This window comes from Falco rusticolus, chromosome 11 (assembly GCF_015220075.1).
Source record: "Falco rusticolus isolate bFalRus1 chromosome 11, bFalRus1.pri, whole genome shotgun sequence".
NCBI classification, from domain to species: Eukaryota; Metazoa; Chordata; class Aves; order Falconiformes; family Falconidae; genus Falco; species Falco rusticolus.
The window spans coordinates 33995511-34119869 of record NC_051197.1 but is presented as its reverse complement, the minus strand read 5'-3'; the positions used below and the strand labels follow the sequence as shown (position 1 = coordinate 34119869).

General features: G+C 39.9%; 3 protein-coding genes and 1 long non-coding RNA gene across 12 annotated transcripts; all 4 read left to right on the top strand.

Moving 5' to 3' along the window:
• Positions 1-10816: 10816 nt before the first annotated feature.
• ZBTB41 (zinc finger and BTB domain containing 41) lies at positions 10817-31145 on the top strand. Of its 2 annotated transcripts, none has more exons than XM_037404046.1 (11): positions 10817-11031; positions 11175-12407; positions 14401-14608; positions 15321-15390; positions 17800-17947; positions 18647-18776; positions 20562-20657; positions 21181-21287; positions 22736-22841; positions 23859-23947; positions 25226-31145. In XM_037404046.1, the coding sequence occupies exons 2-11, from the start codon at positions 11288-11290 to the stop codon at positions 25783-25785; spliced, it is 2634 nt and encodes an 877-aa protein (XP_037259943.1). In that variant the 5' UTR covers positions 10817-11031; positions 11175-11287; the 3' UTR covers positions 25786-31145. The 2 variants fall into 2 exon arrangements, with proteins under 2 accessions (XP_037259943.1, XP_037259942.1); XM_037404045.1 differs by having other exon boundaries at positions 10818-11031; positions 25142-31145.
• A 508-nt stretch (positions 31146-31653) lies between these two features.
• On the top strand, positions 31654-63034 carry ASPM (assembly factor for spindle microtubules). Of its 6 annotated transcripts, none has more exons than XM_037404857.1 (29): positions 31654-32023; positions 33453-33596; positions 33973-35281; positions 37196-37297; positions 38012-38158; positions 39017-39262; positions 39420-39487; positions 40028-40169; positions 40248-40378; positions 41059-41234; positions 41335-41480; positions 41561-41646; positions 42864-43079; positions 43960-44176; positions 44263-44408; positions 44519-44647; positions 46023-46217; positions 47011-51636; positions 53067-53216; positions 53541-53707; positions 54631-54790; positions 55312-55521; positions 56049-56198; positions 58059-58250; positions 58688-58880; positions 59343-59497; positions 60389-60565; positions 61539-61711; positions 61791-63034. In XM_037404857.1, exons 1-29 carry the CDS (start codon positions 31727-31729, stop codon positions 61894-61896), a joined length of 10356 nt encoding a protein of 3451 aa, XP_037260754.1. In that variant the 5' UTR covers positions 31654-31726; the 3' UTR covers positions 61897-63034. The 6 variants fall into 6 exon arrangements, with proteins under 6 accessions (XP_037260754.1, XP_037260757.1, XP_037260756.1 ...); XM_037404860.1 differs by having other exon boundaries at positions 33973-35284; positions 55312-55359; XM_037404859.1 differs by having other exon boundaries at positions 33973-35284; positions 55312-55395.
• Positions 63035-63174: 140 nt separating this feature from the next.
• F13B (coagulation factor XIII B chain) lies at positions 63175-75286 on the top strand. Of its 3 annotated transcripts, XM_037404865.1 has the most exons (13): positions 63175-63295; positions 63914-63976; positions 64612-64705; positions 65017-65217; positions 65732-65917; positions 66346-66522; positions 66656-66832; positions 68512-68691; positions 69024-69122; positions 70848-71030; positions 72868-73071; positions 73586-73768; positions 74479-75286. In XM_037404865.1, exons 4-13 carry the CDS (start codon positions 65097-65099, stop codon positions 74688-74690), a joined length of 1722 nt encoding a protein of 573 aa, XP_037260762.1. In that variant the 5' UTR covers positions 63175-63295; positions 63914-63976; positions 64612-64705; positions 65017-65096; the 3' UTR covers positions 74691-75286. The 3 variants fall into 3 exon arrangements, with proteins under 3 accessions (XP_037260762.1, XP_037260760.1, XP_037260759.1); XM_037404863.1 differs by lacking the exons at positions 63914-63976; positions 64612-64705 and having other exon boundaries at positions 74479-74720; positions 75200-75284; XM_037404862.1 differs by lacking the exons at positions 63914-63976; positions 64612-64705.
• Positions 75287-83695: 8409 nt separating this feature from the next.
• Positions 83696-97139, top strand: LOC119155551. The gene is made up of 3 exons (XR_005106751.1): positions 83696-83918; positions 93433-93525; positions 96986-97139. It is a non-coding gene; the product is annotated as an uncharacterized LOC119155551 (long non-coding RNA).
• Positions 97140-124359: the final 27220 nt, after the last annotated feature.

The window sequence follows — 124359 nt, the reverse complement described above, 5'->3', positions numbered from 1 at the left end:
TGCCTCACTGTGCTCACAGGTGAGGCGCGACAATTGTTTTCAGTGATAAATCATTCTGAGGTGCTGCAATTTGCAACGGAAATGCAAAACACAGCACTCATTAATAGTATTTGTAACGGCCAAACAGAAAAGCTTCTTAATTTTTCCTGCTCTCTAATATCCCTTATAATTTTTTTCCTTTCCTTTATTCAGTCATTGTATTGATTTTTTGTGACAAGGTTTTGAAAAGCATCTGACGATTTGGAGCATTTTGATTTGCAGGTTTCCAGTTGAAGGTCATGACTTTCACAAAGAGCAAAGCAAAATTTCCCTGCAGGCACCTCTGAAGTGTCTCAGCGTGGGTCCTGGCAAGTACTAAATTCCTCTTGGAAATCTTGGCCTCTGTGTTAAAGTATTAGACAGTATTGTGGGAACAATAGGTAACAGTAAGTGCCCCAAAGAGATATCAAGTTCCTGCTAAGTATTGGTTAAGACAGCATTCATCTTAATGCCAATGCATTCCTCAAAGGCTGCGGTTTTGTACCAAACTAAATCCTGAAAGTTTGTCAGTTTGAATTATATCCTCCACAAGGTACAATGAAATAGTCTGGCTTCCAAATTTGTGTTGATTCAGAATATTTCACACCTATTTCAATCACAGGCACCAATACTGACCTCAGTGAAGATGACATACATGATGTCACTGTGTTCCCATGCCAGTGAAAGGAAAATGTCCCCTGGATGGAGAACGGCACAGCTTGATCTCTAAGCATCATGTTGGATGTGTGAGGGGGAAAGAGTGAAAGTTACTACTGTAATTGGGGGCCCCTTAAATCACCAGGTGGTTTGCTGCTGAATTCAGTTGCTGAACTGCATCTTAAATCTTGTCTGTGGGCATGCTGAGATCTTTGCATACGCTGAATTTCACACAGTGCTTTGTTTTTCTGGGTATCAGAACTTTGTCATTTTTTATTAAAATACAGCATTTTCATAGTAACTTCCTCCAATACAGTGAAAGCCTGGGTGAATATGATTGTTGTGCATAGGCAGCTGATGAAAGGACTTGCCTTAGCACCCACATTTGTACTTTGGCACCAGCATTCACCAAACGTAGTCTTGTGGGACTCAGACTTCTAAATCTGAGACCCTGAGTTTCCGGGGTACAAGAATTTCTAAGCCAGCACTTCTAAGGTACTTGCCACTACCGGAGAAATACCATTTTGCTACCAGAAACTTCATCTTCAGTACCTTGGCTATAAACAAGCTGTTTTGTCCCATACAGAAGCACCTATGGGAAAAAAATGTGTTTGCAGTAGGAAACACAACATCCTTGCAGCAGCCACCATCTGAAGGCCCTGGTGTGTTGCAGGAGCCCCTCATGCTGGCAGGGTAAGATTTCCTCCCATCTTTCAGCTGCACTCAGAACTGAGGACGTTAACCACTGGTGTGAGAGAGTGAGGAGGAACTCCATTTCCTCACGAGACTTTCAAAAGACCTTTGCTTCAGGTCCTCAGCTGACCTACAGGAACAACTCCACGTGCCTGAAGAACAGCAAAGGCTGAGCCCTTTCAGAAGTGTAGCCCTGAATGTTGCTAAATGGCAGAAATGAACTGATGCCTAAAGACACAGCTCATACTGCTCACTCTTTTCTTAACTAAGATCAATCCAAGTGAATTGAATGGCAGTGTCCGACTGCTGGCGAACAGATAAAACACAAACCACGTTAACATTGACCCCACTCCTGCAGCAGCAAAGTCAGACTTCAGTATTAATTCAATGAAGTAGACAAATTTAACATGTACTTATATAACACTGTTTTTAAGTAAGGTGGGAAACTGGTAACCCAAATCTAAATAATTACACCAAATTTCATTATGATGTGGCAATTGCAATTGGCTAATTAGTCAAGAAATGGTACTAACTTTCTGAAGGCTGGCCACGCAGAACCTACTGTATTTGCTGTTCATTGCATTAGAAGCTATGGAAATAACTAGTCTAGTGGACCACACCATTTGTCGTCACTTAACGTGACTCTAATAATTTGGCATTTCTTCAGGACCATATCCTGCTACATGTCAGAAGTCCCACTGATTCTGAAAATAGGTGTTGCACTTGTAATACAAGACAGGAAGAAAATTTTTGTATCTGGCCAAACTTGATGCAAATCTAACATAGTCTGTAACAAAGATAAGAGACAAATTTATCTATTTATCTACTCACATTTATCATGGGCAAAAACTGTTTTGGACTGTATGCCATTGTAAATGTGAGAACTGTTTTCCAAAAACTGGGCAGGAATATGAAGTTAGATGGTGATTTGTTTTAATCCCCCAATCTCTGAACTGGATCTGGTAAGAAATTTTTGGAGCCTTTTAGATGGAAGAGGGTGGGGTTTTGTGGATGGATTTGAGGTTTTTTGGTGTTTTGTTGTGGTTTTTTTTCTTTTCCTTTTTTTTTTTTTTTTTTCCTTTTAACTATCTTGTATTTAAAAATTGCTTGGAAAAAATTGTTTTGACAATTTTAGAAGGTGACCTTCTTGCTATTATTTTTTTTCTTTTGGACAAGTGAAATAATTTTAAAGTGTTTTCAAAAGTTTGAAACATAAATTTATTCCTCCAACCAAACCTTTCAACTAATCCAAGGCACTTCTTATATAAAATACATTCAAGGTAAGAAACAAATATTAAAGATTCCAGACTGTGGTTTAGTTTGGCAAAAGGAATATATTTTCCATGAGGAGGAAATCTTTCTCACTCCCAGATTTACTTTGAAGTCTCCTCTCCCTATCTTGAGTCAAATAAAGTACACTAGTGCAAGCAGAATTTAAAAAACACTCCTAAGAGGAAAAGCAATAGTGAATCTGTGGCGTGTAAATGCACCCACGCATCTGTCAGCCCTTTCATCACCAAACCCAACAGCTCTTGGAGCACCCCTGGGCATTGTGGCCAAGACTGGCAAAGATGCTCCAATGTAAGCAAACGGCTGTGTGGCACAAAAATCAACTATAGGAAAGGATATGAGTAAGCGTAACTCCTCCAGAAGTAAAGCCGCTAGCCTTTTGTTTAGAAGTGTTACAGTGCCCTATCAACTTTGCCATATTAAAGGAAAATTAATTTAAGAACTGGTTCTCCTCTTCAGCTATTTTTACTGGAAAAGCATGCTTCTTTCTGAAATGAAATAACGTTAATCTTGGGATAACAAGTAACCTCACCAAGAGAGACATGTACAACTGATCATAATGTTGTACTGAAGTTTACTGAAATGGATTTGGCTTCAGTGATACCCCAGGTAGTAAGTTGGTTTTGTCAATTTGTTTTCATTGGGGAAGGTCATTGTTACAATGTGATTGTTGCAGGATTACTCTGTAGTGTTATATTTTGCAATCACTACAAGAAGACCTTATCCTGCTGTTGCATTTATAGAACATTTTACTAACTCAGTTGTCATTTAATTGTCACTAATTTTGTTTATTTTCTTTAGTATGATTTTTTTAAATAACTTTCCTGTAAAGATTTCTTGTACAAGACTCTTTGCTGGCTGTTTATGCATATTGAATCACTAACAAATCAGAATTAATTCTGTATTTCCAGGTTTTTTTAGTTAAACATTTTTCTTCTGTGCTGTGTGCCTGCATGGTTCATATTCTAACTACTGCTTTTTTGACTGGAAGCCAGTTTGTCTTGCTCCATGTTTTTAATAGTGGCATCAAAGCATAATTAATTTACTTGTAATCTGCTTCTTGACATCAAAATCTAATTATATTTTCTTGGGAAAATGTTGTAATTACTATTAAAATATAATTAAGAAATCAGATAATAAAATGTCACCTAAAATAAACAGGGTCCTGAAATTCTCACTTACACTGTAGAGATGGTTCAGAAACAGATATAATGCTTTCATTATGTACCTTTTTTTTTTCTTTCTTATAGTGAGCGAAGTAATACACACCATAAGTTTGTAACTGCAGCCTTTCATCCTAAGTAAACTGGCAACGCACCACAGAATATGTAAATTGGGCTCAGACAAACGAACAATGAAAGTTAAAGTGCTCATATAACCCGAAAATATCCTTCAGTTTTCACAGTTCAGTCTCTTTGAGGAAAAATGTATTGTAGATTATACATACCTTTAACTTTATAATTCAAAACTAATAACATGTACAAATTATATGGAGAGTGATTAAGGAGAGTAAAGAATAGCATTTTAATCTCCTCCTACACCTTGCAGCACCCTGCCTTTCTAGCAGAGAGATGAATCTTGATTGCCTGACAACTGTAACCATGTGGAGGTTCATCACAAAGGGAAGGAGGAGAGCTCTGGAAAGCCTCGGTAAACACCGCGCTGGCAGCCCTAGCTGACTGCTTCTAGCTGTCCTTACAACTACATAGCGGGTATTAGCCAAGGACACACAGGCTTAAAAGGTGCTGTTAATTTGTCAGCTTCATGCGCTAACTTTCCAACAAAATACCATCGTTGGCTTTCCACTTTTTTACCCCATTCAGAATCTTTTATGCATTATACTTTATTTCTGAAAATGTCTTCAATAGTAAGTGTTGCTTTCCCTTAAATAAAAATTACTAAGCATGTTGTACACACGTTTCTACATGCATATACAGTTGTATTGTAACCGGTGTGCCAAATTCTGCTTTCTACTGGGCAATGTAAGTGTTCTTGCAGGTGCATGACTATATGGCTCAGACGCGACAGCGTTTGTCTCCTCCAGCCCAAGCAGCTGTCAGTTGGCTCTGGCAGCATGAAGAGAGGTGCTGTAAGTATAGCAGGGGTCTCTTCTGCCTTGGCAAGGGAATTGAGCGTCAATGGGATGGACCAGTGTGCAACCAAGCTGCGTTGTGGAAAGACGCAGGAGATGGCTCTCCCTGGCAATGTAGTTCTGTTTCATGCGTGATTCAAGAAAATGTTTACGTCCAGGCATAAACAAACCGGTTGCATTGTGCCATAACCTAAACAAGCTAGGCTGGATAACAGATGCACAGCATTTAGCTCATATGGAACTTAATGTAGCTGGACTGCTATAACATCAAAGAAGCTTTTAAACTTGGTAATGTAAGTGAGCTAGCTAGTTCAGTACCTCTTCCTTGTGTCATTGCAAGCAACGCATTCCTTAAGACCTTGGAGGGCCATGACCAAGTGTTAACCTGAACAAGAACAGACCTTGGCATGCTCAGTGTCTCGTTTCTTCAGCTCCAACCAATCCACACAGTAAACCAGGCAGCCCCTCAGTACATCAGTCTAACACTATGTCAAACGTGCCTCAAGTTTCAAAGTAGTATGAGTTGAAAACTTTCTACATCCTTGCAAGGGTGCTAGATAAAAGACCTGGAATCTTAAGTATAAATCAGTGCAAACCCTTCACCTGAGGTATTTCACGGTAGAACTCCTAATTTCATGTTCTCCATAAATCTGAAGACACAGAACGACCTTTGGGTTCCTACTATGACAGAGAATATATATTAAAAGATCAGTATTTTCTATGTAAAACACAACGACTTTTCTCAGGGGTAAAACCCCATGGATGCCTACAGAGAGAGAGAGCAGAATGGCTGTTACTTGTATCCTGTGGCCCAACAAACAGCACCAAGTCTGACTGTAATAAAGCCCCAATTACCTAACTCTAGGGGAGGGTATCTGGCATTTTCCTATGTCCAATGATTTAATTGGGCCTGCCAGCCAGGGCTAATTGGTTTCTGGTTGACTGAAAAAAGTGACAGTGACATCAGCTCTCTGCTACCCTTCATTATTGAAATTCTTGTTGTCTTTTAACAGGGCCGCAGCACACGGCGCTCCAGCAGCTTTTACAGGTCTCTTGTCATGCAGTGCAATGGAAATGCAGCAACGTAAGACACAGAGAAACCCTTTCAAGCTGTTTATCCCATATGTTTTCGTGATACATTTTTGAGAACCAATATTATTTCTGTGCAGCAAAGTCTGGTTTTGCCTGTTCTATTGGAAATTTGGTAACACTGTTGCAGTCATGATGGTCTGAGTCTATAAACAAGGCAAGGTTTATTGGCAGAGGCAATACCTTTTAGTAATCCAGCTGATATGGCCGGAAAAATAAAGATGATTTTGGGCACATGAAGTATTCTTGCAGTCACATGCCCAAAGCTGGTCTGGTTTTAGTTCAGGTGGTCATGTGAACCACCTGACCTAACAAAAGATATGACATTTCTACTCAATTCTTGCCTTGCTTATAGGAAAATACCTCTTCGATGCTAGTGGTATTGCAACAGGTTTAATTTGTTCTGTTGAACGCATGGCCCAAAACAACAGAAAAATTATGTAAGTCCTTGTTTCTTCTTTACGCAGCTTCAGGCAGGGAGTACAGCTCTAAATTGCAGTGATTTTGTAACGCTGCTTGAGTCTGAGATCAGAAGAGGGGCAGACCGGGTACTTCCTCCAGTGTTACTTTCATTCAGGTTTCCTCTCGCTCTCCCTCCCTTCTCCTGGGCTGCCGAGCACTGGGGGATCCAGTGGAGTAGGCACGGATGACAGCGCCGCAAGCACTGGGGCAATTTCTCTCTACCCAAGGACTTATCCAGCTGCTCTGTTTTTCAAAGCACAAAGGCAATGCAGTGCACCTACGTATCTACCTGTAGAGCAAGCCTAGGACTGAGTTCCGACGTAACAGACTTAACAAAACTTCTGCATTATTGTGACAGCAGTGAATGTCTTGTTCCTAGCCCCTGCTAATTTCATCATGGGGCTGCGCTGGAATAGCATTCCAGGAGGAAATCTTCTCTGTGGAGTCCTTAGCCTTACAGCTCTCCGCAACTTCCACGCTGCATTAATCCCCCAGGAACAGACGGCAACGGCCATGGTCATTGTTATTCAGCCCATACCCAGAGACAGAAGAGTGGAGAGAACAGCCCCAGCGGAGGTACGGCGCCCACCCTCCCCTGTGTTAAGCTTCTCAGAAGGAGAGAGGCAGGCTGGCACCCGAGCTGACCTGACCTTTCGTACACATTTCGCTTGCTGCACTTTAGAGAGGAGACAAGAGGGAAAGCCTGATCAACAGGATTCACATGTCAAACGTTCATAATAGTATAAGCCTCCAGTTGTTTAGTGCCCCAGAGAGACATGAATTGAGAGACTGGGGTAGTCTTTTCATGGCCTATTTGAAAGAATTTCTTGGCAATGGTTCTAGCAATGGACTTTATTCAGCACTGTTGGCTAGAAAACTTGTTCAAGTCTCCAGACAATCTTATAACCCTTTCACTTCACAGCCTAATCTAAAACACTTGTGCCTATGTGGTGACTGGCAATAAAATACAGAAAAATCCCAGAAGAGAGGAAGCATAGGCTTTGTGGGTTCCTCCCTAGGTCCCACCCATCACTGACACATCTGGGATACAAAAAGGATGAATGGCAGCATGGGTCATTTCAGCAGCATCACGCGCTGTGAACCCATGGCAAATTACCTCTAAAATTCAGAGAGAGAGAGAGAGAGAGAGAGAGAGATTTACTTTAGATAAATGTCACAGCCAAAGTGAAGGCAGCTGTTTAGAAGGGGATGTGAATGTGTACGCTACTAGATTTATAACTGGGTACTCACAGTGAACAGCTGTTAAAGAATACATTGGGAATAAACTGAAATTACTCAGCCAGGTCCTAAAACTTGCATGCTATTTTCATGTAATTTTATTTCTCTTTGGTTGGCAGCTAAGTGTTTAACATCAGAGTCAATCCCCTGTCCACTTATTGTTTACATTGTATTTGATTCAAATATGTCATTTCTAGTTTCACCGTATCTCAGAAGTGAAGATCTTGAGCTGGAGAACAAGTATTTCAAGATGAAACCACCTCCTCCAACACCAAACCCTCTTGCACAAACCTACTTCTGAATTTCCAACAATTCAAGAATATTCATCTGATAAATATACTATTTTCTTGGGCAAACCAAAACTGTTGCATTTGCTAATTATATACAGTCTCACATTGGTGAGCAAGTGATTATTCTTTGATTGATGCTGTCTTTCTTTAATTAAACATAGAAGTCAGCTTTTTTAATCTACGTGAGATATTCTATTAACTGGCAAGAAAATTTAGCATGAATAAACACTGGAACAAAAAGGATTAATATAGCTAAATTTTGCCTGTACCACTTCAACTATAAAAGAATTAATGCTGAAAGAATCATAACAAGCTGAGAGTTCAAGGACATTCTGTTTCCAGAGCACAATTATTGTAGCGATGCCAGTCATGGTAATGGATCACTTAGCATTGCATAATTCTTTGAACTAAATCCTTCATGTAATATAAAACACCAAAAGAGAAAAAGTGTTCCCTAGGCTTGTGCTAAGTCAAAGTGCCTGCTGAGCTTGTAGACTTTGGCAATTAAGACAGATGTAGCTGCTTTGTAGATTGCCAAGAAACCATATAGTACCCAACACAGAGAAAAAAATATCAGGGGGGAAAAAAACTGGGTAGTTATCTAGAGAGAAAAAACCAAAGCAACAACCCCAGAACCCAACAACACAGAAGAAACGAACCACATGGTTGAAGGCATTGAATTTACCTTTTAATGAGCAGTGGGAAGAAAATTATGACCGGGCCAAAGTCCATGCTATAATGCAGAGATGCAACTTCTACTTTTTTTGTGGGAAGACTAGATGCTGATGGAAGTAGTTATGCCCAGAATATTTTTGTTTGGGTATAATTCATCACTTATTTGTATCTAAGGACAGGCACCAAGTTTGTTTTCAAATGGGAATAAATGCCTTCTACTAGCAATTCAACTTTCTGCATTTGAAGCGTCTCCGAAGTAGATGCAGAAATACAAAATCTCAAGAAAAAAATTGAATCTGCGTTAATTTTTCTACGCCAGGGAACAGGTATGGAAATGCTGGTCCATGGCAATCTAGCAGTTACAGACTGAGAAGCACCTGAATCCCACTACAGTGCAGTGACAAGTGACAACAAAGCAAGTCTCAAGCCTGTTCCACAGAACAGTTTCCTAGTTTGGATACACTTGCTGGCAAAATAGTTCTCATCAAGGTTGTGTTTTCCTTGCATATTTCATTCATGAAAACTCATGAAGCACGTAGATTTATACTTCTGAACTGATGATATTTGCTATGGAAACAGTAATACCCAAGAAGCCAGTTACCGGCTAGATGTTTTATGTATGTATTATTCAGATGAGAGTGAAATGTAAGGGTCAGCTTAAAACTTAAGAGTTCCTTGCTCTCAAAACCTCATTTTTTCATGCAAAATCAAAAGAGAAACTTATTTTTACAGTTTACATACAGCTTAACTATCACTGTATGGAAAAGTAAGTCAAGCAGGCACAAACAGCATCCTAAAAGAGCAGATGCCCTGAAGGTAAGCAGATCTTTGCCTTCAGTGCAAGAAAAACATAGCAATACGGATTGCTATTGCTGCTGATTGGTGCCATCATTTCGCCTCGGAAGTAAGAAAAGAATGGAGAAACTGACACTAATTAAGGTATTATTTGAAATAGTGGGATATTAAAATATAATTTGATTTTAATGTACTGTTACAGTGAAAAAAATTAAGCCAGTTGTAGGCTTCAATTAAAAAGTGTAAGAGCGCTGCAAGCACAGCCAGTGCAGTCACAACCCTGCAAAAAGGAGGTGACAAATGCTTTGAGACTTTTCAGTATTTTTGTGGGAAAACGCAATGCCTGGAGGTGGGTTGTGCCAAGTGGCTGCCCACGCACAGCTCCCGCTCAGGGACACCGAGCAGCTGCCGCCGCTGCCGCCGGGCGACGCGCAGCCCTGCGCCGGGTGACGGCTCCTCGAGGTGTCCGACACCGGCCCCGGCAGCCGGTACCTTGGGGCGGCCGGTACCTTGGGGCGGCCGGTACCTCGGGGCGGCCGGTACCTCGGGGCGGCCGGTACCTCGGGGCGGCCGGTACCTCGGGGCGGCCGGTACCTCGGGGCGGCCGGTACCTCGGGGCGGCCGGTACCTCGGGGCGGCCGGTACCTCGGGGCGGCCGGTACCTCGGGGCGGCCGGTACCTCGGGGCGGCCGGTACCTCGGGGCGGCCGGTACCTTGGGGCGGCCGCACCCGGCGGAGCGAGGGCGAGCGACTCCCGGCGCGGCCGGGCCACGCGTGGGCCTGCTGCCCTTTCCTCGCCGGGCAGGACGGCAGCTGGGCACTTCCCAAGCTCGTATGTGAAGTGCTTCCAAATACTCAAGCAGAACTCAAACGCGAGGCAGCGCTGCTGAGGAGCACGGCGGGCAGCTTGGCAATTCGGAGCCATGCCTGCCGGGCCGCTGCTCCCGCACAGCGCTCCCGCTGCCACACCGCGCCTCCCCGCGCTGGGAGCGCCCAGCCCGCCCCGGGCAGCCCGGCCCCGCCGCCCGCCTCTCCCGCGCGCAGGCGCCGCCCGCTCGGAAACGCCCCCGCCCCCGGCGGCTGCCGCTGACGGCCACTTGCCGGCGCCACCCCGCAGGCGGCCGCCGCGCCCCCTTCCCCGCCCGCCCGCAGCTGAGGGCCGGAGGGGCACGGGAGGGGCTCTGGGGGCTCTGGGGGCCGGTGGCGGGCGCCCCACCCGCCGCGCCTGCTCAGAAGTGACGCCATCTCCCCTCACGCCGGCGCACGGAGCGCGGCTGCGCGCGGCGCCGGGACCCGGAAGCGGCGGAAGCGGGCGCGGTGCGGGGTGCAGCGGCGATTAGCGGCCGAGCGGGCCCCGGGGAGCGCCCAGCGCCGTGCAGGTGCGTGAGGCCGCCCCGCCGGGGCGGGGAGCGGGGGGGGGGGGGGGCGCGGCCATTTTATGTCCCGGGCGGCAGGGGCGGGGGGGCCTCGCGGCCGCCCCCAGCAGGCGGAGGGTCCGCGTCCCGGGCGCCCTCTTTGCCCCCGAGCTCGGTGCCGCGGGGCGCTCTCAGGCCGGCCCTCGGGCCCATCGGCGCCGGGGACAGCGGCGCGGCCGGGCGGGCCGGGGACAAGGCGAGCGCTGTCCGGCGGGGTCGTAGCCGCCGCGTCCGGGCGTCCCGGGTGTTTGACGGGCTGTACGCGGCCGGGGGACGGCACCGCGGCCTGGGCCGCCTCGGGCCTGGGAACGGGCAGGTCGGTTCACACGCCCCCAGCAGCGCCGCGGCCTGCAGCGGGCAGGGGCGAGCTGTTAGTGACCTAATAAAAGCTATAGGTTAATAACAAAGGAAATCACAGTTAAGTGTTAAAGAGTAATTTTTATCATCATTCTTTTGCAGATTATGAAATTACCGTTGTGCGTTTTCTCATGGTCTGGAGCAGAACCAAGTCTTCGCAAGAATTTTTGGCCAATCACCTATGAAGCTCCTGGTTTTGAAGTTGCACTTCTGCAATGAAGAAAAGGAGACGGCTCGCTGCAAATCTAAACGAAAAGGTTCGTCTTGGCCATGAGAAAGATACTTCAGAACAGATTCTTGTAGTAGACTGTGCGCAAGAGATTGTCTCAAAGTCTGCGGAAATAGCTTCTGCAGATCAGCTTGAAGCTTCCCAAGAACTTTCACCGTCTTCGGAACAAAGAAAGCTTCTAAGCTCATTACAGTATAACAGAAATCTACTTAAATACTTAAATGACGATAGACAGAAACATCCTTCATTTTGTGATTTACTCATAATTGTAGAAGGAAAAGAATTTAGTGCTCACAAGGTTGTAGTGGCTGTTGGGAGTAGTTATTTTCATGCCTGTTTGAGCAAAAATCCAAGCACTGATGTTGTCACGTTAGATCATGTAACTCATTCTGTTTTTCAGCATTTGCTTGAGTTTCTATACACCTCTGAGTTTTTTGTATATAAAAATGAAATTCCGCTGGTGCTGGAAGCGGCAAAATTTTTAGATATCATAGATGCAGTGAAGTTACTAAATAACGAAAGTGTTTCTAACATACAGACCGATGTAACTGATGCACCTACACCGGTAGAAACACTAAATGAACTGACAGGTAAACTATTAAATAGTCATCAGTGCACTTTTTGTGGTCGAAGTTTCTGTTACAAGAAGTCCTTAGAAAATCATTTGGCTAAAGCCCACAGATCCCTTTCACTGGAAAGAAAACATGGGTTAAAAATGGTTGAGAAGGCCAGCTTTTCCACTAGACGTTCTACGAGAAACCGTAAATGTCCAGCTAAATTTGAAAACAGTGACAATGAAAGTGGTGATGCCTCTGACAGCAATTTGGAAAAAGTCAGTTCTGACAAGGAAACATCTGACAGAAGTGAATTTGAGGATAGTGAAAGTGAATGCAACGCTGATGAAGAGGGACAGGAAGAGGAAATGTCAGCTGAAGATTCAGAGTCTGAAGAACAAAGTGAAAAAGAACAGAATGATACTGAAGAGGGTTCTGAGGCAGTTGATTCAGTGGGAAATATTCCTGAAGGCTTAGCTCCAGTCATCATTCAAAGCAGTAGCAAAAAACTACTACAGTGTCCCAAGTGTGACAAAAAATTTGATCGAATAGGTAAGAGCAGTTAGGTTGATCTCTTCCCTTTTTACCATACGGTGGTGCTATTTGTATGGGAAATAAACAGCATTTTCTCTGTCCCAGAGAGTGAAGATCAGGATTTCTGGATTGTCTCATTGATCCAGTGTGCTGCTAATTTTTCTGAGTGTGTGAAGTTATGTCTGTGGTGCTAAACAGTTTCAATAAATGAACGGAGTATGTTATTTGAAAAATCTGCAAATGCTAAATTTATTTATTTCACTGCTTTGAATTCTGGTTGTTAGAATGGTATGCAAAAGCAGCCTTGAAAAAGGAGGGAAATATATCAAGATACTAAGCCTGTGGAAATATCTTGGATGAAGTCTAAGACCTCTACTGTATTTTCTGCCAAATTAATTTTAAATACAAAGCTGTCACTGCTGTAGTAAAACAGCACCATTGTCAAACAGCCTAAAATTACTCTACTTGATGTGTAGATGCCTAGGACCTAGTCCCTACTGACTGCTAGCTTGATTTTTCTGGTCTGTGAGCAGCACCAAGTAATGCTTTGTCAGCTTAATCTGTTCTGTCAGGATCATTTATGTTACAGCCAAATCTAGGTATCTGGTTACTTGAGGTATCAGAAGAGTAAACATTCCAGTACTGACCCATCCAGTGCCTTCCTGTCCGCCTTTCCCACATTAGAAGTAAATTTCTACTGTACTCCAGAATTTTTGCGTTCTTTCAGCTGGGATAAATATTGAATTATGGTCACTTAAGGTATTCACTGCCTTTCGATCATGGGAGTTAGGAAAGAAACGGTTCCTCATAGTGTTAGGCATTTTTTTTGATGTTCTTACAGGAGATGTGTTGGCTCTGTCTTATTTTGAAATTTTAGGAATTCATGAAAATGGACTGGGGCTGCTGTGCGTGTTAATTCCTACTCGCACACAGTGTATTTAGCTTGCTGACATGAAATGAGTTTTATGGGGTCACAAATTGTATCACAGAAGCTAGTTAACATTAAAAATGTGAACTTAACTGTACTTGTAATGCCATGTCTTAAAATTAACGAAGGAAATACTCTGAATTAGGGAGCTTGTTACTAATATTGAGAGGATACTGTGCAGAAATAAATGGCTTGTGAGTATTTAGGGTTGTAATGGTACATTTTAGTTTTATACACATTAGAAATTTTTCTCTGCACTTTCAGAAAATTCTAGGTTTGTGCTCAAAAAATAAATGAGAAATTGCATTAAAACAAGCGATACATAAGTTATTTCCTTAGAAGCTTCTATTACAGTAGATAATCGATGTGTATTTTAGATTCATCAACTATAGTACTTTTTTTTTTTTTCTTTATCTGACTCCCAGAAGTATGATGCATATTCTACAGAGAAAAAAAAATTACCTAGTACAAAGCAGAGAGCCTGCTATTGTTGACTTGAGGTAGGTAGGAATTCTGTCCTTGGAAAAAAACTGGCAAACAGGAGAGCGAATACAAGCGGTGTGAAAGAAATGAGACAGTAGTATTTTCGTTTATGGTAATATCTTGGGTCCCAAATGTAGAAAATTTTCAAGGGTCTGTATCATTCATTTAGTGTTTTGTTATTGCAAAGTACCTTGAAAATACCAGTTTGTTGCAAGGCTATTGCCTGTTTTGAAAACATGCTTCACAATCAGTGTAATGAAAAAGTAGTAATGTAAGTTTCAGTACTTAAGAACAGAGTATACTATGGGGTTGAACAAGAGGGATTCGTAACCCTCACACATATTTAATAGTACTACAAAGCCCTTTTACTTTTGCTCTTTATCTTAAAAATAGTTATAATGGAATTGCGTGGAGGACCCGTGGATCGAACGCATGTGATCACTGTACAGTTTTCAGTGGTGTAAACCAGTAGAAATCTTCAAATAAGTGTCGAAGGTACTTAGGTCCTGACCACGTTTGAAAGAGATTGTAGAACAAACCCCAGATATGTATATTGTAGGTGATACCTGTTACAGGGGTTTTTTTGCTGCTGTTTTACAGGCAAATATGAGAGCCATACACGTGTACACACGGGTGAGAAGCCTTTTGAGTGCGATATATGTCACCAGCGCTATTCAACAAAGTCCAACCTGACAGTGCACAGAAAGAAACACTCTAGTGACACTGACTTTCATAAAAAGGAACACAAATGTCCCTACTGCAGTAAGCTGCATGCAAGCAAAAAGACTTTAGCAAAGCATGTGAAGAGGCAAGTATGACAAATTTGTCTCACGTTTCTAAAGAATCATTTTTTATGTTCAAAGCAAAGATAAATGTTTGTATGCACACAGTGTATTCTGCATTTTTTATAGAACTGTTTTTTTCAAATAAGTATCTTTTCAAAGGGCATGGGGATTAGCGGTATCTACTAACCTGCCATACGGAGTGCATAGGGACTGACTAAATAGCAGTAGTGGTTCTGTAGGAATTCTGCCATACATTTTTACTGTAAATTTTAGAATGTTCAGATCAGCTATCACAGTCGGAACACAACAGTCTTAATAATTATCTGTGTTGCTTTTAATTTGGAGGAAGAATAAAATATCTTCTTTGGTTTTAGATGTTGTTGCTATACTGTTAATAATAGGTGGATAAACCATTTCCATGCAGATTCTTTTAGGTGAATAATTTGTTTATGACAGGTCCAATTATAAGGTATTTTTATTTACACACCACTTTTATTTCTTTGTAAATATCCATAAATCATTATAATTGAAACTGTCCCCTGTCTTACCAATATGTCGTATGAAATTCTACAGCAGTCTGTAGTCAACACTGGTTTCCAGTTACTTTTGCCTTTAGAGTATTCTGGTTTGGTGATCAACTTTCATGATGCATAAAGTTAGGAATGGCTGTTTAGCGTTTGGGTGATCTTCATCTTAGAAAGTTTTAACTGCTTTCAGCTTCTGTCTGTCTTCTAGGTTTCATCCAGAGAACGTACAAGAATTTCTTTCTATCAAGAAGACAAAGAGTGAAGGTTGGAAATGTGATGTAAGTAATACCTCAGTACTTTCCTTTTTTTCATATAGGTACTATGCTTTGTGACTTGAGCACTTAAGTGAAAATATAGTATGTGTTTCTGTGAAATCTCAGTAAGCTTCATAAGCGATGCTATAAATTTCCTCTTTATGTGCTGATTTAAAGACTGACTTTTTTCTGTATGTACAGCTTGTGACCAGGTGGATAATACCAAATTGAATTCTAAAATAGATGAAGGCAGTATTTTTTTAATGTGGTCAGTTATTACTGTTGTTAAAATACATTAATTTACCGATTATTAGACTGGAGTGGTGCAGATACTTTAAAAACAGAGTATTTGCTCTTCCATTGATTATGCACATCAAACACTTGACCATGAAGTATACTACTTTGGCTCTGTCAATAGTGAGGCAAATGTGTGTTAAATATGAAACACTTTCTCATTTAAGCTGCATACACTTACCAACAAAGTTGTAAATTTGTATTGAATTTATATCTAGCTGAAAAATCATAGAATTCTTTCCTTGATTTTCCCCAGAAGCGGTATAAAGAGCTGTAAAAAGGAGTTTGTAGAACTTCCATTCTCTATCTATCTGCTGCCAAATAATGCTTTAAAGTTTCAGATGTGGGGTTTTGTTGTTTTTTCTGAAGGGAATCTATTTACTTTTTTTTTCCAGGGCAGCTCTTTATGCAAACTGCTGTATGCTTCTGTATGTCCTAATATTAGGTGCGGTAACATAATTACTAACCTTGCTCTGTTTGTGAACTTTCAATTTTTAACATACAGTAGGAGGTTGGGAGATGCCAGCTGTAGGGATTTGTACTGTTCATTCTGCTGGCGATAGTACCATGGCTGGAGGCATTACATGGTTGACCAAAGGGTCTTATCTTCCAGATAAAGATATATTCTGTGAAGATGTTACAGATTCTGTTTGTTACGAGATAAACATTTCAATAGTGGGGAAACAATCATGCAACATTGTTCATGTTCATTTCTCAGAAAGTACTCTTAACAGATGAATGATTTGGTAAACACCACTTTGTGGTTTGGGTTTTGGTTTGGGTTTTTTTTCTTGAAAATTTTGAATTTATGTTAAGTAGAAATTTTTAAACAGTGAGCTGCTGCTTTTGTACTGCTCGTGATTTTTTTTTAATGACACGAATTGAAAGCAGGGGTAGAATCTTAGCTTTTAATAGCAGCTGGAAAATGAACAGACCCTTAGGAACTGTGACTTTGTTTTCAGGTTGTTTAGTATGTTCTGAGGGCTGAGGTGCCACAGATGTAAGCTGCAGGATTTCTTCAGGTTGTTGGTTTATGCTGTAGTCCGTGTGTGAACACCAGGATTTGGTGACCATACTTTAACCCTTGAGGAATGTGAGCAAATTCACAGAAACAGTAGAGTATAAATAGTAAAGAAAAGCAAGAAGGCTATTATACTTTTTACAGGTATGGGATTTTCTTACACTTATATTTAAAGTTAATGAGTTTTTAAACAAATAAAGCTGTTCAGTCTGATTTCCTGAGGCTAAGAGTGTTATTCATGTGTGCTCTGAGAGAGTGATTGCACGATTTAATGTCTGGGAGTTAGGTAGAACTAGGTTCAGCTAATGTACACAATGGCAACAGTCACGTGAAATCAGTGAGTACTGCATTGATTTAGGTTAAAGTATAGGACCCTGATGTTAAATTGTAATACTTAGTTTAAATGCCTAAATTTGAACTGTGACTTCAATTCTGTAATTGAACTGCATGCTTGCTTTAATGACTACTACTAATTCTTGTACATTTAGGTTTTGATTAATCTGAAAATAATACTAAAAAAACTGCCATAATTTTATTGCAAAAGTTCTGTATCTCTGAAATGTATTTTGAGTTACGTTTATTTGTTGGTATTGGCATTTTCTCTTTAATACATGCTGTCAAGAGAATTTCACAGAGGAAATAAAAGAACAGGTATGACTCTAGTTCTACAGTAGCTTATACAACAACAGCTTTTACCGCAGTCCAACTGAGCTGTTTCAGCATCCCAAACCAAGCCAAAGCTATTTGCTTTTTTTCCATTGGGTTGTTTTCTGCCTGGTTACTATGTTGAAACACCCTAGGAAAAGAGTCTGGTAAGTACTGGAGTCAGTGGAAAGAAGTGGGGTGGAGCACGTAACTGCAGGAGTTGCCAGTAGCTTGATTTAGGCTGCCATGGATCAGCATCCTAATTTACAGAGTGCGATCCACTAGGGGTTCTGTAGAACACAGGGGTTTTGATGTTGACTGCAAGGCTTTCCAAGTTGGGATAGAATATGCTTTGGAAGAATACATGTTTAATCTGCAGAGGGCAGATGAATTAAACTGTCAGAGTGTATGAATAGGAAAAAAAAATCTGGTCATAACTATTGTATCTTTGACTAAGTGTGTTATCTTTTTAGATTTGTAAGAAATCTTTCACTCGAAGACCTCACTTAGAAGAGCATATGATCCTCCACTCTCAGGATAAACCGTTTAAGTGTACATACTGTGAAGAGCATTTTAAATCCCGATTTGCAAGACTGAAACATCAAGAAAAATTCCATCTTGGTATAGAAACCTTCTTCTGGCATGTAAACAATAGATTTAAAGTAAAACCTTCCTCCACCATTGTATGTCCTGATCAGTCTGGTTTCTTTTTGCAGTTGTCTCTTTCCTGTTTAGGGCGGGCAAGTTGATTTTTGGGTTTTTTTGTTGGCTGTTTTTTTAATTTTTTGCTCAGCTGTCTTTTGGAGGCATTGTATTGTACCTAAATAAATGCAAAATTTGGTGAGGGGAGGAAGAGTTAATGTTAGTTTTGGTTTAAAGCTCTTTTGCATTAAATTGATTCTCAACTAAGTCAGATTCATCCTGAAGTTTTCCAAATGCCTTTTTTCTTTCCCTCTGAAGTATTCCAAGGAGTTTTTTATTACTACTGGTTATTTATGCCAGGTAGGAATTAGATTGGTGATAGTAATGGGAATTTTGTTTTTCAGTTTTAACTGGGCTTAATTACTTTTGATGATCAATTCTAAATTTTTGCTTTACAATCATGAAACTTGCCAAAATACAAGGTACTAGAAATAATTTACCTGAGCAGAAAGTGCACAAAGTCTAATTACAGTATGCTGACTGTAGTAAACGTGAATCATTTGTTATACAAAGCTTTTGCTTTGTAAATTGGTGAGGGGTTTCACAAATAACCAGTCTGTGCATCTTGTTTGGTTTAACTGACAGTTAATATTACTGTGTGTGTCTGTCTCCTTGTAGGGCCTTTTCCTTGTGATATTTGTGGCCGCCAGTTTAATGATACAGGAAATCTGAAACGCCATATAGAATGTACTCATGGAGGAAAGAGAAAATGGACATGTTTCATCTGTGGAAAATCTGTGAGGGAACGGTAAGGAGTTGCGTGACTACTTGAACTTCAGCAGAACAGAGGAGTATATACCGTGCTTTGTTCGATTCTGAGTATGTTTTGGCTTTGAGTTTTCAACATAAGTTGAGACCATTTTAGAGGGCTACTGTATTAAGAGGTAGCATCGGAGCCACAGGTAGCATGTGATTTTTTGATGACCTCTAAAATTAAGGTTGACAGCTGTAGGTAATTAGTTGTGAGGTGGAACTGTATTTAGAAAAGTCTTACCTCTAATTCACTTCATTTGGAGTTCCTGTGTTGTGCAAGAACATCTTGCATTTGTTTGGGAAAGCGTTTTCTGCCATAGATGTTTTCTTAGATGAGGACAGGAAGATCAGGAACACTTGCCAACACAGAATGACTAGGAAGAAATTGACTTCTAAAAAGACAGTTTCATGGAAGACTGCATAACACTGTACAACCTTTGCTGCTGCTTCTCTAAACGGAGGAAAAAATGTTATTTTGCTGTTTTGAAAAATGGAAACTATAAAAGTTGGCTCATAAATTCTAGTATATAGAAAAAGAGCATAACAAGGCCGAAGGAATAAGGTATCTGGCCCCCCCCCCCTCCCCCCATTTCTGTTCATTTCTGTTTACACAGGGGAAAAAATGTGAATTTAAAAAACCTGTCAACATAGCATCAGTGCAGGTGTCTTACTTACACTGCTCTGTAAAGGAGACCTTTTTAAGTTTTCCAAATAGTGATTTATGTTTAGGTTCTGAAAAAATAAGCCTTGTATTTTCTTTTTTTATTTTGACAGAATACAGCTTCATCGCAGTAACTGTAACTAAGATTCTAGTTATGTTCTAATTGGCGAATATGAAAAGATCCGATTTTGTGTACTGCAGTATTCTTGATTTTTAGGTTTTTTTCAATTACTATTAAAAAAACCCCAGAAATATTGTAAGGGGAAGATTTGTCCCTAGTGGGTTTTGGTGGTGGTGTGTATTTTCTAGTAGTTTGGTCAATAGGTATGCATGTGTTAAAAGAAATTGTATTAATGTGGTAGTGAAGTAGTAAACAAGCTATAAAGCACAGATAGTCTTCCAATTCTATAAAGCTCACTTTGAACTGCAAGAGTAATTTCTATTTTAAAAAATGCAATATGTTTACACACTTGAAAAATAATATTTATAATCTGTACTGGGAGGAGATCAAAGGACTTCCTCTTTTTAGTTCACACACTTAACCAGCTCTGTGTACAGTAAATTTTATTGTCTAATTCCTTTGCTTAAGAGGAATTTTCATCTGCATGTAATATTTTTTTTTTTACACTGGAAAGGCAGTAGTAAATGTAGACACATATGTGTATGTATATGTGTGTGTGTATAAATATATATATTTAAATAAGTTCTGTGTAGAGTTAAGTTAAATTACCTTTTCTAGATTGGTTTCCTTCAAGTCTGATCTAAATTTACTTCACGTCTAACTTTAAAGCTGTAACTTAGATATACATATAGTAACAAGGAAATTATTACATAGAAAATAGTGTTGAAATTGATACTTTCTTTAATGTACATTGTCCAAATATATGTTGGGACAGTATTTTGTTTGCTTTAGTTTTGTCGTAGATGCAGCTGGTTGGGTAGGTAGTAGATTGCTGTACTGCCTTTTGATGTATGTGTGTGTGTATCTGAATGAATTGATGCAGTTATCTGGATATATTATGATCCATCAGAGTTAAAGAAATTGAGAAAGTGGTCTGTTTCACTTTAAAGTGGCAGTGACATTGCTTAAAATTAAATTTTACTGACTTGGTTAAACAGAACGACTTTGAAAGAACATCTGAGAATTCACAGTGGAGAGAAGCCTCACCTTTGCAGTATTTGTGGGCAGAGTTTTCGTCATGGAAGCTCTTACAGGTACAGATTTTTATTAAATAAGCTGCTAAACTAGCTCACTTATTTGATAATATATGTGCCTTGGTGTTATCAACATAATTCTTCATAATGTATAAGTTTTTATTTATTCCAACTCAGAGCATTAGTAAATGCTTTATACGTGCTTAAATATTGCAAATATATTAATGATCTGTGAGAAGTCATTTATTTAATACATTGGTGGTTTAAACACAGACAGAATCCCATACAAATCTTGTCTCAAAGCTGACTTTCTTGCACATCTAAAACTTCTGCATCTTTGTTATTCAGAGACAAAAGAAGTGGAGGACTAAAATACCCTACTAAATTAGTGTCACATATGAGTTTAGCTCTGTTCTCTTGCTTTCTAAGAGCAGTTTAACCATACCTCAGCTGCAAGTTACTTCCTGGTATTTGTGTGAAGCATTAAAGACTGTGTTTTCTGGTATTTTGCATTGAATTAGCGGTACAGATTATGTTAACAAAATTGCATTTTATGGTTATATTTATGACTATAAATATGCAGACTTCATCTAAGAGTCCACCATGATGACAAGAGGTATGAATGTGAAGAATGCGGAAAAACATTTATTCGGCATGACCATCTGACAAAACATAAAAAAATACACTCAGGTAGGCATTTTCTTTGAAAACTGGCTTTGACGTTACTATTTTGAAATATGATCAAATAAAAAATTAATTATGGAATTTTTTTCCCCCCAGTATTTGCAATATTTTAGGCCTGATAAAAGTTCCTGTCACTGTTTTTAAGGTCCACTAAAGTAGGGTTAATCTTACATGTTGTCAAGGTTTAAAAGCCAAGTGTTTCCACCACGTTAACGTAGAAAGCCAAGGGACAGTCAAAAACATGTAACAATGAATTGCTTTAAAAAGAATTAAAAAAGCAAAAGTGAAAAAGGAGGATTTTTTTTTTGAGTTCAGATTTCTTTTTTTAATAGCAATTGTGTAAAACATTATTACGACAACACAGAAGAAGCTGTCACAGTCTCTCAGAGTTTTTACACTGATCACTTTAATGTAAGAACCTGAAGTCTCTGTTACGGGGCAGAGGGAAGGAAGGAAGTTGGTGGGAGTCGACCCTGAGAACAGCCAGATGGAGACAATCAGGAGGAAGGAAAAAAAGATCAATTGCACTGAGAGCAGAAAGGTTACCAAATGTATAGGAAGACTGAAGATTCACTAGGGACTTTTCCTTTTTCAGAGCAGGATCCAAAGAGAATGTGGACTTCTAGGAGGCAAAATACTTTCTAGGCAGCATGAAAATATGAAAGTGATCAGTCTCTAAACTTCCTGAGCCTTTATTCTGAAGGACAGCTTCTTTTTTTGGTGTTTGAAATCATGTCTGCTATAAAATAAAGAAATCTTTGAAAACTCAAGTACAAAAAGGAAAAAAAAATCCTCTTTTCTACTCTATTTGCTTTTCCTCCTCTAGAAAGTTACATTCTTTGACTGTCCACACTCCTACTTACATGAGAAGAAATATTCTGCCATTTTGTGGAAGATACCAAGATGACTAAAAAGAATCAAGATACTTTTAAACAGCAGCATAAAAGAAAAAGGTAACTATGTGAATCAGGGTAATGAAAAAGATAAATACTGTGATGTAATTTTAAGTTGTAAATATTGGTAGCTGAAAATAATTGGTATGTTTAAATAAGCTTCTCTTTTAAAGTCCCAGATTATTGAAGATACCACATTTTGGGTCATAATGAAGAGAGCAGATTCTTAGTTATTCCCTTGTACCTCTCATGCAGTGGATGTTTGGGAAGTATCTCAACTCATGAATGTGGATTTCTTTGTAGAAATGACAAATGATCAGTAATAGTCATATATAACAAGTGGTAAAAATCTTTACTCTGATAGAACCAAATGCCTATTATACAATCCTGAATTTTGTTCTTGGATACCAGAGAATCCTTCTCTGACTAAGGTATGGAAGAGCTTGATTGGCTGAACTTTGTGAACATGGGTCTGTACTGTATGTTTTACAATTATAGCTCTTAGACATTTCATAAGTTCCAGAAGATTTAACCAAGATTTATTAAATTTTGCCCTTGTAGGTGAAAAAGCACATCAGTGTGAGGAATGTGGAAAATGTTTTGGCCGCAGAGATCACCTTACTGTTCATTATAAAAGTGTTCATCTGGGAGAAAAAGTGTGGCAGAAGTAAGTGTGGTTTTTTTACAACTGCGTAAATAGTTGTGTACTGTAACTGATTTTGTTGGGACTTGCATGTTTGTGCAGAATTCTAGTAATCTGTGTGTTTGTCATGCCCATTGCCTTAGTTCTTGATAGAAACATTTTTATGAAGTGGATGTCAGAAAATTGCCTTCATAATTTAAGCAAGACGTTTGCTTTGTAGCATAATTGAGTAAATAAAAAAATATGTAAAAAAGGATCAAATTTTGATCTGTCAGCTGTCTTAATGTTGTTCTAAATTGATGGTTTGTTGTGACATTGTCATTGCAGACCAGTTAAAACTGCATTATTAGACATCATGTAAGCACTGTCAGAACTATCCCACACTTGGATATTTTAGAAGCTGGTAGCAGATTAGTGACTCTGAAAGTAGGTAAAAGCTTTGAGATCTGAGTTATGTCTATAAATTGAAAATGCAATAGAATTTTTAAATTCTTGAGTTCAAAAAATAAGCCTTTCAGAGATTTCGAATAAACTGAGACCTAGTTGTTTTTCAAATGATGTGTTCTAACTGCTTGTACTCACTAGCGTTGCGTAGAAGTAGTTATAGACATCTGTGTTGAAACTATAGTATATTGTCTGCTTATTCTGTCGGTTTTTCTCTTGGTAGCCAGTAGCCTAAACCATTCCTAGTACTTTATTTAACGTAACTCTGCCAGAGTGAAAGCCTTTTGTGGATGCCGGGCAAAAACTATTATTTGAGGCTATTTTTGTTGTCAGAAAAGAAGCTGTAGTGGCATTTGCTCTTTAAATACTAAGTGCCGATCCCAGCAGAGAATAAAATTGAATATCAAAAAGAATCGGATGGACCTTATTGGTATGCATATGCCAGGAGAGATGAACAGAAATGAGGAAATTTGGAAGCTTTGATATTCAGCTATTTTGCAGTTGAAGATTTTAGAAAGGACTGTGCACATACTTTTTTTTTCTTAAACCAACTAACAATAAAACTATCTAACATGAAATGTCTTTTCTTCTTTAAAGATATAAAGCAACATTTCACCAGTGTGAAGTCTGTAAGAAAGTTTTTAAAGGGAAATCAAGTTTGGAAATGCATTTTAGGACACATTCAGGTAAAAATAAAACAAACCCCAAAACGTGTAGGAATGCGTTTTTATGTATCAGCATTGATGGAATTATTTAATGCATTAAGGTTGTACAGCATTCAGGGCAAGAGTAGCAGGAAGCAGCAAGACTTTTTATTCTTATATATTGGTCATTCCCAAATGCTACCCTCTGAATGTATCAGTTGAAATATTCATAATCCTCAGCATAGGTTTGTGATAATCTTTTCACCTCTTCCTCTAGGTTACTGGTGTATGTTCTTGCCAAATTTTCCCAGACCTTCTAATCGTTTTTGTGGTGCAGAGAATACTGCATTTCAAGTGGGAATCTAAACAAGGATTTGAAATGTCTTTGGAAAGGGTTATGCCCTTCTCTCCTTGACTTCGTTTTTCCTGCTTTATGTTTAGGAAAATCATTATCCTTTCAAAATACATAGAAGTAAAATTTGAGCTCATTTATTATCAGTATCATAACAGTTTAAAGAATGTTCTTTTTCGAAGAGGGTCCCCTGTGGAGAGTCGGCCAAGTCACAACAGTCACACCAATATGGCTACATGCTGTGCTCACTTTATTAAACAAACAGGTCATATTTATAACTTAAACCAGCCGCTCCCCCGACTTTACACACAGGTGATTGGATAAAGGTCTCTGGTCACGCGGGCATCCATGTCGCTGATCAGTGAGCATGCTGCAGGCGCCGGATCAGAGTGTGCCAATGAGAGTGTGCTGATTTCGCGGTTCCCAGGACTTGCTCCGCACCTGGCTTCTTGTTCCTGCATAGCTTGTTTTCTTTCTCACCCTGCTTGTTCCCAGGACAATTTAAAGCTGCTCTGCAGTTGCAACTAACAGGCCTGGGTTGTCCAACCCTGACAATGGCAACATATGTCCTCGGTCCTTTAAAAATAACACTTTTTTACTTGGTTTATATTCTTATTATCTCTGTGTGTACCTGACAGAGAGCCCAAGTACTGAGAGAATTGTCTGTAAGAAGAGTATGCTAAGATAACTTCTGGAAACATTCAGTGGCTCTCTTGATTCTAAAACTGATGCTGAACATATGCTTTTTCTTTTTAGTAAAATTGTTTTATACATTATATGTTTATATATATATATATATGCCATAATCCATGTACATATTTGCATATTTATGTGTGACATGGTGTTACTCAGAATGTCTAATTCTCACTCCTCTGTCTTTACAGGTGAGAAACCCTACAAATGTCAAATCTGTAATCAGTCTTTTAGAATTAAGAAGACATTAACAAAACACATGGTTATTCATTCAGATGCTCGACCTTTTAATTGCCAACACTGCAATGCAACATTTAAACGAAAAGACAAGCTGAAATACCATATTGATCATGTCCATGGATCAAAGGCTGCAGAAGAGACATTGACATCTTCTTCAGAGGAAAAGCTAGTCTCCTTACCAGTGCAGTACACCTCTGATGACAAAGTTTACCAGACTGAGGCTAAACAATATGTGGAACAGTCCAAAGCGTATCAATCAGAAGCCAAAAGTTTGCTACCGAATGTGTCTACGGAGGTGTGTGTGCCTGTGACTCTGGTGCCCGTTCAGATGTCTGATCCGCAGGCTGAGCTGGTGCAGCATACTGCTCCGTCACATGGCATTCTCCCGCCGCAGCCCGAGCAGGCAGATTATCAGCGAGCCACGGATCTGTCGTTTCTAGAGAAATACACTCTCACTCCACAACCTGCAAATATTGTTCATCCTGTAAGGCCTGAGCAAATGTTGGATCCCAGAGACCAGTCCTATCTTGGAACTTTACTGGGGCTAGATACAGCTCCTACTGTACAGAATATTTCAAACAATGAACATTCATGATCAGACCATAACATTCCACCTAATTTACTAAGCCATTAGCCAACAGAAGGCTGATATGGCAATTGAGATTTATATTTTATATTTTATTTGGACTCATGAGTCTTCTGCATAGTTTTGGAAAACCAGGTTTGTTTACATAATATTTGAACATTTAGGCACATTTTGATGCATACTGAAAGTGTGTTTCTTGTGATTTTAAGAGTTTTTAAAAATCTTATAGATGGTCTTTTAAAAAATTATGCTCTGAAATATCTTTTAAGGATAGTGGCTGAAAAATGTAATTACATATCTGGTTATTAATTTAAAAAAATATTTTGCCTTTCTGCATCTCACTTTGAGTTAATGTTGTAAGTGTAATAGGAAGCATTCTGGAAGAATAAGGACTATATCAAATTCATTAAAAGTTGTAAGAGCAGGCAGGGATATAAAACTCAAACTTCTAATTGTGTTTCGCACAAATTAAAATATAATTTTACTTGAGCCCTCAGGCATTTTTGGAGGGTTTTAAAGTCTGGCAGGCTCTGGAGCCTAGCCAATGGACGCAGGAACTAAATTATTCTGAAAAGTGATTCATATAGTCTATGAAGACACTAAACAGGGTGTTTGGTGATCCCCCTGAGTATAATTAGGCTGCCTAAATTTGGCCTTTTAATTCTTCCTTGATCTCTAATAATGAATAATGTGGGACAATTTAGACAATGGTGTTGTCTAATTTTCTACAGTTAGTCCTATATAATTTTAATATGCTTTTTTCCTTGCTCTTTCAATCTTGTCTTCTAAAGTGTGCCCCACACTCTAACTTTGAAAGAAATGGGAGTATTTGTGACGTCATTTTAATCTATGAATAGTCATAAAGGATTGGCACGGTTTATCCGTGTTAGAGCATAAGTTATACCAGGGCCCCACATAGTATCCCCATTTTCAGGTTACCTGTGATAGAGGAGAAATTTTAAGGCTATTATTTCCAGAACAGTACCCAACTTCTATTTAAAAAAAAAATACAAAAAAATCAGTAATTATAAATCTTTTGTGAGTTGCTAATGGAATTGTTTTGTTTCTCACTTTCTTGTACTATGTTTATAAAACAAAGTCAACCTCTTGAGAGTATTTTATGTCTTTAATTATTTTAGCTTTTTTCTTTATTAGGCTTAAGAGTTTTTTTCCCAAAAGAACCGTTTTGAGCTACAAGTCTAGTGTAACTCACCATGAAATCTAGTGTAACTTAACCTCATCAAGCTTTCTATTTTAAGGCTATTTTAAAAATGACTATTTTGTGTTTGGTGGATATTATGCCAAAGAAAGTACCTGAAGTAATTTTACAATCCAAATGATTCCTCATAAGAGTTACGTATTAAGGCAAAATTGTCCCCAGTTCTCCCTATTCTTAAATTATTATCTTAAAGAAACTTTAAAATGGGAAACTGGATGTATGTGTATTATTGTAACTGTTAAATTTATCCAATGACCTGAGCACAAACGATCTGTGGTGAAAAGCTCTTTTATCATCACAGTTCTGTAAACTCCTATGTGGCACGGATCTTTTTAAATCCTATTCAAATACTTTGGTGTTAGATTCTGTTAATCCCCATGCTACTTCAGCATTGAGCAGTTTGCAGGAGAGGTGCCAGAGCTGCCTGAATGTTCATATTTTGAAGTTTGTACCCTAATGGATTCTTAACATAAACACACCAAAGATTTCTGTTAGCTGTTAAATAGTGGCAGAGTTATAGAATTTTAAGTGTTATCGATATTTAAATAGGACTTAGCCAAAGAAGCACAATAGAAGTCCTAAACTTTAAAAGTTCAGTTTCTAAAACAGGACTGCATATGTTTAACTGTTCTATGTTTGTACTCTAAAGTGAAATTTAGAGCTGTGCTCTGGGAATGTTCAGACTGACATGGTGTAAATAGATCTGGTAAGAAGCTGAATACTAGCAAATCCGCAGCAATAACGAGGCCGTTGAATGCCACCTTCTGAAAGGACACTATCAAGTACTACCCTTCCTGCTTTCTGACTCCACCTTCATCTCCTTTCAAAATAAAACTCTTTGTCATCTTTACACTCCGTGGCTTGAAAACAGCTGGTTTATGTGTAACTTTCAAATCGGCATGCATGTATCATATTCGTATTACCACGTGTGGACGTGAATCATGATTTCCAGCATTTGTAATTGTACTGTCAAAAATACCTGACATTGGTGGTGTCAGTGCAGTTCTCAGACTAAAAAGCCTATTTTTTTTATTTCTTGTCTTTTCTGTCCTACAGTAGAAGAAAGTGTTGTAGGATTTTTACAAAGAAGTGGCTTAAAAATAGTTGGTAACTAAATTTTTCTTTTAAAATCCAGTCTTTTCAGAAGGCACTCTAGGAAAAGAACTAAAATGGAATTTGGAGCATATTTACTTGATAATGTCCTTTTTAAGATTCTTTCATGATTGTGCCTTTTATATATATATTCTGAATAATGGCTTGTTCTATAGTTCAGTTGGTTATTCAAAAAACATTAAGGTCAATTATCATCCAAAGGGCTTCATGGTTTTGGGTGCCCAATAAGAAACAGACTGTAAAAGGACTTGTTTTTCTGAAAAACAAGCGCTATCTTGGCTGTTTGGGTGACCAGAATTGCTAGTCATTCCTGGAAAAAATGACCTACTAGTTCTTTGGCGTTCTTTTGTTTGCAGATAACCCTACTAGTTAGTATTTTTACCTGCTGGTCAGGCTGGATCATTGCCAGTTGACAGTGAAAGAAAATAGGAAAGCTTAAGTGCTAGATACATAGTTTTTATTTTTTTAATATCATAAGCTATAATTCTTACGGCTTTACATCTATTTAAGATTCATATATGAGCAAAGTGAATTTTTGTGGACTGGTACTTCATGTGGTGGTGTTACCGAAATCTCGGAATGAAAAACTCATCAACACCAATGCGATGTAGGTAAGCAGACACTTCTTTATTGACGGCCGGGTGCGAGAGTGAGGCTCCTCACGATCAGTGCACACCAGGCTTCAAAATCATACACCTCATATAGAACGTATTCATGCATATTCATTAAGTATTCATGCATAAACATAGTATTTCCCCAAAATCATTAACGTACTCTCGCTTCGTATGTTAATTAGCTTAGCAGTCCTTCGCGCTTCCACAAATTCTTACAAGAATTGTGGGCAGGGGTCCCCGGGACATGGGCAGTGGTCTTTGGGAGGAAGGCCGTAGGTCTTCCTCATGGTGTACTTCTCACCCTTTGCCTGGAATGTGATGGTCTTGCAAGTTTGCAGTGTTCTTATCGGTCTGAACTAATTTATGTCCTTGTCGACCATCTGGTCCTTCTGCTTGTTTCTTTTAGTCGCTCCCTCTAGATAACTTATAAACAGGCCCCTTGTTAGAGAAAGTTGGAGAAACAGACTCCTCCTTTCATTAGTTATTTCATTAATTATTTCTTTCAAACTATGGTTACATGCCCTAATTACTATACCTACATTTTTTGAGTAAATATATTTACACTTAACTTATTGTCCCTATTCCATACAATTTCTTTATATCAATTATTAAAGTTCACAATTTCTTGGCAGGTAACTACGAGTTGTTTCATTCGGTTGCTCTCAGTTCTTGGCCTTGGTACAGGGCTGTACAGAGGATTTCATAGCAGCTTTTGTTGTGCAAATACTAGTTTCATTAAAAATATATTTCTTATTCTTCTATATTTCTATTAAAATGATTTTATAAAATCAAATAAAGTTAATTAATTCTAACCATTAGCAAATCTGTAACAGTGGGGTGGAAGCAGGTGATCTCTGCGTGACGGAGGGCAGCTCCTCCTGAGAGGGCTGGAGTTGGAGGGCAGAGATCTGCACTCACAGCTGCGTGCGTCGAAACTCCTTGGGTGTCTCATGCCTCCATTTTAGTATGTGTACGTGCTCATCCCCAAGTGCACGTCCTGCTGGTCTGGAGGGCGCTTTTACAGTAAAGGCTATGTTTTATCTGGCAGTCGTAGACTTGGGTGACCGTTTCTTGCTAAAGAAGGCAGAAGCAGGTGTCTCGTGAAAATATCTCTAAGGAACAATCAGTGGCGCACTGCAAAAAATTGGTCTTTTCCACATGCTGACCTTTAGGGAGACGAGTGGAGTCCATGTTGGTACTCTAAACTGCTACGTGGGTCTGAGAACTTACTGCACTCGTTCTGTGTAAACATGGAATTCTGTGGGTTTTGCTAAACAAATTTCTGGTTGCTGACTGGGTTACTGCCCGTAATTCTTTTAAGTGGATTTTATGTTCAGTTTATTTATTTATATTGGTATTTCCTCTTTAAGCACTGACACTTTCCCTACAGAGTATGGCTCTCATGGGTTCTTTTGATGCTGAACATCAGTAATTGTAATGGTGATGATGTATTTCTGTAAGGCTGTGGTTTCCTTAAAAATCTACTGCTATTTTAGTTATTTGATGGGTCATGCCAGAACACAGTGACAAAAGATTTATTTGTTATCATCAAAGAGCCAAGTTTGTTTCCCTAGTAACAAATGTGAACGAGCATCCAGAACTCTGAAGAATACTTCAAAGGAATTGCCTTGTAAGGTGCTTGGTTGAACCTGAAATGTGTTACGTAGTGCTAAGGAATAAATGACCCTCAAGTTTTTAAATTTAAAATAGTTTCTGTGTAGAAGTTCATGAATGTAGAATTATGAATGGATTCTGCGAAGGCAGTTGTGGATGAATAGTTTTTATGCCCCCTGAAAACAGTAAATAGATGTGAGAGTGTTCTGTATTGAGCATCCACGCATAACTGACCCGGATTGCATGTTCTCTGTGTGATGGAAGCGTGAGGGAAATAGAGTGCGTCTACCTGCAAGGCCGTGGGACCGCTGGCACGTGTGGGCGTCTTCTACCGCGTCATCTCACGGTGGTTTCGGTTGTTTCATCGTATGCATTGAAGAGTGACACTGGCAGGATGTAATGCAGGGCAGTCACTTTGCTTAAGCCCAGAAGGATCTTTTTCAGGGTTTGTAAGAAATGTTTTGTTTTACAGGATTTGATGGATTAAGGGTGACAATGGCAAGATTCTTTGAATCCCCCCATATTCTTTTAATCCCATACCCATTTTGATAATGTTTAAATGTTGGTCTTTTATATAAAAGAATAAGGTGAGATAAACTCAGTATTTTGTCACTGGTATATGAGATAATGTGTTTTAAGTGTGATCTGTATAGGTTGGTATTTTAGATGGAGGTCTTTAAGTAAAGTTGTCTTTTTAGTGGAAATCCTTCACTGTAAGGAGAAGTTAGGAAGTATACTGTAAATGTAGAAGTACTCAGTCCTATGTGTAATTTTGTTTGTTATGGAAAAGTAAAGTTCTTTTGTCTTAACATCGCTTGCTTCACAGGATTTTTTGCAGGGATGCTTGCGCCATGATTTGATTTCTGCCCTCCGTTTTTTTGTTTAAACAGCATGGAAACACGGTATGCTGTATGTCTTTCAGTTTTAAAGCTCATGAAAGATAAGCAGAGGCGGCAAATTTTTTCATGAAATCTGTTCATGTCTCATTCTGCTTCTTACTTTAAAATATTTTGTAAATTAAAATTTATTTAGAAAAATATTGGGCTTTGCTCCATTTATTTATTTATAACATGGGAAGAGCTTTATAGCGTGGAGGTTTGCTAAATCCCCCCCCCCCCTTTTTTTTTCTTTAATTATTCGTGGTTTGTTTTTTTATAATTTCGAAGCGCGACTCGAGCTTTGCCGCACTGCGAGCGCCGCTCCCTCCGCCCGTGCCGGGCGCGGCCGGGCCGTTTAAATAAAGCGCCCGGCGCTCATTGGCGGGGCGGCGCGGGGCGGGGCGGGGCCGGGCGGGGCCGGGCGCGTTTGAGCGGCCGGGCGGAGGCGCGGCAGTTGGGCGCTGAGCGCAGCGGGGCCGGTCCCGGTCCCCGTCCCCGGTGCTGCCCCGACCATGGCCGATGCCTTCTCCGGCGCGGCGGTGCGGGAGCTGGGCTCCAGCCCCAGCGGGAGGCGGTGCTGGGCCGCGCCGGGGGGCGCCGAGGCCGCGGACGAGGCCCACGCCGTGCTGGTGCTGAGCCACTTCTGCCGGCCGCCCTTCCTCAGCTTCGGCCGCCTGCGAGTGGGCGCCGCCCGCGCGCGTCTCCTGGCCGTCGAGAACCCCAACGCGGAGGACGTCGAGGTGGTCGTCGACCGCTTCCCGCCGTCCGCCAGGGGCTTCGGCATCGAGCGTCGCCGCTTTTTCGTGCCGGTACGGCGGGGAGCGGGGCTGGGCGGGGGCTGCCTGCGAGCGACGGGACCCCGAGCCGTGCGCTGCCGGCGGGGGGGGGGCGGCGGGGGCCGGGCCGCTGCCCGCCTCGGCTGGGAAAGCCCCGCCGCCGGCCTGGGGGTGTCGCAGCGGGGCCGGGGGTGGCGGGGTGAGCCTCCCGGCGGCGGGGGCTGCCGAGGCGGGGGGTCCTGGCGCTGCGCGGCGTCCCGAAGGAGGGCGCACAGCACCCACCCAGCCAAGCCGCAGCGCCGTGGGGCTCCAGAGGCAGGGGGGTGGGGGTGGGGGTGGGGTTCGAACAGCGACCTCCGGGCGTGTGTCGGGAAGGGGCCGAGGGAGCTCGTCGTGAGAAGGATGCTAATTCCACTGTTCCGTACGTTAATTAATAACTCAATAGAGAGCAAAGCAGGCTAAATCAAGGGGTAAATGTTTACAGTTCCCAAGGAAATGTAAACTGTGGTTAATCCCAGCAATTCCAATTTTTAAAAGGCCCACTTAGACCAACATATATGTGGTCATGTAGAGTCTCCGGTCGTTGTGAGAGAGGAAGAAACTGGAGATCTCTTGAAACGGTGTGCTTATAAAAATAAGCTGGAGTCTTGCTGTGAAATATTTGAATAACAACTTCCTGCATTAAAGAATACTATTGCCAACGAGCTGTACTGTGTAAGCACCTACTGAATTAGTTAGTGCGTTTCCACTAAATGCACCTGCCCTGGGTGATGGAACTCCTTGCTCAAGTGCTCCAGAGACACTGGTTGTTTTCACACTCTCTGTTTTGATCTTGTCTGAGGTATAGCAGTTTTTTGTTCTGTTAGTATTGGTACCAGCAGAGCACCAAAATGATTTGGTTGAGCATCACTGTGCACAAAAAATCTTCATGTAGGTTGTGCAAAGCTCCTGACTTTCTTACTCATTTGCAGTGTCTTTACTTTCATTCAATGAACTTGCATGTCAAATTTCATCTTTGAAGGTCAATTGACTAAAAAAATGGACACATGTATTTAGATTCAGCTAAAGTCCTAAAAATTAACCTCTGACAACTGTAATTCTCTCAAAATTACTTTAGAGGGCATATCTGGTTAATATGCAAAAATGTGTGTAGTTTCTTCTACTTACCTTTACTCAACTCTTGTCCTTTCTGCTGTTCTGTGTGTTCTTGCTTGTTTTGTGTTATTGTTTCATTAAGAGGTATATGCCCTTTTAGTAAGACATTTTTGATAGAGGCTGTTTAAATTCACATCAGAGGGGAAAAAAATGACATTTAAATGTTTAACAGTTGTTTATCATTTAGTGTTGTGGGAATATGTGTTACTTCTGTATACTGCTTCTCATTTGATTTGATTGCTTTATCTGCAATGTTACATAAGCATACCTAAGTGCTAGGTATTAAACGTTTCCTTTTCTCCAATAGTCAGGACAAAGAATCTTTGTTTCTGTAACATGGACACCATTAGAAGAAGGAAAAGTCAGAGAACTGGTAACTTTTGTTATTAATGGCATTGTAAAGCATCAGGCTGTGCTTCTGGGTGTTGCTGAGCAGCCTCTGAAGAAAAAGGTGAGTGTGTGTTTGTTATGTGTCTTAATTCTATTACTTTGGTGTAGCTGACATGTTTTCCTTTATTAGTAGAAGATTCAGTGAAGGCGAACTGAACACTGAGAAATGATACTGTCTATGGGATCACCCAATGTCTTCAAATTTTTTCAGCTGGGTTGGAAAGTAGATACTGGTACATTACAGCTTAGAGAATAAAACTAAAACGTGACCAAAAAAGCTGTTTTCAAGCCTAGAAATAACTTAATGGTGGATTTTGGACTACGTGTTATTTTTACGGTGTTTTTAGACTTTGAATGAATACACTGGTAACGTTCACTTTTGCAGACAACTACTTGGAAAGTCAGCATACTAATTTCTATTTATGGCTCTTTTTCAGAAGAGTCTTTGGGATGCTATAAAAAAGAAAAGGTCTTCAGAAACATCTGCTTCAATAAAAGTTAAAAGAAGTACTTCAGAAGTTAAAAATGTTAATAAAACCTTTCAGGTTTTCCAGAAGGTGGATAGACATAGAAGCCCACTTCAGCCATGTGAAAATCAGAACACAGTGCAAAATAATATATCCCCAGGAAATGACTCTTTTCTTGGCTCAGAAAATAAATTGCCTATATCTCCTATTGCACCAGTGCTAGAAGAACATTGTAGTACTGTTCGCACGCCACTTGAAATGAGAAGATCTACTGCGTTCTCGGATATTGCTACTGCTGTAAATGAGAAGTTACTGCCTGAAATAGACAACTGTAACGAGCACAATGAATTAAAATCTGAAAGTGCCTACAATTCTGCTGGATTAGCACAACTTAACTGTATATCCTCACTGTTTTGCAGTCCAGAACACTCACCATCTGTGCCTGTTGTAAGTACAAGGAGAATTTTAAGTCCAGATTCTTTTTTAAATGGCAGTTTTCAAGCGGATATAGATACAATAGAGCAGCCTGTTCCAATTCTGTCACCTGATCAGTTTGTGAAAGACAGCTTGTCAGATAAGCAGTCAAAGACTCCTGAGATCGAGGGAGCTTTAATATCGTCTACTGCAGAGACTTACATTGTAAAGGAATTCCTGCCCTCAAGATGGAAAGAAGATGGAGATGTAGAGACAAAACCATATGTTCATATAGAACACAACTTAAATGAAGTCTTTGAAGTGCATAATGTAGAATCACAGGTACTTAATTATGAAAAACCCAAAGAAAATCACTTCAATTTTCCTTCTACAGAGGAACTTCAGACTCACAATTCTCGGAAAGAACAACCAAAAAAGCGTCCAGTTCTTTCTGCCACTGTGATAAAAAAGACTTCTGATGCCGCTGAAGAAAAAAGCATGAAAACTCTCCAGCCAAAATCTAAAAAATGCCTTAGTAAAGTGATAACAGAATGTGCTAATGTGGTGCCTGTACATACAAAAGCAGAAATATCTAAATGCCTTCCAGTTATAGGTCCCGTTTCAGCTGAAAAGAAGTGTCACAATGACAAAGTAAATTCATCTCCTACTGGATCAACTTCTTTGTGTCGTAAGAGGAAGAGTGATTTTTATGCAGAAAATAGTAGACTTACAGCTCCAGTGCACGTGGAAGAAGTGGAAAGAAAAAGAACTCATACATCTAGTGCAGACAATAAAATGCATGTTACTATGAGACCATCAGCGTTCAAACCCACAAACCGAGAGCGAGTAGGGCAGAGGAAGAAAGGTGGTGAGCACCGTTTCCTTCATTTACCACTTACTGAAAGATGCCTTCTGAGATTTGTGTAACAAACTGAACTATCTAGCAGTAGTCAGGTATACTCCATATCTGAAATGTGGGCCTTTGCAGTTTGTTAGACGTTATTTGCATTTTAAAAATTTGTAAACTAGGTCAGAGTTTTGGTTATGTAATTGACTTTAAATTTACTTTATTCTTTTGTGAACCTTGTTAATGACAGTAACATGAAAAGTATCTGACAGTTCTCGAGCAGAGCCCTTGTTATGTAATTTGAATTTATTAGAAACTGCATGAGATTTGTCATATGTATGCTTACCACTGTGAATATTTGACTCCATTGCTGTGGTCACATGTTTTCAAATAGGCAGTTCCCAAACCTGCCTGCTTTTTGCTATCTGTGGGTATCTTGTTGGCAGGTCATGTGTAGATCTTTCTGCCTTTGTAGTTTGCCAGTACTTTGTTGCTTGAAGATCAGAAGCTGACTTCTTCTATTTCAGCGTATTTTGGTTTTTTAAAATGTTCCATTCCCACATATGCTCTGGAATACAAAAAGGATGAGGGTCTGTGCATTTAATTTGCAGAATCTTCATGCAGTCCCTGCAATTTAACAGGAAAAAATCTTCATGGCTTTTAGATGAGAATAACATATGCTGCTTTCTTCAGTTCAGATTATCTCTTCTGTTACCTAGATTTGATCTGGGGCTTTCAGTAACATGCTTTGGTTTCAGGCTTTTTAAGATAGTCTATGTACAAGCATAACATGCTAACAGTGTTAGTGTGCAGCAGGAAAAGCTGAGTTATCCACCAGGTTATTTCTATTCATCCATTAGGGTAAGGGTATATGGGCCGGACAAGGGAGTGTTCTGTGAGCCCAAAATTACTTAGGTGACTTTTAATCCTAGTTGTGAAATGATGCCAGCTTTGAGTTATGTTCTTGACAATTTTTCTCAAGAAATACAACTTGTTATTGTTTTAATTGCACAGGCATTGTCTCTAGGCTTCACAGAGAAAAATCATATTTCACTACTAGAGGTTAACTTTGAAATGCCAATCATTAATTTAATCCATTTGAGGTCTTTACTGAAATCTTTATTATTAGGATGTATCTAAAATCTATTAGAAGTGCTTGAGAGATTGGAGTGACTTCTTCACTTCTCTAGAAGTGAAAATTCCATGAAAAGCACTGCTTTGGCTAAGCAGGAGGGTGCAGGCTGTAATTTACGATCTTACCTTTTTTCTTTCTGAAGTATCATCTTGTCAGGGGGTATCAGGCAGCCACCGTAGTCCATCTGCAACAGCACACTATTTTAGTCCTTCATTTGGTGTCAACATAAAAAGTTACTGTGCTAAAAGTGTAAACTTTTACATGTCGAGAGTTCAGACAGCCTGGATCTGCACTTTTTCCTTGTGTTTTAAGTCCTTCTACCAGCATGTAGTGGATAAAACTTAATTAGCTAGTGCCTCGATGCCTAAACTAACGCAAGTCAGGCTGCCCAGAAATGAATATTCATGCAATATGCTATCAAACTGTGGGAAGAGGTGGGTCAAGCCCTAAAATTCATACCTCTTACCCCAGATGTTTATAGAATACACTTTCACATGTTCTAATAAATGTTTTTACCAATTAGCTTAGTGTTTCTAGCCATAGGATAATGAGTTGCAAACAGTACATTTCCATAGTATGGAAGAACTGTGAAATACAGTAGCACTTATTTACTTAACTGTTTTTCACTTTTAATTGTAGTTAGACTGGTTTGCTTAACTTCTTCCATCAAGAGGAGATTGTTGGTATTTTGTGTGGGTTCATGGGGAATTGCTCTAGTTCCATGCTTTGTAGGCGAGAGAACCTGAATACACTTACTTTCACTGACACCGTTGATATGTGTGTGTTAATGCTTGTAGGTTCTTCACTTCAGAAAGCATCTAAAACTACCAAAAGAATTAGTAAACCCATCCCTGGATTGGCCCAATCTCACCTGACATTTGTGAAACCACTGAAAACAGGTAGGCAGGCTTCTGGGGGTCAGTAAAACAGCATACACTGAGCTGAAGGTTGCAGTTGTACTACTGGTAGCTGGTAAGACCCAACTGGTTAGAGTTGAGATTTGTACCTACAATGAATCAGTATCTAGTAGAAGAACATATGTAACCTTTTGTGTTCCGTTTTGACTGCTCGTAATAAAATTGGTTGCTACGCGTGACCAGCTGAAGGTAAATACCACTTTCCTCCATTTTTACCTGTTAAGCGTAAAAGCTACAGTACAGATGTGTTCCCAGCTGACTGATGGTTATCAGTGAAATGCCTCTTCCATATCTGATACACAGAATATCTAAGAAGAGAAAACTTCTTACCAAAAAGATACTAGTTTTGCAGAGCTAATAATACTAAGTTGATCTGATCAGAAAAATGCATCTATAAAAAGGTTTTTCCTGGATATAATCCAGCTCAACTTGGTTTTACCCTGAGATGTGCAATGCAAATGGCCTGGGTTCTAGAAATCTTGTCTTTGTTCTAGTGCTTTAAAAACTCAATCTGTGTTTTGTTGCTGAAATTTATTTAATGGTGGCTGATCTGCAAATCACTGAAGATGCTAATAATCTGCTTTTTTTCTGCTGTAGTGCTATATGGAGTGCCAAATGTTAATCCTTTCCACAATGAAATGTATATTGGTTATCAAACATTTCAAGAACTACAGAGACTTTTTTTTTTTTTTTCAGCTATTCCTAGGCACCCAATGCCTTTTGCTGCTAAAAACATGTTTTATGATGAACGTTGGAAGGAGAAGCAGCAACGAGGTTTCACCTGGTGGTTAAATTTTGTACTCACTCCTGATGACTTCAGTGTAAAAACAAACACCTCACAAGGTAAGAGTACAAGAATTTTCACTTTGTCTCTTAATGTTCTTAAACATTATATAATGTACTTTATAATATTAGTGAATAGTAGTACTAGCTTAAGACTAGTCCCAGCTTGTTACTTTAGTTTGTGTAACATCAAGCTCTTAGGGAAGACTAGATTTTTAGTGTTTAATTCTTACGTATCACCTGTGTTTCCCTTTTTAGTATTTGACTTAATACTATGGTAATCACAAAACAAATGTTTGGTAATGCTTCAGTAGCAGTTATGCTAGAAAATATGGAATATGGTAAACCAAAAGCTGTTCTTCCATTGGAGAAGGGCAGTCCATCCCAGTAGAGTTTTATAACCCTTTTCAGAGCCCTATATTCCCCTTGTGATAAGTGTGGATGGTGCACTGTTCACGCCAAGCACAGCATCCCACACACCTGAATGGGGAGTGTGCTCTGCAGCAAGAAAATACGCATTGGAGCATGTGGCTGTGGCAATTCTCAGTGGGTGTTGAGTGGGGAATCCCTACTTACTGAGAAACCCTATAGCTGTCACTTTACTAAAATAATGGTAATGTACTTTTTCCTCTGTCTTTTAGTTTCAGTCTAAAAATCTGAAGATGGTACAACTGATCTTAAAACCGAATTCCTTGCACTGCTCACTTATGAAATAAGCATTGTTATATTAAATATTTGACTAATATGTATGTACTTGACAATACATGTTTAGTGCAACAGGTGATAAGCTTCCTGAGGGATAAAATCATTAGTCAGAAGAAAAGAACAAAATGTGAACTTAGAGAGGAAAAAAAATGAGTTGGACAAAGTGACCTTTATTTGGGATGTAAATGTATACTTTTGTGTGTGTTTAAACAGTAAACGCAGCTTCTCTTGTCTTGGGACAAGAGAAACTCCATAAAACCAGTATTCCTAAAGCACCGACAAAGGATGAAGCATCTCTAAGAGCTTATACGGCTCAGCGTAAGCTGAATCAATTGCGACGTGCTGCTTGCCGTTTGTTTACATCTGAAACAATGGCTAAAGCAATCAAGAAACTGGAAATTGAGATTGAAAGTAGACGTTTGCTAGTTCGTAGAGACAGACACCTCTGGAAAGATGTAGGTAAGAATACTAGAACTTTGCATCCTCTCTTTTCTTGTAAGTAGAAAAAGGATTATTCACATGCTAAGTTGATATAATCTAAAGTTGGTTGATAGAAATCTTTGCTATAAATACAAAGTGTTTGCTGAATATAATATTATAAGCTGCTCTCTTGCAGGAGAGAGACAGAAAATCCTTAACTGGCTTTTATCTTACAACCCTTTGTGGCTGCGCATAGGTCTGGAGGTAAGTGCAGAATTTATGGTCTATAATCAAAGTTTAAAGGACATTAGCATATTTTTTTAGTAGGGGATGTTTTATATTTTCTGTGTTACTAATTCAGGTAGGTTCAATTTAGTTGTAGCATGTTTACGTCACTTTTAAATTATTACAAAAGACTTGCTTTACCTTATTAAATAGGAAAATACTTACTAAAGGAAAATGGAAGTTAACTCCCTGAGCAAAAACACAACAGCAGTTTCCTAGTAGTTTCACTTTTCTTTACTAAGCTGGAGAAAAATGCAATTGTTTGAAAGTTCTGCATCTGAAGATGCCATCAATCAGGATGATCATACAGGTTTTGAAATGAGACTTCAGAAATTTGCTTTGGTTTTATCCTTCAATGACTGGTTTGAAAAATGGATGGGTTCTTAGTGATCAGTTACCATTTACTACTTCAGAATTTCAGTAATGTATGGTATTCAAAAAAAACCTCTTAGTATTTAAGGTAATTTTTTAACTGTTCTGCTTTTTTTTTTTTTTTTTTTTTCCCTCCTTTCACATCAGACTGTTTATGGAGAACTGATAGCTTTGGAGAGTAATAGTGATGTTAGGGGTTTAGCAATTTTTATCCTTAATCGCTTGCTTTGGAATCCTGACATTGCAGCTGAATACAGACACCCCACTGTGCCTCACCTTTACCGAGAAGGTAACTACTACTTCCAAAAATAGGTTATTTTTGGCACTTTATTTTTGAACACACTCTTAATGGGTTCTGTTGTTTTAGGTCATGAAGAAGCTCTGTCAGAGTTCACACTGAAAAAATTACTGCTGTTAGTTTGCTTTCTGGATTATGCCAAACGGTCCAGAGTGATTGATCATGACCCTTGCCTGTTCTGTAAGGATGCAGAGTTCAAGGTAAGAGAGCTGTGATTTGATGTCTCCCTCCAATATTGTCCTAAGACTCAAAGTAGAATTTTTATTGTATTTTTTTTATCTGACCATGTACTTTTCTTAAACAAATCTTGGCTGTTCAGCCTTTTACATGAACATTCTCAACACATCTCGCAGTCATGCAAAGGAATTCCCAAGGAAATGCTGAGGTGTTGATCCTGTAGGAAGGACTCCGTTATCTTGTGTTATCTGGGTTCCTTCTCTAAAGCTAAGCTTCTGCGTTATTTTTAAATATTGCTCTAGCGTACTGCAGCTGATCTTAACTGTAAGTTTGGTGTTTTCTGTTATTTTGCTGTGATAAGAAAGATTATGGAATGTTCGTCATACAAAGGCTTTTACGGAGAAATATGCTATGTTCAAATAAAATCATTTTTCTTTGGTTTGTAGTGTGTAGACAGACTGAGAAAAAAGCATTCCTGAATTTGACGGTGATTTCAGTGACACGGTAGTCGGGTATGATGAAAATTAAAGCTGTGTGAACTGGCTAAAAATAAATAAAATTTATCATTTTAAATATTAGGCAAGGAAATGTGGAACGTAGTTTGGAGGACAAGATGAGAATTATATTCTGCTTGACAAATATTGTTAAGATTTATCTCTTTTTTTTTTTTTCTTTTTCTTTTTTTTTTTTTTCCCCCCTTTAGGCTAGCAAAGACCTTCTGCTTGCATTTTCTCGGGACTTCCTGAGTGGCGAAGGTGACCTTTCCCGCCATCTTGGTTTCTTAGGACTACCTGTCAGTCATGTTCAAACTCCACTGGATGAATTTGATTTTGCTGTAACAAATCTGGCTGTGGACTTACAGTGTGGCATTCGTCTTGTGTGCGTTGATACAGAATTACTTTGAACTATTTATTCTCTTTTATATAATACTTCATATGGGCTCAGCCAAGGCATTAACCTGTGAAATTCCCTTTGATAGGAGAACAATGGAACTTCTCACCAAAAACTGGAATCTTTCAAAACAACTGAGAGTTCCTGCAATAAGTCGTCTACAGAAGATGCATAATGTTGACATTGTTCTTAATGTCCTTAAAGAGCGAGGAATTCACTTGAAAGATGAAAGTGGTAAGGCCTAGAAGTCCAGGGTTATTCTAAGTGTGTTGGAGGTCTAGTGCACACTTTAAATTCCTTGTTTTATTTGATAGGTGCTTCAATTGACTCCAGGGATATTGTAGATAGACATAGAGAACGAACATTAGCACTCCTGTGGAAAATTGCCTTTGCCTTCCAGGTACTATTCAATTACTTTGTTTGTTACTAGTTACAAATGAGCGATAATGAAGACACCAGTCTTTCAGGAATGTTTGTTGTCTGTGAAAGCCTCTACTAATCAAATTTTAGACTGAGAGGTGCTCAGCTTTATATGTTCAAAGTGCCATGCAAACTTCACCTGTATGTGCTAACTGTTCTCTAACGATACTGTTTAGATAACGTGCTTTTTCTTATGTAATTTCATAGAAGATTCTGGAAAAAACGTAACTTCTGAGTTTATGCTGTATGCCAACAGAACTGATAATTCAAAGTGAAATAATGTTGGTCTCAGACTGCTGGTGTAAGCCCTTACTAACTGAAAAGACGTTTTGAGGTTGCGCTGACAGACAGTTACAGAGTAAGCTCTGAAGCTATAGCTCTTCTACTTTTTTCCATCTGTCTGAAACAGTCAGTTTGAAGAAACATTCTTGAAATAAGAATGAAGACTTCTTAAGCATTTATGCAATGGCATTTCAAAGCTACTGGAAAAAATTAGTAGAGGAGGCAAAAACAGTTTTCTTAAGACTGTTTTAAGAGTTAACTGAGTCAGGTAGTCTTTTGAAAATAAGTATCCACAGAACTATCAGAGAGCCATAAGAACATAGTAAAAATCAAATGAATTGTTTTCTTTCTTAACTACTGTCACAGTATTGAGTAGTTGCCTTCCTCTGGTTAGTTCTCCTGATGCATGTGTGGGTCACAGTTGCATTATTTTGATTAAAGAAATAATTTCAGTGAGCTTTATCCAAGCCCTGTGGATATGCTAATTGTTCTCCAGATCTTCTTAGACCATCACAGCTCGAGTCCCCTTGAGTCCCTTAAATGAGGAGTGGTGCATGGACTCAGTCAAAATGCAGGCGAGACTCTGAAATTGTTTCTTCTGAAAGTATGGTGAACTTACACAGGCTGTTACAGAGATTTTCTCTGTTTTCCCCAACTATTAACTAATGAACTGTTCTACACAGAACAGCAGGAGTGTTCTTTTATCTGAAGCAGTTGGTAGCAGACACTGCTATCTATGCTGGAAGATCCAGATTATCCACTACTGATTCAATGTGGCCGGTCCTGCTGAGTATTGATAGTAGTTTCTCTTTAAAATGCCATATCTAAAGCCTCAGTGTCCAGCTGCTGTAATGCATGACATGTCAGACTGTTGGTGACATAAATAAAATCTTTTTTTTTCTTTCTTCCTAATAGGTGGACGTTTTTCTTAATGTGGAACAGTTAAAAGAAGAAATTGAGTTTTTAAAGAATGTACACAAGAAGAAAACAAAACTGGGTGCTCTCAAGACTTTTCCAAATTGCTGTAGAGTACCAGATAATAGTAGTAACTTCTCACCTCAAAGATATAGTGAAAATGTGAAGCTGCTGATGGCATGGGTTAATGCTGTTTGTGGATTTTACAATATCAAGGTAACTAGTTTTGTGTACACTTCAGTAAATGCATCCTTTACTGTCTAAAGAATACTTACTCGTTATAGAGCAGAATTCTTCAAGCTATCAAATATCTAGTAGCAGCCAACGGTAATTTGTTTTAAATATCCTTCTGGACTTTGTTTAATCTGATTTGAAATAACCGTCTTTTTGTGGGTTTAGCTGCAGCTCTCTTTTTAAACAAATTTTAGCGAAAGGATCTCCCCTTGCAGTTAGTCTTACACATAAAAATGCCTTTTTAAAGTGGAACATTTTTTGTGGAATATGAGGTTGTTTGAGTGTTGGGGTTTTTTTAACAAACATTTCTCCTAAAAGTATTTGTACATAAAATTTTCACCATTTATATGATCTGTGAGAGTTAAACTACTATTTCGGATAAGGGGAATTCTTGTCCTCAAGAGAGGTGTTTGGGACATGTTTGTTCCTTCCAAAAAGAGAAGCCCTGTTCAGAGACTTGTCTCTGGTCAGAATACAGTCACACCTGCTAGTTTTTCTGAAGGGTAAAATAAAGCACTTAATTTCTGAACTTGCATCAGTCTTATTATGCACTATCTTCCTACTGTAAAGGTATCTAAAGAAGTTTCTTCTGTAGAAAGATTGCTTTCTTTTTGGTTTCTTAAATGTTTCCCTTGGAGATTCAGTCTTAGTGATTCACACTAATTTCTGGTGATTTCTGGTTTCTCACAGCTATATGTCACTATATAGTGAATGTTCACTAGCTGCATAAATTTTTAATTAAAAAATTTTGCACTTGGTCACTTTCAAAGGTACAAGATAACAAATTCTGTATCCGCTTTCTAGCAATTGACTGGTAACAAAAATTCAAGGAACTTGTATCTTACTGTATTTTATTGAACAGGTGGAAAATTTCACAGTGTCTTTCTCGGATGGTAGAGTATTATGTCATTTGATTCATCATTATCATCCATGTTACGTGCCTTTGGAAGCTGTGTGCCAACGTACAACTCAAACAGTAGAATGCTCCAGAACTGTTACGGTGGGATTAAACTCTTCCTCCTCATCCTCTTCAGAGTCAGATACTTCTGTAAATGTTATGGAAGAAATGTTTGACCAAGGTGAGTTATTTGATGCACAGAAGTTCATGATAAATCTATTTATTTTGGGCACAATCTGATTTGACAAACACTTTCTCTGTACAAAGCTACAACTGCTGCAGTCCTATACAAGGAACTCTTGGACAATGAAAGGAAAAACTTCCAGCTGATCAATGCTGCAGTTTCTGACCTAGGTGGAATACCAGCAATGATTCATCACTCAGACATGTCAAATACAATTCCTGATGAGAAGGTAAGATTTTTTTTCAAGTTGGATGTAAACATCCAACTGTTCTGCTCGCTTGTCAGTGTGGGCTGCTCTTCTGTATAGCCCTTAACTTGTTGTGTTCTGTGTTTATATAGGTTGTTATTACCTACCTATCATTTCTGTGTTCGCGGCTTCTAGATCTTCAGCAAGAAGCTAGAGCTGCACAATTAATTCAGTCTGCTTGGAGGAATTACAGGCTGAAAAGGGAACTGAGACTTTCTCAGGTACTCTTTGTCTGCGCAATGTTTATAGATTCTGGTTTGAGAAATACTAAATAAAGAATATAAATGTATTGTTTGGAGTATACAGGTTTATTAGAATAATATTGGCATTTAAATTAGTAAGTTCCATTTTTAGTACCAAGGACGTATATTTTGATAGTGTAATCTACTAAAACCCACTTTCATTTAAGACTTTTCTGAAGTAACTACATTTGTTTAAAGGCTGCTATTCTTTCTTCTGTGTTCTTAAGGCCTTTTACTAGTATATCAAACATAAAATAGTTGCACTGCTTCCTTAAAAAGGGAGCAGTTAATTTTTAATTCCTATTAATGTCTACAAGATGAAGAGTAATTAAGCTTCTGCATGAATTTACTCTTTTTGTTCAGGAACTAAACTGCACCAGTGTTTTGAGTTGAATCTCTTGAGTTCTGGTGTTTTGTTTCTTGCTTTTCTAGTTACACCAGATCTTGTGATGATTTTAAAACTATGGCACCATTAAGGTTTATAAATGCTACCACTGTGTCTGAGACACATATTATTCTATGTTGGAGCAGTGTTCAAGTGAAATATCTAAGAATCTGTGGTGTAGAAGGGGGCAGAGGTTATATTTATGTAGTTTTTTTCATCTCCAGTTTCTTTACCGTATAAAAACTATACAGCTGTCATAATGATGACAAAACATTCCCTTCATAAATGTTTTTAAATATTTGTAAAGATGCTGGTAGGTGGAGGGGGAATCAAAGCCTAAGCATTGCACCATTGTTTTTTATTTAATCTTTCAATGTGCGTATGTGTACTTTGCCCTATGGTAGGATAGACAGTAGGGTTCTGATAAGATGATCTAAATATTGACTGTTTACATTTGTTTGCTGCTCTTTCTTTTTACTTTGATGTACATAATTTTGTTATTATACTCTCTGGGTTACTACAAAAACGCTGGATGGTATGTGCGAACAAAACTCTAGGCTAGATGGACATGAGCTTGTATGGCTCTCTTTATACTCTTGTATTATTTAAATATAGCTGGAAAGCATTCTAGAATGCTCTATTAGTAAGGGTATTTAAAAATCTTATGAGAATTCTTAAAATTGAGGCTTAATAATGGGTTTCTTAGGAGTGCGGAAGAATCGAGTATCAAAGAGAAAGAACTGTGAAGGTGGGAGGATGCAGATTTAAGTGATACAACCCTTTTACAAAGAACTCGGTGCTGAAATAAGTGTTCTGTCTCTGAAAAGTTATTTTACTAGAATAAAGAAAAGCTGTGTTATCAACAAGCCTAATTTTTATGAGATTGTTTTAGGTTTTTATTTTAGTACAGCAAAAAACTTGAGTGACGATTCTAATCCTGATAGTTCAGTGGAAATTCACTCTTTGTAGGAAAGAGACAGAGCTGCTCAGATAATTCAAAAATCTGCATTAAATTTCCTGTCTCGTCAACGCACACTGAGGAAAGTGAATGCAGCAGTTTCCATTCAGAAGCACTGGAGAAGATACTTAGCCAGGATGATTTTTTTAAATCTGAAAAAGAAAAAACTGGAGGAAGCCAGAAATAAATCTGCCACAGTCATTCAGGTAACATGATCTAAATTGAGATTACACTGTAAGGAAACTCTGAAACCTACAAGAAAAAGGCTTATGTGGGGTCATGTGTTCTGCTTACAGCAATTGGTGTCTTCATGAAAATGTAATACAATTCCTCCCGTCTGCCCCCACCCCTACCCCCACCCCCCAGCCCGTTGAGATATTTTGGTAACTTTCTCTCTTCAGAGAGAATTGGTAATGCACTACTAAATTACCAGTTGTTCCTTCTTAGTGAATATTTTGGTATACCATAAACATTAAAACATTGGACCTTAAACCAGTCAATGTAAGGACTGATCAGATTGTGTTGGCTTGTCTTTTTGCAGCTACTGAACACTACTTAAGCTTTAAAAAAACCCATAAATTACCCTCCTAGTGTTAATGACACGTGCAGTAGCCATGTTCAGAATGGCAGACATTAGTTACTGGTTGGTAGTTGGGCATTTAATTGTTTCTCAAGATACTTTTCCCCCTATTAACCAAAGCTAAATGTTATATTCTTAAGAGTTTTTGGAATGGAGAGTAAAGAATCATTGGATTATCAAACAGGTTAAAAGGGAATCTTTTGTTGCCAGGGCAAATTTAACTTTGTCCCAGAATTTAAAAAAGCAATGATTCAAGCATTTGGCTTCTGGGTTTTTTTTAACATAGATACTGGGCTCTTCTTCCTGGGGATTAAGTAGGAATAAAGAAATCTTAAAAAGTCTGAAGCTGGTAGTCCTAAATTTAGGCTTAACTTGAGATACCATGAAGGAAATAGTAAATTTTCTGTTTTTTCCTGAAGGCTTACTGGAGGAGATACTCTGCTAGGAGAAGATACTTACAGCTAAGATACTACGTTATTTTTGTACAAGCAAGGATAAGGATGGTGAAGTCTGTTGCTGCATACAAACAAATTGTTTGGGCTACTGTAACAATTCAGTCTCGTCTCCGTGCATCCAAGTTGGCAAAAAAGGATCAGCAAAGATATGAAATCTTAAAGTCTTCAGCACTTACTATTCAGTATGCATTCAGAAGATGGAGAAAATACAAAATGCAACAGAAAATTAAAGCAGCTTTAGTCCTTCAGACTTGTTTCCGAAAATGGCAATCTACAAAACTGGCTAAAAGAAAGAGGGCTGCCCTTGTCATACAGTCTTGGTATAGGATGCACAGAGATCGGAAGCAGTATCTATGTATTAAGCAAAGTGTTATCAAGATTCAGGCTTGGTACAGATGTCATCTGGCTAGATGTATTTACCAGGAACACAGGGCAAAAATAATGACAATTCAGCGGTATTACAGAGCTTATAAACTAGGAAAAATTGAAAGAGAGTGCTATTTGCAAAAGCGCGCAGCAGTGATAGTTCTCCAAGCTGCCTTTAGAAGCATGAAGGCACATAAACTATACAGACAAACAAAAGCAGTTTGTGTTGTTCAATCACTGTGGAGAATGAAAAAAGAGAGACTAAGATTTCTACAACTTAAAAAATCTGTTATTACATTGCAGTCACATGTGAGAAAATGCCAACAAGTAAGAAGATACAAGGAGGTTAAAAAGGCTGCTTCTGTAATTCAAACTTGGTATAGGGCATGTGTCGCTTCTAAAACAGCAGCTGCTGCTTTGCAGAGGATGCATCTGGCTGCTGTTGTCCTACAGTCTGCCTACAGAGGAATGGAAGCTAGGAAAAAGGCTCGCATATTGAGATCCGTGATAAAAATTCAGTCAAGTTATCGTGCTTATATTATCCGGAAGATATTTAAAAACTTGAAAGAAGCAACAGTGAAGATTCAAGCTTTTGTAAAGATGAGGCAGGCACGTAAGCATTATTGTGCGTTAAGGGAGGCAACGCTTTATGTCCAGCGAAGGTATCGGTCTCACAGATACACTCTTCAACTTAAAGAAGATTATAGGAAATTGAAGGGAGCTTGCATAAGAATTCAAGCTGTAGTTCGAGGCCACCTTGTCAGGAAACAAGTGCAAAGATGGAAAGAGGCTGCAGTATTTCTCCAGGCATGCTACAGAATGAGAAGGGACAGGCAACGTTATTTAAGCATCTGTAGTGCTGCTGTTGTCATTCAAAAATATTATTGTGCATATGAAAAGCAACTGCGTCAGAGGCAGGAGTTCTTGCAAGTTAAAAAAGCAGCTGTGTGCTTGCAGGCAGCCTACAGGGGCTATAAAGCACGTAAAAAACTTAAACTTGAATATAGAGCTGCTATTAAAATTCAGACTACTTTTAGAGCTCATGCTGCCAGAGTGAAATACAAGGCAATGGTTCAGGCCTCCATTGTGATTCAGAGGTGGTACAGAACTTGTAAGATTGGTAACAGGCAAAGACTGAACTTCTTAATGACAAGAGTGGCAGTGCTTTCTTTGCAAGCAGCTTTTCGTGGCTGGAAGGCACGAAAGCATATTCGAAGACAATGTGTTGCTGCTACTAAGATACAGTCTGTCTTCAGAAGATTCATGGCTCTGCAAAAATTCAGACTTATGAACCGTGCTGCACTAACTCTCCAAAAGCATTACAGAGCCAGTGTTATAGGCCAGAAGCAACGGCAAGAATATGTTCAGCTGCGTAACTCTGTAGTGCGTCTTCAGGCAATATGGAGGGGGAAAACTGCGAGAAAAACAATTCAGAAGAAACATCATTTTGCAACAATTATTCAGTCCTATTACAGAATGCATGTAAATCAACAAAAATATAAGAAACTAAAACAAGCCACTCTAGTGATTCAGAAATACTTCAGAGCTTACTGTATGAAAAAAACCCAGCGTGCAGTTTATCTAAGAACAAAGGCAGCTGTGTTAGTCTTGCAGTCTGCTTACCGTGGGATGATTGTGAGGAAACAGTTGAATGAACTAAACAAAGCTGCTACAACTGTACAAGCTGCCTTCAAATCTTACCTGGTCAAAAAGGACTATGAAAGGCTTAGATCTGCAGCTATAGTAGTTCAAAGGCATTATCGTGCAATTATTCATGGTAAATATCAAAAGCAGAAATACTTGTTTTTAAAAAAAGCCACAGTCCAAATGCAGGCGATTTATAGAGGTGTAAGAGTTAGACGACGAGTTCACTGTATGCATCAAGCAGCTATTTGTATCCAAGCCACATTTAAGATGCATCGTATGAACATAAAATATCAGGCAATGAGAATGGCAGCAATTATAATTCAAAGACAATACAGAGCATTTTTTTTAGGCAGAATACAACGTAAAAAGTACTTGGAACTAAAGAAGTCTGTCATCATCCTTCAGGCTGCCTGTAGAGGCATGAAGGTCCGACAAGATTTAAAAACTATGGATCAGTCAGCAGCAATAATACAGTCTTATTATCGAATGTACAAACAACAGAGGGATTTCAGAAAATTGTTGCTGGCCACTAGGCGAATTCAGCAGTGGCTCCGTGCTTGTAAGGAGCGAAATACTCAATTTCACAACTATATGATTATGAAGAGAGCTGCACTTTGTATTCAGGCTGCGTTCCGTGGTATGAAAACAAGAAGACTTATAAGAACTATGAGCGAATCAGCTGAGCTTATTCAAAGAAGATTTAGAACTTTTCTCAAAAGAAAACATTTTCTTTCCATTAAGACAGCTGCTATTGTAATTCAGAGAAAATACAGAGCAACAAAATTAGCAATAATTCAACGTCAAAAATACCTCTCTTTCCTTAATGCTGCTGTTATCATACAATCTGCTTATAGAGGCTTCATAGTAAGAAAGAAAATAAAACAGATGCATCAAGCTGCTACAGTTATTCAAGCAATGTTAAGAATGCGTAAAATTTACATTTCTTATCAAGCTGTCAGGCTTGCTTCAGTAATCATACAGCGACATTATCGTGCTTACAGGGAAGCGAGGCATGTGAGGGAAATGTACTTAAAACTGTACAAGTCTGTGCTAGTTCTTCAGGCTGCCTATAGAGGAATGAAAACAAGATGCTTCTTGAGGAAAAGAAATGAGGCAGCACTTACAATACAGAAAAACTACCGAATGTATAGGCAGTACCACCATTACAAAAAAGTTCAGTGGGCAGCTCAGCTAATACAGACGAGATACAGAGCCAATAACCTAATGGAAATTGCAGTACAGCATTACTCTTCATTAAAGAAAGCAACAACTTGTGTTCAGAAGGCTTTTCGACATCTGAGAGCAAAAAAACAGCAGCAAGAAATGCACTGTGCTGCTATTGTTGTTCAGAAAAATTTTAAAGCTTTTAGAGAACGTCAAAGGTATCTCTCTCTCAAAGCAGCTACTCTTGTCTTTCAGAGAAGATACAGAGCCTTGATTCTGTCAAGACAGCAAACTTGGGAGTATCTTTCTCTTCGCCGAGCAACTATTCATATGCAGGCTGTGTACAGAGGTACCAGGGTGCGGAAGAGTATTGAGCATATGCACTTAGCTGCTAGTACAATACAATCAGCCTACAAAATGCACAGAAATAGAAGGTCCTATCAAAATTTGAGAATTGCAGCTATTGTTATACAGAGCTACTATCGATCCTATATTAAAGGCAAGAATCAACGAAAGAAATATCTGACAATGAAGAATTCTGCTATTGTTATTCAAGCATCATACAGAGGCATGAAGGAACGACAGAAACTGAAAGCCATGCATGCCGCAACAATTGTAATACAGTCCACTTATCGCATGCATATACAACATAGATACTACAAACAGTTGTGCTGGGCTGTCAGAGTTACACAGCACAGGTTCAGAGCCAAAAGGGCAAAAGACGCTGACATGGAAAACTATGCAAAAATAAAAAAGGCTGTCATTTGCCTTCAGTCCTCTTTTCATGCTAAAAAAGCTAGGCAGTTGTATAAAACCAATGTTGCTGCATGTTACATACAATCTTTCTTCAAAATGCACGTAGAGAGGAGGCGTTTTCTTGAAAAGAAAGCAGCAGCAATAATGATCCAGTCTGTGTTCCGATGCCAAAGAACAAGGAGTCGCTATAAATTGATTCAGAGTTCAGCAGTTGCTATTCAGAGATGGTACAGAGCATGTTGCAAGGCTCGTTTACAGAAAGCAGAGTATTGTGCTCAAAGACAAGCAATAGTAATTATTCAGTCTGCCTTCCGTGGTATGAAAGCAAGAAAAAAAGCAAGACAGATAAGAGCTGCAAGAAAGATTCAGTCTTTTCTTCAGATGGCTGTGCAGCGTAAAAGATTTATTCAACTTAAAACAGCAGCTATTACATTACAAGCCTATTACTTAATGCATAAAGCTAAATCACAGTATACAAGCTATAAAAAAGCAGCAGTTGTTTTACAACGATGCTACCGGTCCCACTTGACTGTGAAATACCGAAGAACAACTTACTTGCAAACCCAGAGGAACATTATCATTGTGCAGGCTAGAGTCAGAGGATTCATTGAAAAGAAGAGGTTTTGCAAGATTAAAGAAAGCACAATAAAAATTCAGGTACTTTTGATTGTATAGTCGTGCGTTTTGGGTGTTGGGTTTTTGTGCTTAAGATTACTGCCTTTGCAAGGAACAGTTTAAAGGTATATGTTAAAGCAGAATCAATTTCTGAAGTATCCTGTATGGGAGATGTGTAACACTACCACAGTGTACTGAAGTGAGTCTCAGTTCAGCTCTGTTTTGTGTGACTGTTGAGGTACTCATCTTAAAAATTAACATTCCCTTTTCCTTGTTTTTCCCCTAGAATTTTACTACTACAAATGAGTTCTGATACTTGTGTGTGTGTTTCTGTGGTTCTCTTAGGACTATTTTTGTTCTAACTGGCTTTCACCTATATGAATAGTAGCTTAATGAATGTTTTCTTTGATTCAAACGTGAATGAAAGCTGTCTTGACATGGTGAAGTGAGTGGGCACTGGTGCTGGGTATGACATAACTGGCAAAAAAGGCATGACTGCTACATTCTTCAGGACACATTTAGGAAGGTGCGAGTAGATCAGTCATGTTAGTTCTCTTAGATTTATTAAATGGCTGTAGACTAATTTGAGTACCTAGCTTACATTTTGAAGAGAAATGTAAAGAGAGAAATTACGTTCTTATTGTATGTTTCAGGTGGTACCTTGAGTGGCCCCACATGAAACTTAGTGTGAAACTGTATCTGTGTTTTCTCAGGGGCACTTTTTAAAAGTGGGAAGTATTTAGTTTGTTGTTTCTTTCTTCCATCACTGATGCAATAAAAACATGGTGAGCAAGAAGTAATGAAAATTGTTCTTCATCTCCATGTCGCAAGCTAAATATCCATCCAATGTGAGTCTCAGAGAAGCTTAGAAGAGTTACTTTGAATTGCTTTTTCAATTTTTATTTTTTTTTTTTTTTGTGAGGATGAGGGAGGAAAGCGTATTTCCTTTATATTAATTTGATTTGGAAGTAGTGGAAGTACATTTTTTGGTTGTGGGTTTTTTTTTTTTTTTTTTTGGGTGTTTTTTTTTCTTTCTGGGAAAAGCTCTAAGTGATTTTCTGTGGTGGGCTTAGTTTACCCTAAGGGAAGGAGTTTCTCTTCAGTGTAGTATTGGGATGAAAGGATTTTTGGAAATAAATGATCTCTCATAATAATTTCTTAGATTGCTATTACTATCTTGTTGGAGAGCACATGGTCTACTTAACAGATAAGAAAACAAGTGTGCCTTCCTCACCTCCATGTTCTGGGGGGAACTGGCAGCTTCTTAGTTATTTCTGATGGATGTAAATATGATTGCTTAAAAGGTAGGGAAAAAAAATTAATTGGGAAGTTTGAAATATATTTACTTAGACCGTTGTTATTCTAACAAGCCAGTGACTACAGCTGTACTTAAAAATACAGAAGCATCTTCCCAGTCAATACTGCCAGTGCAAGTGGGAAAATATTCTAAGATTATGTCTTTTTCTTTTAAGGCTTTTTTCCGTGGATTTATTCAGAGACAGAAGTACCTTCAGTGCAAGTTTTCTGCTGTGTTAATACAGCAGCGCTACAGAGCCCACCAGATGCGGAATACTGAACAACAAAGATACCATCAAATGAAAAGAGCTGCCATTAGAATTCAGGTACTCCCAGAAGGTGTTTTTTGTTGGGTTTTGTTGTTTGGTTTTTGTTTTTTTTTTATCTCCTGTATTTGTTTCTTGATGACATAATTATTTTTACAGGCAATAAAGAGAGTGGCATTTGTGGTGTTTCCCTTAATGCATTTCACTTGCTTTAGAAAACATCTTCTAGATGTGAGAAGTTACATATTTGTGATAACTGTAGAGATAGGAATCCTAAAAGCCTTTCATGCTAATTTTAACTTTTCTTCCTTTTAATTTTGCTTGTTCCATTAAACAAACAAAAAAAATCAAATTCTGATTTTTTTATTTTTATATATTTAATAGGCATCATATAGAGGATATAAAGCCAGGCAGTGGGTTAACAGAACAAAAGCAGCACGAATAATTCAAGCCTGGTTTCGAGGCTGCAGAGCACAAAAAGAATATGCGTCTGTGGTGAAAGCTGTATGTGTTATTCAGAGTCACTTCAAAACAAAACAGCAGCGGACCTGGTAATACTGAATTTGGTATAAATTTGTCTAATTTTCAAAGCTTTTATTACATAATTATTTAGTGCTCCTTTGCACTCAGGCAGATGCTTATAGATTCTCAGGTTCTGACCCTGTAGCATGCATGTAATGTGCGTGAACATAGTCCTGTTAATGCAGGTGGGATTATTCTGTTGCAGAAGATATTTCATGTTTAAATATTTTTCTGGAGTGGAAGCTACCTTACGGACTTAAATTTTGTGTATTGGGGATCTAGAAAGAGTAGGCCTTGATCTTTTCTTCACCTACATTTTTTTACAGGAAAGATGTTCTGGATATTGTTAAAATTCCAGCATGAAATTAACAGGATGAAAAGCTACTTTGTTATAATGCATAATGGAATAGTTAAACTACTTTGTGTTTGTTTTGCTGTGAGTTGGTTTTACAATAAATGCTGCTCTAGATCAGCCTGATATCTCATTCAGAACTGTGTCCTCTGCCAGTAGCAGTAGGAGGTGCTGTATGTTAGCGAGTGTGTTAACCTGACCGCTTTCTAAGGTCCTCCCTCAGGATCCATGCTTGTTAGATTATGGATGTTAGAACTTGCATCCTTGCTGATTCCCTTTTATTATCCTTTTATGGACCTGTTGTATGTCAATCCATTTAGTGTCTTTTAAACTGCTGTTTTCCTCCCCAGCCTTCTATGGCCACAAGTTCTTTAAGTACCTGCTGTGGGAAAACAGAAAGTATCTTCTATTTTAAACCAATCTTTCTGCCAGCACTGCTGACTATTCCCTTGTTTTAGTGTTCCAAGATTTGGTTGATAACAGCTCTGCTCTTACAATATTTACCTTAAGAATTTTGTAAACTGTCACTGTTTCCTTAGATTAAAAATGCAAGTGTCTCAAGTTTCCAAAAAAAAAAACTAGAATGCATTTTCCTCTTAGGTTTTTGAAAATGAAGTTCAGTGCACTTACCATTCAAAGAAGATGGAGAGCAACCCTTACTGCACAAAGGATTCGACATCAGTTTCTGGCAACCAAGAACGCTGCAGTTAAGATTCAGTTGGCATATAGACGGTACAGGGCTAGGAGACTTTTGAGAAAGGTATGTTTTCACTGGTGCTCTGCTATAACATGGTTTTTAAAGTTTTCAATGTGAGTGTTTTTTGTCATCAATGTGCAGAAGCATAGAAAAGAAAGAAGAGCTAGAACAAAGGTTGTTCAAATCAAAACTGTTCAATCTTCAAAGTATTAACTTTCTATTTGCTTTGAGCAACAAGGTTGATTCTTGTTTTCAAACAGTTCCAATTGTTGAGTTACCCCTGTCTGTACTGATAACAGATAAAACGTAAAATTTTCTGCTGGCTTTTATTGCTTACAAAGGATTAAGTTAAATTGCCCATATTTTAGACCCCGTTTAGGTAAGTGAAAAGACTTTCCAAGTTGTGAAAGTGCATTTTATATAAGCTAGTATTGCACGAGTTTGCATGTGTTTCCTATTTTATTTTTGTTTGTTCTTATGATGGGGGGGAGGGAATCTAGAACTCAGATACAAATGTATATTGATCCGTGACACAAATGAACAAAAGTTTAGTTATCAATGCATTCTTTAAACATCTTTTTCAGAAGCTTCAAGCTGCGTGTTTGATCCAAAAAGCATACAGAAGTTTCAAGGCAAGAAAGGAATTTGTTCAACAAAAAGCTGCAGCTGTAATTATCCAAAAACATCCGAGGGCCTGGCAGGCAGGCAGGCTTCAATTTATGAAATACAATAAAACTAGAAAAGTTGTCATTAAACTGCAGGTATTTATATGGGGTTATTTAGTCAGGAAAAAGGTTGGTATACCTGAAATTAAAACTATTTGTGTACTGTCTCTAGAGCTGTTTTAACATAAATTCTGGCTGGCAAGAAAAGGAAAACCTAATCATTTGTTGTTGAACTCAAATTCTTGTTGAGTGCTTTGAGAATTGGGTGGGTCAGAATAGATGAAAATAGAGTTTGACCCTTTTTTCACAATCCTTTAGTACTAAAATAAGTTTTCATTGTTGAGTGGTTTTTTTTAGCTTTTGAGATCTTTGTGGCTTACCTGTAACTGATACTTCTGCACATACACATACTTAAAATGAAACAATTCTCTGCTATATATTAATGTTGTTGCTTACAATCACTTCTGTGTTATTGTTTAGATTAGAGAGCTAATACTGAGGAAAGGTATCTTGCTTTGGTTCTGAGGTAATGATTTCTGAGGCGATACGTCAGAATCTAATAGTGTGTTGCTATGAGCTATGGTCTTTGGATACACAATCAGCTACCTCTGAGCATCAGAATTAATGATGCTCCTTGTTTGGTTTTCCTTATACAGATTTCAGAACAGAAACAAAAGAAGAGACTGCTTTATTTTGCAGCAGCTGCATATCATCATATCTCTGCAATTAAAATTCAAAGGGCATATAGGATTCACCTCATCTTAAAACTCGCACAAAACCAGATCTCGTCTGTTCATGTAATACAGGTTAGTCTACCCAAGGACAAATGACTTCAGACTATGTTACACAATTTCTTTTCTGTCAGCTAAGCTGTCAACTAAGTGTCAACTAAGACACTGTAGTTCCTTCACATATGAAAATAAAGCTAGGTTACAGAGACTGTAATTTATTAAATAATACTGCTTATACCCTGCTAAGCATAAGAGTGGATCTCAGTAGGCTCTGGAGGCTTAAGCACTGTAAAGACAAGGATGGTTGGGAAAGTTTGTTTCCTTCAGATTCTCAAGCTTGCTAAAGGAATCTTGAGGTGCTGTCTTAGCCTGTATCTTTACATCCTAGTGGAAGCAGGAAAGGTTAGACATGACACCCTGTAAGGCTTATGAAATGAAGAGCATTTATTTACACGAGCATGGGATACAGTGATTTATTTCGTTCTATGTTTCTAACCTGCCAGTGGTACCAGAGCCTGTTAAGGTGCAGCATTTTTAAAGTAATCCTGTTTTACTTCTCTAAAAGAGAGATTGAAAATCGGGTCTGTATTGCAGCACTGCTTATGAGAAAAAATCATCTGCAGGTCTCTAAACTGACCGCTAGCTTAGTGCCGATAATGGAAGGTCAGCATTAGAGAAACGTAGAGACCGAAATGGAGGGAACCCTGAAACAGCTGTTTTCTAGTCAAGGATTTATGGCAAAATTTGCTCTGCTAAGTCTCCATATATACAAATCTGTTATTTGTCCCCATAGGTTATGCTTTCCCCTTAAGGCAAGAGCGAATGGGTGGAAGAGATTTTTTGCTTGGATTTGTCTCCCTGTCTCCCTTTTCTGTATATAAATGGGAAGAAACAGAGCTGGGAAATGAGAAAAGTGGAGTGATGATTCTCCTTAAAAGCCAGACAAGAGAAAGAAAGCTCGGGCAGAGCAATGGCAGACCCAATATAAATTGGGAGGGGACGGCTGGGAGCAGCCCTGCAGGGGGGCTCTGGGGGTGCTGGCTGGCAGGAGCCAGCAGTGTGCCCTGGCAACCAAGGGGGCAAACCCCATGGGGGGGCATCAGACACGGCGTGACCCGCCGGTCAGAGGCGGTGATTGTCCTGCTGTGCGCAGTGTTGGAGCGGCCTCAGCTCGAGTACTCTGTGCAGTGCTGGGCCTCCTGTTGAAGGGTGTGAAGGTCCTTGAATGCCTCCAGAGGAGGGAACTAAGCTGGTGCAGGGGCTGGAAGGCATGTCCCGTGAGGAGCGGCTGCAGCCGCTGTGTTTGTGTAGGCTGGAGAGAAGGAGGCTGAGGGGCGACCTCCTGGCTCCCTGCAGCTCCCTGAGGAGGGGGCGCGGAGAGGGAGGTGCTGAGCTCTTCTCCCTGGGGTCCAGCGACAGGACACATGGGAGTGGCTCAAAGCGGCGCCAGCTGAGGTTCAGACCGGCCGTTAGGAAACATTTCTTTACTGAGAGGGTGGTCAGACCCTGAACCGGCCTCCCAGGGAGGTGGTCAGTAGCCCCAGCCTGTCAGTGTTTAAGAGACAGTTGGACAGTGCCCTTAACAATTTGCTTTAACTTTTGGTCAGCCCTGAAGTGGTCAGGAGGTTGGGCTGCACGATCATTGCAGGTCAGTTCTCACTGAAAATACTCTATTCTGTTCTACACAGAACGCTTCCTAACTGCTCCTGCCTAAGATTTCATTTTGCAGTCTGGCATTTCAGCTACCCCAAGGCCAATCAGGGCTGTGTCGTGGTGGTTTATGTGAGCACTAGTGATGTTTATAGTGCCTACTGCATCTGTCAAACTTCTTGTTAAAATAGTTCTTCAGTTTTTACCGATGCTCATTTATGATGGGGAAGAGGGACTTTAGGGAAAAGTCCTATATAAATAAACAGGTACTTTAATTTTAAACAGAGGTGGTTCCGAGCCAAAATGCAACGAAAGAGATACCTAAGAGATTATGAAAGAATTATTCAATTACAATGTGTGATTCGCGGCTGGCTGAACCACAGAAATAATGCAGCAACCATAATCCAGAGAAATGTACGAAGATTCCTTGCCTGCAGACGTAGGAGAAAATTTGCAGTTGGAATAATTAAATTTCAGGTAAATACCTCTTATAAGAAAACTACAGTATTTTTTTTCTAATTTTGTTTTTAATTCTTGATTTTTCTGATGTTTTTTGGGGGAGAAGAAAGATGTTTATTTTGGTTGGTAAATTCATCAATTAAATTGCAAGCCAGGTCATCTTAAGTGTAGACATCAAAGCTAAATGCAAGCAGATCAGGAAGCAGTATTAAGCAGATACTGGCTGGGGTGACTGGGAGCGTGTGTGGAGTATGTATGCATGTTTGGTTTGGTCTTTTGTCTTGAAAGTCCAGTATTTGGAAGATGAAACACTGAATGGTAATTACTTTAAAATTAATCACCAAGGTAATTAAATACTTTGTCAGACTTGTGTAAAATTGTTTTGGAACGGTAATGGAAGTTCTATTTTCTGTTGTTCACAACTTTTTTCTCTTTGTGAAATTCCTTTTCTGTAGGCATTGTGGAGAGGATATTCTTGGAGAAAGAGTAACGACACAGCAAAAACTAAAGCTTTAAGATATCGTTTAGTAAAGGCTAATGAAAAGAGCAGAGAAGAAAACAAACTGAGCAACAGAACTGCAGTTGCTATTAAATACCTTCTAAAATTCAAACATCTCTCTTACATTCTGGCAGCATTAAAACATCTTGGTGAGTATTTTGTTTTATTATAACTGATAGATTTCCAGGATGACAGAAAATGGAATTTTTCAGCCAAGAATACTCTATAATAATATTTGGGCTTTCTGTATGATTGTGAAATGGAAACATGTTGGAGAGTACGATGGAGGGTTTCTTTCCAGACTAAAGTTAGCATATTGATTTAAGAACACTATTAAAATGGTTATGTAGAGAAAGGAGATGCTATATGATTGCTCTATTTTCCTGGAAGTTCTGGTAATACTATGGCTTACATAAGTCACTTATGTTTGCCTATCAGTACACGTTCTCTGTGGATTGTTTTGACTGCTTAATTTTTTTTAGTAATACAACTTCAAATCAGTAATTCTGGGTTTTTTCTTTGCAGTCCTACTTTAAAAATAAGATTAAACCCTGGTTTGCAATGTTTGAGCTTCACAGGTTGTGGGTTTTTTTCCCTTTTAATTATCATAGAGGTGGCTACCAGGCTGTCCCCACTCTGTTGTGAAAACATGGCCCAGAGCAGAGCGATCTTCAGTATTTTTGTTCTGATTCAAAGTTGCAACCGGAGTGTTCCATGCATGGAAGTGATCAGATATTCAATTCAGGTTCTACTTAATGTTTCAAAGGTAACTTTAATATTTTCTTTTGCACATTTATAAGCTGGATACTACTTTATTGTAGTATTTATTTATTCACAAAATTTCTGAATCAATTTGTAACAACAAAAGTAATATTTTTGAATAAAAAAAACAGTTTCTGAATTTTAACTGTTATTTTGGAACCAATTATCTACTTTGCAATAATTATGATTTAGTTTTGTTTTGGCAAAAGAAAATGATTTCATGGGCTTAAAGTAATAATTTTACTTTTAACTGATTACATTGCAAGGTGTCCCAAGTATTGCATGAAACTGTAGAAATGCAAAACACTAATAGTTATGGTAAGCTGTGAAGTTTTTTTAAGGTAGAAATGTATGTGTTTGAGAAGACAGTCTACTTTTCCAAATTCATGTCATAGAATAGACTGTATTTACACTTTCAATTTCTTAGAGAACTCATGTTCACAAATACTTAAAGCTGCTTCAGTACTGTAGTTATTAACTACGGATCCATTGCTCTACAGATTTTTACTTTGAAATTTCAAAAATGCTTGCTAAACACAGTTTTGGATTTTAGCCATCCTACAGGCATTTACATTCAAATTCCTTTTATTTCAGGACAAAAAATTAACACTCAGGCTAAACTTATTTTTAATTTCTCTAAACTTATTCTAATTTGTTCTTTTATTTTAAATGTAAAATCCAATTCTGTGGGTTTCTAAGCAAGGGGGGAAGCACAAATGGTAGCTTTTCGTAACCTGTTACAATGATGTAATGTACAGAAGTGATTTTTATTGCTTGGATTCCAGATCAGCTACAAATTTAATCTAGGGTAGAATATTTTGCTTTTTCCTCTAACCTGAAAGATATTTTAAAGATCTGTCTATATAACCTCTCCTGTCTCATTCTTGTATAACAGTATGAAAGAACTACTCAGGCAGTTTATGAAGTAGAAAATTCTATAGATACATTACTAGACCTACTGCAAACGTACAGAGGGAAGGCTGGGGACAAAATTTCAGAGAAAGGAGAAAGCATTTTCACAAAGACCTGTTGCTTGCTGGCCATCCTTTCAAAGGACTCAAAAAGAGCTTTGGTAAGATTTAATTTTTTGGGGTTTAATAATATGATTTAATATGCTTTTCTTGCATGTTTTGGTGGTGTTTGTAAATTATTTTTTTCTCCCTTTGTACCATACCTATTAGGGCTGTAATGTTAATTAGGACTAAACTCTGATTAAAAAAATGCATTTACAAGATGGTGAAAACACTGATTATTCTGTGCTTTGTGTGTCCTGGTCACCCAGATCTATTGAATAATATCTGATCCTGCGATCCTTGCAAGATTATGATATTGCAATCCCTACTTTCCACTGGGTTTTGATTACTTTCTATTAATTGCTTAGCATTAGACATAGTTTAGTTGCCACTTAATTTTTATTCTATTTCTGAAAGTTTATCGTTGTTTTTCAAATGAAGTTGAGATCTTTATTGTCAGTAAAAACTGGCCATACAATTGTCCGTGACTTGCTGTTTGTGTACTCTATTCTAACAGAGACATTGCCTGTTTCTGAAAGAAATTTCCTTTGTTCATATCTATTGCTAGAATCCCTCATGAGATTATTAGGGTAGTCTGGGTTCTATGCTATAAATTTACTAACCGTGTATCCATCAGATGTCAGTATTTAAGTTATCAAGCCACCTCTGACCACTGCATTGTTCTTTCATTGGTATGAAGACAGGTACAAACACTAATTTATGTCTCTGTCCAATCATTGGAGGCATATGCCAATGACATGTGAAATTTTGTTTTAATGAGAAATTATTAAAATCTGACTTGTAAGAACTTGGATTTTCTGAGATACGAAGTTGCATATCAATTAAGTATTTTGAAAGCATTAGGCCACTGACTTGTAGGTGTGCTTTAAGATGGTTTCACTGTACTTGTGGATAAAAGTTCAGCTTAAATTATAAACATTCAGATTTTATTGACTAAAACAGTTTTCTTGATTTGTTAAGTTGCTTTCCACCTTCTAGTATTGACTCTGTACTGTTTTCAACTTCTCTCAGGAAATCCGAAGCATGCCAAGAGTTGTTCCTTGCATTCAAAGCCTGTACAAACTGACAGCCCGTAAACACAAAATGGATGCAGAGAGAACACTTGTGAGGCAGAAAATAAACACACACTTAAGTGGAACCAACTTTGTTCCAGTAACTCCTCTAAGAATAAAAACAGTTTCAAGGTAAGAGCTTAAAAATGACTCTGCTGTTTTTGCTGTGGCGATGTTGTATTTTACTAACAAGCCACTAATATTTTCACAGAATTAAACCGGACTGGGTTTTGAGGAAAGATAACATGCAAGAAATTGTGGATCCTCTGCAAGCAATTCTGATGGTGATGGATACACTTGGTATTGTCTGCTACTGAAATGTAAATGATGTATATGAAAATGTATTGTACAGCATGTATGTAGTAGACAGATAAACGATTTTGAAAGAAAGCAAGTTAGTGTCAAACTACCCTTTGAAATTTTTTTCTGGATTGCATTTTATATTTTGTAACCTTTTTTGTATTGCATAGAGCTTTTAAAATCCTATTTCATACTGTTACCAAAAGCACTCTTACAATAAATTATAAGCCTTGGAAATTTCACTTGTGCAGTAATGTATTGGTATTACACAACTGTGGATCTTACAAAGAGCATGGTATTCCTCACTGATTAAATACTGTACAATTCTATTAAAAACAGTTGTTTGTGTGGGACAGTCATGTTGATCTGTGATCTGGAGAGGGATAGTCTGGTTTTCAAAACTGGCTACTTTTGGGGGGAGCTCGAGTTTACTTTCTTAGGTTTTGAGGGATTGTGTGTGACTGCAGGAAAAAAATTGTTATAATTCCTACTTCTTTTAAACACCACAAAATTACAGCAGGGTGTTGTAAGGGTGAATTTGGTGATTTGTGAGTGCTTTCTTCCTATCAAGTGAGCAGGGCATACAAGCGTGCATCTCATCTGGCTGAATAGATGGTGCTCATCACAGCAGCTCCCTTAAATTCTGTTCTCTTGTGCCTTGGAATTGTGTTTTCTTGGAGCAAGGCCAAGAAAATACCCCCAGATTTAAAGACTATGCTTTCCAAGGGTGGAATACGATGCTAAATCAACTGGTAGCCATTAGCCAGTTAGGTGGTAATGCATTGTCAAGAGGTTCTTCTTTGTTTGGTTTTGTTTAAAAAAAGACACAAAATGGGCTAGCTGTAGACAACAAAATGCAACAGGCAGATAATAGTAGTGGCTGTGTTCTTCATGGAAGAGCCCCCAGAATGAATAACATACAGAATGCAACTGATAGGGGTAGGCTGGAGGAGGGAAGAGTTTTCAGTTTCCTCTTATTTTGGCCAAGGTAAATAATCTGATAACAGAATGCCCTTTAAACTTGCAACTGAGGAGGTTCTGAGGGGAACAGTATTCAGTTAATTTAAATTGTTCCATAAGCTTGTTGCCTGGTTTCACTGTAAAAAGATATGTTGTCCTCTTTACTGGTGTAAAATATACCGAATGGAAGTTGAATTCTGCAAGTCTGGTGTTAGGGTATTTGGAAAACTAAAATGAATGGAAGTGTTTTCAGTGAAATAAGTTGTTAGAAAATACTGCGGACACTAAGGCATTTGTGAATTCCTTTAAAAATCCAGTTAATTATTTACAAAAGTAATACTTCGGGGAGTTTTCACAAGTGGTGGAAACTGTTCATGGAGACGGTAATGAAGATGAGATTTAAAAGCTGTTTTTTCTTCCTAGTTATGATGTATTCAGGCAAACTCTTTGCAGAAGGTAAATACACCAGATTCTATTGTTAATCAATGTACATTGGATCTAGAACTTGTGGTCTAAGTAACTGAAGTGCAATGTCTTTCATATCTTTACCAAGGGTAAACACTGCTTTTGAAATACATTTTTATTGTGAGATGGCTGATGATCATGGTTCAATTGTCGCTGTAGCTCAGGGCTACAGATTCATGTCTAAACTTCAAAGTAGTATTGAAAGGTTCAGACTTTTGTTCAGAAGAAAATTATTTTAGGATGTATTTAAGTGGTATTGAGGCACTTATACAAATTGCATTTTGTACTATGAAAACATTTTATGTATTGAAGTGTCTTGGTGGTTGAAGTGTTTTGGCTTTACCACGAAGCAAGGGAGTGGAAGTTAAATGGAACCTGCAGAAGCTAATCTAGGGTGGGTTTGCATTTCCTATCCCTTTTTTCATCGGCACTTAATTATTGGGTTTATATAGTTCCACCACTTGAACTGCAAGTTCACAAAGCTGTGGACTGTATATGAAGGTACATCCATTAATTGAAAAGGTGTCCTTTTTTTTGCATTTCATTTTGTATCTACTAATGTATATTCAACTCCAGCATATTTGTTGCAACTACTTCTGTCTTCACTAGAGTTTTGTCCTTATGCAAAGCAGTTGAAATTACACTGATACCCTTTGGAAAGTCAAATGAAAGGTATGTAGGTAGCAACCATTTCTGTCTTAATTACCTAAAAATCTTCAGTACCCCCAGGTTTGTTTGCTTTATTTAGATGTGATACAGCAGCTGTGTGAGGAAGGGAATTATTTAAAAAAAAAAAATTATCTTGGCATTTTTTATTTATTAAAAACACTAAATTTGCAGAGAATTCTAGTAAATGCAGTAAATTCTAGTCACATTATTGCGTGAAGGAGCAATAGTTTGTTATTTCGGTTCTAAAATGTGTAGGGTGAATGCAGCAGTGCCAACTTGTGGGATAATTCTGCCCAATTATAATGAGATTCATAGATGGTGATTAAGTTCGTAAAACTTGATTCTTCAGTATTCTCGTAATGCTATGAAGACAATTTTTGAGACCCAAAGGATAATTTTATAAGAAATCTGAACATAAGTATTGTTTCTTTGTGGTGGGTTTTGGTTTTGGGGTTTTTTGACTTAATACCGTATTCAGCACAACTCCCCTTAAAGGTTTTCTCCTATTATTGGTTTGTGTTTTTTTTTTAATTACAGTTCTATTTGTTCTTTCCTTAACCTCCATTTCTTCTTTTCTGGTGACTGTTCTTAAATTCTCTTTCTTCAGTGTGTTTAACCGTTGTATTGCCTCCTGGCAGCTTGTCTCGCTGCTCTGGTAACGTTTGCTGAACTGAGGCGCGATGGCATAGCTAATCTTGACACTGTTGCCATTGGATCTCTGAGCAGGCATCGGTATGCTTACGCAGCAAAGGGGTGCTTATGCTTACACCTTCTGGGCTAAATGCTCAAATACATCAGTTTTGCCAGTTCACGTTAGGAAGTTTTGTTCTGCAGCTGATACTCCTGTGAATCTGAAGAACAAATGCTGATATAATTGTAACATGTCTTAACTTCAGTGAGTCTTACAAGACCCTCCATGCTTGTAAGTAGTCATTCAGCTGTTTGAAAGCCTGGTCAATCCAACTGATAGTAAATAAATTAATGCAAAAAAGTTCATATCTGGTCTGAGATTTTTAGTGAGAAATATATTTGTCTTTTTGCAGAAAAACCTTGTGATTTGCCACACATAGAAAATGGAAAGATTGCCCAGTACTATTATAATTTCAAAAGTTACTATTTCCCTATGCATAAGGAAAAAAAACTTTCCTATTCTTGTATGGTTGGTTATACAACAGAAACTGGGACCCAAGATGGAAGAATAACTTGTACAGCAAAGGGATGGTCTCCAGTGCCACGGTGCTACAGTGAGTTAGCTTTATTAATCTCGTCATTACTTCTAGCAGGAAACTTTTCTGGCTGGATTTCCTGGAACATACGGGAACAGAAATTGCCTAATAGGAGGGATTAAACGTGCAAGTTAGGACAACAAAGTGAAATTAATCCTTTAGGTATATAAACTACATATGTTTATATGTGGAATAATTTTTATAGTAAAACACATTTTAAAGGGTTTACCATATATATTTTTGTAAGAACCCCAAGAAAGCTGCCCAGTTTCCTTATTTTGGGGAAAACTAATGAATAGTTTCCTCTCAGATGTGTATCCTCTAGAGCCTCCCTAGCTCTAGGTTCCTTGGTTGTCATGCTCAGTGTTATTACTATTGGTTTGGTATATTTGATGATTGTAGTAGATTCCTTCAAAAGGTCCAAGAAACAAATTAGATCAGAACAGCTAAAAAACCCCTTCTTTTGCTTGTTAGAGAACAAAAATATTCCATTAATTCATTCTTTCTAACCAAACTGTCTCCTTTCATTTAGAAAAATGTAACAAGCCTCTTTTGGAAAATGGTTTTTTTTATGGTACAGAAATGTACTTCAAAATACACGATGAACTGCGATACAAATGCTATCCAGGCTACCACACTCCAGGTGGTGGTACTGAAGCTACTGTACAATGTCGACCAGAAGGATGGTCCTCCCAGCCAAGCTGTGCTAAAACGTTTGGTAGGGTTCTGCATTTTTCTCCTTCGTAAAGTCTTACATGTATCGAATTCTACTGTTTTTGCTGTACCTGTAGGGCCAGACTGCCTGTCTGAGGAGTACTAATGTGGGTTCTCAGCTGTAACTCCTCGGAAGAAGTTGCCAAATTCCACATGCTGCTAGTTTTGTGAAATTGTATACATAAAATTATACGTAGAAGGAATCGCTATAGATGAAATCATGTTGTTTCAAATAAAACCATTGCCATTCAAACTTTCTTCCCAAATGATGGCTTGTGTAACTTGTGTAAACTACTGCATTTGTAATTATATCTTATTTGCAAAGATTTTGCCTTGGATATGATCACTGTTAAGGTATATATAAAGAAAATTTTACAGTAATTGATCCTTTTGTTTGAAGTTATTAATATGCATATGCTTTACTTATTTAAGAGTCATGTCAAGTTCCCAATTTGCAGCACGGCAGCTACTTCACAGCCCAACAAGAGCTTCGACTGAATGAGAGGCTGCTATATAAATGTGATGAGGGGTATCACACTGCAGGAGGAAACACTACAGAAGAAGCAGTGTGTCTAACATATGGGTGGTCCCTTACTCCAAACTGCACTAGTACGTAATGGGCTGGAAAATAATTCTCCTTAAAATGTGATTTATTCCACAAATGAACAAAAATTTTGCAAAAAGGCTTGTTTTAAAGCTGGAGGGGGGGAAGCCTTTTCACCGCTGTGTGTGTTCTTCCTAGGAATAACTTGCTCCTCTTTGAGTGCAATAGCACATGGAGGTTTCTATCCTGTGAAGAAAATCTATGAAGAGGGAGACGTAGTTCACTTTTTCTGTGAGGAAAATTATTCTGTCAGTGAATTTGACTTAATTCAATGTTATTATTTTGGATGGTATCCAGAGCCTCCGGTGTGTGAAGGTACCTTATTTTTATAGTTTTATCATGTCAAATTCTTAGTGAAAGATGAGCAACTTCTTTCATGAAATGCTTTATCAATACAACATAAAAATATGTTTTTTGTACTAGTTTACCACCTAAATAGAAATCAAGTGTTAGCTGACAGGTATGGAGCAGAGGAGGAAGCAATGAGAATAGGAATTAATTTTCATCTAACAATAGAGCAGATACTGTCTGTTGCTGTTGTTCCTCTGGACATTGTCTTCTGGAGAAGCAAGAATCAACAATTATGCAGAAGTTGTTCAGCCCCTGGAGCTCGAGTTTAACCATGTTCAGGTTACATGAAGGTTTAATGAAGCATGTTTAATCCTGCCTTGTGAGCTGGGAACCTGCCTCTTGAAAGGCATTAAAAATAAAATTTGTAACAAGTTTCTCTTGAATTCTTGGGGATTGTGGTACTTTTCAGAGTACAGCCTCACCAAACTATGTATGTTTTCAACAGAATTAACTAGAAAGGTCATTCTGAGGACTGAACCACACCTTTAGCAATCACTGTCGCTTCCCCAATCATTGAGGGATAACGGACATTCTCAGAAAAGAGACTTTCAAAAGAATGAAAGGTCTACTGAGCCAGGTGAAATACAGTATACAGCAGAAATCAGTATAAATCAATAATTAGGCTAATAGAGAACTTACAATATTGTTCAACATACCTTGATTGTTGTAGGTCATTATTTTATCTTAATGTTGTTCCCTTCATCTGAGCTTTAGGAGATCTCACTGCCTCATGGTAACAAAATCTCTGCTTTATGTGTAAGGTATGCCAGCTGATGATGACGGAGGGTGGGACAATCAATCATTTTTATTGGTTTAAGCTAAATCTAAGATAATCTCTTCTCCAATATATTTTTCTCAGGATTTTTTCCCATGAAGTATGTTTTCTAAACAAAATTTAATAATCATTGTGTGTGGGATGCTTGAGATTAAAAAAGTTATATTTAGCCTTTAAAATTTATAGGTGTGTTAAGCACAGTTTTCAGTAAAATCAGTGTTTTATAATTCCTTTATAGCTAATCTTGTAGAAGAATACGTGATTGAGTACAAAGGTGAAATTCATCTTCCCTTCCTAGCAGGCACAGTAGTATTTAAAATGCACCGGAATCTCTCAATTAAATGGCACGTGTTGGGACCCCAGCCCTGTATTTATTCTGATGACACAGCAGGATTTTTTCCTGAGTGAGTGCAGAGAAGGTGGGGTGCTCAGGAGTATGAAAACAAGGCCTAAATCTTGTTTTAAGAATACAGTAATCACAAACTTAATTTCAGGATAGGAAATGGGTTATTTTTATTGCTGCTTTTGTAGCATTAGAATTAATACATAAGCTGCTTTAAATATTATATCAATGGAGGGTATGGGAAATCTCTATTTCCTGAAGTCCTTTAAAGAACACTTTATTAAGTCTCTGTGGAGAAATGACAGATTTTTTTATAGCAGTGCAGTAGCGTAATACTTCTATATTTCTTGAATGCAAAAATCACTTTTTTGTTCTGGTTTCCTATTATTTTAAAGAAAATGAGAGCATTTCTTCTGGATCAACAAAAAATGTTTTTTGAGTGACAGGCTTGCATGCTATATAGTAAAATGAACTGTGTACATGGTTTTGATTAGTGAGAAAAAAATATGCTGCTTTTATTTTCAGATGTAAAAAATAAATGTCCTCCACCACCACTTCCTCCTCATGCCCGTACCATTGCAGTTAGAAGAACATATCGTAATGGAGACAAAGTTACTATACAGTGTCAAAGGACCTTTAAAATAAGAGGATCTGAGGAAATCCAGTGTGAAAAAGGAAAATGGACATCACCCCCTATTTGTATTGGTTAGTACCTTTGTGAAGACTGACAACTGAACTGAAAAGATTCTTCAAACAATGCTTTAATTTTCTGGAGAGCCTCAGTATCCATATCTGCAAAACTGTGTATGCTCTCCTCTGTTCAAATGCTTGAGAGGTAAAGTGTTGCATAATTTGCAGACAATCTGTGTTCACAGTTTAAAGAGAAAGTATGAGCTAGGTGAATTCAGCTGACACCAGTATTGTCTATTTTTCCCCTGGAATACTGATTTTATTACATCTTACAACGCATCAGTGTCTGTTTTGGTATTTGAAAATGAGTTATTTCTGAGAAAACTGGTTCTAAGTTTCTGCTATAGTTATAGGAATGATGGATAAGTGGGCATCTGAGGCACCACCATCAATTGAGGCAGATGCAGAAATGAGAGCAAACAAAACATATCGCAATGAAGATACAGGTAGGAGAACATTGCCTTTCTGTTTAAAAGGGACTTCACTACTCTCCAATGCTATTATAGGTTTTTTATGACTACTCTTACTACTTTTTTGCTATAGTATGTTTCCTTATTCTTGAAAATGTTTGCATGTGCTACAGATGTCAGTGTAGCAGTCTGAATGAATGAAAGGCAGTGGCCTTGTTGCTTGTTCCTGGTGATTGTAAACTACACCTATAAGCTTATTCTGTATTTGTAATTTTATTTCATACCTTAGCATTTACCTTCAGTCATTTTGTACCCTTTCTGTTAATGTTGTTTGAACATGCAAATTCATGAGTATATTGATCTCCTGACCTCCTGCATCAAGATGACCTGACTAGCAGAAGGAGGAAAGGCTGTGGATGTTGTCTACCTGGACCTTTGGCACCGTTTCCCACAGCACCTCCTGGGGAAACTGGCTGCTCATGGCTTGGACGGGTGTGCTCTGTGCTGGGTTAGAAGCTGCTGGAGGGCTGAGCCCAGAGAGCGGTGGTGAAAGGAGTTAAATCCCACTGGCAGCCATTCAAGAGCGGTGTGCCCCAGGGCTCCGTACTGGGGACAGTCCTGTTCAATATCTTTATTGACAATCTGGAGGAGGGGACCGAGTGCACCCTCAGTGAGTTTGCAGAGGACACCAAGCTGGGGGGGAGTGCTGATCTGCTGGAGGTCAGGCTGGCTCTGCAGGGGGGTCTGGGCAGGCTGGCTCTGCAGGGGGGTTGGACTGATGGGCTGAGGCCAGCTGTATGAGGTTCAACAAGGAACATTGCTGGGTCCTGCACTTGGGGCACAACAGCCCCACACAACGCTACAGGCGGGGGGAGGGGCGGCTGGAAAGCTGCCTGGCCAAAAAGGACCTGAGCTTGTTGATCAACAGCCACCTGAACAGGAGCCAGCAGTGTGCCCAGGTGGCCAAGCAGCCCGACAGCACCCTGGCTTGTACCAGACACAGTGTGGCCAGCAGGGCTGGGGAAGCGATAGTCCCCCAGTACGCAGCACTGGTGAGGCCGCACCTGGAATCCTGTGGCTGGTTCTGGGCCCCTCACTGCAGGAGGGACACTGAGGGGCTGGAGCGTGTCCAGAGATGGGCAACGAGGCTGGGGAAGGGGCTGGAGCACAAGGTCTGTGAGGAGCAGCTGAGGGAACTGGGGGTGTTTAGTCTGGAGAAGAGAGGATCTTGCTGCTCTCCGCAGCTCCCTGGCAGGAGGCTGTAGGCAGGTGGGGGTTGGTCTTTCCCAGATAACAAGCAACAAGACAAGAGGAAACAGCCTCCGGTTGTGCCAGGGGAGGTTTAGATCGGATATTAGGAAAAATGTCTTCACAGACAGGGAGGTGATGCATTGGAACAGGCTGCCCAGGGAGGCGGTGGAATCACCATCCCTGGAGGTGTTTAAAAAACCTCATGGATGTGGTGCTTAAGGACATGGTTTAGTGATGGGCTTGGCAGGCCTGGGTTAACGGTTGGACCTGATGATCTCAAATGGCTTTTCTGACCTAACCGGTCCTATGATTCTATGAAATAGAATGCCTGTTTGCAATTCAGTAAGGCAAGTGTAGTGTTTCTGAAAATGAAATTTGAAAAAGAAACAATATTGGTTTACGTTTTCTTTGTACGTAACTTTTTTGCTCCATCTATTATAAGTCTGATACATTTGCCAGTGTTAACGTTGTTTTAAAGATCTAATTACCTATCTCCTTACCTCGTGTCAGAAATGCAGCAAGACTGTACCTCTCCACCTGGGATTAAAAATGGTGGTGTACTCGGTCCGTTACTGACAAGTTACAAAAATGGTTCCTCAGTAGAATATGTTTGTCAGCATTTGCATTTTTTGGATGGACCTAGTACTGTTTACTGTGAGCAAGGAAACTGGACGGAACCACCAGCTTGCTTGGGTATGTCTTGTAAGAAAAAGAAAGTGTCATATGTAATCTAGAAAGGTAAAACTGGAAAGGACTTCTAGATAATCCTTTCATAACTGCCTTTTCTCTTTCAGTTGAGTTAATAAAGATTCCAGAAACATGAAGATGAACCAAAATCAAACACGCCTAGGCCACTCCTGCTGGGTGTCCTCTGGCCTGTTCTTACAAACACCCAGTTAAACAGATTCCTCTGTTTTCCTGAGCGAGCTATTTAGAACATAAAGAATCCTCCTAGGTAACAGGGATAGCTAATTTCTGCTCCCATGTTCTTTCAGTGAATTCCTTCCTACCCTTCATAGATGTTTAGAAGGAATGACTGTAGCCATTGCCAAAATGGCTTTTAGATACAAGTAACAAGGAACACAATGATTTCTTGGACTTACATTTTTAAACCTTCAACCTTTGTTTTTATTATGTGTCTTTATATCTATCATTTCATTCTGGACTTTCTAATTTCTCCATGTTGCTCTTAAGTATGCTGTTCAAAACGATGTATAAAACTTCCATTAGGAATTTATCAATACTAGCAGGAATACAATTTCTGATGCTCTACAAGAGTTGTTTGTTTGCCTTTCTTTCCTTCCTGTAATGAAATAATTCTGGTTTACTAGCCTCCTTTGTTAAATTGACTCACTTTAAGTTTGTAATCTTCTCTGAAAATGCAGATAAACAACCAGTTCAGTTTTAATTACTTATTTTAAAATGAATAAAACGTGCCTTGTCTGGATTGAAACATCCAGATCAACATTCTTGGATCTGAATACTCAAATTCAACAAATCCTGTGAAATAATGAGAACTCATTTCCTATGAGTGTTATTTGTCTCCTAAGCATCCAAATAACCACAATATCCTTTCCATGCTTTCATAGATTTCTTTTGAACCCTTAGCTAATCAGACCAGAGCAAGCACATACTGTAGTTAATTTCAGGAAAATATCCATACCAATTTGTTTTCATGGTGCTGTCATCAGGATGGATAATTTGATGACAGCTGACCCTCAGCAGAGCATTAATAAGGCCTCGATCAGGCAGTGATTCTTGTGAACTTGTAGAAATGCATTTTTATAACTGTCCCCCTGTCAGGCTTTACTGAAGTTGAACAATGGTTTCAAAAGTTAATGAGGTTAACTGTCTAATGGAAAGCTAGGCTACCTGATGTGATCCTGGCACTAAATTTTAAGAAAAGTCTCAGAAAACAATGAAACCAATACTGAATAACCTGAAAAAGCCCAGAGAAGTATACAAAACTTCCAGAAGGTTTTTGGAAGGTCGGTGAATTCTTTTAACAATGGCAAAACAAAGCAAAAAAGCAAAGAAAATGAAATTGTCAAAACACTTCCTTAGGTAGTAGTTTAAATTTTACTGTATGTTAACTACTACTGCCTTCAAAGGGCTTACCAAATCTGTCAGCCAGATCTGATGGGTCAATTTTGATGGATGACTACTTTAATTATAAAAAATCCTTTCAAGTTACAGTAAGGAAGTTATTTTCTTCTTGAATGGTAAACCTAGGCTGCCATATGTTTACAAATACTTGTAGAAACCAGGTTTGTTCAGAAGTGTGTGTGTTCTGGGGTTTACTCTTCCCAGTTTAGGCTTTTTTTTTTTTTTTAACATGTTATCATGTTATTTTTGTTACTTTGGGTCATTTTTTTTACATTTGCATTCTTTTTTATGCATCTATAGTTCTTGCAATATTTGAAAATATTTTAGAATTATTGATACAGACTCCTCTTTCTTGACCCCTACAAAAGGGAGCTAAGAAATCATGTAAGGTTGCGTTTTATTGAAGTACACTTTTATTTCCTAGAACCGTGCAGTCTTAACGTAACTGATATGAACAGCAGCAATATAGAATTGAAATGGAGACAGGAAGAATTAATTTTCCTACATGGCGATCTCATAGAGTTTGAATGTAAACAGGGATACAGTTTTCTCCAGACTACCATTCCCTCTCCTGGACGGACACAGTGTAACCATGGCAGACTAAAATACCCAAAATGCATTATGCAAGGTAAAACAATACTTTTTTTTTTTATATTCCTTTTTAAATTGATCCATCTCAAACATATCTAGAAACAACTTCCTTTGGCAGTGTGGGCCTAGAATCTGTTGTGAATAATAGATGTTTAGGAATCAACAACACAGCTACCCTTGCACAAGACAGCTGTATTATTAAATATATCCAAGCATGGAAAACCAGTACACCTTCCTTTGACGGTGAAGGCTGTAGGAAGGAGGCAGGAGCTCTTCTTCAAGCCCAGGGAACTCAAAGCTCTGCAGAAAGACAGCTATAAACAATTCAATGTGCCCAAGGATGTCTTATGGTTACACTTAAGCAGGAGATTGCATTCTGCATTTCTTATGGCTGGCATAAAGCTGGAGATTGCATCCTGATCTGAAACATAATAAAGTAGTAAGAAAGTACACAGAGCTGCTAAATATCTAGTGTTGACAGGCATTTCAAACTGCTGATTTGTTAGTTGCTTGAGCTGAATATTTCTCAGATGTTTTTAATGTTATTCCAGCTCCTACAGAAAAATGTGACTCTCCCCCTTCTATTGTGAACGGAGCTCTTACTCGCCCACCTCTGACCCAGTATGACAATGGTTCTTCAGTTCAGTATAGTTGCTCTGACTATCACTTTTTGGAAGGATCTGAGAGAATCTACTGTTCTGAAGGACAGTGGACTTCACCACCAGTTTGTATAGGTAGGTGTGATAAGATAAATAAGTGTTTATTTCTCTCTGTAATTCATAGAATCATAGAATAGTTTGGAAGTGACCTTTAAAGGTCATCTAGTCCAACCCCCTGCAATAAACAGGGACATCTTCAACTGCGTCAGGTTCCTCAGAGCCCTGTCCAAACTGACCTCAAATATTTCCAGAGATGGGGCATCTACCACCTCTCTGGGCAACCTGTGCCAGTGCTTCACCACCCTCATTGTAAAAAAATTGTTCCTTATATTAATTCTAAATTCACCCTCTTTTAGTTTAAAACCATTACTCCTTGTCCTATCGCTACAGGCCCTAGCAAAACATCTGCCCCCATCTTTCTTACAAGCCCCTATTAAGTATTGAAAGGCTGCCGTAAGGTCTCCCCTGAGCCTTCTCTTCTCCAGGCTGAACAACCCCAACTCACTATATTCACATAGTTACAATTTATAAATCGAGTATTGTCAACTAGGACTTGATCTCACCTTCATTTTTTTTCAGGTAGAGATGAAAGTTTTAATAGAAGCAAGTGTAAGTTTGGCTATTTTCTTAAATATGGCATACCTGCAGCATGCAAAAATACAGCGATATAATTTATGCTATATTAAGAGAATGGCAAATAATTTAGTCTTACTGTAGACTACTCAAAATTATGCTATTTCAAAAATAATCGATTTATTAACACTGATCAAATCTCTCTTCTTTAGAGCCATGTACGTTGTCAAAAAATGAAATGGAGAAAAATAATGTGCTGCTGCAAGAGTTCTATAAGAATCAAGTTTATTTTTATCATGGAGATTATGTTGGATTTTACTGTAAGCAGAACCATTTTGGAGCAGAATCTGGTACAACTTTATTTCAAGTGCAGTGTAAGAGAGGACAGCTGACATATCCGAGGTGTATTGAAAGAGCAAAATAAGTATGGACTTTAGGAAAGCCTATAGGAAAGGTATGTACACGTTCTCAATCTAGTATTAACAGCTGAACCTTGTATTTTCAAGACCACTACAGTCAGCTTTGAGAAATGAGTGTTCAGTGGCATTGTTGGGTCTGAGCTGAAGGGGGAGGGAAGTGAAAGTTCTTTGTGGTATGAGGACTGGGAATGCAGCAGAAGGATGTGAATTGGCATACGGGTGGAAAAATTAGGATGAAATAACTTTGTAAGGTTTACAGTGATAAACTTGAGATGCATCACAATCTGGAGGACTTGAACAAAGCACCACAAGGAGAAGCTGCTGAGCAAGTAATGACCTTTGTGAGGATATTTGTGATTTTGATACTATGAGTGCTTTAGTGACTACAGAATATAGCTAAATTGCGATTTAATTTCATGCCCTTCAAATGGATGTTAAACTCCTAATTTTACAGTGGGAAAGGAGAGGCCTATTATTTTGTACATCTTAACAGCACTCGTGTCTCCTTTTGCAGATAAGAAGCCTCTATAGGACAAGGCTTTGAAAGAAAAAAAACATGTAAAAAGAAAAGTTTAAGGGATTGGTGAAAACATTTAAAATTGAAAAATATGCAAAATCTACTGAGTAGGTTTTTATTATTAGAAGAAAAATATTCAAGAAAACATCTTTTGCTAATTGAGAACACTGAAATTATTAAAATATCTAGTCCAGCTACTGTGGATGATTTCCTATGACACTTAAACATTGGTACTTTTGGAGCTCTGTCTGTGAACGTGTGTGACTGAAGATATGAAGATAATCCAGGAAAATGGACAGTTTGCCTTGCATCCATGTTAGTATATTTTAATAAAAAAATCACTATAAGGATTTCTTCTGTATTTTATGTCTAAATCACATCTTTCTGTGATATTGTTGCATGTACTGTGTTCTGTATGGTTTTCCAAGGCTTTGGTGAGTGCTACATGAATAAATAAAAAAAGAAATTAAAGCATTAAAGGAATACAAAACTTCTGCTTATTTAATCAAAACCCAGTCAACCATTTCGTGGGGGAAAAAAGAGGTTGATAAAAATAGCATTTTACATGCTATTTACAATAGCCCTCCAAAATGCTTTCAAAAGATTAAAAAGTCATTGCTTTGTAAAGTGGTATTTAAAAATGAAGACAAATAACAATGAGATTTAGTAATTTAACATAACGAACTTTCAGTGTGTGACTTGTAGATCTGAACTAGATGTTCACTACCGCTTTTATTTCTAGGTTATGTTATGAGAAGCACTTGTAATGTGAGTTGGTGAGTCTTTCTCAGTTAAGAAATAATGTAAGAAAGCAGTTAAACAAAATGATTGGTGAAAAGTTTTTAACCAGTAAGTTTTGGTGTATTGAGTGTTGTTACCTTAATAGCTGCCATTTAGGCTTGCTGTGCATCCAGAAACTATTTGTTCTGAGCCAAATACATAGGAATTCATCTCAGTCTCTTGAGTTTTTACATCTTAATCATTTCTGTGTCTGTGAAAGATAGAAACCCCCCTCTATTTCCTTTGAACGTGAAGGGTGTGGTAAGGTATGCATGTGATATAATTGAAGCTCTCCAGGTATACTAGTCAAGGAGCTCTGTGCTTGATCACCTTTGGTTAGATCAGGCTGAGACCCTAAATCTGTAGCCTTGACCATACCACAGAGATCAAACCGGTTTCCATGATCTGGAAGCCCTGTTCAGAGCAGGGATGGGGGCGTGCTCTTTAGCCAGCACTGTGTTGGTGCCCTTCCAGACCTGATGGTGTCAGCATCTTCTCAGTTGTTTCGTAACACTACCCTGTGCTAGTGTATTTAATTATTTTGTTCTTGGTTTTTTTTGCAGCATGTTCAGAACAGCATCCAGGTATCTTCTCTGGTAAAAAGAACGTGGGTTTCTTTCATTTTCCCCTTCTCAATTTTCTTGCATGAATTATTTGAAAACAAACTTTGTTGCTTGCAGTTTGAAATCTCAGGCTATGTTATTTCTGTTAATTAGCACAACAGAATTAAGTGGGGAAAAAATGAGAGTTATAGCTTGGGTTTCAAAATCTGAAAAATCTCAAATATCTGTATGAAAGATCAAAAAAAAGATTTACAATGTGAACATTGCAAAACCAACTGAACACGGAATTCTTAAAGAAGTTAATGAAAACACAGTAAACAATGAAGTTGCTTTTTGGAAGGTAGGGAAGCTTTGTTAATTTCTTTTCTGCTTCTTTTCTACTACCTTAATTTTCGCAGAATAAGTTCACGCCAAAGGCCGTGTGGGAAGGTACAGATCAGCTACACGCGCTGCTGTGCTAGCGGGGAAGCTGCTGCAGGCTCACAGCTCGGGCATGCTGTTGTCCTGGGGGGGCTAGGAAGCTGAAAGCGCATCTGCCAAAACTCTGTGCTCCCCGCGTCTGGAATGTACAGTGTGAGTGAGGGCCAGTGATGTACAAGCCCAGGAATGTTTCTGACCTCCAAAGTGTATTTGGAAGCAGAGACAGAACTTTTATCTTTGACAGTATTTTCTTATACTTACCAAACAGTGGTGCTAGAATAACTTTCAGAATAACCATCAACATACCAAAGACCTTAATTTCAACCTTTAACAGTCTTGAACTTTTGCTGGCTTTCTGCCTAGGTAGTAATGGAACTGCAGAATAAGAATCAGGTTGCTCAGGACTCTGCCTGAGTTTTTAATATCTTCAGGGAGATGTTTTCTAACCTATTCAAATGACTGTCTACCCTAGTGGTGAATCTTTTTTTCTAATATCTAACTGATATTAGATAATAGATATTAATATCTAACTGGAACTTCTTTTGCTGTGCATTTGTCTCTGTTGTCTTTCATCCTGTTACTATGCATCTCTGGGAAGAGTATGGCTCCATCTTCTCTGTATTCTCCCATTAGGAAACCAAAACCAGAAACAAGGTCTCCTCTCAGCCTTCTCTTTTTAAGAAATATTCAGAAAAGAACGTGGGGTTTTTTTGGTCATATGAGGCATAATAAAAATCATTATTTTATGCTTCTGTTGGTGCCTCTCCTTGTGTAGCAGAGCCTTCCAGTACCCTCAGAATGGCAATAGATCTCAACTCTGACGTTTCACAGTGACAGCGGTGGCTTGGGGGTAGGTAGATGTTATAACATTTCTGCAGCAAGATTGGATTGTGCACATTTCTTCAAGATCAGCCCTTTATGTGTTATCGCAGAATACTTTGGGGACCTTTAAAGATCATCTAGTTCCAACCCTGCTGCCATGGGCAGGGACACCTTCCACCAGACCAGGCTGCTCAGAGCCCCATCCAGCCTGGCCTGGAACACTGCCAGGGATGGAGCATCCACAGCTGCTCTGGGCAGCCTGTGCCAGTGTCTCACCACCCTCACTGTAAAAAAATTTCTTCCTTATATTCAGTCTAAATCCACTCTCAGTTAAAACCATTCTTCCGTTACAACAGAGAGGCCTTTCCTCTTGCCTTACAACCTCGCATTCTTGTGTTTTTTGCAAACATCAGCTGAAAAGGCATTTGGATTTATTTTTGCAGACTGTAATTTCTGTTTTCCAGTTAAGTTCTCACCTCTGTAGTACATAATACTATGTAGTACATTGTATATAGGCTTTGATCTGGATGTGAAGTTGCAGTTGGGGCGCTTCCTGCAGCAGCCTGTTTTCGGTGCTCTGCACACTGGTTCGGACTGGCACGATTTAACCAAGCTGAACCTGTTGCCCAGTAAAGTTTCAACAACTTATATTGGCTTTAAAATGTTTGATGTACTGAAGCTGGTGGGCCTGTGGCCCACACCTGTTGCCTTTGGGGAGCTCTGAATGAAGCATGAGAATATTTGGTAAATGTAAGAAGACCCTTCTCTCTAAAGGGCACGACTGGGGAATATGGATGGAAAGGAGTTAAAAGTCAGTCTCCAGAACATTTGGGAGTAGAATTCACAGCAATTTCCTGTGTTTTAATAAGTGGTACTTTACTTTCTGGAGTCCTGTTAGGAAGTTTCTGGGTTATAAAGTCACACAGGTATCAATAGCCTCTGACACAATATCTGCTATCAGAGGGGGAAGATAGTTGTCTTGGGGGATTTTGGGTAGAGTGGATACAAAAGCAGTGCTACATGACTCAGTGGTGTATAATTTAATAATTTTCCCCCCTTTTTTGTTGTTCTTAGTGCTATGCTAAAAGTGAACATTCCTAAGTGAGGGACCAGTCTTCCTGAAATCACAGGATTAGAAAGTGGGGAAGAAGTGAGACAAAGATTGGACTCAGAGTGAAATCCAAAAAGCTTTGTTATATACTCTTTGTGGGGTTTGTTTTATATTGCAAAACTGCCAGGATTCCATAAACAATAGTGCTTAAGGTCATGTTGGACTAGTATGTAAGAATCTAAAATACAAATAAATGCTATATGCCTCTAGAAATACTACTTGCATGCTTATATTCCTGGTTTTCTCTAAGGAATGTGCTTAGTTCCTTTAAAAAATTGTTAATATAGGTTGTTAATATTGCATACTTGTCACTGAGACCTTTGTGGACTTATATTTACAAAAAAGCCAGTCTGCAAGGTGCTTTGAAGTTCTGCTAGTTGTATGATGTGGCATATCAGTGATGATGAAATTCATTTGGTGTATGTAGTCATAGCAATGTCTGTTGGTCCTCAGATGGATGTTATCATTCAGTAAACAAAACAATGCCATGTCTGTTTTTGAAGGTAGGAAAAACAAAGTCAATTGCTATGTTAGTTAATATTGTATTTCACGTTAGTTCCTAGCAGCAAGTGCATGGGGGCGGGGTGGAGGGGGTGGGGTGTGGGGTGGGTGGGGGAGAGAAAAAAGAGAATGTCTTGAGAAAGAAGCTTGTGTAAGAAACTCCACAGAAAATCATCTTGAGAATGATCTTTGTCGTGTGAGGGTGGAACTCAATTCAGTCACAGTTGTCCCACTGGTGCAACCCAGTAAATATAATTTTTTGCCATGGCTAATGAAAAACACAGGCTCTGCATTGACTTGACGGCATGGGATCTCTGAGCTTGCCTGTGTTTGTCTTAGGCTCATTTTAGCTTGTTCAGCTGTGATAGCAATCACCCCCTTAGCTGTCTAAGCATGTTTTAGTTTATCTTTAATTTGTAGGATCGTAGAATAGTTTGAGTTGGAAGGGACCCTTAAAGATCACCTAGTCTAACGCCCTGCCCCAGGCAGGGGCACTTTCCACTAGCTCGGGTTGCTCAAAGCCCCGTCCAGTCCAGCTGTGGTTCACTGTGGTGTTCCCCTCCTGCTTTGCTGGCCTCCTTGAGAAAGACTGGTGCTGTCAACCAGAGGAGCAGTGGAAGGATGCGTGTAACGTACTAGTACAGTTTTTCTGTAAAACACTTAAAAATTTGCATTGCTGAGGCTTTCTTGCATTAACTTGGACTATGAATTTTAGCATTATTGGAATAGGACTAACATAACTTGTATTTTTATTAGGCTGTTAAAATCTTAAGCAAACTGATAATAAATTACGGGTTTCACATGCAAGGTGGTTTTGACCATAATAAAATCTGAAGTCATAACACTTGGAAAGCGAAGTGCATTATACTGTACATTATAAACACACCGTGAGGTTTTGGTCATGGGTTTCGTAATGCTTCTGTGTCAGTTCAGTCTGAAATGTTTTGTGAAAGTATTGAAGTCTTTTTGCAACAACTGCATAATTTTATCTGTACAGATTGGATACTGTCTTGCAAGAAAATTGGGAGGAGATTGCACGGACAGTCTCAGGAATCATGGAAGTTAATACAAGTGCATGCAATTTGGAGTGCAGAAAATACCAAGTCTGTTGCAGGGGTCATCTTTAACTTCTAAAGCTTGCAAATGGCACTGCTGAGCCACACCACAGTGCTTCTGCTGTGGATGGGTTGTACTACACGTACAGGTAAGTTATTAAATGGAAGTCTATGCTTTCAACTGATGTAGCTGGTGACAATAAAGCAAAATGAACTGCAAAAAAAATATTAAACTATACCATTTTCTACTTATAGATTTCCTTTCAGAAGTTTGGAATGAGAGTTTCAATTCAGAACTACGTATTTGAGAATATTTGCTTTGTATTTTCTTGTATGAGCTTGCTTCTTTGGCTTGTGCCTGAATTTAATGGCTCTCATTGAGATTTACTACAAGCCCTAACTCACTCAAAATACATTAAACCATAATTCCTTTGTATTTCAATTATGCTACTATTATTCTGAATACATACTATTAAAAATGCATCTCCTGGTTTTGGCTGGGACAGGGTTAATTTTCTGCCTAGCAGCTGGCTTGGCGCTGTGCTGGGATTTGGTGTGAGAGCCCTGCTGATAGCACACCGGTGGGTTTGGTTGTTGCTGGGTCGTGTTTATACCAAGTCAAGGACTTTTCAGTTCCTCTGGCCCTGCCAGCGAGGGGGCTGGGGGGGCACGAGGAGCTGGGAGGGGGCACAGCCAGGACAGCTGACCCGAGCTAGCCAGAGGGTGCTCCATACCATGGGACGTCATGCTGAGGGTGTGAGCTGGGGAAGAAGAAAGACGGGGGGACATCAGGCATTACGGTGTTTGTCTGCCCAAGCAACCGTTACCTGTGCTGGAGCGCTGCTTCCCTGGGGATGGCCGAACACCTGCCTGCCACGGGAAGTGGGGAATGAATCCCTTGTTTTGCTTTGCCTCTGTGTGCACAGCTTTTGCTTTGCCTATTAAACTGTCTTTGCCTCAGCCCAGGAGTTTTCTCACGTTTACTCCTCTGATGCTCTCCCCCATCCCACTGTGGGGGGAGTGAGGGAGTAGCTGCATGGTGGTTAGCCACCAGCTGGGGTAAACCCCGACATAAATGAAAGGAGTTATTAAAGGAAAAGACTTGTTCAAGGAAAGGAGCTATTAAAGGAAACGACTTATTCAAGGATAAGGAAGGAAAGGAACTGTTCAAGGAAAGGAACTTGGCCTGTGCAGGATCCTGTCAGGATCGATAGTACACAGGCAGGCCCTGGTGGGGCTGAGCTGTGTACAGACAAACCTGCACGCAGAACCAGCCCTGCTGAGCTGCCCAGATGTGTTGGATGGAGCCCCGGAGCCCCTGGGAAGGCACGTGGGTGGAGACCCCCGGTGGGGATGGTCAAGGCCATGGAGACTCATCAGTGCCCCCACAGCAGCCCCCCTTCCTAGCAAGATGAGCCTGCACACTTCACCGAGCTCGTTGTTCAGAGGGTCTTGCTGTAGAGCGATTTAGTCGCTCTGGGGTGTGAACAGGCTATTTCGGGGGATACAGGGCCAGGGTAGGGACAGGGAACTGGGGAAGGGGGATGCCGTGAGAGGCCTGGGGCTGGAGAGCAGCTGGGAGGTGTTTTGGGTTGCCTGTGAAGGCCAGGCGGGCTTGGGGGAAGTGGGAAGAATTCAGGCTGCCCCTCGGGGTCCTGGCCTGGTTGAGGGGATGAGAGGGAAGGTCCAAGCCCCCAGGGTGGGTGTGAGGTGGTGGGCCTGGGCCAGCTCTGAGGGTCTGGGCTGGCTCGGGAGTCTGTGTGTGTCAGGGGGATCAGGCCCATTGCCCAGAGCAAGGTGTAGGCACAGGGCTACCTGGGCCTGGCTCCACTGAGCTCGCGGCTCAAGGCGGTTCAAGCTCTGCCAGGCGCGGGGAGGGCTGGCTGCTCCAGGCGGGCCGGGGCGCGGAGCGTGGCCATGCCGCGCAGCCAGGCCTCTGCCCTGCGCCTGAGCAAACCAGGCTGGGCGGCTGGGGCAGCAAAGGGGTCGGCCACAAGCCGGGGCCAGGCAAGGGTGTGGGCATGGTGGCAACACCGCTGGCGACAGGTTTCCGGGCACTGAGGCTGGTCTGCTCAGCGGTAGGGTCAACGAGCTGTTTAGACAAACCCTTTGTTTTGAAAGGGCAAGATATTCCATTTCCTCTATTTCCATCTTTCCTTAAGAAAAAAAACAGGAAAACTTGAGCTCAAAGATAAACAGGTAGGAATCTTATAGTACTGATTGGTATCTATCGTTCCTAATTCCATTCTTATACTTCTGTGTTAAGCCACTGAATTAAAATGTATTGCTGTAATTGTGGGTTGATAAATGAGTTATCTCCGTTAATATTCTTCATTATTTATAAGATATAGGCAATATTCAGATCTTTGTGTAAAATATCTCAAACTAATGCAATCTAAATAGCAATATGTAATTAGTGGAACAGTTTGTTAATATAATCGTTGCCATAGGCTGTAATTAACATAAATGTTAATTTCATAACCTTGTAGAAGAGATTATAATTGTACGAACCATCATTGCTCCAAGAATGTTTTCCTCTTGAATGTTGTTCCTTGAAGATGATTGCCATAACCCTTTTGAAATTATAATTATTGTTATTGTACTCATCAGCATTGTTTAGGTGAATATTGATAAAATATTCTGAGAATTACAAGAAGTATTTGAATGACAGCAAAGACACTGTATACTCCCTTGCTACATGATTTACATGGCAAATATAAACACTACTTTGGAAAAGCTAGAATTGACTATCGGTTCTGGAAAATAAAATTATAGTCACTTATTTTCTAAATTTTTTAAAATGTATCATTTTTGTACTCCAGGGTGAATAACTTACTTGGGCTTGACTAATGCAAAATATTTTGAAGTTATGATAGGCTGTGAAAATTCTTTATCTTTTTTAGATTATAAAAGCATTTAATCTATAGGTTCTATTCATTTGTGAAAGTGAGTGACTCATAATAAAAAGAATATTATATGCATTTCTCTGCTTCTTGCTGCATCTTGGCTGTGGGATAGACTCATTCCACTGCATCTTGGAAGTGAAGTGTAGGGAATACCCAAAACAGTGCTAAAATTAAACTGAGTCCTGGAAGTAGGAAGCAGTTCTAAGGGTTGTGTATCATACAGTGGTGCCTTTGGTTTTACCATTGGAATCAGCAAAAAAACAACGACCCAAATAAAAATTGCTTCCCAACACAAAACGTTTACTGGTAAACCTATATGCAGTGAATGAAAAGAAACCTGTACCTCTAGTATTTTTGCTGTCTTAACACTTTAGTCATGGATGTTTAACTATTGCACCAGGTACTGGCAGCGAGCCCAGATGGCTTAACAGAGCACGTGTAAGCATGGGTTCGCAGGAGCGTAAGACTGTGCAGATCTGCAAGTGGGAATGATTTAAAGGCAGACAATGTGATTTCCATATTCTGGTCTACACCATTTTTCTCAAAGCCTGAGAAGTAGTAAGTAAACTGTATTGTTTTTTAAACACTTTCAAAAAACCCTTAAGAATGTCAGAGAAGTTAAAATACTCTTTCAAATGTGTGGGCAAATAGAACTAAAACTACAGAAAGGGGCCAGGGCTTATGTCAGTGTTTCCTGGCCTCTCAGAGACTTGTATTCAGAATTGAGATTTCCCCTATAGATGGGGAAAAAAGCAGATCTATGGGTCTGGCTGGAGGCCACAAATAGCCTAGAGGAAATCTATGTTCAGATCCTGGCAGCTCTGCTAACTTTTAACAAGATTAATAACAAGGTTTTAAAAATATTAAGTAAGATTTGTTAACTTTTAGCAAGTAATTAGACCTTTAACTGACACATGCCACAAGTATTAGGATATTCAGTTGCTTGAAGCAGGAGGGCTTCTGTTCTCTACTGTGAGTTGTTGTCGTTTAACCCCAGCCAGTAACTAAGTACCACGCAGCTGCTCACTTCCTACCCCACTGCCAGCGGGTTGGATGGGGAGGAGAATCGGAGAAAGGTAAAGCCTGTGGGGTTGAGATAAGAACAGTTTAATAACTGAAATAAAGTAACAATAACAACAACAATAATTGCAATGAAGAGGGGAGGGCGAGAGCAGAATAAAACCTGAGGGAAACCCCACCCCCCCACCCCCCCCCCCCGAACTCTAAGTGATGCACAATACAATTGCTCGCCATTTGCTTACTGATGCCCAGCCAGTCCCCAGGCAGTGATTGGCAGCCCCTGGCCACCTCACCCCAGTTTATACACTGAGCATGATGTCCTATGGCAGGGGTCCTCAAACTTTTTACACAGGGGGCCGGCGTGGATGAAGTGGCAGGCAGTCATCTGCGGCTGCTTGGTTTCCCCCCCCGACCCCCGGTGGGGGTGGGGCAGGGGGGTTCTGTAAATACCGGGGGTCAGATTGAGGACCCTGGGGGGCCGTATCCAGCCCGTGGGCTGTAGTTTGAGGACCCCTAGTCTGTGGTATGGACCATCCCTTTGGCTAGCTCAGTCAGCCGTCCTGCCTCGGCTCCCTCCCAGCCCCTTGTGCACCTGCTCACTAGCAGAGCATGGGGAACATGAAAAGTCCTTGGTTTAGAGTAAGCACGACTTAACACACTGATGTTTTAGTTGTTGCTATCAGCATTGTTCCTATACTAAATCCAAAACACAGCACTGCACCGGCTGCTAAGGAGAAAATGAACTTTATCCCAGCCAAAAGCAGGACAAGGTCCTTACTCAGCCAATGTCATCTCCTGCCTTCCTTGTCTGATTTCTTACAAATAGGAATTGAGAGTTACTGTGGTCTAAGAAATATGCCTTTAAATAACTGCCAGCTCTGTTCAGCTCCTTTATACCGCAGGGCAGTTTCTCAGGGGGTCACATCCACCAATACCTTAGACAACTGAAAGTTTGCTCTCCTAAAATTTAGGATCTTAATCATAGTCAAACTCTAAGTGCTACTGCGTGTAGGAGTCAGTATGTAGACAAACATTTTCAAAAGGTAGTTTGAATGAACAAAAGGAGAAAAAAAAAAAAAGTTGTTCTCATCCCAAGGATCAAAAGCAAATACTTGGAATTCATAGCTGACACTCACAAGTGCTACAGCAATAATGAATCTCACGGCACAGAAAACTACAGTTGTCATTGCAATCCTTGCACTCCTCTGAAAAGGCAGGTGCTGCCAGACTGGTGTTGTACTTGCCTACATATGGATTTCAGTACATATGTTATGGATTCCCATGCTATTCATTTTCAGCTGTAGACTAAATCTAGTGCCGTCAGGAGATGGTTCTTTGTGGCACTGCACCAGCAATGGTGGAAATTATTTCATTCCTGAGAATTCAAGATAATGTAACTGTGGCGAATGAAGAGACAGGACGCTGCTTGATGCAAGCAAGATGTCAATTTACTGTACACAATCACGAGTTTATATACGTTTTCAGAAGCTGCGCGCTTTAAACAGATTGGTTCTTTAAGCTAAGCGTTACATACTAGGCCATCCCTGATTGGTTAACTACAAACAAAGGACACTTTAAGTAAGTTTTTACAGTCATCCGTTAACAGCGAGGTGTTACTTCTCCTTGGTGTCATCTGTTCCTCACTCCCTTATCTTTCCTCGGCCTGACCCACCCTGTTGATTGTTATCTATTCACCCTCCTTGTCCTCCCAGGGTTTGTGGCCTACAAGCCCGAGCACATTCCCCTCAGCTAACTGATTGGTACTTATGGCCCTGATTTCCAGGCCCCCTCCTGCATGTAACTTATGGAAAGAGTAAGTCAATTGTAGTCAAAATTAGGTTATGTTCTTAATTATTTCTTAGAAATTTGGGGGGACTTTGGACGAGCCAGTTTATAGTTGCTCTGTTTACCCAGCTGTAAAATTGAATTGGTTTTAAATATTCCTAACAAGAGCGCTACAAGATTTAAATAATTCTTGTGTACTTTACCTCTACAAATGAATGGCGCTTTCCATTTTAAGTGGAAGATAAATTTACAGCTTTTCATTGCAGGACATGAAATATAATTACCGGATAAATACACCTGTGTTTGCCAGAGTTGACTACTAGATGTCACTCTTGTTTCACTTATCTAGCCACTCTCACCTAATGCCTTCTCACCAGTTTGAATTTATACGTGAGTAATCATTTGCTGTCAAAACATAATGTAAATCATCTTATTGAGGGAGAAGTCTGGAGAAGGAACAGGAAACTACAGCCCAATTAAAATACCCTCGTAAGTTATTCCACAGCAATTACTTACATATTGGAAACTATAATAGATGTAGCAGCTTCTTCATCCACAGCAGAGGAATGTCCTGGGGCTTCGGTTTAAGGACTCAAAGCATGATTTCATAAAGGTCAAAAGCCAAGAAGCAGAAGCAGTGGAGCGAGGTTTCCTTCCCAGAGCTGCTCTGTGCTGCTTGCCTGGTGCAAAGGGGACACAAGAGAAGGCAAAAGCTCTCTGTGGACCAGTCCCACCTCAGAAGCTGCATTAGGGCATTAAAGAGTAAAAATGATAAGCAGGCTCCCTAGTTTCTTTTCTTTATCATATATGTTTTTGACTACTCAAAGGGCTGTGGTATTGAAATGAATCATCCTTTGCTAGAGACTTTTCTAAGCTTTACTCTCCTCTTAATTATTCTTCTGCATCCTGGGAAAGATGTTCATCCCACTTGCTTGCTGTTTATCTTCTGTTATGCCTCAGCCAATAAAAAAAGCTTTACTGAACTCCTGTTTCAGAGAAGAGAGAGAAATCACAACACAAAATGTTGTTCAGATGCTGTAAGAAAATGGTGACACCTAATGAAAAGGCTTACAAAATGCTTCTGAAGGGAATTGTTCAGGAATATTTTCATAAATGCAAGCTTATTTCTAGTGAGACTGGATATGTCCACCCTCATGTTCCCGTTTACTACAGAAGGCGTTTATTTCAACATGATTTTGAGATTCAATATATCCTTTTTATTACTTATATATCTGATGGAGAAAAAAGCTAGGGTCTTTATATTTTTCCTCAAAAATCATAAATGGATAAGCTAAGAAATATACATTGGTGAACTAAAAGGTATGACAAGTCCTCATCATTATTGAAGAGATATATTCCAGCTTAAAAGGTGACGGCATCTCTCTGTTAAGCCAGTTTTGCTGACATTAAAGCTAGCAATTCAGACACCTTCTTATTGAAACCCTGTGTCTTGAGGTATGGGATAAACACTTCTGAGGTCATGTTGACATGCTCAGAATAAATTCCTTTATTAAATTCCCATGCTTTCTCCCCTTATATAGTTTGGACCTGATTTATTTCTTCCAGGAGTGATATTTGACATTGGAACAGTCAGCTTTTGTAGGTTCATGAGGCTGTAGGATGTGACTCTGAAGATAATAACTAAAGAGGAGAAGGAAAGTCGTTCAGTCTTGTTTGCAATATGCCTGTTAGTAACAGATTCACTAGTCATTATCTGTTCCTCACAGAAATGCTGAAGGGACAAGGGAAATAAACAGATGAAAAAAGATAGCTAGATGCTTTTTGCAAAAGGAGGCACAAGTGTTTGCTCCAATGTACATCTTTTTATCTAAGAGGAGTATTTCCCTAACTTTTCCTAAATTCCTTTTGATACAAGAATTATTTACTGTAGGAAAGAAAGAGAGAAAGAAAAGAAATATGTATGTATCTACAGTGAAAAACATGCAAGAATTTGTAAAACAGGGGATGTTAGTGTTTACAAACAGGTAACAAAACACGGCCTTAGGAGGAGGCACAGACACCATAAATATGCGGAGATGGGGCACAACAAGATAAGCTCAAGGAGAACCAAATCGTTAATGAGACTAAACAGAAAATTACTGCAACTATGTGTGAACTATCCTAACTAGCACACTGAAAGTCCCACCCTCGAGCAAAGAAAGTGGCCTCCTAACAAAACCCCAGCCCCACAGATCATGCTGGTGGAAAGAAAGGATGCTGTACGTTTAAATGGGGATGATGCTCATGAGAACCAATGACAATTAACTGTGACTAAAGGTAATTATGAACAAGTTCAAAGTGCATAAAATGTTTTGCCATGTGGTACAAGGTGTGCCAGTGTTGTGGATTTCCCACCTAGCACCCAGTGCTGCACAGACATGCAAGGAACAAGTATCTCGACTCCGTGTGTGCTGGCTCTCGCATACCTGGTGAAGAACCCAGATTAGGGACAACCCTTTGACTAAAAGTTGGCATAAAGGTATATTTGCAAGCAGAATTTACAGCATAACTCAATTACAGGATAACATTTACAGCATAACTCAAATAAATCCACAATGTTAATGCTGTCCCGTTCACATTCAGCAAACTGTCGGCAAAAGGACAAAGTCAACTTGCAAGCAAAACAAAACCCATGCTTAATGGTACAGAACTGTTGTGAAAGAATATTCTCAACATGCTCAAAGATCTAGGAAAGGCAGAGAAAAGACAGGGCTGGGAAAGCTCTCAGTGAGCAAGACAGGCAGCCCCCAGGAAAGATGCAATGTGATGGTGTCCCCTACTGCTCATTATTTATTCTTTTCAGAAGAAGCCTCTAAATAAAGATTACAATTAAGGCATATTAAAGCTTATGAAAAATTGGGACTTTCTGGTTTAGGTGTTTTTGGAACAGAGTTTGAAGGTGAAGAAGAATGGAACTCCACAACTACACAGATATTTAGGAACTCAAAGGTATTAGCTGTTAGAAAGCAAATTGCATGAGCAAGATAGGTATTTCTGAAGGTTAAATCTTCTTACAAATCTTAAGAACACGACATTAAATAACAAGTCCTAAAATGGCAAAATATTTTTCAGCACATATTTGTAAAAGAACCTGAAAAGATATATTTGAAGCTAGAAAAAAGCAACACCTGAATGTTTGCTTATCTGAAAGATTTGTGCTCCTTTGAGACTCACAAGAGTTGGATAGAATTCTCATAAGATTAGCATTCTTCTGGGATTTCCAGTTCTTACTGCTTTCGATCCTAATCTTATGTAAAGAAAGAAAGAAAATCCCATGTGGTTGTGCAATTCACAACCCTAACAAAACTGGTGAGAAAGTTAGCTTTAAAATAAGCATCTTCTGTTTCTGAAATTTCTGAAACTAATCAGCCATCTGTAATCATCATTCCCCCAAACCATTACACTACACTACACTGTAAACTACAGCCTATAATTTGAAGATACCTGTGAATTTTAAGTTTTTACAGTCCTTATTTAACATTTGGTTCTTAATAACCTATATACACAATAAGAACCTCAACAAATGCATTCATTGTCAAAAATTGAGATCATAAGTCACTTATTTAATATTCAAAGCAGATCATGTCCTTGGGACTTCACATTTCTTCTACATTACTGTTCACATGTTCAAAATATGAATCTGGAAGCCTTTCTTTAGTCAGCAGGTAAAACTGAGTGCAACTGGAATTCCAGGTAGCATACTCATTAAATACAGGAGAGACGGACAATACACATTTAACCGGTTATGTGGTCAGGCAGTTTATGTAAACTGTGGAGTCCTAACATTGCTACGTAGCCATACCACAGTCCTATATCCTCACCCATTGTGGATTCAGAGTTCTGCACCATTTGGCCTCATATCTGTTGGAGGTAGGATGCCCATGGGTCTGCATGGAGGTATGTTTGTCTCTTCCCAAGGAAAGAAATACAGAAACATACCGTGGCTGCTTTCAGTTGGAAATAGTTCAGACTATTTCTTCCATTGCCTTTATCTGGTATCTATGACATTAGGCAGATACAATAAAAACAATTTTAATTAATTTTAAAATGGCAAGTCAATGTAGTACTGCTTCTAGCTGTATTTATTGTTATGCATCCAGAAGAAACTGGTATTTCTTGCTTACATGTAAAAGAGCAACAGAGCATTTCAGCCGTGGCCCAGTATAAGTAAACTGAGTTATAACTGAAGAATTTCTCACCTTCTTTTAAAGACAAGAAATGAGGTATAATCCAAAGATTTCCTCTGGGTAATGTTACATCTGAATGCTAAGGTGCTGAAATGATTCTAGGTGACTCCATGTATATGTTACCAAAATGGCTTGACATTTAGGCATATTCCTGCAAGATCTTACAGGTTAAAGGGGAAAACGGGGATAATTTATTTCTGGTTGTCAAGCACAACAAATCATTGCTGCTATAGCTGACAAAGGAAGAAAAAATCTGTTCCTTAATAGTTTAATACTTAGAAGCAATAATATATCCTTCAACAGAGAAGTAAGCATTTCAAACTAAATGAAAACGGGATCACTGAGGCAAATAGCAGACTGCTATCATGCTTTTGCATGATAGTGTGCACTATAATGAGACTGGAATTAGCTTGGAAACATATCCTATCAATAACAATGTGATTAGGATTACTTGATCTTTATGAAATGCCCCAGGACGTGCTACAGGCATTACAAATGAATAAGAATAGGTGGTCCCTAGTCTGAATAATACACCTAAACAGGAGGGTAATCAAGAAGAGTGAGAGGAAGTGGGGAAAGGGAAATAAAGAATTGGACTAAATGGAGCTCAGGGGTTTCTCATGTACAAGATGACATCTGTCACTACATCAGTTGTGCCTGGAGTTAGAAAATGCCTAGGACGGAGACTGAGACTACAGATTCATCAGACAACCAAGAGGTCAGGAAAGGATAAAAGCAATACTGAGTTCATCCCTAATGCTCAGGTGCTTCAAGCTACAGCACAGAGCAAATTTCCTCACAGTCTTGGAACACTAACAGGTCTTTCAGAAACCTCAAGATCCAAGAGACTTGTTTGCTTCTTGTATCAAGCCAAAAATCATCTCATGTTGTACATTAAACTCGGTGCACCAAGCGAATGCAGAATGAAGACACCGCTGTTTCTCAGTAGGCTACTTGTTGGTTTGTTTTCTTAATACTGAGAGCTTGCCTTGGTCTTACTATCAGGAAACAATGAATGCTCCTGAAATCAATGCTCTGTCTGAGTGTGTGCTTTATCCACAGCTGCCGAATCCCATCCTTATACACAGCTGTCCAGATTTTGGCTCGGACAGAGATAATTTTCTTAGTAGCTGGTACTATGCTATGTTTTGGATTTAGTGTGAGAATAATGTTGGTAACACACTGCTGTTTTAGTTGTTGCAAAGTAGCACTTACTCTAAACCAAGGACTTTTCACGTTTCCCATGCTCTGCCAGTGAGCAGGCGCACAAGAATCTAGGAGGGAGCAGGGCCAGGACAGCTGACCAGAACTAGCCAAAGGATGTTCCATACCATAGAACATTATTCTTGGTAGACAAACTGGGGGGAGTCAGCTGGTGGCCGCTGATTGCTGCTTGGGCACTGGCTGGGCATCAGTCTGTGGGTAGTGAGTAATTGTTTTGTTCATCACCTGGTTTTGTTTTTTTCCTTTGGGTTTTATTCCTCTCTCTCCTTTCATGACGATATTATTATTACTGTTATTTTATTTTATTGCAATTATTAAATTGTTCTTATCTCAACCTGTGAGTTTTACCCTTTTCCCAATTCTCCTTCCCATCTTACTGGGGGGCAGAGTGGGAGGAGGTGAGTGGCTGCGTGGCACTTAGTTACTGGCTGGGGGTAAAGCACAAAACCAGCTCTTTTTAAACAACCAGACAATCAAGTACACTTAAGTTTAGAAAATATTCTTTAGCTTTGCAGTATACTACAGAAAACCGGCAGAGTGTGCTCAATATAGCTCTAATATTAGAGAAGACTAGCAATTATATAGCTGAAACATGAGAAATTTCCCCCCCCAGGAAGACTATATTGCCATGGTAACTGAGGAAGGAAGTCGGTTTAACATCACAGCTCACATTTTCCTCATTTTCTGTATCAGCATTTGCTCATGGCACTTACATTATTTAGAGCCAAAGAACTCTGATTAAAGATGCAAACTTTCTGGAAGCAATGGGCATTTGCTTACATTTTGGCAAAACAGAATTTCTCCATTCTAATAAGTACACTTTAATATAATCATAGAGTCATAGAATGGTTTGGCTTGATCTTTAAAGATCCCCTAGACCAACTCTCCTGCCATGGGCAGGGACAAGTTTCACTAGATGTGGTAAGAATGTAATATATATTATTAGTCTTGAATGTGAAAAATTCAGAGTAAATTAAAGCAGAAATGCTTTAAATTCATTTTCAAAACTAATCCAGATTTATTTTCCTATTTACATCGGCCATGAAATGCCATCCATGAAAACAGCTTAAAGATATGGGTCTATAAGATTCAGAACACCCAAAAAACCCCCAGTTTGATGGAGAAGTAGATTTCATAAAAGGCATCTGAGAACCAAGGAAAATAAGAGAAAAAAATATATACTGTCAAGGAAATCAGAGTAGCTGGGACAAGATAAAAAGACACGGAGACACAAAGTATTTGGCGATCTGTTTCAAGGTACTCCGCAGCAGGTTAGCTTTTCAGTTCTTACGTGCCGCTGTAAGAGGGATCTTACACATGCTTTAGCTACAGGAGAAAATGCACTGCACTGCACAAAATGGGATGTCTTACACAGAGAGCACATCGTCTACGTTTGGCAGAAGAGTGAGAAACAGAGAGCACATAAACTGAACGTAATGGGCCAAAGCAGCCAGTTACAGAATAGGAAAATGGGTATACCTATCTAAAACTAAACAATACGTTGTTTGAGGCAAAATAGAAAGAAGCGTAGAGCAGGGACAGTCACACACACCTTTCTCTGGGAAGGGATTGCTTATCCTTACCTTGTACCCACTTAAAAATGTATAATACTGAAAGGCATAGCTGTCAGTATTGATCACAGTATTGCCCAAAGCTGCATTTGTTGCTTATAAACAACAAAGCATGGCTCAGCTAAAACAGAAGATTTAGAAACTTGCAGCTATCAGATCAGACAGAAAATAGGTATTTTATGAGGAAATTCACGAAGCTGTAATAAGGAACACTATATAAAAATCACAGCACTGAAAGGGTGGGGAAGAGATACTGATGTTCTCAGTTCTTTTGATTACTTCCAGCTGTGAGATGCGTGTGAAAATGATGATCCCATCCTCGGACTGAACCTGCAGCAGCACAGAAGGCCAGAATCAAAACTGTGTGTAATAAAAAAGGTACTTACTTGCTTTACCCTTAGGGAGCAACAAGGAATGTTGCAGGAGTAGGTGATCAGGCTAAAAATAACCTGTGATTATAGGGTCCCTGATGACGTGATGACTGCAGATTAGGGCAAAGAGGTTGTACAAGACCAGCCTTCAAGCCTTACGGGTACTGGTGGGGAAGGTGCTGATTACCCCTTGGGGAAGGGTGATAGTGCGTTTGGGGAGGGCACTATTGTGCCATATACAGTGACCTGTTGCGTTCAGGCAAAAGGTTTGGTCTCTTGACAGCAAATAGAAAAACCTACAAACTTCACAGTGGAAGACAGAGATGACTGGTGACTTCTTCTGTGGACAAAACAGGAAATAATTTCCTGATTGGACTTGAAATCATGGAAGTGGGCTGCCTTGGGGGAAGACAAATCAGTGGACAATGATTGTCAATGGGAGTTATCCAGTCTACATTGCTCATCTAATTTACTGATACCACCACCACAACTTGGGATTATTTTAAGCAGAAGTGAGCAGAAGTTGCTTGGTAGCAGAGCTTGGTAGGCATGGGCCAGGCCCCAGCACATTGTAGTAATTTCTGCCTTTCTGGAATTTCCAGGGTGACAGCATATTTTTTCCAAATATTTTACTAGTTTTTCTGGATTCTGCATTTGTTCAGAGGTGAAGTTTCAAAACACTGGAGGTGCCCACTGTTCTAGGTACTTGCCCATACTATCCCATACATACTGCCGCTCATAACTATCCAACTTCGGGACAGAACTCTGGGTGGTATTCTTAAATAGTTGTTTAACCTTAAACAAGACCAGGAACACATTCAGCATTCTTAGCAATAATAGCATGCTGGTTTCAACATCCCAAGGATATTAAAAATTTTCAGAGTTCTCAAACGCTACTGTAATTAACCTGGTGGGGAAGGGCAAGATGTGGAAGGATCTCTCTTCCACAGATTGGCTCACTGAGGAGAAAAGGCAAAAGGTGTAACTATTAATAGTGCCCATTAGATGACTCCCGAAGTACGGAGGTGATGGCAATGCTGAGTACACAGGCAAGATTAATTTCATAACCAGCGAGTCTATCATATCAGAAGCCAGCACTATAAAGTACAACACAATGATAACTTCAGCCCAGACCCCAAGGACAATAATAGCACCACAGGGAACACATATTGCAAGTAAAGTAAATAATGTAACCCTGAGATCACAGGCAGCAACTCTGAGAGCAAAGAAATCAGCATTGTAGAAAGTGATTATCAAACCAATAAAATGAATACTTACAACAAATTTGTTTTAACATGTTCTAGTCAGATCTGTTGTTATGTCAAGCCTTCGTGCCCCATGCTGGGTGCAAAAAAAGGACTGTCATGGTTTAACCCCAGCCAGCAACTAAGTACCAGGCAGCCACTTGCTCACATCCCACTCTGCCTCAGTGGGATGGGGAGGAGAACTAGGAAAAAGGTAAAACTTGTGGGTTGAGAGAAGAACAATTTAATAATTGCAATACAATAAAATATAATAAAACCAACCATAACAATTGTCATGAAGAGGAGAGAGAGGGGTAGAAGAATAAAATCCAAAAGAAAAAACCCAAGTGATGCACAACACAGCCGCTCACCACAAGCTGGCAGATGCCCAGCCAGCCCCCCAGCAGCTATCAGCAGCTCCTGGCCACCCCCCCTCAGTTTATACACTCTGCATGACGTTCTGTGCTATGGAATATCCCCTTGGCTAGTTTGGGCCAGTGGTCCTGGCAGTGTTCCTTCCCAGTCTCTTGTGCCCCTCCAGCCCTCTTGCTGGCAGAGCCTGAAAAACTGAAAAGTCCTGGACAGCACAAACAATACCCAGCAACAACTAAAACCATCAGTGTATTATCAACGTTATTCTTGTACTAAATCCAAAACACACCATTGTACCAGCTACTGAAAAAAAAACCCCAAACAACTCTATCTCAGCTGAAACCAGGGCATCATTTAGCCAATTCTTTATCCATCGAAGAGGCCATCTATCAAATCTATCTCTCTCTGATTTAGCAACAAGGATGGTGTCTAGAATAGCGTGAAAGGCCTTAAAGATGTCCAGCTAAGCGATGTCCATAGCTCTTCCCTTGCCCGCTGGTGCAGTCATTGCATTGTAGAAGGCCATCATTAGTCAGACAATACAGATTAGTTAGGCATGATGCTTTGGTCCAGTATGACCAGTCTAACATTCACATGTATTTTCTTTATAAGGGGTCCTTCATGCTTTAGAACTAAGTTCACAAACTATAGAGATAAAGCCATATTAGGAGAAAAAAAAGCATATTCTCTTCCCCAATGTGCTTGTAGGCATTACTAAGTGATTGCAAAACCTGCTTAGATCTGACAGAAAAGGGTTTCAACTTGCTACAGGGCTTTATCCTAATATCCTGTATCTGATCCACTGAGTCCTAAAGTATAGTATTGCAGTAAGATTTTATTATAAAACTATAGGAGAGGCTTGAATTGAAGGTTCACAAGAATCTGCACAATGGCAAAATTCTAAACACTTAAAATACTACTCTCCATTTAATTTTGCATGAAGTTTCCTATCAAGGTAACACCAAGGGAAGAATTCACCATCAGGCAACCCCTCTAAGCTTTTTTAAGATTTGAAATCTGCTGCCGAGAGAAGGCAGACACATGTGAAACACCTGATGCCAAGTAACTGACGATAATTTTTTTCTATTCTTATTTGTTAACAGTATTCATAGAACCTGTGGGCTACTTTTAGCTCCTCTTCAGGGTAGTCTTCCCTGGAAAAGGGTGGGAGGAAAGGAACACCTTATGCATTTTTTATCATGGCTTTTCATCCTACCAAAATCACAAAACCAGATACCAGCATCAGTTTCAGGCTGAAATAGCAAAAGGCAAAGAGGGAATGCAGAAATCCAGTGAGGACTTCTACCCTTATTAAAAACTAATCTCTAAACGTGCAAAATGTTCTTGCACATATCCTTCAGCCTTTCCAGCCTTTTATCCTGAGTCTCGTCTGGCAAAATCAAGTTTTCATCTATGTGTCTTAAAGTTCTGGAAGAAAATTTCTCCAGTGTCACAAGGTTGCTTGTAGCTAGACTATACTGATCAGGGATGTTGACAGATATATTAAATAAGAAGAGGATTACTTTTTTTTTTTTTTTTTTAAGAATAAATATAGAGAAATAGGATACAGAAAATATTTCAGAATAGGAAAAGCTGCTGGTTTAGTTCCTGCCTGGAACACTGGAAATGCCTCTGACATACCTCACAATTAAAATGGTGTGGGAGTTGAGAATGTATTCCCAGTTGTGCTCAGAACAGCATCACAATCTGTGAAGCACTGTCTTATCAAAGATCATGAGGTTTTGTTTTCGTTATTTATTTAGAGGGAAAAGATGCCTTTGTAACTCTGTCCTCAGTAGCAGTAGTACATGGTTCCGATGCTACTAACCATGTTTATTCTATCTTTTACAGTTCCATATCTAAGTCCATGAGCAAACCTTATGTGGATGTAATTTGAAAGATGCCCATCTCCTGTGGCTGTCAGGGAAGAGGTCGTAGGAGTGCTGAATTCAGTCGGAATTTTACAGACGTTTGAGGGCCCGGTCTGTTCTAGAGCACTCGGTGTGACAAGAAGGCATCTTAAATTTTAAACCAGAAACTCATAAATTTTAATAAAAGAGAAAGGAAGTCATGATATAAATTAAATTAGGAATACTATTTGGAATTGCAAGTTCAGTTTAATATTTTGATATTTTAATTTTATGGGAAAACTTGCACTGTTTGCTATAAAACATTTTAACAGCTCCTGGGAAGAAATGGGTGACAAAACATGCAGTTCCTTTCCTGGTTCTGTGTTGCTCCAGCAGACACTTTAAAGGTGCCTTTGAGGCATGGATTCTTGTTTTGACCTGCTCTTGGCCCATAGAGGTTTGAGATCACTGATAAAAAGAGGGCAGGGGATGGAACAAGCCCTTCACTCATTCTCCGCAGCAGCAAAGGGAAAATATCTGTTGGGCCAATTCTCTTGCTTGCCTCCAACTAGAAAACAGGACAATCTGCGCGAAGGTTAAAGATGCATGTTCACTGTCCAGCTGTACTGAGTGAATTACCTTGTGTTTTATTTCATGTTGCTTTTTCCTCACGTGCTTGAACCCTTTCCTTGCTCCAAAACTTTGATATATTTATTTTTAGCAATTATGTTCTATGATTTCGTAAAATTATAGTCTTGGGTCTTGGCAAGTCCCAAGAGATATTGATGGCACTTTATGGGCTTAGTGTTGCAGAAACAACATTTCTATCATATCATATACTACGTGTATTCTTACAGAAAACTTCCAACACAGAACTGACTCATCAATGAACAGACATAAAAATCATGAAATATCATCTTAAAGCTATTCTGCATGGATGAACAAACAAGTACACAATCACAGGTAGTGGTAAGATGGAACCCTTCTTCCAGAAAATTACAGTTTGAAGTACAGTTGTTCTCCCTTTCATCTCTAGCATCTTGAAGCTTGGCATCACACAAACTAGAGACAGAATGAGCTTCTACCTTCACCTGCATCAACACATGTAATTTGCTACTTTCTATATTTTCAACACTTGTCTTACAGGTTTTTGAACAAAACAAATAAGGAATCACATAGAGCTGCTCTAGAGAAACTTACTCAGAACAGACCAATGAAGAGCAAAGGTTCAACACATGCACATAATTTCTACATTTGTAACATAAACCGTGGCCAAGATCCCTGCCAATGATACTGGAAACTTTCTCACAGACTTTAGGAGAGCCAGCATGTTATGAAATTCCTGCAGTACTAAGTATTACCTATACAGTTCCAAAGATTTGCAGTTTAAATTTCATAAGTACCAGTGACAGAAAAATGAAGAATATTATTTGGGATCTCAGATCAGTCTGACACATAGAAGAACAGAAAAGCAAACTTCTGAAGCTTCTAATTTAGTGAATAATCTTGTGCCACACATTCTATGGGAATAAAAATTACTAATAACATAAATTAGAAACAGGAAACCATCCCATTTAAAATACTCCAAAACAAAAATATCCCTTCTACCTTAAAACAGATTACATTTTCATGGGTTATTGGCTCAGGATAATAACAAAATATGTTTGCTTGCAATACGTTATTATTATTGTTTGCCCCCTCCCTGGGTGTGTTCAAGTCCAGGTTGGATGGGGCTTGGGTTGGAACAAGATGATATCTAAAGTCCCTTCCGACTCCAAACATTCTATGATTCTATGATCTTTGACTTATCATAAAATAGTGCTTCATTTTACTTTTACCACTTTTGTTTTAATCTTACATCCCTACTGTTAAATCTCTATAATGATATCATGCTGCCTAATAAATTCCTGTGGTACCACAAAAAACCTCACATAGGTGGTTTATGTAATTCTTAAACATAGCTTTATCAACAATATAGAAGAGGATATAATAAACACTAGAATAACTGTAACCAGAGATATTGGACACAAAACCAGAGCTACCAGAAGCATTTCTAATATCACAAAACAGTTATGGAAGATCCTACATGCCATATACTTGCTTCCAGAAATCCTTACTGAAGATTCATTTCCTAGATTAATTTTCAAGTCTTTAGTAAATTAAATTCTCACTGACAAAATCTGTTCACCATGCAAAAGCAGCAACATCTACATAGGCATCTTCCTCAGTGCGACTCTAAGATATCAGTATTGCACCCACAGGGAGAAGAAAGGGGGAAAAACAGAAAAAAAGGTTTTTGAGTTCTTGTTTTTATGACAGAAGGCAATCCCAAACACATTCTAAATCTCTCTTCTTCATAGGCAAAAATTACTGAAGAGTTGGCATATATTATTAAATCAATAAAATTGTAGTGCAAATTTAATACTTCGTTAGGTTCCTGAATGCTGTAATGAAAAAGCCTCCTACAGAGAAACAGTATTTAAAAAGGGGAAGAAAATATAGAATATTGGCAAATGAACAGTGATGTTTAATGTCAAGATGAATTCAAAAGTGAGAATTTAGTGAGTCTTTTACAGAAGTCAAAATCTATAAGCAAAGTGTAGCTCATGACTTACACTAAGAAACCATGAAACTCGTCCACAACTTGGAAAAAGCCGCTTAATTTAAAACTATTTCATGCCAGTTAGGACAAGTTATGAGAAATTCAAAACACTGGGAAAGATTTAATCTGTAGAAAAGAAATCTAAAACTTTTGGCATATTTTACCAATTTATTAGAATGAAATTCTACTTCTCTAGAAATATAGAATCCATCCTTATCCTTTCAAGCTTGTATACACGTATACACTACGTATACGTGTATGATACAGACATCACCAATGGCCTCAGCCTACTCCCTTCTCGGGCTGGGCAGGGTAGAAGCCCACTGGTGAGACTGTTTGTGCACATGTGGACAAAGTGGATCCCTCCCACAGCCGGGCTCAGGCGCTCAGCCTGCGCAGGAGCCAGCCCCTGGATCCCAGCCTCCCCAGCCGTTGGTTCCTGGACACAGGAGCTCCTGAGCCATGGCCCTGCTCCGGCTGCTGGTACAGACCATCACCCCCCCAAGCTAGATGGGACTCCCTCGGTCCCACAGCCACCTCCCGATGCTCCCGCCCCTAGTGACACCCGGGGACTCTCCCACGGGGGCTGGCTGTCAGAGACCCACTCACCCCCTGGCTCCCAGGACACATCATCAGCTGGTGCAGCTTGATTTTTGCTGGTGCCCACGCTCACCAGCACACCCGCCCGCGCCAGTCGCTGCCCCAGGGCCGCGGGGGTCCTCCGCCCCATGCTCTGACCCCACACCTGCACCCACAGCCCCGCACAGGGACAGAGGACAGACTGCGCTGGTCAGGCGCAAGGCACGGCCAGGCCAGCACACTGACCCGCCAGCTGCCGACACGCCACCGGCCCTTCCCAGCCCCTGGCCTCGCTTTTCCCTGCCCCTGCGCCCCCCCAAACCACCTGCACCTCTCTCTTGTCCTGCCTTTGCTTCCTCCCCTAAACATCCCAAAGGATCCCGTGCCACCCTGGACTGCTTTCCCATGCAGCCGCGACTGTATCCCGCTCCTTGGCAGCAGTGCCCCAGGTCTGAGAGGAGTCCAGGGAGCTGCTCCCCATGGCTCCTGGTGGTGGGCACCACCTGGACACTGGGGCTGACGGCTTTGCTGGGACAGCCCTGGGAGGTGCTTGGACAAGGTGCTCGGTCTCTGGGAGTCCTTGATTTAGCTCCCCACCTCCACTGTGCATCCCTGCACTCCTCTGGGTTGGGTATTCGATGGGCTGCTGGCCCGTGTGATGGGTCTGGGGGTAGCCTGGCAGGCTGTGATTTGGATTTCTCCTCATGCCACTGTCTCCCAGAGCTCCTCGGTGGGTGCTGTTGTGGTTTAACCCCCAGCTGGTAACTCAGCACCACGCAGCCGCTCGCTCACTGCCTCCTCACCCAGAGGGATGGACAGGAGAATCAGAAAGGAATGTAAAACTTGAGGGTTGAAATAAGAACAATTTAATAGGCAAAGCAAAAGCTGTGCACACAGAGGCAAAGCAAAACAAGGGATTCATTCCCCACTTCCCGTGGCAGGCAGGTGTTCGGCCATCCCCAGGGAAGCAGCGCTCCAGCACAGGTAACGGTTGCTTGGGCAGACAAACACCGTAATGCCTGATGTCCCCCCGTCTTTCTTCTTCCCCAGCTCACACCCTCAGCATGACGTCCCATGGTATGGAGCACCCTCTGGCTAGCTCGGGTCAGCTGTCCTGGCTGTGCCCCCTCCCAGCTCCTCGTGCCCCCCCAGCCCCCTCGCTGGCAGGGCCAGAGGAACTGAAAAGTCCTTGACTCGGTATAAACACGACCCAGCAACAACCAAACCCACCGGTGTGCTATCAGCAGGGCTCTCACACCAAATCCCAGCACAGCGCCCAGCACCGTGCAAGCTGCTAGGGAGAAAATTAACCCTGTCCTAGCTGAAACCAGGACAAGTGTGCAGAGGAGCTTTATCACATGACCCCAATTAGGACACCAAGTATTTTTATTCAGCAGTAAAACTTCATTAAACCTTTATCTGCAAGAAGCTTAACACCTGTCAAACTACTGAAAGAGTACAAACCCAAAGACAACAGGTGACATTTTGTGATATTTCTTTTTTTCTTTTTCCCCATTTTTTTTCTTTTTTTCCCCTTTTTTTAATTTGCTGCTCACACCTGGTACCTACCACAATGTCTCAGACTTCACTCGGACCAAACTAAGCGTGTGCATTATTACTTTGGCAGAACGGACTGCTAAAGCTAGGATTCCTAACAGTAGTTACACAAACATTCTTGGAACCTTTTCCAGTGTATGAACACTCTCATTTGTGAACGTTTTTTTGCCTTATGTGAAAACAGAATTTCCTTATTGTTGGGTATGCCCAAAACAAGACACATGCTTATATTGTGTCTTCCATTTCACTTACTGACAACTTGCATTCAGTGTTAGGAGAATATCTGATTTGATCAAAGCTATTCTCCATCCTTTTTGTACTTTTTTTTTTTTTTTAATTATTTTTGCTTCACTGTTCACTCAATGTCTGTTGAATCATTTAATCTTAAACAGAATAACCTTCCATATAGCAGCATGGCACTGATCAATAAATACACAAAAAGGAATAGATTGCTTATTTGCTAGACTCTTCCTAGAAGCTGAGAAACCTGTTAATTAATGCTGACCACAGCAAATTAAAGAAATATCCTTTATGATGTCAGTGCAATAAAATATTACATTTTTATGATTGCAGCAACCCCAAGTTGAGTACAGGGAATCTTAAAAGACAATTTATTATAACTGCTGGCCACACTTATTGAGAAAATAATGTAGTTACAGAAGCGCAGGTCTCACTGCAGCTAAATCATGGCTTCCACAGTATGCTGGCTTAAAAAAAAAATAGTCTTTGAAAGAAAACCAAAAGTGGTCTTTGCATGTGACATTAAGTTTCATTAATTTTTTTTGCAAACTTCTGAATTCCATTTACTTCAAAGCCAAATTTTTTTCTCAACTCGAGATGTAATTTATGGTTTTCCCATATCTAATTAGCTTAGAATTTGATTGCTGCTATTTAAAAAGAAGGAAACAAGCTATTAATTACAGGCTGAAACCCAGGGTGTTTGGAACATCAATACTTTGACCACGTTTTTCTTAATAAAACCAAAACTATAAGGCCTTATCCATGCATTTCAGAAGATGAACAAGTTTTATATCCATTAACATAGCAACAACATATTGACTGTCTGCTATGACATTATTAAAATGAACTCAAGTGTCTAGACTTGGGAAAAGGCTTGCTTAAAGTCAATTTCTTTGTAGGTCCATCAATACTTTTAAAGAGTTTAGAAATAAACTAACAATTTCTGTAGATGACATTTTTCCTTTTTTTTTGAGTTTTAAAAGAAAAGATCAAAACAGAATCTAGAGATTAATAAACAATCTTCTTTAATATCAGGAGATACAGGGGTATCAGGGGTGATAATAAAGACTGATCCTGAGGGGCCAAGCTCTTGCGTCAACAGGACATTGAAACTGTTAATGTTAGTGCAAATACTAATGCTTGCTGCTAAAGAGAAATTTTTCATATTTTGAGACGGAAAAGGCAGCAAGGAAGTTCATATCAATGTGTGTAAGTTTTAAAAATATTTGTGCTAACTTTGTATTACCCCACCATCCTTCCCCCAAATGCATTCATAGATTTTCATTTTCAGTTCTCTACACTGAATTGCATAAGGGACACCCCCACTCCCACCCCCCAAATTCTCTTCCCATGATTGGTAATCCAGCATCTCAATTATTTGATAAAAATAACTTAGCCAGAAGACAAGTCATATCATGTGACCAGTGACAACACACCACCACAACACAGCCTGGAATGGGCCAGAGATTGCACTGTTCCAGAGCAGCAGGTCTGCACCCCCACACTGCGGCACAGCACCCAGTTCTCACCTCTGTAGCTATCACTGGTGTTGAGACGATAGATGGAAGACTTCCAGAATTAGCTGATAATTTTTTTTTTAAGAGTAATTTCCAGTATATCTGGGATAGTGGATCACTTTCTGCATAAAAATAGTTGAAATGTTTATGAATGCAACAGAAACGAAAGCAAGGTTTTCCTGCCAAGCTCAGGGCAAGCTTTACAGTGCAAACAAATGCCATTCGCTCTTTGCAGCAGCATTCCGCAGGGCCTAAGAGGAAAGGGGGTTATGGTTTGAAGTCTGTAGTAATAACCTCTTACTCCTGAGCATTTCACATTTGCAGCTTATATTGTGTTCAAGCTCCCTTTGCTCAAAGGCTGCTTGGTGGTGAGCTGAAGGGACTGTTGTTGAAGCTGACGGTGCAGAGATCTTTGATCTGGGATCACTGATACAGCGGATCCTGACCTATATCCAGATAACAATATCGCTGTACAGTATTCATACTAGTTGATGTGTAAGTGCTGAATAGTACATTTCAGTATGACGCAGTCACTACGACGCTCTCCACTGATTGGAGCTCAGATACGTGATGCTCTGCAGCTTTCTTCCAGCGCTCTCACCATGGGAATTGCATGTCTGTCTTTACACAGCGCTGCAGCTCTACCACAGACCCTGCTTCTTCCTGTGGGAGTGTAATGCTGGTAAAATAAAGGTATTTTTAAAAAATCAAGAAATAGTGCCTATACAGTGAGGACACACAGCTTAGCCAAGCCATCTTGGTGACCGTCTTGTTTGATCAGCTGGTAGAGTAGCTGACCCCTTGCAAAGAGGTTGGTTCCTGAAAGTGTTATTGGAAGACAGCCTTCCTTTGACTGCCTTCTTCTGATATACTTCACATTATGTGGCAGCATAAAATTAAAGAATGGCCTTATAATTACAAGCTTTAATATGTCTCCTCCCTAATTCATATTCTTCCAAGGAATGTTCTACATCTGAAGAATTTTGAAAATATATGTAATTGTGGTAGAGGGCTTCACTTTGAGACAGATACGTTACAAACAAAAAAATGTCTCTATGCCTTTCAAAAGCGAAATTTCTGATGTGTCCAGACAGAATACTGACCACCTATGCAATTAATTTACAGTAAGCAATTACTTTGTACAAGTTGCAAACAGAAGTAAAGAAATGCAATCATAATTGAAAAATTACAGACTCAAAGGTGACAGTGACACACTGGAAGGACTCAGTGGTCAAAAGGCCTCTAATTCATATTTCTACGGGAATTTGTGAATTAGTGTCATAACACAGCAGAATACAGCCTCATTACAGATTCCTTTCAGACAGCACTTGGACTTTAATGTAATGGGCTTCAGTGACATGCTCCCACTTTCAAATAATCACAATGGCTCTGGGGTAAGTTGATTTCCTTTAGCTTCGACTGCAACTTCACTGTGATACTAACCATTGCAACTGATACGTGTGTTATACACCAGGTAGGGTATTACATCGCTGTGATCATGTGCTTAGAGGGCTCAAAAATTAAACTGGTTTTAAACTTTATAGCATAATGGTTAGTTCTTGCACCATTTCTATCATTTTCACTACATATACAAAACTGTTAGCCTGAAAACATCACAGCCCAAATTAGCTGTGAGTGTACCGTATCACAAAGCTGGTGTAATGAAGTTAGTGCTGATGGCTCTTATCCTTCATGGTTCTTAGTTGCAGAGATCAAGATAATGAGTCACTTACATGTGAGAAGTAAGAAATGAAGCCAGCTGTTTTCTATCTCTCTTTTTCCTTTTATCCTACTCATCGCCTCCTGAAAGGCAGAACTAGTTTGCAGGGCTGATTCTCATAGGGTTCTATTGGTTTTGCTAGGAACCCTTTCTGCGTATTTGTCAGGATGTTCTGTCTTTTTGTAGTCCCTTGTACTTATCCTATTCTTTGTCTTGGATGTGTCCTACATTCAGTGACACATCTTTGTTTGCCATTTTAGTTGTTAGGAATGTTCAAATACTTATGTAAATGCTTATACAGTTCATCTTTTTATGCCATTAGAATGATATAAAATACCTGTATACAGCTGTTAAATACCCTGTTTTAATATACTTGTATTTGGGTACAAGGCAACCTAGTATTGATTAAATCCTGAATTGTGCTCTTTTAATTTCTAGATGCTACGTGCTTCTGGGGTTACAGTAAAACATGATTGTCTAACAGCGACCACTTGATTTATTTTGAAAATGTAAGACCCTGTGTTTTCACCAAGTTGTTTGGGGGGCTGACTAATTAATGTTGAAAAATAATGGCACAGATGATGGAGTGTGCTATTAAAGGGGGAAAAAAAACCTTCTAAAGCATTGCTGTGGGTATCAGAATGAACAGATAAGTAAACCATAAACTTTCCTAATTAAAGTAATAATTGTCACTGGTAAGTACTGTGGAAAACTTGATAAAAGAACGGGTAATACTCTTATTTGATTAGGAACATCCTGCTGTCCCTCCAGGGGAAAATGGATTGGACCCTCACAAAAACCTGAATGGAGACACATATTTAGCTCAGACAGTCAGTGAACTCTGGATTTGGACAAGCTGTATCCATCCTGAGGCAGCCAGTAGTCCTTAGGAATGATCATTGACTGGTCAAAAGCTGTTTGAATAGAATAGAAATCAGGCTTTGGGTAAGTATTTTTCCTGGATTATCCAACATCTCCATCTGTTAGGGCACATTTGTATTAAGGAGGCTGTTCAAAATGCAAAGGCTGTTTTGGCCCTGAGGGTGATATAGTGAATCACTTACTGCAATACCAGACAATAAACAGAAAAGATGTATTTGGGCAGCATGTTCTTGCAATGAAATGGAGAGGAATGGTGTACACACCAGACGTGTGCTGCCAGTCAAAGAGACTTCAGCAAGCCAAGTAAGTGGACAGACATGACCTGATAAAGTTCAACAGCGGGAAATGCGGAGTCCTGCCGGTGGGGAAGAGTAACTGCCTGTACCAGTACACACTGGGGGCTAACTGAATGGGAAGCAGCTCTGCAGAGAAGGACCTGGGTGTCCTGTTGGGTGGGAAGTTGAACCCGAGCCGGCAATGAGCCCTTAGAGCAAAGGTGGCCAAGGGCATCCTGGGCTGCGCTCGGCAGAGCGCGGCCAGCGGGCCCAGGGAGGTGACCCTCCCCCTCTGCTCAGCCTGGCTGAGGCCACGTCTGTAGCTCCGTGTCCATTCTGTGCTCACCAGCACAATGGGGGCATGGGCAAAGTCTGGTGAAGGACCACAAACGTGATGAAGATACTGGAATGTCCAGTCTTTTCTTTGAGGAAAGGCTGAGAGAACTGGGACTGTTCAGACTGGAAAAGAGAAAGTTCAGGGAATATCTCATCCATGTAGATCAATAAGTGATGGAGGACAGTGAAGACGGAGCCAGACCCTTCTCAGTGGTACCCAGTGGCAGGACAAGAGGTTATCAGCACAAACTAAAATAAATTAATTTCATTGAAACATGAGAAAAGCCTTTTAGGGTGACGGGGATCAGACACTGGAACATGTCATCAACAGAGATTGTGGGGTCTTCATCCTTCAAGATACTCACAGCCTGTTCTAGCTGACCCTGCTTTAAGGGGTCAGGCTAGATGATGTCCAGAGGTCACTTCAACCTCAACTATTCCATGACTCCGTGAAACATCAGTAACTATAAATTCAGCTTGTAAAAAAATTTATAAACAAATAATGCTCCTGTTTTTTATATCACATTGATCACATTATATTTGTCCTCCAATACTAGCAATTCATTTTAAAGCTCACCAACAATTTGAAACTGAAAAAAATTCCTCATTCAAACCCATTCTTTTAATTATAGCAGGACAATGACTGATGTAATGACTAATAGTTTGAGATTGGCTCCTTGAGTATACTGAGACAATCCCAGCTAGTGGAGCACTCTCTTTGGACTAGCACGGTCTTCAATTCAAATACTATTACTTTTCCCAGGAGTTTAAGAGCATGCAGTGTCGGGATATCCCTGAGTACTTGGGACACTAGGAACATAATGAGCAGCAGAAAGGAAATAAAAGAATTTCAGAAGAGAATGGCTGATACTAAATGCCATCATCCTACTAGAATCTAGTACTTTCATAAATCTTTCTTGTTTGGAAAGGTCTTAACAGGTAAGATATCAACAGAGACATGAATAATATTCAGTGACTCTGTCCATTAAAAGTCCTTAGTCTTTAACAAAAGAGGCCAGTCACAGTAGGAACGGCTATTTGTCCAAAAGAGAGAGCCTAAACAATGGCAAAAATAGTAAATGAAGAAAATCAGAAGGGCATCTAGAAAAAAACCCCTTAAACATCAAACAGAAATACCTCTTCCTCCAAAAGCCAGTCAGTAAATCAGAAATATATTTAAAATACCCTATTGCCTTCAGTTAATTTCAAGTTACACTGAAGCTTGGTTGTAGAAGCGACCAACCTCAACAATTTTATTTTTTTTTATACCAGAACATACCAGAACAAACCAAATATGCAGTTGAAAGCTTATAATGCCCAGAGCACAGTAGTAGCGAAGATAATCTGAGGCAGCAGCAGGGGGAAAATCTTGTCATCAAACATGCATTCTAGAATTATGCACTGCCTTTGTTGGGGAGGGGACACTCAGGCAGCAGGTGTCTCTGATACAAAACCATGTTAGCATCAGCCTGAAACATCTCCTGCTCACTTGCCTCCATGGACTGTACACTGAGCCATTCTCTTTCTTCTATCTGTAATTGATGTTAACATCAAAACCCAGCGTAAGGTAGCAGTCATTTATGGCCAAAGTACAAGAAAGTCCTCCACATGCTGCTTGTAGTCACGACCAGGTCACACGGACACAATGACGGAGGCATTGAGTTCCTCTCTGAAAGAAATGAGAAGGGTTCTCTGGGCATTTCTGACTCTGCCCCCTTTCTTATCACAATTTATGTTTACCTGCAAAGACATTGTTTGTTTTCAGCAGGATTATTTCTCCAATAAAGGACACCACCACGTAAAATTAGTGTCAGTGGGCCTGCAGGAAAGTGGCTTGCAGGCTGAAGGTCACACAAAGATGTGAATTTAAATTAGTAATATTCAAGTGAGGTTGTGAAGTGATGTTAAACATAAAATAAGTAGAAACCTGAAGCAATGGAAGATAAATATTAGGATGTGTGGAACTGAGAGAAGATTATTAGAAGGAGCAGGAGAGGTAATTTAATTTCAAATAAAGTATCATAAATCTTTATGGCAATTATTATTCCTATTTGATAAGTGTACCTTCAAAGGGTCACAGAACAAACTGCTGCCAAATGAAGAAATCACGTGTTAGGAACATAGAGACTGATTTCAGTCCATGTATGTCTTAATACATGTGATATGTTTTAATTCAGCTGAAAATGTTTCTTCTTATGGTTGTTTAACAAAGTTTTTGCCCGATTCCTAGCAATTCCCAGCTTTCTCTAACAGACCTACTGACATTCCCCAAAGTACCTGGCTGACTGTTAGGGTTCTGGTGTACTGGGGTACTGAAAGCCAGCATCAGTACTCACTACCTTATTTTGTGCAACCATTAATATTAATTCATATCTAAACCTCTTCCAGACTACCTGGAAAGCAAAATGCAGCCACTGTTCTACCACACAGCTCACTGCCCTCTGTGTGTGTGACACCCCTGATGACAATGGCACCTAACTGATTTCCAGTCCCTATTAAGGTAGAGATGTGTGATGCGTTTGATAAGAAAAATTAATATGTAATTTTAAAAAGGGGGTTGAGTGGGCTGCTGGTGATTAAAAGCTGTGCATGCAAGCCCACGATAACCTTTCCCTGTTCTGCCATTAGTTACTGTTACTAATACCCAGCTGGTTATTCCCCAGTTCCACCCTGGTAAATTCTGCACACCATTAAACTCATAACACAATAGGTCTAAACTGAGCAGAGCTATAACCCCTTCATATGGTAACAAGATATTATCATTTTCTCTTAGCCAATTAAAGGCATCAAATTTACATATAAATAAAACATTGAGTGGCTTTTTTCATATTAAAACCCTGTAGTAGATGGCTCAAAAGTTTTCTGTATTGCCTAGGTTTACTGAATTATTTTTCTGACTTCTCAGAATGGTTTGGGAAGGGGGTTGCTTTAATTTACTAGCATTTTGTAAAGATCAATGGAGAGCATCAGAAATAAACACTGATACATAAAAATGGGTCTATGACTTTCCTAAGAAGGCCTGCCTTTATTAAAAATCTGAAGTGAAAGAAGCATCATATTCAATGTCCCTTATCTATATGCTGAGACAGAGAAAGCAGCAGAGTCCTCATCGGATGCCACCTGGGGTAATGCACACTCAGAGCTGCAGCTCCTCCCAGAGCCAGCCTAGGTAACGCTAATTACTTGAAAATTCACATCTTCATTTAAACATTAGCACAACAGGAAAAAAAACCCAACAAAGCCCCCCTTCAGCAGTATGAATTAGGTGTTCACTGCTCCTTACGTGAGTACAACAGAGACTTCCTGGCAACATCTCCTCTCTTCTTTTCTTTTGCTACGGTATTACACAGAGCAAAGAGAAGTCCAGAGCTGCAGCCGACTGCGTTGTGGGTTGCTACCCCGTTACTCCCCGGTGTAAGCCCGGCCGGTCCCTGAGCGCCCCCTCCCGGTCGGGGAACGCACTGCTGAGGGCGGGGGTAGGAGCGGAGTGACCGGGAGGTACGGCAGCGAGGGAGCAGTGACCGCGGGGAGAGCTGCACTGAGAGGGGTGGGGGAGGGGCACGACACCCAGAGGGAGGGAGGAAAGAAGCCAAGCCAGGCCGGCGGTTTATACGCGCAGAGCGGGGCGGGACGGATTTATTTTGGCCTTTAGTCACGATTATTTTACATCACACAGAAAGCCATATAGGAGTGTTTTGGTTAGGTGGAGCAAAATTCTATTTTGTGCTCCAGTATCTAAGTACAACGTGAACAATCGAAAACATCCTTAATGTGTCCCCTCATGCCTGGGAATTAACAACAGGCAGTAAATTTCTGACTTAACTATGAAATTCCTTCACTGTTGCTCTTTTGAAACAGATCATTAACTTTTTAATGTATTTTCACCCAGTGACTTAATATAATGGATCCACCAAGGAGTCCAGGAATGCCAAACATAAATTCTTCTATTCTGAGAGCATGATGAGCAGGCACGGATATGAATGCGAGGAGTGAGGGATACATCTGATACCAGCAGGAATAGTAACTATTAGTATTATCTATTTCTGACACACTAAATACACTTTCACCATATTATCACATCGTGGGCATGTTCTTACAACGGTACTTCAGGTGGGAGTCTGAAAGGACAAGTAGAAAACTGACAACTCGTCATCCTTAATTAGTCATTTTCTGCTGCCTCACAAATGCCAACTACTTTACGAGTTATTTATAAATGAATATATTTAATGACATTAGAGAAGAAAAAGAAACATTTTTATTTCAAATCATAATCTAAGTTGATATGCAGTACCTTTAAATCCACAATAGTTATTTTAATCATGTGTTGAACTGTACTCTTGATTTCTCACATTAACAAATAATATCTCAATTAAATATTTGCTAATGTGCAAAACATATTGTACAGGTGTAAAATATAGATGTCACTTCATAATTGTTCTATCACCAATAGAATGAATGGAGCATTATTCAATTTGTTCATTTCTATTAATATACAACACAGGAAAAAAAGCCCAAAGCTCCAAACATTGCCAACAAGTAAAGAACAAATCCTAGAAACAGATTATGCAACAAAAGACTCAGATTATAAGGGTAAAAACAAGGGAAAAAAAGCAACATGTTCCCCAAAAGGAAAATCTTTTTATGTTTGGGACCTGATGTTACAAAAGAAACATTTTATTTCTGGAGAAGACGAAGCATAACTTAGTAATATAGTATACGACCAAACGTTTATTGTCAAGTGTAGAAGAATGGCTGCAGAAGTGTGGCCTTAGGGTCTCTGAAGATCTGCACAATCCAGGCCTGGTATTAGAACAGGCCTGTAATCAGAATTGTACTGAAGCTGCTGTGCTGAAGTTAACAAGAAAGGTAGCCCTGAGCTATTCTTGAATCCTGAGACCAAGTAATGATGTTGTGCCAACAGGCCGTGGCTGTAACAAGCTACAGCTGCTGGGAAAGCAGGTGCAGGGCCAAGAAAGATAGGGACCGTATGGGAAAATAGGGAGTAACAAACTACAAGGCTGAAGCACAGCAACACAATTAGCTACATGGATAGAATGCTTATTTTAGTCATGATAATTAGGGGTGTGAGAACCACGCGTGTTTAGAGACTACTAAACAATTATATTTCTGCTTTACGAATATGCATGTGTATCGGTTCTATATAAGTAGTGTTAGAAACTAATAAAGTTGAGCAAGATGTGTAACTCATATTGAGTGTCTTCTTGACTCCGGTCAAGGACCAAGGTGCTATTAGAATTGTGAAATAAACAGCTTATCTCTAAACTAAGAGGTTGTTAGAAGATAACCCCTTACCGTAAACACAGACAGGTCTTTCGAATTCCCGCCTGTCTGGTAAAACCACGGAGTGATGAGCAGGGACACCTTCAGCCAGGGCAGGGTGCTCGGAGCCCTGCCTAGCCCGAACTTGTATGCTCCCAGGGGTGGGGCACGTACCACCTCTCTGGGAAACCTGTTTCAGAGTTTCACCACCCTCCACATAAAAAAAAAAGTCTTATGTCTAGCCTGAATTTACTTTAATTTAAAAACCATTATTCCTTGTCCTATTGCTACAGGCCCTACTAAAAAGTCTTTTCCCATCTTTCTTATGAGCCCACTTTGAGCACTGAAGGGTCACAATAAGGTCTCCCCGGAGCCTTCTCTCCTCCAGGCTGAACAGCCCAACTCTCTCAGCCTGCCCTCACAGGAGAGGGGCTCCAGCCCTCTGATCATCTTTGTGGCTTTCCTCCGGACTCGTTCCAACAGGTCCATGTCTTTCCTGTGCTGAGGACCCCGGAGCTGGATGCAGTACTGCAGGAGGGTCTCACTAGAGTGGAGTAGGGGGGCAGAACCACCTGCCTTGACCTGCTGGCCATGCTTCTTTTGATGCTGCCCAGGACACATTTGGCTTTTCAGGCGGCAAGTGCATGTTGCCAGCTCATGTCCAATTTCTCACCCACCAGTAACCCCAGGTCCTTCTCCGGAGGGCTGCTCTCAATGCCTGGCATCACAAAGGTTGCACGTTGCCAACTATACACAAAGAAGGATATATACTATGCATGAAATTATCTGTACGGAGTAGCTTATTAGTGGAATTGATTGCAAGTAGTGTCTGGGGTTCCATTTCTCTTTAGGAGACAGTAGAGCATTAAAGAACTTGGATGAATCATATAAAATGTGATACTCCATCAGTGACATCAGAAAGGTCCTTCATTCTTTTTTTCTCTTTTCTGCCTGGAAAGGACATAGACTTTGACTTTTATGTATCTATAGAGTACACAATACAGCATACCAAAAAAGATGTGGTGGCTGATCTAAATAGTAAAGCAATTTCACGAAGTAATTTGCCTGAATGTGATCTATACCCTCTACTAAATTCATTTGCTTCACTGCATTTTTGTTCTACACACTGCTTCGAAGAGCTGACCATCTCATAGTTGCATGCAGATTATCCTGTCATCCAGGAAAAGTATGGATGCTGTACATACACATGTGATGATAAGCATGGTTTGCCCCCTTGGCTGCCAGGGCACACTGCTGGCTCCTGCCAGCCCGCTGCCGGCCAGCACCCCCAGAGCCCCCCTGCAGGGCTGCTCCCAGCCCTGCCCTCCCGATCTATATTTGTGTCCAACGTTATTCCATCCCAGCTGCAGAATCGCACACTTGGTCTTGTTAAATGTCATGCCACTGATAATTGCCCAGTGTGCTGGTATTTCTAGATCCTTCTGCAATGCATCTTGTCTTTCAAGAGAACTCTCAGTTCAGTACCATCAGCAAACTCGCCAATGGTGTGTTCGACTCCTGCATCCAGGTCATTGACAAAACCATCGAACAGGGCTGGCCCTGACTGAGCCGGGAGGAACACTGCTGTCACCGGTCACCAGTGAGATGTAGCCCTGTGCATGACAACACTTTGAGCCCTGCTCTTCACGTAGTCACTCTTCTTGCTAGAATTTATGCTTAAAGCTATATACAAAATCTTTTTAGGATTACTAATAGAGCATTGTGTGATCTATCTGGTGTAGTCACACTCCTTTCCTTCAGCAAACTAACTCATTAGGAATAATGGATTGGAACCTGCCATTTGAAAGAATCTTTAAACAATTGCTCTGACATGCAAATTCATAACCATAACATAAAAGCTAATTTAACAAACTCAGGTTGTGTACCTGTCAAAGCCAATATATTCAGATAAGCTAAAGAAGAGCTGATAATAGAAAATTAAAGTTGATAGGAGGTACTAATGGATTATAGTATGGCAGAAGGGGAGAAAATTGTGCAAGACTTGTGTGTCCCCTTGTGTATGAGAAAAGTGTGATCTTGTGATTAATTAATTCTTATGCAAATGCACAAAATAACATGTTGAATTTGCAGAAGCATTAATTCTGACATTTCCAAACTCTGAGTGCTTGACTTTGCAATCCTAATGATCTCTTGAACACCTTTTTCAAATATAACTTTCCAGAGCTTTAAAATAACTTTAAACATTAAAAAAACCAATGACTACAGTGAACTATTCTGAAGCCCTTGGGATAATAAGGAAGGGGGCTTATCTGAATAAAATAATCTCTATTTCATTAGATTAAGTATCTAGTAAGGGCTGTTGTCTATGATATTTTTTTCTGCAGAAGGGGACTCACATTTCTGTTTCTACCTGTAGGTCTCAGGGCTATTTGCTGACAAATAAATAAGGTCATAGATAATACCAGATTTGTAAGGAGAAGTAATATTTCTTTTTAGATGAACTTGTAACATATAAACCAACTTTAGGTCTTGAATTAGCAAGCTAGCACTGCAGATGAGTTTCTTGTCAGAAAGAGAAACAGTTACTCAGTGACTGGTTTTTTTTGTTAAAAGGCTACAAGCATTTCCTTTAGTGGAAACTAAAATACCAGACACAATTGTATTCAAGCAGAGAACAGGAAATACTGATGTGCAGCAAACAAGTATTGAAAAGTTCAGCCAAACAGATTTAGATCTTGGAAATATGTAACTGAGCCTATATACAAATTCTGTGTTTGGTTTAGTTTTGTTTGTTTTTTCATGATGTGTTGCAGAATTTGAACTTTAAGCTTGCCCATCACATCCAAGCAAATGAAGTAATAAATAAATATAAAAATCAAAATGATTGCAAGTAAATATATATTCACAATCAAAGACTTAGTTTTTCCTATTGAAAGCAAAGAACTGAGGAACTGCAAACATAATTTTTTCCTAACACAAAATAGGTAAAATTAATGTTTTGACTACAGTAAACTATAACACTATGTTATTTTAAAATTAATTATATCCCTTGAAAGGCAAAAAAAGGAAAGAAAAGAAAAAGAAAGCTAGATATGTTATGTAAGGCTTTGTGTGAGATATTTTTTAGTGCAATCAGTAATCTAAAAAAATGCATTATAATTAAATAGATCTAGAGATGAATTTTCGTAAAAAAGGAGTAGAACACAATCCCCTGACACCTCTTTTACAGTGTATTCTTGGGCTGAATGTTTGTGAAACACCGACTCTTATTCTTGCCATACAAGATTACACAATAAGAATATGCTTAGTGATACGCCAAGTGAAAAACAAAGCCAGAGACCATTTAATGGATAATCATTTCATCTGTTATTGTTAAGGGAATTTATAATGGAGCAATGATTGACCATCGTGTGCAAGTTAAGTATGTTAATAGGTCACTCAAGCTAAATTTAATAACATTTCTCAGAAAAGACTGTTTTGTGGTGCCACGTCTGTAATTTCGGATGTAAGGATCTGCAGCATCCTTTCCTTGTAAGCTTCATCCTCTACTGTTTTGCAGTGAAGGTGAAGAGACAAAAGTTCTTTCAGATCTATGAGATTCAGACTGTTTTACAGCAATTATGTAGTAGCCTAGGAAAAATTCTCCAAGACACAGACTAGCAATATAGGATGCAGATATAACATGCTTCCATCATAAGGGTTTTTTGAAAAACTGGGCATTCTGTGACGGCTAAAGATGCTTGCTGATACTGTAACTACAGCGCTATCCCAGGACATGGAAACTTCTTTTTAATTTCTGCTTATCTGTCTGATCCTTGATGAAAAGAACAGGATGTTTAGCAGTAGACCTCTTCTGTCTTTGGGGTGCAACTAATATGATTCCCCACCTTGGGAGTGTGCGTTTGAATGTGTGTGGGTCTTTCACACCAGTGTGTGGATCAAGTGATACTCACAAGCCTGGAGCAGCCACATATACACATAGAAGGGGTGAGTAAGGAGGAGAATTTGCAATTCCAGGTGCATTATGTATATGCCTGTGTGCATGTAGTGAATGTGTGTGATTGGAACTTCTGAAGACTACAGAAGGGTTTTTAGAAACTTGAAGGTGTTTATCGGCATTTTTCAAATGTATAGTACTTGGTTTCACTGCTCTATTGCTGATATTGATCCTGAATATATAGTTTACTGAATGCCAGTTAATTACATGTCAGTAATGGATCCCATCTGTTTCAATCCTGATTTTGTTTGAGCTATGTGAACTGGTCACATTGGCTTGTGACAATGACACACTGTAGTACAGTCCTGTCCTCTGCTTCAGGGAATGTCTGTCCTATAAGCCATCAGCCAAGCTGCCATTCTGGGAAGTTAATCAAGTTATGCATCCTACTGAAGCTATGCCACTGTACAAAAAAAGAATAAAAAATTCAGACCCTCAGGAAGAATGAAAGAAGAAATCTGTTTGTTTTTATTTTGTGTGAAGTGACTGATTCTGCTGGTTCCCATATCACCGTCTGTTTCTGAGCTCATTCTGACATGTCTAATTCACCCTCTTACCTCCTGGAAAGAGCAAATCCCTAACTTACAGTAATTGCCATAATTAACTTGATACTAACTAACAAGTAGTAAAAAATACGTGTGATCGATGCTGAGTGTACAAATGCTGGGATATATATAATTTTATTTTTCTATTGCTAAGTAACATAAATTTCCAGGGACCCTGAAAAACCTGGGAATTCTATATCAAAAATGTATACCAAGCATGCTTAAGTGTGCTGGTGCTCTCAAGAAAGACATCTGAAACACCCTGAGGGGCCATCTGAATAATATCAAATGAACTATCACAGCATGATAGCAGTGGCTTGAAAGCACCAGCACAAAAAGAAACCGGAGTACCTCAGGCTGTAAACACAGATGACCGTTTATTGATTTGCATCCTTTAGAATTTGAATGCACCCTGTAGACCCTATAGTTTGGAATATACAAAAAAACCTGATATGACTTGGTTGTGCTGATGGAGCCTGTAGTGATACAACCAGAAAAACAGCCTGAAAAATAGTGAGGAACAGCAAGAGGAACCTCCTGCCGGAGGAAGCCATGCATCTTGAATTTTAAGGAAAAGTGGGATCTCTCTGTTAAGTTCTTTCCCAAGGCATAGTGAGGGGTGGCCACTCTCTAGAGGACAGGGAGCTGGGCACGGTGACAGGGCTGGCAGGGCAGACCCTCAACAGCCAGGGAGTGAGGCAGCACCCCAAAGACCTTCCTCCAAAGCATGCTGGGCAGAGGGGCAGCAGGGAGGGCTGCATCACCCCCATGCCACAGTGCCACCAGCCTGCAATGAAGCAGTCACAGTGCCTGTCCCAGGGTTTGACCACCCTCTCAGTAAGAAAATGCTTCCTATGCCAAGGCTGAACCTCTCCTGGTGCAGCTCTGAGCCCTTCCCGCGTGATCCCTGTGGATCCCAGGCAGGATCTCAGATCTCCAGATCTCCACTTCCCATCCTCAGGAGGCTACAGAGAGCAATGAGGGCACCCCTCGTCCTCCTTTTCTTCAAACCAGAAAAACCCAAAGTCCTCACAGCTTCAGGAAGAGCAGCATGCCCCACCCTTGGCATGGGTAACATGGCATATCTCCTCTGTAGTAAATGATGTTGCACTGAATTTCTTCAGCTGAAAGCAGCAAACTTTGACTTTAAACAAAGGTGCCAAACAGTGCCTTCCCTGTGAGATTTTTTTGTTGGTACTAGGTCCTGGGTTTTTTTGTTTGTTTGGATTTTTTTTCCCCATGGAATCAGGCCATTCATTTCATTAGAATTTTACTTGGGTCTGGTCTCCAGCCTCTTTCTGAAGAGTCTGCAAGCAACCATTGGGTCACTGCAGGTTTTCATCATCTTTCAGTGGGCTAGAGAAATGACCTAGCAGAAGGCGGCTCACCTATTTTGTTGTTTCTGCCTCTCCATGGATCAGCCTTCTAGAAAGTTGTCATTGCTAAACTGATTTGTCCTTCTGGATCTCCCTGTAGTTAGAAAATATTGCTATGAAACTTCCAGGTTTATAGCTTTATAAACACAAAGTCCCCAAAGAACTCAAGGCCCATTATGGTTAATAAAATGTTGTTCCTGAAACTCAAGCCAAATGCTTATTATTTACATTTCAAAGAGCTTTTTGGTTTCCAAAGAGGGATTTTTGGAAGTTGTAAGGTTTTTCCACATTGTGTTTTATTTGACTGCATTCCTGTCATGTGGACGTTTGTTAATGGTGCAGGTCTATGAATAATTTGAATCTCAATGCAACAGCCCTAAAGATAGGGTAAGGAATAGCACTTTATAAATAGGTAACAGGTCCTTTAACCACAGTACATTTCAATAAACTGATATTAAAGAAATATTGAGACAGGAAACCATGGCAGGATTTACACTTCTCTGGGGAAAAAAAAAATACAAATGGGAGATACTTGTGCCTTTTATCTTGGAATCCATGTGGAGTGATGAGCTTCATGTAACACATGTATTTCAAAGTACTTTTGCAAGAGGAATCCTGCAATAGCTGCAGTAATGTACTTTTTGGCACTCTGAGTCTGTCGTCAAAAACTCAGTTTCTATTTCTACATGCTGCCTGTTTTCTTGTTGTCAAGCATGTTGCAGCTGAAACCTGGCTTCACCCTGAAAGAACAGCTTTAGATTATATTCCCGATTCCAGCAATGTTAATATGACTGAGCAAACCAAGCACAGTAGTTCTAAGCCTCCTCTGAAATTGCCCAATCGAGATTTGATAGCAACACAATTAAAAAAAATGCCTTAAACCAAAACATATTTATATTTTTTCAGGGATGGAACAGTAACCCGAGAAAGACTACCTTTAATTAGTCTGTGGCAGACAATGTAATTTGATTTTCTTTAGATCTGTATATTAAGTTCATCTGAGAGAAGAGTGTCTGGGGTAGGTGGAACCCTCCAGATGGAGAAGATAAGCTTCTGTGAGAGTGACTAGGCATAATTGTCTGAGAGTATGGCAAAGTGAAGGCTGACGTAGGATTATTTAGAAACTGTTAGCAAGGGTATAGGAACTGCCAGTGCAAACAAAGCCAAGAACACTGCTAACACAGAAAGCACAAAGCCTCTGAGCTAACTGAACCAAAACTGGAAGAAATATCCTTCATATACACACTGTGCAGAAGAAAATGAGGTTTGAAAAACTTTTTTATATTTTTAAAAATTCTATCCTAGACATTTTTTCACCTTCCTTCTCATTCCCTTTTCAATGAGCTCTGTTGGGTGAAACAGTCCTGATTCGCTGCAAGGTCTCACTGACTCTGTCTCTTTATGTGCTTGTTCAAGGGATAATGCACTCTTCAAGACTTTTCAAGCTCAGAATCAGTAAGATTCAAAATACCTTCTAAACCTGTTCAATATGAATGACTTTCCCTCTTTTCCAAAGCTGTAACATCATGAAAAACAAGTCTAGAAGTTCACAAGTTACACATGATAAGACACTTCACCAATAGCTTCATGCTAAATTAGGGCCGTGACTGGAAGGGTGCGTGGAAGGAGAATGTTGCCTCTATGGGTATCTGGCCAAAGGAGCCATAAGCAAGAATGTACAAGGACAAACCTGACTGAGGGAATGATAAGGGAATGATGATAAGGGAAGTCATGATAAGAGCAAACCTGGTTGGTGGCACTAGTTGGTAATGGTATGCGGAGTGTGAAAATGTTTATTTTTTCTGTTTGAATGATAAGGAAAGGGAGAGAGACAACACACAGAGTCATAAAACCTGACCGATTAACAAAGACAATAACCAGAAACAAACCTGGTCAGGCACACTAACTGATGGTCTATCAAGAAATGGCTGCAAACCCAGGCTTGGCGAATAGTCATTTGAAACTGAGGGTCCAGGGGGTTGGAGGGGGTTGGACTGTGCAGACTGATGAGGCAATGTGCAGAAGGGACCTGGGACGAGCAAATAGTGGCTAGACAGAAAAGGGTATAAGAGGGGCTGGTCACATGTAAAACAAGGTCTGCCAGTGCACTTGTCTGAGCCCTGCGTCTGGTCACTGCAGTCTGTTCTGTCATCCTAGAAATTCTTATTACATTCTTTCTTAGATCTTTTTCTGGTTAATGTCACTCTCTGTCCCATGTGTACGTGTATGCTCCAAGGCCCAGCTGCAGCTACTGGAGTCAGACTGGGTCTGTAGGTGCCTCTGGCCTGTGGTGTCAGCTACTGGTGCTTATGGTGGTCTTTAACCTCCAGCCACAGGGGTGGGAACAATGTGTCCCACCACAACCAGCTGCTGAGGGGACCAGCGTGAGTGAGGGGAGTGAAGGGCTCCGTGCCCATAGCTGGAGCAGGACCACAAGTCACAGCCCGTGTAGCTGATGCCAGCTGTTGGGGGGCGAGGGCCTGTATCTCCCCCAAACCAGGTGTGCGAAGGGTGTGTGTGCATTCACCAACAAACTTCAGGCTGGACCAGCCAGCAAGTGTGGTGGGCTTGAGTCCAGGCAGGGGTACCAGGTGGGTGGGGAGGTCTGTGCTGATACCTGGAGGGGTCCATGGTTGTGAGGTACCTGTAGGATGAGTGTGGGTGCTGTGTGTTTGTAGTGAGCACTGAGCAAGCTGGGGACCCACGGGGCAGGTTGGAGGGCTGGGAAGTGAGCGGGGGAACCAGGCAGACCGAGGGGCTGTGCCAGTACTCAGGGGACCCGCAGGTGTGCCTGTGCTTGTGAACCCCGAGAGTGCCGTGTGTGCCTGCACTGGTGACCCTCTGCCTGTGCCAGCCCCAGAAGAGGAGGGGATGTGGCTGTTGATGCTGGTGTGTGATCTGGGTCCTGAGTGTGTCAGCCCTGTTCCCATCTGTGTGTCTGTCATGCCTCTGGGACACGTGCTCCGCTTTGCTGCTGGTTGAACCTGTAAAGGGGAAAGCAGGAGCTGCTTCCTCAGCCTGGGCAGAGACCCTGGGGCACTGGGCTGAGCTCCAGCAGCTGGAGGAGGTGGCCCTGCCCTTAACATCCCTTAACAGTGACAAGTAGTTTTAGTGTGACAATGAATAAAAATGGTAGAGAATGTTAGAGAAGGTGTTACCCAAACCTTAAGTAATAGATCTCTTTGATACAAACAGCAAGTAAAATTGTGGTACAGCACTTTTGTCATACCCTTTTATGAAGTGTGGAGTTTCTTGATGCCTAGTAACAGAAGTTGAAAGGTGGTCATTTTCTGATGTCACGAGGCCTTTGATCAACATGGTTAATGATGTTCCATCATTTTGTACTAGGCTGAAAATGTGGAGACCTGGAGCCATGCACTTGGCTTCTATATGATTACGCACTGGGAAAAAGGAAAAAAAAATCTTTTTAGATGGAGAAATAGGAGAAATCCTGAAGTAAGTGGAACTGCACTTGCTTCTATTAATGTAAACCTGAACTTTCACAAGAACATTGAAGTATAAGAAAAGGAATAAACTGACTTTTTATAATAATAAAAATAAACATATGTTCCATTGAACAGGCATTTTCATAATGGTAACATTGATTAAAAGAGCAAAATTACAATAAATGCAAGTGCAAAGTTTTGCTTTTAATTAGGCTATGTCTCAACAGGGGATGAACACATTTAATACATACTAGTGCTACCTTCTGACCAAACAGGGTAAAACTGCTTATACTGGAATTAACTATAATGTAAATTTTCCAAATTATTTTTCTGTCATCACATTTTTCATCCTGAGGGCATTTTTCTGACTCTGCTATTATCAGAAATGGTCTGTGGTGTGTATAGCATTGAAGATATCTCTCTCTGAAGTTTTAATCTCACATTAGTGTGCTGTGTCACTGAGCTGCTTTTCCTTCAGGTGTTGTGAATCATCATAGACAATGAGATCGGTTCTTCTCTGAGACTGCAAGTTCAGGAGTCTGAACCCCCAGTAGTACTGAAGGAGGTGCAGGCAAGTTCTGAGTTTATCTGGTTAGGAGATGGAGACTCCCACAATGACAAAGGCTGGAAGACTGTGACTTCTGGCTCCTGCCCCACCTGCAGATCTGCAATTACAGAATAGATTCAGTTCACAGGTACAGCAAAGGGACTGGGAGCTCTATCAAAGTGTCCGTGCTGGCTGAGCCTGAGCCACGCGGGAGCACCAGGAAGAAGCGATGAGTCACAGTAGTAGGAGACTCCCTGTTGCAGGGTACAGGGGCTGGCATGACCTGTCACACAGGGAGGTGGGCAGCTGCCCAGAACACCATTGTACATTGAGAAGCGAGTGATTCATGTTGCCTAAGCGTGCTGCACTGTTCAGGCCTGTGTTGCCCTGCACAAATCCCTTGGCTGCAGGACAGACTCAGCCGGAGCAGGAAGGCAGCTCCCATGAGGTACCTGTAAAGCCTTTGCCAAAGTGTGCAGCAGGAAGTTTTCATGAGAACATCATTTCTGTTTGACAGTAGAAATGACAAAGTTGATTCCATGTAAGAAAATCCTATAGTAGAAATTATGAATCAAGTTGATTCCATGTAAGAAAATCCTATAGTAACTTGAATGACTGAAATGGGAGAATCCCTTCTATGGAAGGGGCCTGCCCAGCAGGCTTCATGTGGATTGGAGGCCCAACTGATACTATGTGACCTGGGGTTCCTACCATCCAAAGGGACACAAGATTATGTGTTCTAGTCCTTCCTCATAGTGTTAACTGTAATAAATAACATTCTAAATCACACCTTACAGAGTCTGAATGCCTTTCCTACTGGTATCATAGCGGACCAGCACTTCCTTGTGCAAAACAGCAGCCTTGGATGCTCTCGTCACAAGACGGCAGGTTTCAGGGCTGTGAGGAAAGGGAACAAGACAAATAGCAGGACCAAAACATTTGGCTTCAGGAGAGCAGAACGGCATGGTCAGGGACCTGTTTGGAAGAACACCATTGACGACTGTTCCCAATTGAAGAGGGGTCTGGGAAAGCTGGTTGATTTTCAAGGATCACCTCCAAGCTCAAGAACCGTCCACCCTGATGATCAGGAAGTCAAAGAAAGGTAGGACAGAAACCTGCATGGCTGAACAAGAATCTCCTCACAAAACCCAAACACAAAAAAGAAGCATAAAGGAGGTGGAAGCAGAGTCAGGTGACACAGGAAGAATATACAGAGACTGTCTGAGCATGCAGGGATAGAATTAGGAAAGCAAGAGCCCATCTGGATTTGAACCTGGTGAGGAACATGAAGGACAAGTAAGGTTTTTACAGGTACCTCAACAGATGCAAAAGGAAGACTAGGGAAAAGGTGGGACTGCTGCTGAATGGGAATGGGGACCGAGGTGCTCCAGGCCTTTTGTTGCCGTGATCCTTAGTGGTTAAGATTTCCCTTCAGCAATCCTAGCTTCCTGAGACCAGAGGGAAAGTCTGGAGCAAGGAAGATTTACTCTCCGTGGAAGAGGATCCGGTTAGGAAGCAGACTGGGCATGTACAAATCCTTGGGTCCTGATAATATGCACCTGTGAGTGCTGAGCAAGCTGGCTGATGCCACTCTGAGGCCACCTCTGATTATCTTTGAGAGTCCACGGTGACTGGGGGAATATCCTGGGGTCATGAAGAGAACAGTGTAAGTCCTATCTCACAAGAATGATGAAAAGAAGGATCCATGGAATTCCAGGCTGGTCAACCTCACTTCAGTCTCTGGGAAGGTTTGCAGCAAATCCTTCTGGAAGCCATTCTGAAACATATGAAGAACAAGGTGGTCAATGGGAGTACTCAGCATGAATTTAAAAAATGGAAATCGTGTCTGACCAACATGGTAGCCTTCTGCAATGAATTGACGGGCTCAGTGGGTGGTGGGAGAGGAGTAAGCCTGACTTTAAAAGCCACCTGGCTTCACATTATCTTACAATTTCATAAATAATCTGATGGAATATAGGCTAGATAAGTGGACAGTGAGGTGGATTGCCAAACTGCCAGGCTAAAAGGGTTGTGATCAGTGCATGAAACCCAGCTCGAGGCCAGTCACTAGAGGTGTACCCCAGGGCTGATATGTTAATACCACATTACACTAAGTTACATATTTTTTTAAGGACTTGGATTATGAGACAGAGCACCCTCAGCTCATTTGTACATGATACAAAACTGGGAAGAGTGGTTGATAGAGTAGATGGTTGTGCTGCCATCCAGAGGGACCTCAACAGGCTGAGTAAATGGACCAATAACAGTCTTGTGAAGTATAACAGACTGGACAAAAATTGTCATATAAAATATCCACTTAAATATAAGAAAATGCATTTTAACCGCAGGGATGATCAAACAGGCAGCCAGAGAGGTTCTGTAATCTCCTTCCCTAGAGATATTCAAAGCCCAACTGAAATCAGTCTTGAAATACCTGCTCTAACTGATTGATTCAGGGGTTGGCCTACATGATCCCCAGAGGCCCCTTCCGAACTCATAATTTTGTCATTCTATT

Bases quoted from the DNA above. Each gene is read 5' to 3' on its own strand.
- ZBTB41 (XM_037404045.1), top strand. From the start codon at position 11,288: ATGAAGAAAAGGAGACGGCTCGCTGCAAATCTAAACGAAAAGGTTCGT. The intron at 17,948-18,646 runs GTATAGAAACCT...GTCTCCTTGTAG, and splicing joins TCAAGAAAAATTCCATCTTG to GGCCTTTTCCTTGTGATATT. The intron at 22,842-23,858 runs GTAAGTGTGGTT...TCTTCTTTAAAG, and splicing joins GGAGAAAAAGTGTGGCAGAA to ATATAAAGCAACATTTCACC.
- ASPM (XM_037404856.1), top strand. From the start codon at position 31,727: ATGGCCGATGCCTTCTCCGGCGCGGCGGTGCGGGAGCTGGGCTCCAGC. The intron at 46,218-47,010 runs GTAACATGATCT...TTTTTCCTGAAG, and splicing joins AATCTGCCACAGTCATTCAG to GCTTACTGGAGGAGATACTC. The intron at 53,217-53,540 runs GTACTCCCAGAA...TATATTTAATAG, and splicing joins GAGCTGCCATTAGAATTCAG to GCATCATATAGAGGATATAA.
- F13B (XM_037404862.1), top strand. From the start codon at position 63,214: ATGGAGACGGTAATGAAGATGAGATTTAAAAGCTGTTTTTTCTTCCTA. The intron at 68,692-69,023 runs GTTAGTACCTTT...TTTCTGCTATAG, and splicing joins ATCACCCCCTATTTGTATTG to TTATAGGAATGATGGATAAG. The intron at 73,072-73,585 runs GTAAAACAATAC...ATGTTATTCCAG, and splicing joins CCCAAAATGCATTATGCAAG to CTCCTACAGAAAAATGTGAC.